The sequence below is a fragment of the Oncorhynchus nerka genome, linkage group LG5 (genome assembly GCF_034236695.1).
Source record: "Oncorhynchus nerka isolate Pitt River linkage group LG5, Oner_Uvic_2.0, whole genome shotgun sequence".
Lineage (NCBI taxonomy): Eukaryota > Metazoa > Chordata > Actinopteri > Salmoniformes > Salmonidae > Oncorhynchus > Oncorhynchus nerka.
The window spans coordinates 11,483,180-11,627,358 of NC_088400.1; the positions used below are offsets into that span (position 1 = coordinate 11,483,180).

The 144,179-nt window shown below is 41.4% G+C and overlaps 1 protein-coding gene across 1 annotated transcript; it reads left to right on the forward strand.

The window, feature by feature from the left end:
• The first annotated feature begins 35,828 nt into the window (after nucleotides 1–35,828).
• On the forward strand, nucleotides 35,829–112,169 carry LOC115122968 (copper-transporting ATPase 1-like). The gene is made up of 21 exons (XM_065018366.1): nucleotides 35,829–35,953; nucleotides 37,920–38,466; nucleotides 40,686–41,438; nucleotides 41,951–42,124; nucleotides 44,159–44,322; nucleotides 45,327–45,488; nucleotides 45,659–45,735; nucleotides 46,279–46,501; nucleotides 52,672–52,905; nucleotides 53,772–53,863; nucleotides 54,084–54,211; nucleotides 55,336–55,490; nucleotides 55,737–55,871; nucleotides 58,130–58,324; nucleotides 58,553–58,735; nucleotides 59,800–60,013; nucleotides 61,016–61,162; nucleotides 62,623–62,765; nucleotides 63,109–63,312; nucleotides 68,812–69,032; nucleotides 111,045–112,169. Exons 1-21 carry the CDS (start codon nucleotides 35,834–35,836, stop codon nucleotides 111,316–111,318), a joined length of 4,545 nt encoding a protein of 1,514 aa, XP_064874438.1. The 5' UTR covers nucleotides 35,829–35,833; the 3' UTR covers nucleotides 111,319–112,169.
• Nucleotides 112,170–144,179: the final 32,010 nt, after the last annotated feature.

Here is a 144,179-nt window from a genome sequence, read left to right on the forward strand (position 1 = left end):
TAACCCTATCCCTTAACCCTATCCCTTAACCCTAACCCTAACCCTAACCTTTAACCCTATCCCTTAACCCTAACCCTAACCCTTAACCCTATCCCTTAACCCTAACCCTATCCCTTAACCCTATCCCTTAACCCTATCCCTTAACCCTAACCTTCAACCCTATCCCTTAACCCTAACCCTAACCCTATCCCTAACTCTAACCCTAACCCTAACCCTAACCTTTAACCCTATCCCTTAACCCTAACCCTTAACCCTATCCATTAACCCCAACCCTAACCCTAACCCTATCCCTAACTCTAACCTTAACCCTAACTCTATCCCAACTCTGACCTTAACCCTAACTCTAACCCTAACCCTTAACCCTATCCCTTAACCATAACCCTTAACCCTATCCCTTAACCCTAACCATAACCCTTAATTAACCCTACCCCTAACTCTAACCTTAACCCTAACTCTATCCCTAACCCTATCCCTAACCCTATCCCTAACTCTAACCCTAACCCTTAACCCTATCCCTAACCCTAAACCTAATCCTAACCCTAACCCTTAACCCTATCCCTAACCCTAACCCTTAACTCTAACCCTAATGCTAACTCTAACCCTAACCCTTAACCCAGAAACTTTGCCACAGAGACGCTGCTGAGCCTCCCAGAGCTGTACAGGAGTGGCCAAGGGTCAGAGGTCAGTGTTTAAGGGGTTAGGGGTCAGAGGTCAGGGTGTCACAACTAATTTCTATCGGTGAGAAGATGCTTGCTGTGTCGATATTAGTGTTGGTGGTGAGACCCCAATGTGTAATGTCTGTAAATAGATGAGTACTTTATTGCGTATCTCTTTAGGCTAAAATGTGTGTCTCTGATTTCAGGGATATAATCACTTTACATTTTGGATCACCATGCTGGACGCCTTCCATCAAAGTCTGGTTTGCTTCTTCATTCCATTTTGGGTAAGAATGACACTCGAAAAACTGTACAGTCACCTCTAATAGCTTGTATAATTTGGCCATTTCAGTGGACAATAACGTTTTCAAATATAATGAGTTAATTGTCACTTTTCCAGACCTACCATGGATCAGACATAGACATCTACACCTTTGGAACTCCCATTAACACTGTGTCTTTATTCACAATCCTTCTGCATCTGGCCATAGAGATCAAAACCTGGGTGAGTCACATCTGGTTTTAGTGAGCGAGCAACGGCTCTCAGCTATGGTCAAAATACTTTTTAATACACTCTAACTTTTCATTCCCAACCCCATTAATATATGTTGTATCTATTCATAACCATTCATATCTGTTATAGCTGTTCATAACCATTCAAATCTGTTATATCTATTCATAACCATTCATATCTGTTGTATCTATTCATAACCATTCATATCTGTTATATCTATTCATAACCATTCATATTTGTTATATCTATTCATAACCATCCATTCATATATGTTATATCTATTCATAACCATTCATATCTGTTATATCTGATCTTGTCTTGTTTACTTCTCTACCCATGTGTTATTGATAATATATTAACCCCTGTGTTAAGAGAGAGAGACAGAGAGAGAGAGAGAGAGAGAGAGAGAGAGAGGGGGGAAATAGAGAGAGAGAGAGAGAGAGAGAGGGAAATAGAGAGAGAGAGAGAGAGAGAGAGAGATGGAGAGGGAGAGAGAGAGAGAGAGAGAGAGAGAGAGAGAGAGAGAGAGAGAGAGAGAGAGAGAGAGAGAGAGAGAGAGAGAGAGAGAGAGAGAGAGGGAAATAGAGAGAGAGAGAGAGAGAGAGAGAGAGAGAGAGAGAGAGATGGAGAGGGAGAGAGAGAGAGAGAGGGAGGGAGGGAGAGAGAGAGAGAGAGAGAGAGAGAGAGGGGGCCTCATTTCATTAGTTACATTATAATATTGATGTCTACATTTCTCTGTAGGTCAGTGCAGATGCTGAAAAGATCAGGGGTGTGTTGCGACTCAGTCAGCCTCTCTTCTCTCTCTGAGTTGAATCCATGCCCCTGAACGAGCTTCATATTCACAGTCTTGACACACACACACACACGCACGTGCACACGCACACGTGCACACACACACACACCCACGCACACAGAACTCAGAACGAGCGTCGTGTTCACAATGCTCTGATTTACATCAAATGGGCACATATTTTATACTGGCCTGCTTTCCCTCCACCACCACCATTACCACACCATCTCTCTCTCTCTCCCCCAGGTACACATACCGTGTGCTGATTAACACAGTAGCCCCCTCCACCATCGTACGGGCTAGGCATCTGGAGCGACTGGACCCCACCACCAAGGAACAGTGGATCAGGGAGTGGAGGGGGCTCGGGGGAGAGAGCCCATGGGGGGTAGGCGCCGGAATAGACCCAGAAGCAGGAGCCTTCTCTGGACAATCAAAGTCACCACTGCCTCACCATCATCCACCTTGGAACCCTTTTCCTCAGAGCACAGTCCGGTTTGAACTCCAACAACAACCAATTGAGACATCACAGAAAGTGACATCATGATGAACGTCAACACCAAGAGATCTCTGAACCCCTTTCTGTCCCGAGAACCTGGGGGATCCTGGGAAAACCTGGGCGATTCTGGGAGAACCTGGGGGATCCTGGGAGAACCTGGGATCCTGGAAGAACCTGGGGGATCCTGGGAAAACCTGGACGATTCTGGGAGAACCTGGGGGATCCTGGGAGAACCTGGGATCCTGGAAGAACCTGGGGGATCCTGGGAAAACCTGGGCGATTCTGGGAGAACCTGGGGGATCCTTGGAAAACCTGGGCGATTCTGGGAGAACCTGGGGGATCCTGGGAAAACCTAGGCGATTCTGGGAGAACCTGGGCGATTCTGGGAGAACCTGGGGGATCCTGGAAGAACCTGGGGGATCCTGGAAGAACCTGGGGGATCCTGGAAGAACCTGGGGGATCCAAGGGGAACCTTTAGTACATCACACATAGGAGCAATGAAGAAGGAATTATATGTATTACAATGTCATTTTGACAAAGATGGGACTGATTATCTATATATTGTTGAACTGGCTCATATCTGGATATGTGCTCCAGTGTGCAATAAGGATGATTAATGAAGTAATGTCCAAAAAGCTATATTTGTATAATGACCGCTTCTGTCTCTTCTGGTGTCAAATGCTGTGGCAAGTTTCCATTGTAATTGAATACTAAAGTATACCACAGACAGAGAGGCACCTCTCTTCACTCTCCACTTCCCCTCAGAACAAGGGATGCACCACTCTCCTCTCTCCACTTCCCCTCAGAACAAGGGAGACTCCACTCTCCTCTCTCCACTTCCCCTCAGAACAAGGGAGGCTCTACTCTCCTCTCTCCACTTCCCCTCGGAACAAGGGATGCACCACTCTCCTCTCTCCACTTCCCCTCTGAACAAGGGAGGCTCCACTCTCATCTCTCCACTTCCCCTCGGAACAAGGGAGGCACCACTCTTCACTCTCCACTTCCCCTCAGAACAAGGGAGGCACCACTCTTCACTCTCCACTTCCCCTCAGAACAAGGGAGGCACCACTCTTCACTCTCCACTTCCCCTCAGAACGAGGGGGGCTCCACTCTCCTCTCTCCACTTCCCCTCAGAACAAGGGAGGCTCTACTCTCCTCTCTCCACTTCCCCTCAGAACAAGGGATGCACCACTCTTCACTCTCTACTTCCCCTCAGAACAAGGGAGGCTCCACTCTTCACTCTCCACTTCCCTCAGAACAAGGGAGGCTCCACTCTTCACTCTCCACTTCCCCTCAGAACAAGGGAGGCTCCACTCTTCTCTCTCCACTTCCCCTCAGAACAAGGGAGGCTCCACTCTTCACTCTCCACTTCCCCTCAGAACAAGCCTCCTTAGGAAACACATTAGCCTGTTACTCTACTGATGGTTTTCAGAGCACACTGATAATCCAATCAGTCTCGCCTCTCTTCCCACCCTGCACCGTCCACCCCATCTTTACACCCCTCTCCAAAAAACAACCTCCACTTTTCCAGAACAAAGCACTTAGTATGTTTTATTTAAACTTCCCCTGCCTCACCTAGACTGCTTTGTGTCATTAATGGCTCCCTATTCCCTATATAGTGCACTACTTTTGGCACCCTATGGTCCCTGGTCAAAAGTAGTGGACTATATATGGAATAGGGAGCCATTTGGGACATACCCAGACCTAGACACCTGAGAGTAATTTGCTCAATGGACAGACGCTCCAAATCCTATCCCATCACCTATCGCTCTGTGGCCACAGACACACCGTACCATAACTCACGTGTCCCTGTCCAACTCCCAAGCTACCCATCATGACGTAGTTGGTACACTGCAGATGGTGCATCATGTAGTGGCGTTTTCAGTTCACAGATATCGGTCCAAATGGCACCCTACTATTTTTGACCAGGGCCCTAGCTGGTCAGAAGTAGTGGACTGTGCATTAGGGTAACATTAGGAACACAGTTCATGTGTCTAGAATTTAGAACATTTAGAACACAGTTCATGTGTCTAGAATTTAGAACATTTAGAACACAGTTCATGTGTCTAGAATTTAGAACATGTGGAACACAGTTCATGTGTCTAGAATTTAGAACATGTGGAACACAGTTCATGTGTCTAGAATTTAGAACATGTGGAACACAGTTCATGTGTCTAGAATTTAGAACATGTGGAACTCAGTTCATGTGCCTAGAATTTAGAAGATTTTGAACAGTACTGTATAAAGGTGTCAGGATGAGAGCACCAAATCGTAATAAGTCTGGCCTGTCTGAAATTCAATGTCAATTCATCTATATAGATTATTTGATAATATTACAAAAATAAACCCACATATATACACAGGTCGAATAAATATGACATTTTTACATTTGAGATTTGTACATGGGATGTGATCACCTGTATGTGTATAAATCAAAGAAAGAGAAACGTCATGGGAAGGAACATATAAATGATCAAGTTCATGTTTAGCCTTTGTGTAATTCAAGTGGCTTCTGGTGAAAAGGTCTAGCTGTGATTCCATTGGTCAAATTCATTATATTGTCTGTTTATATAACGTCCTGGCCTTTTCTACTGCTTCCTTCTTAGAACGGCTCTGCTCTCTAGTGGCTGATGTGGGAACTGCAATAAGATTATTTGAGAATTGGGACAATGTCACGGATGTTTCATCTCATGTTTGCTGATGGGGGTGTTACAATACTATACATAGCCCACAAACAACACACACCATGATTCATTCATTAACAGTGTGGTGCATGAAGGCCGTTGCCATGGTAAAACTGACAATCGTGAAATCTCTGATCTGAGTGTAATTTGATGCCATAGGTCTACTACTGTAGCCTTTGTGTGGAAAAGCTCAAATGTCTTATAATTACAATTAAACAGTCAACCTTACAGTTCTCACTGCAAGAATTACAGGACCCATAGTAAATGGAAAATATGTAATTTATTTTTCATGAAATCTTGAAAAGGTGAAGTCCCCAGGAAATACAATATGAGTGAAACTAGGCCACATACACATAGTATTGTATGGTGTAGCCAAACCATCACGTTCCTTTATAATCTCACATAAAACGCAGCTGCACAGGAGTTCCACATCCTTGTTGTTTTACATGTTCACAAAGAATCAACAGCTGCTAGGCCTCTAGGATCCCTTTCTAGTCAACGCGTGGCACACCTTACCATTAGATACATTTGGTAATACAGTCATCATATAATACACCTGGATATTAGACAACCGTTGATAAAGCCTCCCCTTTTAATCAGACAAATATAAAACATATTTTAATATTTGCAAATATTATGATACTATTTGAGCCAGCAATATGTAGACGCACAAAGTAACTCAGTCCACAATGAACGTATAAAAAACAGATGTATTTTGGTTGAATCAGAGCAACGAATTCCTAATAAACATGTTATAAAAAAACATGACCCATTTGTAATCATCCCCTCCTCCAGATCATTACCAAGTGGTCTGGCCTCATCCCCTCCTCCAGATCATTACCAAGTGGTCTGGCCTCATCCCCTCCTCCAGATCATTACCAGGTGGTCTGGCCACACCCCCTCCTACAGATCATTACCAGGTGGTCTGGCCACACCCCTTTCTCCAGATCATTACCAGGTGGTTTGGCCACACCCCCTCCTTCAGATCATTACCAGGTGGTTTGGCCACACCCCCTCCTTCAGATCATTACCAGGTGGTTTGGCCACACCCCCTTCTCCAGATCATTACCAGGTGGTCTGGCCACACCCTCTTCTCCAGATCATTACCAGGTGGTCTGGCCACACTAGAGAGGTGATAAAGCAGAGACTGGAGAACACCACTCTGTGTTGTGACACTGACCTACATACAGTAGTATTCCTGAAACCCAGACTGCAAGACATAACTGTCACGATCGTTGTAGTGAGGAGACCAAAGCGCAGCGTGATGTGAATACATCTTATTTTAATGAATGAAGAACACACAGAACACTTAAACAAAACGAACGTGACGCTATGACAACGAGTGCAGACACAGGCAACTACACATAGACAATAACCCAATAAATACCCAAAGAAGATGGCTGCCTAAATATGGTTCCCAATCAGAAACAACGATAAACACCTGCCTCTAATTGAGAACCAATCTAGGCAACCATAGACATATATAAACACCTAGATGATAAACAACCCCATGAACCTACAAAACCCCTAGACAGTGCGAAAACACATACATCACCCATGTCACACCCTGACCTAACCAAAACAAAAAAGAAAACAAAGAATACTCAGGTTAGGTCGTGACAATAACACCTAACAGGAAGAGGTTTGGTTATACACTGTTAGATTAATTTAAAATATCTTAACAACACAGCTGTATTAATGTGAAGTGGGGTAATATTGAAGGGGACTTTTCTAGACATTTCCCAGAAACAAACCGGAAGAACACAATAACTGGAAAGTAACACTTAGAAGGAACAACGTATCATTCCTTTTCCCTTTCCTATCATTTCTCCTGGAATGATGACACAAAGTTACAGGTCATTTCCCGACTGAGCCGACATACGCAGTGTTTACAGTGAATACAGTCATTACGCAACATTAATTTGCCCTACGTAAATCTGTGACACTCAAATTAGTATGATATGTTAAGTTTGGTGTCACAGTAGGATACTTAAAACCTGTTGACGGGGTAGGGTTCCCTTTTGGGAACGACCCCTCCCACGTTCAGCTGGAACGGTGGCGCACGGAATGCAAAAATATTCTTAGAAATATTTAACCTCCACACATTAACAAGTCCAATAGCTCAAATGAAAGATAAACACCTTGTTCATGTAGCCAGCAAGTCAGATTTCTAAAATGTTTTACGGCGAAAACATAGCACATATTTATGTCAAACCACCACCAAAGACACAGCTAATTTGAATAGCCAAGTTGAACAAAATATGCAATCAACAAACGCAGGATTGAAAGAAAAATAATTCACTAACCTTTTGAAAATCTTCATCAGATGACAGTAATAGGACATGTTACACAGTACATTTATGTTTTTTTCAATAATATACAATTTATATCCATAAATCTCTGTTTACAATGACGCCATGTTCAAAAAATGCTACTCAAATGTCCGGAGAAATGATGATAGCTCCGTCAGATAACGTCAGATAACAAGCAATACACATCATAAACTTTGACTAAATATACATGTTCTACATATAGATAGAAAGATACACTTCTTCTTAAGACAACTGCTGTGTTACATTTATTTTTAACGTTACAGAATTCGTTCACTAGGCTATAATATGAGACGGCGCTCAGACATTAGCATTATGTCTCCTCTATGTTGGAGTCCACAGAAAACACAAAATTACCACATAAATATTCCCTTACCTTTGATGTTCTTCGATCAGAAGACGTGGAAGGAGTCATACTTACCAAAAACTGCGTTTGGTTTTCAAGTCTGTGTCTTTGGGTTATCAAACGCGACAAATTCCGGTTGAAATGCAGCCAAAATTCGAGTGGATGCGCATCAAAACTTCAAAATTACATATTATATGTCGACTAAACTGGTCAAACTAAGTGCAGAATCAAGCTTTAGGATGTTATAAACGTGCAAAACAATTATCAGCTCGAACAGACAAACCGACATCGTTTGGTGAAACCTGGAACAAAGAGAGCTCCAGACCAGACGCGCGCAAGAGAGTACATGTATTTTGGCGTGACCCGAAGATTTTAGGCCGCCAAAGGGCGAGGGAGCGCGCGATTCTCACAATGAAACGCCCCATTGAAAGGAGACATCGCGCTGAAGAGATAGAAACTGTTCCCAGATCCGTAGCTGGTTGGGAAGGGTGGGGGCGATGACGTCAAAGTTGGCCCAACTTTTCTGATGACAAGAGAGAGTTTGGGAGAATAGCTGCCCTGAGAGTTCTGCTTTACATACAGACATAATTTGAAGGGTTTTAGAAGCTTTAGAGTGTTTTCTATTCAATAATTATTATTATATGCATATATTAGCAATTTTGGACAGATTTTTTTTCTGTTTACTATGGGCACGCAATTCCTCCAAAGGGGGCAGTATTCTGCCCTATCTCTAACAGGTTTTAAGGCATAAACGAAAGGAGGGTAGTCGGCTGGAGTGGATGGCTGGGCGTAAAATGCAAACATTTAGCAACCCAAAGGTTCCGTGTTCAAATCTCATCACAGACATTTGAGCTACCTTGTCACTACTTAGCATGCTAACTAACCCTTCCCCTAACCTTAACCCTTTAACCCGTTAAGCCCTATGATCCCTCGGCTACGCATGCCTCTCCCTAATGTCAATATGGCTTGTCATTTTCTGTTTTGGTTAGTAATCATTGCCTTATTTCAATGTAGAGCCTCTAGCCCTGCTCAATACGCCTTAGTTAACCTGTTGCTTCTACTCGGGACGCTTGCGTCCCAACTAGAGCTCTGGAAATGCAAATGCGCTACGCTAAATGCTAATAGTATTAGTTAAAACTCAAAAGTTCATTAAAATACACATGCAGGGTATCGAATTAAAGCTACACTCGTTGTGAATCCAGGCAACAAGTCAGATTTTTAAAATGCTTTTCGGCGAAAGCATGAGAAGCTATTATCTGATAGCATGCAACACCCCAAAAGACCCACAGGGGACGTAAACAAAATAATTAGCATTTCGGCGTTACACAAACCGCACAATAAAATAGAAAACATTCATTACCTTTCACCATCTTCTTTGTTGGCACTCCTAGATGTCCCATAAACACTATTTGGGTCTTTATTTCGATTAAATCGGTCCATATAAAGCCTAGATTTCGTTATATGTAGACTGTGTGATAAACGAAAAAAACATCGTTTCAAAACGTAACGTCATTTTTTAAAATTCAAAAAGTCGACGATAAACTTTCACAAAACACTTCGAAATACGTTTGTAATGCAACTTTAGGTATTAGTAAACGTTAATAAGCGATAAAATTCATCAGGAGGCGATGTAAAGATCATTAGCTGTCCGCCTGGAAAAATGTCCGGCTAGAAACTCAACGAAAATATCCGGTCCTAGGCCTGGAGGAGATACGGTGTCCTGTATGTGTTTGACCAAGAAAAAACTCGAAGGGAAATGACAAGACTCTAGACACCCTGTGGAAGCTGTAGGTACTGCAACCTCAGTCAATTAATTGTGGTTCACGTTTATCAATGGGTTCAAGTAACGCATGGATATATTTTCCCCATTTTCAGTGATCAGTTTTTCCTGTGCTTTTCGATGTAAATGCCGTTCTGGTAAAGCCACAGCAGTGATTTAACCAGTTTTTTAAACGTCTGAGTGTTTTCTATCCACACAGACTAAGCAAATGCATATACTATATTCCTGGCATGAGTAGCAGGGCGCTGAAATGTTGCGGGATTTTTAACAGAATGTTCAAAAAAGTAGAGGGTCGACTGAAGAGGTTAACCCTTTAGTTCCACCTCCCACACATGCGGTGACCTCACCTGGTTTAAATGATGTTTCTAGAGACAATATCTCTTTCATCGTCACTCAGTGCATAGGTTTACCTTCACTGTATTCACATCCTACCATACCCTTGTCTGTACATTATGCCTTGAATATATTCTACCATGCCCAGAAACCTGCTCCTTTTACTCTCTGTTCCGAACCTACTAGACGACCAGTTCTTATAGCCTTTAGCCGTACCCTTATCCTGCTCCTCCTCTGTTCCTCTGGTGATGTAGAGGTTAATCCAGGCCCTGCAGCGCCTGTCTCCACTCCTATTCCCCAGGCGCTCTCATTTGTTGATTTCTGTAACCGTAAAAGCCTTGGTTTCATGCATTTTAACATTAGAAGCCTCCTCCCTAATTTTGTTTTTTTCACTGCCTTAGCACACTCTGCCAACCCGGATGTCCTAGCCGTGTCTGAATCTTTGCTTAGGAAGACCACCAAAAACCCTGAAATTTCCATCCCCAGCTATAACATTTTCCAACAAGATAGAACAGCCAAAGGGGGCGGAGTTGCAATCTACTGCAGAGATAGCCTGCAGAGTTCTGTCTTACTATTCAGGTCTGTGCCCAAATAATTTGAGCTTCTACTTTTAAAAATCCACCTTTCCAGAAACAAGTCTCTCACCGTTGCCACTTGCTATAGACCACCTTCTGCCCCCAGCTGTGCCTTGGACACCATATGTGTATTGATTGCCCCCCATCTATCTTCAGAGCTAGTACTGTTAGGAGACCTAAACTGGGACATGCTTAACACCCCGGCCATCCTACAATCTAAGCTTGATGCCCTCAATCTCACACAAATTGTCAATGAACCTACCAGGTACAACCCCAGATCCATAAACACGGGCACCCTCATAGATATCATCCTAACCAACCTTCCCTCCAAATACACCTCTGCACTCTTCAACCAGGATCTCAGCGATCACTGCCGCATTGCCTGCGTCCGTAATGGGTCTGCGGTCAAGCAACCACCCCTCGTCGCTGTCAAATGCTCCCTAAAACACTTCAGCGAGCAGGCCTTTCTAATTGACCTGGCCCGGGTATCCTGGAAGGATATTGACCTCATTCCGTCAGTAGAGGATGCCTGGTTAGTCTTTAAAAGTGCTTTCCTCACCATCTTAAATAAGCATGCCCCGTTCAAAAAATGTAGCATCACGAACAGATATAGCCTTTGGTTAACTCCAGACCTGACTGCCCTTGACCAGCACAAAAACATCGTACTGCATTAGCATTGAATAGCCCCCGTGATATGTAACTTTTCAAGGAAGTTAGGAACCAATATACACAGGCAGTTAGGAAAGCAAAGGCTAGCTTTTTCAAACAGAAATGTGTATGCTGTAGCACAAACTCCAAAAAGTTCTGGGAAACTGTAAAGTCCATGGAGAATAAGAGCACCTCCTCCTGGGACACTGTAAAGTCCATGGAGAATAAGAGCACCTCCTCCTGGGACACTGTAAAGTCCATGGAGAATAAGAGCACCTCCTCCTGGGACACTGTAAAGTCCATGGAGAATAAGAGCACCTCCTCCCAGTTGCCCACTGCACTGAGATTAGGAAACAGATAAATCCACAATAATCAAGAATTTCAATTCGAATTTTTCTACAGCTGGCCATGCTTTCCACCTGGCTACCCCTAACCCGGTCAACAGCCGTACACCCCCCACAGCAACTTGCCCAAGCCTCCCCCATTTATCCTTCACCCAAATCAGGATAGCTGATGTTCTGAAAGAGCTGCAAAATCTGGTCCCCTACAAATCAGCCGTGCTAGACAATCTGGACCCTCTCTTTCTAAAATGTTCAGCCGAAAATGTTGCAACCCCTATTACTAGACTGTTCAACCTCTCTTTCATATCGTCTGAGATCCCCAAAGATTGGAACGCTGCCACGGTCATCCCCTTCTTCAAAGGGGAAGACAATCTAGACCCAAACTGCTACAGACCTATATCTATCCTACCCTGCCTTTCTAAGATGTTCGAAGGCCAAGTTAACAAACAGATCACCGACCATTTCGAATCCCACTCTTCTCCGCTATGCAATCTGGTTTCCGAGCTGGTCATGGGTGCACCACAGCCACGCTCAAGGTCCTAAACGATATCATAACCGCCATCAATAAGAGATAATACTGTGCAGCTGTATTCACTGACCTGGCCAAGGCTTTCAACTGTCAATCACCACATTCTTATCGGCAGACTCAACAGCCTTGGTTTCTCAAATGACTGCCTTGCCTGGTTCACCAACTACTTCTTAGTTCAGTGTGTCAAAATGGAGGGCCTGTTGTCTGGACCTCTGGCAGTCTCTATGGGGGTGCCACAGGATTCAATCCTCAGGCCGACTCTTTTCTCTGTATACATCAATGATGTCGCTCTTGCTGCTAGTGATTCTCTGATCCACCTCTATGCAGACAACACCATTCTGTATACTTCTAGCCCTTCTTTGGACACTGTGTTAACTAACCTCCAGACGAGCTTCAATGCTTCAACCCATCGCTGCCCACACCTGCCCACCCGTCCAGCATCACTACTCTGGACGGTTCTGACTTATGTGGACAACTACAAATACCTAGGTGTCTGGTAAGACTGTAAACTCTCCTTCCAGACTCACATTAAGCATCTCCAATCCAAAATTAAATCTAGAATCGGCTTCCTATTTCACAACAAAGCATCCTTCACTCATGCTGCCAAACATTCCCTCGTAAATCTGACTATCCTACCCGATCCTTGACTTCGGCGATGTCATTTACAAAATAGCCTCCAACACTCTACTCAGCAAATTGGATGCAGTCTATAACAGTGCCATCCGTTTTGTCACCAAAGCCCCATATATTACCCACCACTGTGACCTGTATGCTCTCGTTGGATGGCCCTCGCTTCATATTCGTCACCAAACCCACTGGTTCCAGGTCATCTATACGTCTTTGCTAGGTAAAGCCCCGCCTTATCTCAGCTCACTGGTCACCATAGCAGCACCCACCCGTAGCACGCGCTCCAGCAGGTATATTTCACTGGTCACCCCCCCAAAGCCAATTCCTCCTCTGGCCACCTCTCCTTCCAGTTCTCTGCTGCCAATGACTGGAATAAACTGCAAAAATCACTGAAGCTGGAGACTCATATCTCCCTCACTAGCTTTAAGCACCAGCTGTCAGTACAGCTCACAGATCACTGCACCTGTACATAGCCCATCTGTAAATAGCCCATCCAGCTACCTCATCCCCATACTGTTATTTATTTATTTTATTTTGCTCCTTTGCACCCCAGTATCTCTACTTGCACACTCATCTTCTGCCCATCTATCACTCCAGTGTTTATTTGCTAAATTGTAATTATTTCGCCACTATGGCCTATTTATTGCCTTTACCTCCCTCATCCTACCTCATTTGCACACGCTGTATATATACTTTTTCTATTGTATTATTGACTGTATGTTAGTTTATTCCATGTGTAACTCTGTGTTGTTGTTTGTGTCGCACTGCTTTGCTTTATCTTGGCCAGGTCGCAGTTGTAAATGAGAACTTGTTCTCAACTAGCCTACCTGGTTAAATATAGGTGAAATAAAATAAATAAAACCTAACTCCTAACCTTACCCATAACTTTAGCCTTAACCCTATCCTTAAACTTAACCCCTAACCTAACATAATACATCATTCTAAAGCAGTCGAATGTAATATTTTATACTTAACGGATCAAAGCAAACTGGTGCAATCAAGAGGTAGGATACTATACGTCCTACAATTTAGATTATACTGTACAACCACGATTACATTGGTAGACCAATGTAATGTAACCTAACGTAAAGTAACATACTTTAACATAGTAAATGGAGTGGCATTATTTTTGTAAAATATCATATTTATTGCTCTGAGACCAGGTTGCAAAGAAAGAAAAAATAGCTTTTTAGCAAAGAGCAATTTCTCAAGCAGAATTTTGCTAGGACTTTCTGGGAGTAGTTTGAGTGGGGAGTGTAAAATAAAAAAATGAGCTGTTACTGGCAGAGAGGTTTGGAATTTTTGTTCTTATTGGTCTATTAACTAATTTACCCCATGGTGATGTCACCATGGAAGGCCAAAACTCCCACCAAAACAGGCAGACATTTTCAAACAGCTCTTATACTTAAAGGGCATTATCATCATTTTCACCATTTGACTGCATTATTCCAACCTCTTAGTGTTTAAACATATCTAAAATAGGAAATCGAGTGGAAATCGAGTGTTTTACTGCACTGGGCCTTTAAAGACAAGATAAAGTGCTAAAATAATTAGCATCTAATGAGTAAAGACAATACAATGTTACTAGACAAAAACATTATACACATCACCTTTAATCACGGTCCTGCCAAAGTACAGGTGTGTGACTGGAGTCTCTTCTCTGAAGAAGGGCTTGAACTCAATGTCATTAAACAGGAAGAAGAACATAATGATGACCTGAGGGGAGCTTTTATTTATATTTTTCAGAAGTGGGGTTACAGGTACAAAAACCATCAAATAAAAAAAATATTTAGGTCAGCATAGCTGACCTAAATTGTAGCTATAGAAAGAAGGAGTTGCCTGGTAACGTGTATGTATCTATTAAATATTGGAATGTTCCCAAGCCATTCCTGTCCATGATATCAGGAAGGGGTAAAGGATATGGATTCCACATTAAGACCATTGGCGAGAGGCAAAAGGCTGCTCTTCAGACTCCAAGGCATTATCGTGAAATATTGTAGTGTGTGGGCATGCCATTTTGATTTACCAGTTACATTGTTTTTCAATTTTGCGCCGAATAGACATTGTGTGAGCAATAATAGGATTAAAGAGTAGTTTACATTGGTTAAGGGATATATCAGTGGAGACCACCTCTTCCTGGGCAGTAGGATACACCATATTACATTGGTTAAGGGATATATCAGTGGAGACCACCTCTTCCTGGGCAGTAGGAGACACCAGATTACATTGTTTAAGGGATATATCGGTGGAGACCACCTCTTACAGGGCAATAGGAGAGACACCATATTATATTGTTTAAGGGATATATCAGTGGAGACCACCTCTTCCCGGGCAATAGGAGACACCATATTACATTGTTTAAGGGATATATCAGTGGAGACCACCTCTTCCTGGGCAGTAGGAGACACCATATTACATTGGTTAAGGGATATATCAGTGGAGACCACCTCTTCCTGGGCAGTAGGAGACACCATATTACATTGGTTAAGGGATATATCAGTGGAGACCACCTCTTCCTGGGCAATAAGAGACACCATATTTCTCTCTATACTCAGCCAGGGGACAGAATAATAATGTCTAAACCAATTAAGGATGGGGCGAAATAGTAGAACCTGGAAATACAATTTAAAGTTTGTTACGGATAGTCTTCCCAGGTCTTTCCCTCTTAGTAAATGTATCTGGGATCGTTTACTTTGTCATATTCATTTTTAAAGCGCACTATGGATTTTATCCCAATAGCTAAAGGGGGAGACATGAGACACAGTGAACTACAGAAATTCAACCCTGACAATATATTCATTTTGACAATAGATATTCTGCTGTTTAACAAAACTGGGATATTACTCCATCTACTGAGGTCGGATTGAATCGATTTCAGCATTTCTGGCAATGATTTTATCTAAAGAAGGAAATATCTCTACTCTCAAATATTAAAAATGGGAAATGATTGTGGATTCCATAAGTAGAGATGGAGTGCTCCATCGGGGTCCTGAGAGGCAGTAGTGTCACGCCCTGACTTGAGATATCTCTGTTTTCTTTATGTTTTGGTTAGGTCAGGGTGTGACTAGGGTGGGTAAAGCGGTTTGTGGTGGCTGTGTGTTGTGATTAACTCCCTGCCATGCAGATACTGGTCAAACTTGTCACATGCAAAAACAACGGAGAGACATTCTTTCTCAGTCTGTGCCTATCTTTGTTCTGTCTGAGTGAATGTTTTGGAAGCAAATGCAACAGGTTGTCTTTTCTGTAGAAGGGCTTCGCCCGAACCTGTATCACTGGCATCACACTGCAGGGTGACTTCCTCATTCAGCTCATAGCACTTGGTGTTGTGTGACTGACTGTTTGATGGTCTCAACTGCTACATCACGCTATGGTATCCAATTCCAGTCACTCAAATCAAAGTTTATTTGTCATGTGCGCTGAATACAACAGTGAAATGCTTACAATGTCCTTGTCAGTCAGTGTTCTGAGCGGCTCACACACATCAGATAGGCGGGGCATGAATTTTGCAAGAGAGTTCACAAACCCCAACAGCCGCTGAAGTAACTTTGACGTCAGTCGGAGGACCCATGTTCTGAATGTCTGTTATTTTCTCTGGGTCAGGGCGAAAGCCCGTTAGTGGTGAGAGGATGACCCATGTTCTGAATGTCTGTTATTTTCTCTGGGTCAGGGCGAAAGCCCGTTAGTGGTGAGAGGATGACCCATGTTCTGAATGGCTGTTATTTTCTCTGGGTCAGGGCGAAAGCCCGTTAGTGGTGAGAGGATGACCCATGTTCTGAATGGCTGTTATTTTCTCTGGGTCAGGGCGAAAGCCCGTTAGTGGTGAGAGGATGACCCATGTTCTGAATGGCTGTTATTTTCTCTGGGTCAGGGCGAAAGCCCGTTAGTGGTGAGAGGATGACCCATGTTCTGAATGGCTGTTATTTTCTCTGGGTCAGGGAGAAAGCCCGTTAGTGGTGAGAGGATGACCCATGTTCTGAATGGCTGTTATTTTCTCTGGGTCAGGGCGAAAGCCCGTTAGTGGTGAGAGGATGACCCATGTATGTCACACTCGGCAGCTTTAACCGAAGTTTACTTCTGTTGACATCTCTTGCTCTCTGCAGGAGAGCTGTGAGATTTCTGCGATGATCTGCCATCGCCCTATTCGTGTGTGTCACCACAACCATACAGAAGAATGTCATCTGCGATCACACTCATTTTAGTCCCTGCAGTGCTTCACACTGTCTGCGCTGGTATTCTTCAGCTGCTGGCTTGATTCCAAACGGCATTCTCAACCATCTATATCTAACTACAGGTGTCCAGAAAGTTGTTAGATAGCTGCCCTCTTCATCAAGTTTGACTTGCCAATATCCATATCTGGCACTGAGTACTGAGAATACCTCTGCATTTGATTTCTCTGGTAGCCGGGTGGTGCATCTGGGGGTGTGGGGGGTATTGTCATGCCTGCTCCTGCTCTTCCCCCCTGGTGCTCAAGGGCGCCAAGCTCCCCAGCATTGCGCACTCCTGCCACCATCATTACGCACTCCTGCCTTCCCCCTGTCACGCGCATCAGCAACAAGTGAACAACAAGTGGGACACAATCAACAACAAGTGGGACACAATCATGAAGTGGAACGACATTTATTGGATATTTCAAACTTTTTTAACAAATCAAAAACTGAAAAATTGGGCGTGCAAAATTATTCAGCCCCCTTAAGTTAATACTTTGTAGTGCCACCTTTTGCTGCGATTACAGCTGTAAGTTGCTTGGGGTATGTCTCTATCAGTTTTGCACATCGAGAAACTGAATTTTTTTCCCATTCCTCCTTGCAAAACAGCTCGAGCTCAGTGAGGTTGGATGGAGAGCATTTGTGAACAGCAGTTTTCAGTTCTTTCCACAGATTCTCGAAGGATTCAGGTCTGGACTTTGAGTTGGCCATTCTAACACCTGGATATGTTTATTTTTGAACCATTCCATTGTAGATTTTGCTTTATGTTTTGGATCATTGTCTTGTTGGAAGACAAATCTCCGTCCCGGTCTCAGGTCTTTTGCAGACTCCATCAGGTTTTCTTCCAGAATGGTCCTGTATTTGACTCCATCCCATCTTCCCATCAATTTCCCTGTCCCTGCTGAATAAAAGCAGGCCCAAACCATGATGCTGCCACCACCATGTTTGACAGTGGGGATGGTGTGTTCAGGGTGATGAGCTGTGTTGCTTTTACGCCAAACATAACATTTTGCATTGTTGCCAAAAAGTTCAATTTTGGTTTCATCTGACCAGAGCACCTTCTTCCACATGTTTGGTGTGTCTCCCAGGTGGCTTGTGGCAAACTTTAAACAACACTTTTTATGGATATCTTTAAGAAATGGCTTTCTTCTTGCCACTCTTCCATAAAGGCCAGATTTGTGCAATATACGACTGATTGTTGTCCTATGGACAGAGTCTCCCACCTCAGCTGTAGATCTCTGCAGTTCATCCAGAGTGATCATGGGCCTCTTGGCTGCATCTCTGATCAGTCTTCTCCTTGTATGAGCTGAAAGTTTAGAGGGACGGCCAGGTCTTGGTAGATTTGCAGTGGTCTGATACTCCTTCCATTTCAATATTATCGCTTGCACAGTGCTCCTTGGGATGTTTAAAGCCTGGGAAATATTTTTGTATCCAAATCCGGCTTTAAACGTCTTCACAACAGTATCTCGGACCTGCGTGGTGTGTTCCTTGTTCTTCATGATGCTCTCTGCGCTTTTAACGGACCTCTGAGACTATCACAGTGCAGGTGCATTTATACGGAGACTTGATTACACACAGGTGGATTGTGTTTATCATCATTAGTCATTTAGGTCAACATTGGATCATTCAGAGATCCTCACTGAACTTCTGGAGAGAGTTTGCTGCACTGAAAGTAAAGGGGCTGAATAATTTTGCACGCCCAATATTTCAGTTTTTAAAATATCCAATAAATGTCGTTCCACTTCATGATTGTGTCCCACTTGTTGTTGATTCTTCACAAAAAAATACAGTTTTATATCTTTATGTTTGAAGCCTGAAATGTGGCAAAAGGTCGCAAAGTTCAAGGGGGCCGAATACTTTCGCAAGGCACTGTATGTCTGGATCCTCACTCTGTTCCCTGCTCCAGCATTAATTGTTGTTTGTCTTTGTCTACCCGTGTGCTGACACTGTTCCTGTCCTGTTACCTGTCTGTTCCTCATTAAATGTTCAACTCCCGTACCAGCTTCTCATTTCTGGCGGCGGTCCTTACAGCATCTGGAAGTGTGATCTCAGTAAGGCTTCGTTGAGTGCACTGGGCTCCATGCATATTGGTAGTTAATCCGGTTTTTCAATGACAACCATGTTGTTAATCCAGGGTGTAGGCTCTGTGACTTTCGTGATAATGTCTGCATTGTACACATATGGCCTTTGTGATCCTTTCCCTTTAGGTATCCGTCTTGGTAGCTGCTGCACCGGCCGGGCTGCATTGTCTACTTCTAGGTGTGGCTCTCCAGGAAGGCAGCCAAGCCCATCCAACACGTCCTTGTACTTGGAGATGATCTCCTCAGTTGTCATGACGACCTCAGTGGATGTGGTGCTTCGGGTGTTGACAGTGATGAAACACATGGCTGTGGTTCACATGACCTGAAATTTGATAAGATAACTTTTTTCATCATGGTCTGTTTTGAGATTGCATTCTCCTGTTTGTCTTTATCAGTGTGATGTCACATAGCTTGAGTGGAGCTTCGCTGGGTAGGAGAACTGGATTGCCGTCTTACGTGACTTGCTGTAGGTCCCCATAGCTTGTGACATTCACTGTTGATCCTGTGTCTAGTTGACATTTAATTGTATGGCTGGGTCATGTGTCAAAGGCTCATCACTGATTGGAGCTAGCTTAAGGTTAATTAACCATTTTTTTTGTCTTGCTTTCCACAGAATTAACCTGCGAGACGTATCACATTGCCTCTGTTGTTTGGTCATTTGACTCATTATCTTCCTCTACTAGATTGAGTTGAGGTGCTGATTTACAAACTCTGGCAAAGTGGTTTTGTTTGCCACATGCTTTACAGGTGACACCATATGCTGGGCATTTGGCTTTGGCTTGTACTGAACCACAGTAATGACAGGGTCAGGTTCAGAATCAAAACGTCAAACATATTTATGTAAACAGTTGTTTGGCATTCTATGTTTCTTATTATCCCCTAAACTCTGTCTGTTTACTACCATATGTTTGGCGTTTTGATTCTGAACGTTGCTCACGGGAGGTATAATGTACAGTCTCTGGTTCACCTCCATCAATTTTTCTGATTTGCCTTTGTGCTTGTTCACTTGAACTACACATCAATAGCTTTGTTCAGTGTGAGGTTCGGTTCTCTGAGAATGCGCGCTCGCCCAGCTATATTTTTAGTGCCTTTGACAAGCCTATCACGGACTAGTTCCTCTCGTAATGCGCCAAATTCACGTGTCTGCTAGCTTTCTCAGATTTGCAATGTACTGCTCTGTTGTTTCACATTGACTTTGTTGACAAATATTAAACACGTACCTCTCCTAGATCACATTCCTGGATGGCTCAAACTGTCTCTGTAGCGTCTCTATCATTTTTACCGGGTCAGTTCTTTCTGCTTCAGACAAGATGGAGCCCACAGAGATGGTCGCCTCTCGTCTAGTCCTTAGGAAACTACACAGTATTTGTTTTTTTAATGTATTATTTCTTACATTGTTAGACAATAAAATCTTAAGTGTTGTTACATACAGCCGAGAAGAACTATTGGATATCAGAGCGAAGTTGTCACGGCTGTCTTCGTCCTCATCTGACGAGGAGAAGCGAGAAGGATCGGAGGACCAATACGCAGCGTGGTAAGTGTTCGTCATTTTAAAACGGAACACTACAAAACAACAAAATGACAACCGTGAAGCTAATAAACAATAGTGCTGACACAAACACTACACATAGACAATCACCCACAACCCACAATGACAAAACAGGCTACCTAGATATGGTTCCCAATCAGAGACAATGACTAACACCTGCCTCTGATTGAGAACCATATCAGGCCAAACACAGAAACAGACAAACTAGACATCCAACATAGAATGCCCACTCAGATCACACCCTGACCAAACAAAACCTAAAAACATACAAAGCAAACTATGGTCAGGGCGTGACAGAAGTCAACTTACCAACATTACGACCAGGAATACGACTTTTCCAAAGAGGATCCTTTGTTCGCACCACCACCCAGGACATTGGATCTAATCCCAGAGGCCGACCCAAAACAACGTCGTCGCAAAAAAGGTAGACAGAGCAGCCTCCTGGTCAGACTTTAAAGGCATCCACACCACCCACCGCTTCCCAGTACATTACTCGCCAATGTCCAGTCTCTAGACAACAAGGTAGACTAAATTAGGGCAAGGGTTGCCTTCCAGAGAGACATCAGAGTTTGTAACATTCTCTGTTTCACGGAAACATGGCTCTCTCGGGATACGTTGCCGGAGTCAACCCACTATGACTATTACAACCTACCCTAACCAGAAACTGTGGATAGATTGCGGCGTTCGGGCATAATTAAAAGCACAAACCATTGCATTCAACCATGGAAAGATGACTGGGAATATGGCCGAAAATAAACAGTGTAGTTATTCTCTCCGCAAGGCAATCAAACAAGAGAAATGTCGATATAGGGACAAAGTGGAGTCGCAATGTGACTAGCCACGTCATGGACACTGGTGTCTTGCTTCCAGACAAACTAAAAACCTTCTTTGCCCGCTTTGAGGATAATACAGTGCCACCGACGCGGCCCGCTACCATGTACTGCTGGGCCCCCCTCTCCTACTCTGTGGCCGACGTAAATAAGACATTTAAACACATTAACCCTCGCAAGGCTGCCGGCCTAGACAGTATCCCTGGCCGAGTCCTCAGAGCATGCGCAGACCAGCTGGCTGGTGTATTTACGGACATATTCAATTGCTCCCTATCCCAGTCTGCTGTTCCCACATGCTTCAAGATGGCCACCATTGTTCCTGTACCCAAGAAGGCACAGATAACTGAACTAAATGACTACCGCCCCGTAGCACTCGCTTCTGTCATCATGAAGTCCTTTGAGAGGCTAGTCAAGGATAATATTACCTCCACCTTACCTGTCACCTTAGACCCACTTCCATTTGCATACCACCGCAATAGGTCCACAGACGATGCAATCGCCATCACACTGCACACTGCCCTATCCAATCTGGACAAGAAGAATACCTATGTGAGAATGCTGTTCATTGACTACAGCTCAGCATTCAACACCATAGTACTCTGCGAGCTCATCATTAAGCTTGAGGCCTTCGGTCTCAACCCCGCCTTGTGCAACTGGGTCCTGGACTTTCTGATAGGCCGCCTCCAGGTGGTGAAGGTAGGAAGCAACATCTCCACTTCGCAGATCCTCAACACTGGGGCCCCACAGGGGTGTGTTTTCAGCCTCCTCCTGTACTTCCTGTTCACCCATGACTGCGTGGCCACGCACGTCTCCAACTCAATCAAGTTTGCAGATGACACAAGAGTAGTGGGCTTGATTACAAACAATGACGAGACAGCCTACAGGGAGGAGGTGAGGGCACTCGGAGTGTGTTGCTGAGAAAACAACCTCTCACTCAATGTCAACAAAACAAAGAAGATGATCATGGACTTCAGGAAACAGCAGAGGGAGCACCCCCCCCCCCCAGCAGTGGAGAAGGTGGACAGTTTTAAGTTCCTCTGCTTAACATATCACAGACAAACTGAAATGGTCCACCCACACAGACAGTGTGGTGAAGAAGTCACAACAGCACCTTTTCAACCTCAGGAGGGTGAAGAAATTTGGCTTGGCATCTAAAACCCTCCCAATCTTTTAAAATGCACAATTGAGAGCATTCCGTCGGGGCTGTATCATCGCCTTGTAGGGCAACTGCAACTGCTCCGCCCACAGCCGCAAGGCTCTCCAGAGGGTGGTGCGGTCTGCGCAATGCATCCCCGGGGGCAAATTACCTGCCCTCCAGGACACCTACAGCACCCGATGTCACAGGAAGACACAAAAAGATCATTAAGGACAACAACCACCAGAGCAACTGCCTGTTCAGAAGGCGAGGTCAGTACAGGTGCATCAAAGCTGGGACTGAGAGACTGAAAAACAGCTTCTGTCTTAAGGCCTTCAGACTGTTAAACAGCCATCACTAACACAGAGACAGACTACATACAGACTCAAAATAATTGGCCACTTGATAAATGGAACACCAGTCACTTTAATAATGCAACTTTAATAATGTTTACATATCTTACATTACTCATCTCAAAAGTATAAACTGTATGTTATACCATCTATTGCATCCTGCCTATGCCGCTCGGTCATTATACTGTTACAATCGCTTATCCACATATTTATATGTACATATTCTTATTTCATCCCTTTAGATTTGTGTGTATTTGGTAGTTGTTGTGGAATTGATAGATTACTTGTTATATGTTACTGCACTGTCGGAACTAGAAGCACAAGCATTTCACTGCACTCGCATTAACATCTGCTAACCACGTGTATGTGACCGATAACATCTGCTAACCACGTGTATGTGACCGATAACATCTGCTAACCATGTGTATGTGACCGATAACATCTGCTAACCACGTGTATGTGACCGATAACATCTGCTAACCACGTGTATGTGACCGATAACATCTGCTAACCATGTGTATGTGACCATTAACATCTGCTAACCACGTGTATGTGACCATTAACACCTGCTAACCACGTGTATGTGACCATTAACACCTGCTAACCACGTGTATGTGACCATTAACACCTGCTAACCACGTGTATGTGACCATTAACACCTGCTAACCACGTGTATGTGACCATTAACACCTGCTAACCACGTGTATGTGACCGATAACATCTGCTAACCACGTGTATGTGACCGATAACATCTGCTAACCACGTGTATGTGACCATTAACACCTGCTAACCACGTGTATGTGACCGATAACATTTGATTTGATATGAAGATGCCGCTGTAAGAGATGACATTTCTTTCCCCATCACGGTTAGCAGAGTTGCTATGCAGACTTTTGCTTCCTTTTTGTCCAGACCGGTAGCTATCCCATAGTTTTCCCATTGACAGAAATGTCCAGTTGTTGTATGTATGGCCCTTCATTTCCATAGGTTCTGGTTCTGGAAATACCGGGTAAGCCATTGTTGTCCTTATTATTATTTGTAGCTGGTTAGCTAGTTGGCACGTCCCTTCCTACTGTGCATTTATCCATGTGTCGTTTTGATGAGTCAAGGATATACCTATTTGGTTCTGACTTCTGACTCCATGTTTTGTGAGGTGTTTGTTCGATACCAAACCAAGGTAATGTGGATTAGAAAGTCCGTACTTACGCAGCACTGTGTAGCATGCTTACAGCTCCATTCAGTGCATGGTAAGTCATGCCTAACTTGGAAAATAATAGAATGGAATAGACATTTTAAAAACATGTCCAAGCCTAATCGACACAATGCCATTTGCTTTTTGTTCAGCTGTGAACAACATAGTTCATATTTTGTAGCCTATGCTAAAGTTATTTACAGATCCGTGCAAATGAAGCGAAGGAGACAAGGATAGGAGACAAGGATAGGAAACCAATGGATGAAACCAGTTTAGAATATTTAGAGGCAGCAGTGGTGTACTTATATTTAAGTATAAATACTTAAAGTATTACTTAGGTAGCTGTTTTGGGCATCTGTACTTTATTTTACTATTTATATTTTTGACAACTTTGACTTTTACTCCACTACATTCCTAAAGAAAATAATGTACTTTTTACTCCATACAGGAAAATTGTCTGATTCACACGCTTAAAGAGAAAATCCCTAGTCGTCCCTCCTGCATCTGATCTGGCGAACACACTAAACACAAATGCTTTGTTTGTAAATGATGTCTGAGTGTTGGAGTGTGCCCCTGGCTACATTTTTAAAACAATGTGCTTAATATAAGGAAATTAAATTATTTCTACTTTTGAGACTTAAGTATATTTTAGCATTACATTTACTTTTGATACTTAAATATATTTAAAACCAAATACTTTTGGACTTTTACTCAAGTATGATTTTACTGGGTGACTTTCACTTTTACTTGAGTTATTTATTTTAAGGTTTCTTTACTTTTACTCAAGTATGACGATTAGGTACATTTTCCACCACTGAGAGGTACCCCCAAGTTCATCACATGCAGCAGGCAGCTCATCCATCTCTCTCTTGCGCAGGTCCCCCGCAATTTAAACCGTGTGACGTCACCATGGAAAACCACACATCGACACCCTAAACAAGGCCTGTCAATGTTCTTGTACTTAGATACAAGCTGTAGTACAGCACTTGTTGCGGCTATAAGGAGACCACTAACTTGCTCGCAAGGAAATAAGCCAGGAAAGTCAACTTTCTCCACCCTTAACTCCGAATATCGTTTTTGCAACGTCAACACTACAACATCTTCAATTTAGCTAACGTTACATGGTTGTCTTCTAGTTAAACAGGTAAATGTCTTAAAATGTTTTGTCTTAAATAACGTTTGCTTTAGCTACTTATGGCTATCTAGTTTTAGTAGCTAACAGCAGTTTGTTGGTGCTTGATTGGAAAGCAGATCCAAAGAATTAAAAGCCAGCTAGCCCTTCCTTGATCATGACATTTATTGCATTTACATTACACATAGGAGTCATTGGATGAATGCGTCTTCTTTATGGGGGAGTTTAGCCCCGACGAAAAATACAATCGGCTGAAAGAAACTGCGTTTAAACAGTGTACAAATAAAAAAAGCTAATCATACTTTATTTGCTCCATGTTTCTAGAACCGTACTTTTTGAGAATTGAGAATCCATTCACGTTTAAATGGAGTATTGGCTGTTTTGGCTTCCAGAACCAATGTATCTTTAAAATGAACATGTAACAAAACAAGCTATGTGATATATATATATTTCAATAAACAAAGTTTTTAACTAAGGTCCGAGTATTTGTATTTATTTAACTACCTTTCGGTTACTAGTCCAATGCTCTAACCACTAGGCTACCCTGCCGCCCCGAGTAACGTAGGTTCCTTTAGTCCATTATTGGACTAGCTATGCTAATATAATATAGCTATGATTTAAAATACAGATTGCACCTCATACGAAAATAAATTACTGAGCATTTGCTGTGGTGTCATAGTTTTCTATTAAGCCAATGTGAGTAGAAATATAACTTATAGAAATGATTTTCATTGAAACAAGTCTAAGACGTGGTAGATCTGTTCTATGTGCGCTATTTCTTTACTGCCCATCTTTAAAGTTAGTTTTTGCGTCTTTTGCTTTCGGTTTTGTACACCAGCTTCAAACAGCTGAAAATACAACAATTTTGGTTATTGAAAATATATTTCACAGTGCTTGTTTTGTCACAAACTATTATTTTAGTAACCAGGAAATCAAATCAAATCATACTTCATTTGTCACATGCGCCGAATACAACAAGTGTAGACCTTACCGTGAAATGCTTACTTACAAGCCCTTAACCAACAGTGCAGTTCAAGAAGAGTTAAGAAAATATTTACCAAATAAACTAAAGTAACACAATAACAATAGCGGGGCTATATACAGGGGTTACCGGTACCAAGTCAATGTGCGGGGTTACAGGTTAGTTGAGGTAATTTGTACCTGGGTGATTCTGCAACTTCGGGCACTTTGGCCCGGCAAGCTTTCAGAAATAAAAATGTATTGAAACACCATTTTACCAGTATTATAATCGTGTTTGATTTGTCAAGAAATAATGTCTGATAATGGCTGCGATTGTCCTATTTAGGAATTTATATATTTTCGTCATTTTTCTCAAACAGCAATACACGAATGTCATTTCCATCACATCATTAAATCAATCAATGAAATTATACATAATATAATAATTTACCAAAAAATATGGTTGTGGTGGAAATGACATCTATTTCCACTCAAACCACCATGTCTGCTCACCAGCATCAAAGTCAGATGTTTTAAGCTATTTTGCTTGGCAAAGGGAGCACTCTGTGTACATGCACTATTTCTTCAGGTTCTGACAGCACAGAGACTCACTAACTTTCTCAGTGTTGCTGCAGCTGATCACTTTGTGATGCTGTAGTTTGTCCACCGTGAACTGGAGGTTGGCGTGGGTTTTGCAGAGACATGTGTCCCTATCCTGGACTGTTGGCTTGACAACCCAAAAAGGACGTGTTTTAAAGAACTCATAGTAGGACATTTTTTAATCTCTGATTATTCCCTCTTAAAATCCTGATAAAGGTTCTGAATTGTGCCGTTCAAGAAGCGCTTCTGCTTTTTTATCTTGTTCCTGTCCTTTTCCCCTGTTGTTCTACTGTTGTCATCTCGTTGATAGAATCTTCTGTGGCTGTGCTAATTATGTTACACTGCTTTTTTCCTGGAGTATTGAAGACTAGTTGGCCTGTTTTAATTTGCCCTCAGTGCTTCTGCTGAAAATCCAAATGCTCTGTTTGCAGCTTTGACCAGGCCATACTTTCTCAGGATGTTTCCTCTGAGCATTTTTGAAGCCACTTGTTTGGCTTTTGGCACTGTGCATTTTTTTTTATACTTTTGCTTTAACTCTGCAATGATGGCATTTTGAAACAATAAAATCCTTCTCAAGTTCTTCAGAGTTCCCTGCATTTTCTGTTTTGTCTTTGGGTAATTTTGTCTATTTTCTTCATCAGTTGATCATTCCTTTTTTTGTTGGTATTTCTCAGTTGGTATTTCTCAGTTTTCTTTTAAGCTTTATCTCTTCCACCTTTTTCCTTCCAGCAAGACTTCAAATCAAAATCAAATCAAATCAAATGTATTTGTCACATACACATGGTTAGCAGATGTTAATGCGAGTGTAGCGAAATGCTTGTGCTTCTAGTTCTGACAATGCAGTAATAACCAACAAGTAATCTAACTAACAATTCCAAAACTACTGTCTTATACACACAAGTGTAAAGGGATAAAGAATATGTACATAAAGATATATGGTACAGAACGGCATAAGCAAGATACAGTAGATGGTATTGAGTACAGTATATACATATGAGATGAGTATGTAAACAAAGTGGCATAGTTAAAGTGGCTAGTGATACATGTATTACATAAAGATGCAGTAGATGATATAGAGTACAGTATATACGTATACATATGAGATGAATAATGTAGGGTATGTAAACATTATATTAAGTAGCATTGTTTAAAGTGGCTAGTGATATATTTTACATAATTTCCCATCAATTCCCATTATTAAAGTGGCTGGAGTTGAGTCAGTGTGTTGGCAGCAGCCACTCAATGTTAGTGGTGGCTGTTTAACAGTCTGATGGCCTTGAGATAGAAGCTGTTTTTCAGTCTCTCGGTCCCAGCTTCGATGCACCTGTACTGACCTCGCCTTCTGGATGATAGCGGGGTGAACAGGCAGTGGCTCGGGTGGTTGTTGTCCTTGATGATCTTTATGGCCTTCCTGTGACATCGGGTGGTGTAGATGTCCTCATTCCTGTTGCAGATGATGAGGACTGGGTATCAGGGCGTGCATCAGGGGCAGCTAAGTTAGCGGCAGGTATGTTAGGGGCAGGTATGTTGGCCTCATGTTCTGGCTGCAAGTCATCTGGTGACTGAGGTGTTGTGTTGCCTGATAGGTAGGTCTCCATTGTAATTGTTTTCTTTAAAGTCTGTCTTTAAAGAGATGGAAATGTTGGTTACATTTCCATCTCTTGTTTCTTTGTTCTCGCTTTGTAAGCTCAGAGATAGATATCACTTCTCCCTTCTCTTTTTTTCTTCCTGTATCTCTCCCTGTCTTTTTGCAGATATTCCTGGTATCGTATAGGATCATTTTGTTTCTATATGTCTGTGACCTCTGCTGTTTTATGTGGCATCTTCTAAAAACAAAGAAACTACTTAAGTTTTCCAATTGTGCACACCTTGGAGCATTTTCTAGATTAAAGTAATTTAAAACATGATTAAATAAGCCTGTATAAAAAGTACAAAGAAATAACATAACTGTGATGGAAATGACTGTGATGGAAATTATGCATATTTTTTTCATAAAATCCCCCAAAATTGAGCCTGAGGACATAGAAGTTCTTGTAGTTGCAGAATTACCCACCTGTAGGTAGGGGTGAAGTGACTAGGCATAGATAATAAACAGAGAGTAGCAGCAGTGTACAAAATAAATTGAGGGGAGGGGGGTGTCAATGTAAATAGTCCGGTGGCCATTTGGTTAATTGTTCAGCAGTCTTATGGCTTGGGGGTAGAAGCTGTTAAGGAGCCTTTTGGTCTTAGACTTGGCGCTCTGTTATCTCTTGCAGAGAAAACGCTTGATAGACTGGTGTCTATGTCAATTTTATGCGCTTTCCTTCTGACACGCCTATTATATAAGTCCTAGATGGCAGGAAGCTTGGCCCCAGTGATGTACTACCCTCTGTAGCGCCTTACGATCAGATGCCGAGCAGTTGCTATACCAGGTGGTGATGCAACCGGTCAGGATGCTCTCGATGGTGCAGATTTTGAACGTTTTGAGGATCTGAGGACCCATGCCAAATATTTTCAGTCTCCTGAGGGGGAATAGGTTTTGTCGTGCCCTCTTCACAACTGTCTTGGTGATGTGGTTTTTAACGTTAGAAATGCCAATCCCAAAAATATAATTAAGCTATGTTATGCAAAGCTAATCAAAGGATGTTCATGCCATGGCTAGCTAACCTAGAGGAGTCCTATGATGTAACTTGTCTGAGGTCGATGTAGCTAGTCCTGAGAGCCCTAGATGTGTCCAAATTGTGTGTACAGTGACCCACCTGTCTCAGAGAAGCACAGGATGGAACTTCTCAGTTGCCCCCTTTAGTGTGGAAATTGTGATCGAATCAACGTATTATTTGCCACTTTCAATGTAACATACCGAAAGAAATCAAACTGTGCAAGACTTAGTATGCAAAACTAACTATGCAAGAGATTTTGTTGTAGCTAGAATGCATCGGAGTAGGATTCTATTGCATTGACAGGCACGACTCAGGCCTGTACTGTAAACAGACCAGTGCACCATAACCAATCAGAGCTGGGGTAGGCCAATATGTAAATAAACCATTGCCATATATGGATCTGTGCCATACACTTTGAACTGGACTGTTTACACAGCATGAGCGGTCGTCAGTAGAAGCACTTGTTTTGAGATCAAAGCCAGTGTGTGTATATGTTCATATCTTTCGAGTTATTAACCCAGTTACAGATCATGTGTAGTCCACAATGGGGGGAGTGATTGCTTCCTACCAGATGTGTGCATTTCTGGACATCTTTGAAAAACAAGTCAGTGTAGGAGGTTAAAAGTGTAGGAGTCTTAAAGGGGCAGTGTTGTATTTTGAGACGGGCTTGAATAAGCTAAGAAGTCAGTAGGCAGAGGGTAGCATAATTTGTCTGATTCTCTGTAATAATGGTATGGGAATAATGATGGATTTTATTTTGTAAAGTGGTTTCTTCCATCAAACAACACAACATTTCCAGTCACCTCCTTGTCTGAAGGACAAGTAAATAAACAGGTTAATGTCAAGCCATGTGTGTTTTTTCAGAAGTCTGATGGAATGTAGGCCTTCATTGAACACCACACATTGGCTGATACTGTAGACTGAGTGATATAACAGCTAATTCCATGTTCAAATGTTATGGGAGACATTCTCTCCATATTTTTTTATGGCAGGCCACTCTGGTATGCCTACATTATTGTCAAATAGCCATAGTGTCAATCAATCAATCAAACACATTTATTTATAAAAACCCTTCTTACAACAGCTGATGTCACAGTGCTGTACAGAAACCCAGAACCCCAAACGGCAAGCAATGCAGGTGTAGAAGCACGGTGGCTAGGAAAAAACTCACTAGAAAGGCCAGAACCTAAGAAGAAACCTAGAGAGGAACCAGGCTCTGAGGGGTGGCCAGTCCTCTTCTGGCTGTGTCGGGTGGAGATTATAACAGAACATGGCCAAGATGTTCAAATGTTCACAGATGACCAGCAGGGTCAAATAATAATAATAATCACAGTGGTTGTCGAGGGTGCAACAGGTCAGCACCTCAGGAGTAAATGTAAGTTGGCTTTTCATAGCCGATCATTAAGAGTATCTCTACCGCTCCTGCTGTCTCTAGAGAGTTGAAAACAGCAGGTCTGGGACAGGTAGCACGTCCGATGAACAAGTCAGGGTTCCATAGCCGCAGGCAGAACAGTTGAAACTGGAGCAGCAGCACGGCCAGGTGGACTGGGGACAACAAGGAGTCTTCATGCCAGGTAGTCCTGAGGCCTGGTCCTAGGGCTCAGGTCCTCTGAGAAAGAAAGAGAAAATTAGAGAGAGCATATTTAAATTCACACAGGACACCGGATAAGACAGGAGAAATACTCCAGATATAACAGACTGACCCTAGCCCCCAACACATAAACTAGCAGCATAAATACTGGAGGCTGAGACAGGAGTGGTTGGGAGACACTGTGGCCCCGTCCGACGACAGGGCCAAGATACCTCCGGACAGGGCCAAGAAGGCACGATTTAACCCCACTCACTTTGCCAAAGCACAGCCCTCACACCACTAGAGGGATATCTTCAACCACCAACTTACCATCCTGAGACAAGGCCGAGTATAGCCCACAAAGATCTCCACCACGGCACAACCCAAGGGGGGGGGGGGGCAGTAGACTTCTTGACCACTGTTAAAACTAACTTAAAACCTCTTTGGGATAGGGGGCAGCATTGGAAAGTTTGGATGAAAAGCGTGCCCAGAGTAAACTGCCTGTTACTCAGGCCCAGAAGCTAGAATATGCATAGTATATTAGTAGATTTGGATAGGAAACACTCTAAAGTTTCCAAAACTGTTAAAATAATGTCTGTGAGTATAACAGAACTTATATGGCAGGTGAAAACCTGAGAAAAATCCAACCAGGAAGTGGGAATTCTGAGGTTTGTAGTTTTCAAGTGAATGCCTATCAAATAAATATCCAGTGTCTGTGGGGTCAGAGTGCACTTCCCAAGGCTTCCAGTAGATGTCAACAGTCTTTAGAAGTTGTTTCAGGCTTCTATTGTGGAAGGGGAGAGAATAAGAGCACTCAAAGAAAGTGGCTCAGCTGAAAGCCATGAGTTGTTTATCGCACGTGGCCGTGCACGCGGCGTTCGTTCCCTTTCCTTTCTATTGAAAACAGTATTGTCCGGTTGTTTATTATTGAATATTTATGATAACACCCTAAGGATTGATTAGGAACATCGTTTGACATGTTTCTATGAACTTTAATGGAACTTTTTTGACTTTTCGTCTGCATGTTGTGCCCGCGCTTTGTGCATTTGGATTACTGGACTAAACACGTGAACAAAAAGGAGGTATTTGGACATAAAGATGAACTTTATCGAACAAAACAAACATATTTATTGTCAAACATGGAGACCTGGGAGTGCCATCAGATGAAGATTATCAAAGGTAAGTGATTAATTTTAATGCTATTTCTGACTTTTGTGACACCTCTCCTTGGCTGGAAAATGGCTGTATGGTTTTCTGTGCCTAGGCGCTGACCTAACATAATCGCATGGTGTGCTTTCGCCATAAAGCCTTTTTGAAATCTGACACAGCAGCTGGATTAACAAGAGGTTTATCTTTAATCCTATGTATAACACTTGTATCTTTCAACAATGTTTATGATGAGTATTTTTGTAATTAGATGTGGCTCTCTGCAATTTCACCGGATATTTGAGACAATGCATTTCTGAACATAACGCACCAATTTCAAATGAGGTTTTTGGACATAAAGATTAACTTTATCGAACAAAACAAACATTTATGGTGTAACATGGAGTCCTGGGAGTGCCACCAGATGAAGATCATCAAAGGTTAGTGATTAATTTTAACGCTATTTCTGACTTTTGTGACACCTCTCCTTGGCTGGAAAATGTCTGTGTGGTTTTAGTGGCTAGGCGCTGTCCTAACATAATCGCATGGTGTTCTTTCGCCGTAAAGCCTTTTTGAAATCGGACACTGGTTGGATTAACAAGACGTTTATCTTTAAAATGGTTTATAATACTTGTATGTTTGAGGAATTTTAATTATGAGATTTCTGTTTGAATTAGGCGCCCTGCAATTTCACTGGCTGTAGGCCAGGTGTTCCGCTAGTGGAACCCCCTTCCCAGAAAGGTTAAAGCAGGTACAGCCTCAGTGTTAATAGCAAACTCGTGCCAGAAGTTGCACATCATTTTCACCTAGTTCATGTTTGTGCTCAGCAGTGCTGAAATTTGCTCAGTGATGAAAAACATTAGCAGGAACATTGCTTGTAGCTGCTTTTAGCAACGCTAGTATTTACAGTGCCTTCAGAAAGTATTCATACCCCTTAACTTATCCCACATTTTGTTGTTACAGCCTGAATTGAAAATAGATTAAAAACATTTTTGGGGAAAGGCACACACCCGTTTATATAAGGTCACACAGTTGACAGTGCATGTCAAAGCCAAAACCAAGCCATGAGGTCGAAGGAATTGTCCGTAGAGACAGGATTATGTAGAGGCACAGATCTCGAGAAGGGTACCAAAACATTTTTGCAGCAAAGAAGGCCCCACAAAAACACAGTGGCCTCCATTTTTAAATGGAAGAAGTTGCCACCGTACACAACCCAAGGACATACCAAACACAGAACAGGCCTGGAGCAGAACAGTGTAAGCCTTGCACTTGAAACAGTTAGGTGGCAAAGTGCCTTACTCACCGAGGCAGTAGGGGATGGAGCCTGACGGGCAGTAGGGGATGGAGCCTGACGGGCAGTAGGGGATGGAGCCTGACACCAAGGCAGTAGGGGATGGAGCCTGAAACCAAGGCAGTGGGGGCTGGAGCCTGACACTGAGGCAGTAGGGGATAGAGCCTGACACCGAGGCAGTAGGGGATAGAGCCTGAAACCAAGGCAGTAGGGAGGGTGAGCGCCTGAAGGGCAGTAGGGAGGGTGAGCGCCTGACAGGAAGTCGGGAGGGTGAGCGCCTGAAGGGAAGTCGGGAGGGTGAGCGCCTGAAGGGAAGTCGGGAGGGTGAGCGCCTGAAGGGAAGTCGGGAGGGTGAGCGCCTGAAGGGAAGTCGGGAGGGTGAGCACCTGAAGGGAGGGTGAGCGCCTGACGGGCAGTCGGGAGGGTGAGCGCCTGACGGGCAGTAGGGAGGGTGAGCGCCTGACGGGCAGTAGGGAGGGTGAGCGCCTGAAGGGCAGTAGGGAGGGCGATCGCCTGAAGGGCAGTAGGGAGGGTGAGCGCCTGATGGGCAGTAGGGAGGGTGAGCGCCTGAAAAAATAAAATAAATAAAATCGATTGGTCGAAATGTTCAAACGCGTATTTTTCCATCTGTAGACACATCCCATGTATTTTAATCAAATCAACTATTTGATCTGAGTTAGTCTGGTGCTTTCAGGGCACTGTATGATTAAATAATTAACACACAAATTACTAGAGGGAGTTCGACCGCAATTGATTTGATTGTGCAGAGCCGGGCTCAGACTTGCTGTGTAAAAAAATATATAAAGAAATACTTCCAGTGACTGTGTGACTGGCGCCCATTGTCTCTGTCCTCCCTGCTGCGGCGACCACCACAGAACATCAGCAGTGTTTATCGCGCTGTCCGTGTTGCTGAAGCCGCAACATAATTACAGCCAAACTCCGAACATCATAACACATGTGAAAGCAAAATGAAGGCAGAGGACGTGACAAATATACTCAAAACGGGGGAATGTTTACTGGTTGCTCAGGCGGTAAAGGGGAAGTCCGATGTGTGGAATAAATTTGACTAGTTGTGGAAAATACTGGAGATAAAGAAGATAAGGAGCCAGGACCCCATGCGTATTATGTACCAAACAGGTGCTGTTAGATTACAATATAATTTACCTGACCATTTGGAGCAATGTAAGCAACACTAAATAAATGATAAGCCTACCCAGAGAGTCTGTCATGTTTTTTTGGTAAATACTTTATTACAGCAAAGGCTATAAACAGTCGCATTCATTCGTGAATGCAATTGATGAAATTGACATTATTATGATCATCATTATAATAATAAGATATAATAACAATAATAATAATAATAATAACAACAACAATGAGATCACAAAAAGGAGGGTTATTATTCATATATATTTTTCTGACCATTTGGAACAGTGTAAACGACACTAAATAAATTATAAACGACACTAAATAAATTGTAAACGACACTAAATAAATTGTAAACAACACTAAATAAATTGTAAACAACACTAAATAAATGGTAAACAACACTAAATAAATGGTAAACAACACTAAATAAATTGTAAACAACACTAAATAAATTATAAATAAAACCAGAGAGGCTGTTCTAACAAACAAGAAAGTGTAAAGTCTTTTATTTCAGCATAGCAAAGATTAAAAACGGTTGAATTTGTGAAATTGGGTGATTCCCACCGATGTAGTCTATTAAACAAACACTCAAACAGGCAACAGAAACAGGATCTGTCTTCTGTAGATATATATATAGATGATTCATAAAGCCAGGCACATTCAACAGTTAGGCTATTGATTATAGACCTAATTAAGTTGGTTTCCTCTCTCCTCACTTTTCTTAGACAATTTTAAGGCAAGGGCTGTTTTCTGGTCCTCTAACTCTGCTGCTGTCTCCGCCACATTGTTCTCAATACCGATAAGGCTTGTTAACTTAGTTATTATTCATATAGCAACATGGTCTAGGAAAAGGTGCCAATTCAACAGCCCACTGATGTGTTTCAGAACCACGGACAGAGACCGCTATCCAACGCGGGAGAAAACACATTGGGTATAATATAGGTGATATTAGTGTTGCGTCGTTGTTCTTACCTAATATAACCATATAAATCTTCAGTAGCACATGTCTTAGACGTATAGACTGTGCCACCCCCACGGCCTCCGTAATGGATCAGTCCAATCAGACAGGTTTGGGGGGGGGGGTTATTTTTTGCTACTACTCGACTAAAGAAATCTTGGTTGACCAACAGCCCATCGACTAAACAATGGACAAGTCCACTAAATGGGGTCAACCCTAATGTAATATTTACTGGCCTGTTTTCTTTCGGTTTCTTTCTTGCCGTGGGAAACAAGATCCTTGTCATGCGCTAAGAAATAGTCTCTGACCTTTCTTGTTTGCTTTCTGGAATGTGAACTATTTTCTTTGTTTAACCATGCTATTTCCTTGTTGGTTCCCAGACTAAGGACTCACCATGACGCTGAAGGCCAAGCTGAGCTCAGTATGTCTGGGTGTAGAGGGGATGACCTGTGGTTCCTGTGTTCAGTCTATTGAGCTGCGCATTGGGGGTCTGCCTGGAGTCCTACACATCAAGGTGGGTCCGGTTTCCACATAGGGACTCCAGTCAGTATGATTTTTTAGTTCAGGAATAGGCGCCGATCTGGGGAAACTGGACCAATGTGTTTAACAGGTGTATATAAGGATAGGTCTATGTGTAAACCTACACATCCAGCTGATTTTACAGGATCTGAAGGATGTTTTCACCCTTAAAGCTTTGTGTTCATCATTGTCACCTTTTGAACTTTGAAACAGAATGTCTTCAAACTGCCAAGTCGGCATTTCTAATATATGCTTGACACCATTGTACAATTTCAAGAAATGTAAAATAGCTGCGTTTGCTAAAAAAACAAACAAACAAAAAAACAGGTTTCAGAACATTATAAAAACTAGATGGAAAATTAAGCCAACTAGAATTGAGAAGGCAGCAATAACGCTTCTCATTTATATGTTACCAACCATCATTTTTATTTCATTTGACAAATGTCACCCAACATAAATATCCAGGCCGATTTCCAGTCTGCATCCCAAATCTCAACCTATGCCCTACATAGTGTACTAAATTTTGACCAGGGCCCATAGGTTCAACTATTTAGGGAATAGGGTGCCATTTGGGATCTAACCTCAGCCTCCTCCTCTCCTCTAAGGGGTTGGCTGGTTTATGTAGCTTAATTGAAGATAAACAGTGATCCACATCTATAAGAACGTTCTAGATGGCAGTAAATGTGGCCTTCTCTGTGTGCTTACCCCTCAGGCACAGGTTAATGAGGATATCATGTGATGGCGTTGTTCCTGACTGACAGCTGGTCGTTGTGGGTCGATAACTGTCTGGAGGTTAGCAGACAGAGGGCGGGAAATGTCATTCATTCCTTAAAAGGGGGATGTTAATGTGTGTTATTGTAAAGAACAGCACATGGCCTTAAAGGTAGGATTTAATAGGTTTTTGTTGCATGTGGACGTTAGGCCTATAGGATCGTTTTCTTTCTTTTTTTAAAAACTAATGTCAAAGTTAAAGGAAACTGTATGAGAAAAGGACGGTCTCTCTTTTACTCTCGCTCTCTCCCTGACACGCACACACACACACACACACACCTAGGAAAACATAGATCTCTGGCACGTGCACACACACTTCCCTGCTGTGTTTTTAACTCGCAGTTCAGTCAGGGATGAGTGGTCAGGTGATGGCGTCAGTTAATCACACGTTTCCCTGTGAGTGTGTGTCTGTGTGAGTGTGTGTCTGTGTGAGTGTGTGTCTGTGTGAGTGTGTGTCTGTGTGAGTGTGACCTGACCATGAAAAACAGCCCCTGGTTGGAGGTTATAACCTGGGGTCTGGAGTTTGGCTTTATCCATTGTGTTTCACGAGGATTATCTTCTGCTAACTTCCAGACAGTTATCGACCCACAATGACCAATGACATGCTATGAATCTCAGAATCATGCTAATTTTAAGGGCTCCCGAGTGGCGCAGTGGTCTAAGACACTGCATCGCAGTGCTAGCTGTGCCACTATAGATTCTGGGTTCGAGTCCAGGCTCTGTCGCAGCCGGCCACGATCAGGAGACCCAAGGGGCGGCGCAAAATTGGCCCAGTGGCCCGGGCACAGTGCATGCTGACACGGTCGCAGGGTGCACGGTGTTTCCTCCAACACATTGGTGCGGGTTAAGTGGGCATTGTGTCAAGAAGCAGTGCGGCTTGGTTGGGTTGTGTTTAGGAGGACGCACGGCTCTCAACCTTCGACCTCTCCCGAGTCCGTACAGGAGTTGCAGCGATGTAACTACCATGTGTAACTACCAATTGGATACCACGAAATTGGGGAGGAAAAATAAAGAATAGTGCTGATTTACACAGTAACCGTGACATGACAATTTTATGGCTGCGATATAATTCTGTTTAGTTTCAAGGCCTTGTTTTAGAAACTGATTGTACATTGGAATTACACTGTCACTTCTGTTGATACAGTATAAAGTCATTATTCAGTTTGTTTGACGTACATATTTCCTGGTAGGTGTCTCTGGAGCTGAAGAATGCCAGCATCATCTTCAACCACAGCCTCCACACCCCAGAGGATCTGGCGAAGGCCATCGAGGACATGGGGTTTGACTCCATCCTCTCAGACACTACCACAGCCTCCGAGGTCCCCACAGACACACAGCTGATCCCCACCCCAGCCCTTCTCACCCCTGAGGCCCAACAGGAAGCTCTGGCCAGGCTAGCTCAGCTCCAGGGGGTCCTGGAGGTCCAGGAGAACAAGGACCAGAGGGGGGTGTTCATTACCTTCATCCCTGCCCTGATCAGTGCACTGCAGCTGGGGGAGGTGGTTAGTAGCTTGGCCTCCTTCCTGGAGGCCCCTACAGAGGAAACCCTAGTCTCAGTCCCAGACCCTGTCTCAGTCCCAGCCTCTGTCCCAGCCCTGGTTCCAGGTTCAGCCCCTGTCCCAGACCCGGCCACATTCTCACAGGTGAAGATGCGTATCGAGGGCATGGTCTGTCTGTCCTGCACCACCACCATCGAAGGAAAGATTGGCAAACTGAAAGGAGTTGAGAAAATTAAAGGTGACTTAGTTACCTTGTATTAAGTAGTAGTCATTATCATTGCTGACCTAGTGTAGTGCTGACCTGGTTACAGGTCCAATTCAACAGTCTTTATATCAATATCAAATCATTTCTGGGTAACAATTAAGTACCTTACTGTGATTCATTTTGTTTCTTTTAAATTGAAAACAAACAAAAATAGCTTCTTAGCAAAGAGTAATTTCTCAATCATGAATTTGATAGGACTGTCTGTGAGTGGTCTGAGTAAGGAGGGGAAAACTGAAAGGTTTTGGAACTCTTTATTGGTTTAACTAGTTTACCACCTGGGAATGTCACCAGGCAGGCCAAAATGTCATCCCATCAAAACGGGCAGAAATTTCAGGTGGTCTTTTCAAACAGCTCTTTTCACAATTTCACAGTATTATTCCAACCTCATACAGTTCAAGTCGGAAGTTTACATACACTTAAAACTAGTTTTTCAACCACTCCATAAATGTCTTGTTAACAAACTATAGTTATGGCAAGTCGGTTAGGACATCTACTTTGTGCATGACACAAGTCATCTTTCCAAAAATTGTTTACAGACAGATTATTTCACTTATAATTCACTGTATCACAATTCCAGTGGGTCAGAAGTTTACATACACTAAGTTGACTGTGCCTTTAAACAGCTTGGAAAATTCCAGAAAATGATGTCATGGCTTTAGAAGCTTCTGATAGGCTAATTGACATCATTTGAGTCAATTGGAGGTGAACCTGTGGATGTATTTCAAGGCTGCCTTCAAACTCAGTGCCTCTTTGCTTGACATCATGGGAAAATCTAAATAAATCAGCTAAGACCTCAGAAAAAAATTGTAGACCTCCACAAGTCTGGTTCATCCTTGGGAGCAATTTCCAAACGCCTGAAGGTACCCCGTTCATCTGTACAAACAATAGTATGCAAGTATAAACACCATGGGACCACGCAGCCGTCATACCCCTCAGAAAGGAGACGCGTTCTGTCTCCTAGAGATGAACGTACTTTGGTGCGAAAAGACAAATCAATCCCAGAATAAGAGCAAAGGAGCTTGTGAAGATGCTGGAGGAAACAGGTACAAAAGTATCTATATCCACAGTAAAACAAGTCCTATATCGACATAACCTGAAAGGCCACTCAGCAAGGAAGAAGCATCTGCTCCAAAACCGCCATAAAAAAGCCAGACTACGGGTGTACTTTTTGGAGAAATGTCCTCTGGTCTGATGAAACAAAAATATAACTTTTTGGCCATAATGACCATCGTTATGTTTGGAGGGAAAAGGGGGAGGCGATGAACACCATCCCAACCGTGAAACACGTCGGTGGCAGCATCATGTTGTGGGAGTGCTTTGCTGCAGGAGGGACTGGTGCACTTCACAAAATAGGTGGCATCATGAGGAAGAAAAAGTATGTGGATATATTGAAGCAACATCTCAAGACATCAGTCAGGAAGTTAAAGCTTGGTCGCAAATGGGTCTTCCAAATGCACAATGACCCCAAGCATACTTCCAAATTTGTGGCAAAATGGCTTAAGGACAACAAAGGTATTGGAGTGGCCATCACAAAGCCCTGACCTCAATCCTACAGAAGATTTGTGGGCAGAACTGAAAAGGCGTTTGCGAGCAAGGAGGCCTACAAACCTGACTCAGTTACACCAGCCCTGTTAAGAGGAATGGGCCAAAATTCACCCAACTTATTGTGGGAAGCTTGTGGAAGGCTACCCGAAACATTTGACCCAAGTTAAACAATTTAATAGTAATGCTACCAAAAACTAATTGAGTGCATGTAAACTTCTGACTCACTGGGAATGTGATGAAATAAATTAAAGCTGAAATAAATCATTCTCTCTACTATTATTCTGACATTTCACATTCTTAAAATAAAGTGGCGATCCTAACCGACCTAAGACAAGGAATTTTTACTAGGAGTAAATGTCAGGAATTGTGAAAAATGTAGTTTAAATGTATTTGGCTAAGGTGTATGTAAACTTCTGACCCTATAAAACACAGGAAAAACATCCACTGGACCTTTTACTGACCTGGCGTTCTATAGCAATAAATGAATATGGGAGGTTGTTGTAGTCTAGTATTCTCACTTAACATTAACTTGTAGTCAGAAATAATCTTGAAACATCTCAGAATCTCCTGTTAGTCTGTACTCCCCACTCTGTGATACTAGGATTGTTGGAGATTCGAAATGTTTCCCCTGTGTGTTCTCCACCCAGTGGTTCTAGACTCCCAGGAGGCCACGGTTCTCTACCTGCCATACCTCATCACCATCGACGACATCATCACCCAGATCGCCAAGACCGGCTTCAAGGCCACGCCCAAGTCCAAGTCCCGCCCCCTGCAGCTGTCCGTCAGCGAGATGGAGCGGTTGCTAAGCGCTGCCTCATCACCCACAGAGCCGGTGGATACTTCCACCAAGGATTCTGAGGTGTCCACAGACTCGGCCCAGACTACCCTCAGGGTGACAGGCATGCACTGCCGCTCCTGTGTGGTAAACATCCAGGATAACATCTCCAAGCTGGCTGGGGTGACCTCCATAGAGGTATTGTTGGAGAGCGAGAGCGCCTCCATTCTCTATGACCCAGGGAGGGTGACTGTGTCTGGGCTACAGCAAGCCATCGAGGCCCTGCCACCAGGGACGTTTAAAACCCAACCCTGGAGCTCTACCTCTGGAGGTGTTAGCCCTACATCCACCACACCACCACCGTCGTCCCAGGCCGGCCTCTCCTCCACCCAGCCCTGCTACAGCCAGCCTCTGATGACCACGGCCCTAATCCATATCGAGGGGATGACCTGTGGGTTCTGTGTTCAGTCCATCGAGGGGAGGCTGTCTCAGAGGAAGGGGGTGCGGTCAGCCAAGGTGTCGCTGGCCAATCACAGAGGGGCGTTTGAGTACGACCCTCTCCTCACCCAACCAGAAGAGCTCAGGGAGGCCATAGAGGACATGGGATTTGATGCCTTCCTGCCTGGTGAGTTGATGGGCGGTTTGTATTATTTTATCCTCCTAACTAGGGTTTCAACATTCAGTAAACATTCCATACATTCCCAGGTTTTTCAGAGATCCTGGTTGGAGGATTCCCTCCCTCCTGATTCTAGGAATCCTACAACAGGAATTTCTGTCTTAGGTGAAGTTTCCGGAGTTTAGTAACACGACCCCTAATAATATCTTTAGCTGTGAAACAAAACAAATGAATCTGTCTCTGTTTGTAATAATATCTCTAGCTGTGAAACAAAACAAATGAATCTGTCTCTGTTTGTAATAATATCTCTAGCTGTGAAACAAAACAAATGAATCTGTCTCTGTTTGTAATAATATCTCTAGCTGTGAAACAAAACAAATGAATCTGTATCTGTTTGTAATAATATCTCTGTTTGTAACTCATGGAAACTTCCCAGAACAGTAGTTGGAGAACTGCCATAGAAAGCAGAATGAGAAATTGAAATGTTTATGAAACTCATTGTTGCTATGTTGTCCTTTTAGAAACCAACTCCCTGTTGACCGTCCCAGTTATCCGTCCCCCCTCGTCCTGCTCCCTGTCCCCTGAGGGTGTTAAGGAGCACCCGGACACCCTCGCCAAATGCTTCATCCAGATTGGTGGAATGACCTGTGCGTCCTGTGTGGCCAACATCGAGAGGAACCTGAAGAATGAACACGGTGAGAGGAGATGTGAGAATCAGGGTTATGTTCATTAGGGCATGCCATTTTTTGCAACATTTTACTCCCTGTTTTATTTGGTAATAAACACAACTTAGCTACTGATGGGAACTATGGTGTAGTTGTATTAGGGACACTCTTTACAGCAGCTATCTGTCTTTCTGGGACAGTAAAGTGTCATAAACAGTTGTAAACTGTGTCATATTAAGATTTACGATGGCTGTTTTTAAGTAACATACTGTAGGAGGAATGTGGAACATATTTAGGATGTTATGAAGACTGAACTTTTACCTGGTCATAAAACCCCTTTTTTGAAGGCATTCACCATTTCTACAGTTGAAGACGGAAGTGTACATACGCTTCATTAAAACTCGTTTTTCAACCACTCCACAAATTTCTTTTCAACCACTCCACAAATTTCTTTTCAACCACTCCACAAATGTCTTTTTAACCACTCCACAAATTTCTTGTTAACAAACTATAGTTTCGGCAAGTCGGTTAGGACATCTGCTTGGTGCATGACACAAGTAATCTTTCCAACAATTGTTTACAGACAGATTATTTCACTTATTCACTGTATTACAATTCCAGTGGGTCAGAAGTTTACATACACTAAGTTGACTGTTCCTTTAAATAGTGTGGAAAATTCCAGAAAATGATGTCATGGCTTTAGAAGCTTCTGATAGGCTAATTGACATCATTTGAGTCAATTGGAGGTGTACCTGTGGATGAATTTCAAGGCCTACCTTCAAACTCAATGCCTCTTTGCTTGACATCATGGGACAATAAAAATAAATCATCCAAGACTTCAGAAAATAATTGTAGACCTCCACAAGTCTGGTTCATCCTTGGGAGCAAAATTAAAAATGTATCCAAATTCCTGAAGGTGCCACGTTCATCTGTACAAACAATAGTATGCAAGTATAAACATCATGGAACCTGGCAGCCGTCATACCGCTCAGGAAGGAGACGCGTTGTGTCTCCTAGAGATGAACGTACTTTGGTGCGAAAAGTCAAATCAATCCCAGAATAAGAGCAAAGGACCTTGTGAAGATGCTGGAGGAAACAGGTACAAAAGTATCATTTACACAGTAAAACGAGTCCTATATCGACATAACCTGAAAGTCCGCTCAGCAAGGAAGAAGCCACTGCTCCAAAACCAGCATAAAAAAGCCAGACTACGGTTTGCAACTGCACATGCGGACAAAGATTATACTCCTTGGAGAAATGTCCTCTGGTCTGATGAAACAATAATAAAACTGTTTGGCCATAATGACCATTGTTATGTTTGGAGGAAAAAGGGGGAGGCTTGCAAGCCGAAGAACACCATCCCAAAAGTGAAGAGTGGTGGTGCTTTGCTGCAGGAGGGACTGGTGCACTTCACACAATAGATGGCACCATGAGGGAGGAAAATGATGTGCATATATTGAAGCAACATCTCAAGACATCAGTCAGGTCTTCCAAATGGACAATGACCCTAAGAATACTTACAAAGTTGTGGCAAAATGGCTTAAGGACAACAAAGTCAAGGTATTGGAGTGGCCATCTCAATGCCCTGACCTCTATCCCAATATAATATTTGTGGGCAGACCTGAAAAAGCTTTTGGAGCACACACTTTTTGTGGGAACTTATTGTGGGAAGCTTGTGGAAGTCTACCCGAAACGTTTGACCTAAGCTAAACAATTTTAAAGCAATGCTACCAAATACTAATTGAGTGTATGTAAACTTCTGACCCACTAGGAATGTGATGAAAGAAATAAAAGCTGAAATAAATCATTCTCTACTATTATTCTGACATTTCACATTCTTAAAATAAAGTGGTGATCCTAACTGACCTAAGACAGGGAATTTTTACTAGGATTAAATGTCAGGAATTGTGAAAAACTGAGTTTAAATGTATTTGGCTAAGGTGTATGTAAACTTCCGACTTCAACTACTGTATATTAACTGTTATATCAAACTCATGTATCAGTTTGGTAGGATAGTGAATAAAATGTAACGTGTCTAACGTTGTCCTGTGTTGTTCTGTGCAGGTATCTACTCTGTGCTGGTGGCCCTGATGGCTAGTAAGGCTGAGGTCCGTTATAACCCTGAGGTGATGGACCCTCTGAAGATAGCAGAGTATGTCAGAGAGTTGGGCTTCACTGCTTCTGTCATGGAGGACTATGAGGGTTCTGATGGAAGCCTGGAACTTGTGGTAAGTGTTCTGATTCTAATCAACACACATAATGGTGTGATTTTCTGTTTGGTGTTCTGATTCTAATCAACACACATAATGGTGTGATTTTCTGTTTGATGTTCTGAGTCTAATCAACACACCATAGTGGTGTGATCTTCTGTTTGGTGTTCTGATTCTAATCAACACACCATAATGGTTTGATCACCTGTTTGGTGTTCTGATTCTAATCAACACACCATAGTGGTGTGATCTTCTGTTTGGTGTTCTGATTCTAATCAACACACCGTAATGGTTTGATCTTCTGTTTGGTGTTCTGGATGAATCTCACAATCATGATGTTTATAAGGCTGGTGATATTTCCACTGGCATAAGCACTGCTTCTGTTAACTATTCCATAATCAAAGATCTCTTTATGTCTACACCATCCTAACTGCTCCTCACCAAATCTAATTGTATTGGTCGCATACTTTTATTTATTTAATTTAACTAGGCAAGTCAGTTAAGAACAAATTCTTATTTGCAATGATGGCCTACCCCGGACGAGGCTGGGCCAATTGTGCACCACCCTGTGGGACTCCCAATCACGGCCGGTTGTGATACAGCCTGGAATCGAATCAGGGTCTGTAGTGACGCCTGTGGCACTGAGATACAGTTATATATTGACCGCTGTGCCACTCTTTAGTCCTGTTTACACATGTTTAGTGAAATGCTTGTATTCCAGGCTCCAACAGTGCAGTTGTATCTAATAATTCACAACAATACACACAAATCTAAAAGTAAAATAATGGAATTAGGAAATGTATAAATATTAGGATGAGCAATGTCAGAGTGGAATTGACTAAAACACAGTAGAATATAATACGGTATATACATATGAGATGAGTAAAGCAGTATGTAAACATTATTAAAGTGGCCAGTGATTCCATGTCTATGTATATGGGGCAGCAGCCTGTGAGGTGTAGGGTCGTCTTTTCCTCTAAATCGTGTATCAACAGTACACTCTCCTCTCCACCTCTCTCCAGGTCAGAGGAATGACGTGTGCCTCCTGCGTTCACAAAATAGAGTCCAGCCTGATGGAAGAGAATGGTATCGTCCACGCCTCCGTTGCCCTGGCAACCAACAAAGCCCACATCAAGTACGACCCGGAGGTGACGGGACCGAGAGACGTCATCAAACTCATAGAGGTACTTCATTTTGTTTTTCAATCATTAATTTATTTGTTTGTCCATTCGTTTGTTCATCCCAACTGGGTCATCCAACACCCTCTCCTCTGCCCCAGGTTGTTGCTTTAAATGAAGTATGGGATATCAGTTTGCCTAGTTAGATTTGTTCATTCATTTTGTCTGTTTATCAGAACCTGGGCTTCGAGGCATCTCTGGTGAAGAGGGATCACACAGGCAGTCACTTGGACCACAGCAGAGAGATCACACAGTAATGGAAGGGAATGGGAGGTGTGGGATAATGGGCTGTTTAGCTTTTTACTCACTGGTTATTTAGACATCTCTTCTTCTCCATCTCTTCTTCTCCTCTTCATCTCTTCTCTTTTTTCTTAATCTCTTCTCTTCATCTCTTCTCCTCTTCATCTCTTCTTCTCTTCTCCATCTCTTCTCTTTTTTCTTAATCTCTTCTCTTCATCTCTTCTTCTCTTCTTCATCTCTTCTCTTTTTTCTTCATCTCTATCTTCTTTTCCTCTTTATCTCTTCTTCTCTTCGCTTAACACATATGGACCCAGAACTTAATGGAGCAGCTGACCAATTACACAATACTTTAGTTCTGGGTTAACCTAGATGACTCTTTATCTCTGTCTGTGTCTGACTAACTGTCTGTCTGTCTCCATCTCCGTACCTCATTCTCCAATTACGCGAAACTTTAATTCTGGGTTAACCGAGATTACTATATCTCTGTCTGTGTCTGTGTGTCTGACTTACTGTCTGTCTGTCTGTTTTCATTTTCCCTACCTCTCTCTTCTCCCAGATGGAGGAAGTCGTTCCTGGTCAGCCTGTTCTTCTGCGTCCCAATCGTGGGGATGAGGATCTACATGTTCATAGTAGATCACCAGATCAGCACGTCTCACCAGCACAACGCCACCGCACAGGACCGGGAACACTACCACACCACCATGTTCCTGGAGAGACAGCTGCTCCCTGGCCTCTCCATCATGAACCTGATCTCATTCCTCTTCTGTGTCCCTGTACAGGTAGGAGAGATGGACTGAGAGGGAGAGAGATGGACTGAGAGCGAGAGAGATGGACTGAGAGGGAGAGAGATGGACAGAGAGAGGGAGAGAGATGGACAGAGGGAGAGATAAATGGACAGAGGGAGAGATAAATGGACAGAGGGAGAGATAAATAGACAGAGGGAGAGATAAATAGACAGAGGGAGAGATAAATAGACAGAGGGAGAGATAAATAGACAGAGGGAGAGATAAATAGACAGAGGGAGAGATAAATAGACAGAGGGAGAGATAAATAGACAGAGGGAGAGATAAATAGACAGAGGGAGAGATAAATAGACAGAGGGAGAGATAAATAGACAGAGGGAGAGATAAATAGACAGAGAGGGCAATATAGAGGGAGAGAGACACTGTACGGTGGATTCTGGATTCTGCTATTTCAGCCACATCCGTTGCTGACAGGTGTATAAAATCGAGCACACAGCCATGCAATCTCCATAGACAAACATTGGCAGTAGGATGCCACCTTTCCAACAAGTCAGTTTGTCAAATATTTGCCCTGCTAGAGCTGCCCGGGTCAACTGTAAGTGCTGTTATTGTGAAGTGGAAACATCTAGGAGCAACAACGTCTCAGCCGTGAAGTGGTAGGCCACACAAGCTCACAGAACGGGACCACCAAGTGCTGTATCACGTAGCACGTAAAAAATTGTCTGTCCTCAGTTGCAACACTCACTACCGAGTTCCAAACTGCCTCTGGAAGCAACATCTGCACAAGAACTGGTCGTTGGGAGCTTCATGAAAGGGGTTTCCATGGCCAAGCAGCTGCACACAAGCTTAAGATCACCATGCACAATGCCAAGCGTCGGCTGCAGTGTGTGTGTATATATACAGTGGGGAGAACAAGTATTTGATACACTGCCTACCTTCAAACTCAGTGCCTCTTTGCTTGACGTCATGGGGAAAATCAAAATAAATCAGCCAAGACCTCAGAAAACAAATTGTAGACCTACACAAGTCTGGTTCATCCTTTGGAGCAATTCCCAAACGCCTGAAGGTACCAGGTTCATCTGTACAAACAATAAGACGAAAATATAAACATCATTGACCACGCAGTCGTCATACCGCTCAGGAAGGAGACACGTTCTGTCTTCTAGAGATGAACGTACTTTGGTGCGAAAAGTGCAAATCAATCCCAGAACAGCAGCAAAGGCCCTTGTGAAGATGCTGGAGGAAACAGGTACAAAAGTATCTATATCCACAGTAAAACGAGTCCTATATCGACATAGCTTGAAAGGCCGCTCAGCTTGAAAGGCCTCTTCCTCAGATTCACTTTCCTCCTCCTCATCTCCATCTCCCATCCTGACCACCTGCACTTCCTCTCTGGTCAGGGCCTCCGCACCAGGCAAAGGTACCATGGTGCTTTTGACCACAACCCTTTTTCCTTTTCCGCTCTTACACTTCCCCACTATACCCTCCTCATCCACTGGCGTAACCTGACTAGACCCAGCCTCATCTACACCACCATCCATAACCTGACTAGACCCAGCCTCATCTACACCACCATCTATAACCTGGCTAGACCCAGCCTCATCTACACCACCATCCATAACCTGACTAGACCCAGCCTCGTCTACACCACCATCCATAACCTGACTAGACCCAGCCTCGTCTACACCACCATACATAACCTGACTAGACCCAGCCTCGTCTACACCACCATCCATAACCTGACTAGACTCAGCCTCGTCTACACCACCATCCATAACCTGACTAGACCCAGCCTCGTCTACACCACCATCCATAACCTAACTAGACCCAGCCTCGTCTACACCACCATCCATAACCTGACTAGACCCAGCCTCGTCTACACCACCATCTATAACCTGACTAGACCCAGCCTCATCTACACCACCATCTATAACCTGACTAGACCCAGCCTCATCTACACCACCATCCATAACCTGACTCGACCCAGCCTCATCTACACCACCATCTATAACCTGACCAATGTCTTGTTGGAAGGTGAACCTTCGCCCGAGTCTGAGGTCCTGAGTGCTCCTAACTAGCCTCCCAGTCCCTGCCTCTGAAAAACATCCCCGCAGCATGATGCTGCCACCACCATGCTTCACCGTAGGGATCAAATCAAATCAAATTGTATTTGTCACATACACATGGTTAGCAGATGTTAATGCGAGTGTAGAGAAATGCTTGTGCTTCTAGATCCAACAATGCAGTAATAACCAACAAGTAATCTAACTAACAATTCCAAAACTACTGTCTTATACACACAAGTGTAAGGGGATAAAGAATATGTCCATAAAGATATATGAATGAGTGATGGTACAGAGCGGCATAGGCAAGATACAGTAGATGGTATTGAGTGCAGTATATACATATGAGATGAGTATGTAAACAAAGTGGCATAGTTAAAGTGGCTAGTGATACATGTATTACATAAAGATGCAGTAGATGATATAGAGTACAGTATATACGTATACATATGAGATGAATAATGTAGGGTATGTAAACATTATATTAGGTAGCATTGTTTTAAGTGGCTAGTGATATATTTTACATCATTTCCCATCAATTCCCATTATTAAAGTGGCTGGAGTTGAGTCAGTGTGTTGGCAGCAGCCACTCAATGTTAGTGGTGGCTGTTTAACAGTCTGATGGCCTTGAGATAGAAGCTGTTTTTCAGTCTCTCGGTCCCAGCTTTGATGCACCTGTACTGACCTCGCCTTCTGGATGATAGCGGGGTGAACAGGCAGTGGCTCGGGTGGTTGTTGTCCTTGATGATCTTTATGGCCTTCCTGTAACATCGGGTGGTGTAGGTGTCCTGGAGGGCAGGTAGTTTGCCCCCGGTGATACGTTGTGCAGACTTCACTACCCTCTGGAGAGCCTTATGGTTGTGGGCGGAGCAGTTGCCGTACCAGGCGGTGATACAGCCCGCCAGGATGCTCTCGATTGTGCATCTGTAGAAGTTTGTGAGTGCTTTTGGTGACAAGCCGAATTTCTTCAGCCTCCTGAGGTTGAAGAGGCGCTGCTGCGCCTTCTTCACGATGCTGTCTGTGTGGGTGGACCAATTCAGTTTGTCTGTGATGTGTATGCCGAGGAACTTAAAACTTGCTACCCTCTCCACTACTGTTCCATCGATGTGGATAGGGGGGTGTTCCCTCTGCTGTTTCCTGAAGTCCACAATCATCTCCTTAGTTTTGTTGACGTTGAGTGTGAGGTTATTTTACTGACACCACACTCCGAGGGCCCTCACCTCCTCCCTGTAGGCCGTCTCGTCGTTGTTGGTAATCAAGCCTACCACTGTTGTGTCGTCCGTAAACTTGATGATTGAGTTGGGGGCGTGCGTGGCCACGCAGTCGTGGGTGAACAGGGAGTACAGGAGAGGGCTCAGAACGCACCCTTGTGGGGCCCCAGTGTTGAGGATCGGCGGGGTGGAGTTGTTGTTGCCTACCCTCACCACCTGGGGGCGGCCCGTCAGGAAGTCCAGTACCCAGTTTCACAGGGCGGGGTCGAGACCCAGGGTCTCGAGCTTGATGACGAGCTTGGAGGGTACTATGGTGTTAAATGCCGAGCTGTAGTCGATGAACAGCATTCTCACATAGGTATTCCTCTTGTCCAGATGGGTTAGGGCAGTGTGCAGTGTGGTTGAGATTGCATCGTCTGTGGACCTATTTGGGCGGTAAGCAAATTGGAGTGGGTCTAGGGTGTCAGGTAGGGTGGAGGTGATATGGTCCTTGACTAGTCTCTCAAAGCACTTCATGATGACGGAAGTGAGTGCTACGGGGCGGTAGTCGTTTAGCTCAGTTACCTTAGCTTTCTTGGGAACAGGAACAATGGTGGCCCTCTTGAAGCATGTGGGAACAGCAGACTGGGATAGGGATTGATTGAATATGTCCGTAAACACACCAGCCAGCTGGTCTGCGCATGCTCTGAGGGCGCGGCTGGGGATGCCGTCTGGGCCTGCAGCCTTGCGAGGGTTAACACGTCTAAATGTTTTACTCACCTCGGCTGCAGTGAAGGAGAGGCCGCATGTTTTGGTTGCAGGCCGTGACATTGGCACTGTATTGTCCTCAAAGCGGGCAGAAAAGTTATTTAGTCTGCCTGGGAGCAAGACATCCTGGTCCGTGACGGGGCTGGTTTTCTTTTTGTAATCCGTGATTGACTATAGACCCTGCCACATACCTCTTGTGTCTGAGCCGTTGAATTGAGATTCTACTTTGTCTCTATACTGACGCTTAGCTTGTTTGATTGCCTTGCGGAGGGAATAGCTACACTGTTTGTATTCGGTCATGTTTCCGGTCACCTTGCCCTGATTAAAAGCAGTGGTTCGCGCTTTCAGTTTCACGCGAATGCTGCTATCAATCCACGGTTTCTGGTTTGGGAATGTTTTAATCGTTGCTATGGGAACGACATCTTCAACGCACATTTAATGAACTCGCTCACCGAATCAGCGTATTTGTCAATGTTGTTGTCTGACGCAATACGAAACATATCCCAGCCCACGTGATGGAAGCAGTCTTGGAGTGTGGAATCAGATTGGTCGGACCAGCGTTGAACAGTCCTCAGCGTGGGAGCTTCTTGTTTTAGTTTCTGTCTGTAGGCAGGGATCAACAAAATGGAGTCGTGGTCAGCTTTTCCGAAAGGAGGGCGGGGCAGGGCCTTATATGCGTTGCGGAAGTTAGAATAGCAGTGATCCAAGGTTTTGCCAGCCCTGGTTGCGCAATCGATATGCTGATACAATTTAGGGAGTCTTGTTTTCAGATTAGCCTTGTTAAAATCCCCAGCTACAATGAATGCAGCCTCAGGATGTATGGATTCCAGTTTGCAAAGAGTCAAATAAAGTTCGTTCAGAGCCATCGATCTGTCTGCTTGGGGGGGAATATACGGCTGTGATTATAATCGAAGAGAATTCCCTTGCTAGATAATGCGGTCGACATTTGATTGTGAGGAATTCTAAATCAGGTGAACAGAAGGACTTGAGTTCCTGTATGCTTTTGTGACCACACCACGTCTCGTTAGCCATAAGGCATACGCCCCCGCCCCTCTTCTTACCAGAAAGATGTGTGTTTCTGTCGGCGCGATGTGTGGAGAAACCAGCTGGCTGCACCGACTCCGATAGCGTCTCTCCAGTGAGCCATGTTTCCGTGAAGCAAAGAACGTTAGTCTCTGATGTCCCTCTGGAATGCTACCCTTGCTCGGATTTCATCAATGGTATTGGCCAGGTGATGAGCGGTGCCTAGTTTCCTCTAGACGTGACACTTGGCATTCAGGACAAAGAGTTCAATCTTGGTTTCATCAGACCAGAGAATCTTGTTTCTCATGATCTGAGAATCCTTTAGGTGCCTTTTACCAAACTTCATGTGGGCTGTTATGTGCCTTTTACTGAGTAGTTGCTTCCGTCTGGCCACTACTATAAAGGCCTGATTGGTGGAGTGCTGCAGAGTGACCATTGGGTCCTTGGTCACCTCCCTGACAAAGGCCCTTCTCCCCTGATTGCTCAGTTTGGCTGGGCGGCCAGCTCTAGGTGGAGTCTTGATGGCGCCAAAGTTCTTCCATTTAAGACTGATGGAGGCCACTGTGTTCTTGGGACCTTCAATACTACAGAAATATTTTGGTACCCTTCTCCAGATCTGTACCTCAACACAATCCTGTCTCGGAGCTCTACGGACAACTCCTTCGACCCCATGGCTTGGTCTTTGCTCTGACATGGACTGTCAACTGTTGGACCTTATAGAGACAGGTGTATGCCTTTCAAAATCATGTCCAATTAATTGAATTTAACACTGGTGGACTCCAAGCTGTAGAAACATCTCAAGGATGATGTTGCTCTGTGTGCATGCTATGTCTTTCTTGTCCTATGTTGCTCTGTGTGCATGCTACGTCTTGCTTGTCCTATGTTGCTCTGTGTGCATGCTATGTCTTGCTTGTCCTATGTTGCTCTGCGTGTGCTGACTGGTCAATGATAGTCTGTATTGTAATAGTTTTTAATAACCTGCCCAGGGACTGGGGCTGAAAATTAGCCAGCTGGCTAAAACCGGCACTTCTACTGAAACGTTGATTAATTACTGTCCCTGTAAAAATAGATAATTATCACCATTTGTGAACCAAGTGTGGAAGCCATTTTCAAATCAAACCTGAAATTAATATTTTTCCTACTCTAACGTTCCTCTCTTTAGTTTATTGGTGCGCGCAACTTCTACACCCATGCCTACAAGGCCCTGAAACACAAAACAACCAACATGAACGTGCTCATCATGCTGGCCACCTCCGTAGCCTTCACCTACTCCGTGGTCATCCTCATGGTTGCCATGACAGAAAGGGCCAAGGTCAACCCCATCACCTTCTTTGACACGCCCCCCTTGCTCTTTGTCTTCATCTCGCTGGGGCGCTGGCTGGAGCAAATCGCCAAGGTACTGGACCTGTATATCTTCTAAAATATATGCTTCTACGTCTTTATAGTTACATAACAGTTGTACTGGACCTCTATATCTTCTAGAATATATGCTTCTACGTCTTTATAGTAACGTACAGTTGTACTGGACCTGTATATCTTCTAGAATATATGTTTCTACGTCTTTATAGTTACATAACAGTTGTACTGGACCTCTATATCTTCTAGAATATATGCTTCTACGTCTTTATAGTAACGTACAGTTGTACTGGACCTGTATATCTTCTAGAATATATGTTTCTACGTCTTTATAGTTACATAACAGTTGTACTGGACATGTATATCTTCTAGAATATATGCTTCTACATCTTTATAGTTACATAACATTTGTACTGGACCTCTATATCTTCTAGAATATATGCTTCTACCTCTTTATAGTAACGTACAGTTGTACTGGACATGTATATCTTCTAGAATATATGCTTCTACGTCTTTATAGTAACGTACAGTTGTACTGGACATGTATATCTTCTAGAATATATGCTTCTACGTCTTTATAGTAACATAACAGTTGTACTGGACCTCTATATCTTCTAGAATATATGCTTCTACGTCTTTATAGTAACGTACAGTTGTACTGGACATGTATATATTCTAGAATATATGCTTCTACATCTTTATAGTAACGTACAGTTGTACTGGACCTGTATATATTCTAGAACATATGCTTCTACGTCTTTATAGTAACGTACAGTTGTAGCTATAAAGCATGGTGTTATTTCTGTAGCTGGAGTACGTCTCTTTAATGCAAAGTTATCCGTCTGTGTCATAGCTAAAGTTTTCTTTAATATAGCTATTGCAACCTGCTCTGTCTCTCTCCTCCAGGGTAAGACGTCACAGGCTCTGTCCAAGCTGATATCCCTCCAGTCCAGCGAGGCCACAGTGGTCACTCTCAACACAGACATGTCTGTACTCAGGTACTTCACTCAAGATCTCCTGTTTCTAGACCTGGAATTGGATAAGGCAGATATTTGTTACTGTTTCAAGTGTTTTTAAGTTTAATTTCAATGTTTAATCAGAACGGAGCCCAGGCTGACATTGAACAGCAAACCCTTTGAGACTTGGATATGGCTATATATGGCATATAATCAGTGTATTGTAAACCTGACTACATGCGGGTCTCTCTGTCCGTGTCAGTGAGGAGCAGGTAGATGTAGAGCTGGTCCAGAGAGGAGACGTGGTCAGGGTGGTTCCTGGAGGGAAGATCCCCGTAGATGGGAGGGTCATCGAGGGATACAGCATGGCTGACGAGTCTCTCATCACAGGTGGGTTACATTGGAGGATCAACTCTGACCATACTGGAGAAGATGCTTCTGAAGCTTCCTTTCCTCATTTCCTTAACACTACTGTGAAATGACTGTTTCTTCATGCACGGTTACTATTTCTCTGTGAAACTGTAATATTTATGTTGTGTTCCTGGCTAATGTCTCGTCTCTGACGTGTGTTGTGTTCCTGGCTAATGTCTCTTCTCTGACGTGTTTTGTGTTCCTGGCTAATGTCTCCTCTCTGACGTGTTTTGTGTTCCTGGCTAATGTCTCCTCTCTGACGTGTTTTGTGTTCCTGGCTAATGTCTCGTCTCTGACGTGTTTTGTGTTCCTGGCTAATGTCTCGTCTCTGACGTGTTTTGTGTTCCTGGCTAATGTCTCGTCTCTGACATGTTTTGTGTTCCTGGCTAATGTCTCTTCTCTGACGTGTTTTGTGTTCCTGGCTAATGTCTCATCTCTGATGTGTTTTGTGTTCCTGGCTAATGTCTCGTCTCTGACGTGTTTTGTGTTCCTGGCTAATGTCTCCTCTCTGACGTGTTTTGTGTTCCTGGCTAATGTCTCCTCTCTGATGTGTTTTGTGTTCCTGGCTAATGTCTCCTCTCTGACGTGTTTTGTGTTCCTGGCTAATGTCTCATCTCTGATGTGTTTTGTGTTCCTGGCTAATGTCTCGTCTCTGACGTGTTTTGTGTTCCTGGCTAATGTCTCCTCTCTGATGTGTTTTGTGTTCCTGGCTAATGTCTCCTCTCTGACGTGTTTTGTGTTCCTGGCTAATGTCTCCTCTCTGATGTGTTTTGTGTTCCTGGCTAATGTCTCATCTCTGATGTGTTTTGTGTTCCTGGCTAATGTCTCATCTCTGACGTGTCTTGTGTTCCTGGCTAATGTCTCGTCTCTGACGTGTTTTGTGTTCCTGGCTAATGTCTCATCTCTGACATGTTTTGTGTTCCTGGCTAATGTCTCCTCTCTGATGTGTTTTGTGTTCCTGGCTAATGTATCTTCTCTGACGTGTTTTGTGTTCCTGGCTAATGTCTCGTCTCTGACGTGTTTTGTGTTCCTGGCTAATGTCTCCTCTCTGACGTGTTTTGTGTTCCTGGCTAATGTCTCATCTCTGACGTGTTTTGTCTCAGGTGAGGCCATGCCAGTGACTAAGAAGCCAGGCAGCTCAGTGATAGCTGGCTCTATCAACCAGAACGGCTCTCTGCTCGTCAGTGCTACACACGTAGGCCTGGACACAACCCTGTCTCAGATAGTTAAACTACTGGAGGAGGCTCAGACATCTAAGGTGAGGGTGAGGGTGGTGGTGGTAATATGTTAGTTTTGTGTAAATGGTTTCCTGGAGTTTTAGTTAAGATATGTAGGTATTTGTCAATATGTGATGTTTACAGAACTGACCCTGGGCAACACATGATGGATGATTCTCCTCAGAAAACATTTTTAACTGGTTCTGATCTGGAAGAGCTTTACCTCTGTGACCTCTGACCTGTGCTTTAACATTTGACCTCTGTCACCTCTGACCTCTCCGCTGCAGGCTCCCATACAGCAGTTTGCGGATAAGATCAGTGGCTACTTTGTCCCGTTCATCGTTGGAGTCTCTCTCTTCACTCTGTTCGCCTGGATCCTCATTGGCTTTGTCGACTTTCCACTGGTGGAGAAATACTTCCCTGTGAGAAGCCTTTACTATACAGATATCTGTGTAAAACCTTTACTATACAGATATCTATGTAAAGCCTTTACTATACAGATATCTATGTAAAGCCTTTACTATATAGATATCTATGTAAATCCTTTACTATACAGATATCTATGTAAAGCCTTTACTATATAGATATCTATGTAAATCCTTTACTATACAGATATCTATGTAAAGCCTTTACTATATAGATATCTATGTAAATCCTTTACTATACAGATATCTATGTAAAGCCTTTACTATATAGATATCTATGTAAATCCTTTACTATACAGATATCTATGTAAAACCTTTATTTTTTTTATTTTTTTTTATTTTTCACCTTTATTTAACCAGGTAGGCTAGTTGAGAACAGGTTCTCATTTGCAACTGCGACCTGGCCAAGATAAAGCATAGCAGAGTGAACAGACAACACAGAGTTACACATGGAGTAAACAATTAACAAGTCAATAACACAGTAGAGAAAAAAAGGGGAGTCTATATACATTGTGTGCAAAAGGCATGAGGAGGTAGGCGAATAATTACAATATTGCAGATTAACACTGGAGTGATAAATGATCAGATGATCATGTACAGGTAGAGATATTTGTGTGCAAAAGAGCAGAAAGGTAAATAAATAAAAACTGTGGGGATGAGGTAGGTGAGAATGGGTGGGCTATTTACCAATAGATTATGTACAGCTGCAGCGATCGGTTAGCTGCTCAGATAGCTGATGTTTGAAGTTGGTGAGGGAGATAAAAGTCTCCAACTTCAGCGATTTTTGCAAATCGTTCCAGTCACAGGCAGCAGAGTACTGGAACGAAAGGCGGCCGAATGAGGTGTTGGCTTTGGGGATGCTCAATGAGATACACCTGCTGGAGCGCGTGCTACGGATGGGTGTTGCCATCGTGACCAGTGAGCTGAGATAAGGCGGAGCTTTGCCTAGCATGGCCTTGTAGATGACCTGGAGCCAGTGGGTCTGGCGACGAATATGTAGCGAGGGCCAGCCGACTAGAGCATACAAGTCGCAGTGGTGGGTAGTATAAGGTGCTTTAGTGACAAAACGGATGGCACTGTGATAAACTGCATCCAGTTTGCTGAGAAGAGTGTTGGAAGCCATTTTGTAGATGACATCGCCGAAGTCGAGGATCGGTAGGATAGTCAGTTTTACTAGGGTAAGCTTGGCAGCGTGAGTGAAGGAGGCTTTGTTGCGGAATAGAAAGCCAACTCTTGATTTGATTTTCGATTGGAGATGTTTGATATGGGTCTGGAAGGAGACTAACTATACAGATATCTATGTAAAGCCTTTACTATACTGATATCTATGTAAAGCCTATACTATACAGATATCTATGTAAAGCCTTTACTATACTGATATACTATACTGATATCTATGTAAAGCCTATACTATACTGATATACTATACTGATATCTATGTAAAGCCTATACTATACTGATATACTATACTGATATCTATGTAAAGCCTATACTATACTGATATACTATACTGATATCTATGTAAAGCCTTTACTATACTGATATACTATACTGATATCTATGTAAAGCCTATACTATACTGATATACTATACTGATATCTATGTAAAGCCTATACTATACTGATATACTATACAGATATCTATGTAAAGCCTATACTATACTGATATCTATGTAAATCCTTTACTATACAGATATCTATGTAAAGCCTTTACTATACTGATATCTATGTAAAGCCTTTACTATACAGATATCTATGTAAATCCTTTACTATGTTGATATACTATACAGATATCTCTGTAAAGCCTTTACTATACTGATATCTATGAAAACCTTTACTAAACTGATATCTATGTAAAGCATTTACTATGTTGATATACTATACATATATCTATGTAAAGCCTTTACTATACAGATATCTATGTAAAGCCTTTACTATATAGATATCTATGTAAATCCTTTGCTATGTTGATATACTATACTGATATCCATGTAAAACCTTTACAGAGGGTGTATTTTGCTAAATCATTCCACCTAAATCAGGTATTTACATCATTTTAATTTAAATCCTGTCTCCTCTTCGTGAGTGCAGTATGGGAAAGGCCTACAGGGGAATCTGCTGTCACCTGTCCTCTTCCTATTTAAACCGTTGAGGCTGATCAAAGGGAGGAAGCAGGGAGAGGAAATCAACATTAGACTATTGAAATGTAACCCAGACTGGTCCCCTGTTTCACTGTCTCTCTGTCTCCCTCTACAGGGCTATGATAATAGCATCTCAAAGGCAGAAGCTGTGATCAAGTTTGCCTTCCAGACCTCCATCACAGTGTTGTGTATCGCCTGCCCCTGCTCTCTGGGCCTGGCAACCCCGACAGCTGTGATGGTGGGCACGGGGGTGGGCGCTCAGAACAGTATCCTCATCAAGGGAGGGAAACCACTAGAGATGGCACGCAAGGTGAGGGGAGAAGATGCTGCCAATCAGACCATAGTCGATCACTAATAATATCACGTTGATAGTAAAAATCATTAGTTAGGTTTGATATGTTGTGCCTCATGTTTGTAATCAGAATCTATTTAACTGTGACTGTTGCAGTAACTGAGTGTATGGTTGTAAATGATCTGAGATTCACGTTATAAACACTTCCCTTATTCCTTGTTACAAAGAAAATTGTGCATTTTCCAGATCCAGACAGTGGTGTTTGATAAGACGGGGACCATCACCTACGGAGCTCCTAAAGTCATCCAGGTGAAGATTGTAGTGGAGGGGAACAGGATGCCTCGCTCCCGTCTGCTGGCCATCGTAGGGACTGCAGAGAACCACAGTGAACACCCGCTGGGAGCTGCCATTACCAAGTACTGTAAACAGGTGAGTCTGTCATCACCAAGTACTGTAAACAGGTGAGTCTGTCATCACCAAGTACTGTAAACAGGTGGGTCTGTTACCAAGTACTGTAAACAGGTTAGTCTGTCATCACCAAGTACTGTAAACAGGTGGGTCTGTTACCAAGTACTGTAAACAGGTGGGTCTGTTACCAAGTACTGTAAACAGGTGGGTCTGATGCCATTACCAAGTACTGTAAACAGGTGGGTCTGATGCCATTACCAAGTACTGTAAACAGGTGGGTCTGATGTCATCACCAAGTACTGTAAACGGGTGAGTCTGTCATCACCAAGTACTGTAAACAGGTGGGTCTGATGTCATCACCAAGTACTGTAAACAGGTGGGTCTGTTGTCATGACCAAGTACTGTAAACAGGTGGGTCTGATGTCATCACCAAGTACTGTAAACAGGTGGGTCTGATGTCATCACCAAGTACTGTAAACAGGTGAGTCTGATGTCATCACCAAGTACTGTAAACAGGTGGGTCTGATGTCATCACCAAGTACTGTAAACAGGTGGGTCTGATGTCATCACCAAGTACTGTAAACAGGTGGGTCTGATGTCATCACCAAGTACTGTAAACAGGTGGGTCTGATGTCATCACCAAGTACTGTAAACAGGTGGGTCTGATGTCATCACCAAGTACTGTAAACAGGTGGGTCTGATGTCATCACCAAGTACTGTAAACAGGTGGGTCTGATGTCATCACCAAGTACTGTAAACAGGTGGGTCTGATGTCATCACCAAGTACTGTAAACAGGTGGGTCTGATGTCATCACCAAGTACTGTAAACAGGTGGGTCTGATGTCATCACCAAGTACTGTAAACAGGTGGGTCTGATGTCATCACCAAGTACTGTAAACAGGTGGGTCTGATGCCATCACCAAGTACTGTAAACATGTGAGTCCACCTGAACCTCTGAGAGGTAGGAGATAGTTTGTGAGTTGATCATTCCATGTGTCTGGAAGACCTCCCAAAATATTTGTGTCCTATCGGTCACTGCGGGTCCAGATGAAGTGTACTAATCTGTCTCTCTGTCTCTGTATTAGGAGCTGGGTACAGAGTCCCTTGGTGTGTGTGCTGAGTTCCAGGCTGTACCAGGCTGTGGTATACGATGCCAGGTCAGTAACACTGAGACCCTGCTGAGACAACATCAGGAGGAAGGTGAAGACAACAACCAGGGAAACAATATTCTGGTCCAGATCAGGGACTGCAAAACCAGGCTAGGATCACACCCCCTCATCATGGACGCGCAGCCTCTCCGTAAGTACTGGGACATGTAGTCTAAAATAGGACCGCTATTTAAAAATGTTTTTTTTTAGGTGGAATAAGTACACAACCCTGAGTTACCCCTTATTGTCAATTACTATTCAACACAAGGCCTAAAGATTCCCCTGTGTTTCCACTGCATTGATGAAATGCATGCTATACATTCTGCCTACATTCTAGTCTACATTCTAGTCTAACCCCTATTCCCTTTTCTGTTCCTCTATAGCCCTGGTGCAGACAGCATCCTACGTGGTGTTGATAGAGAGCCAGTAACCTCTCTGTGTGTTCCTCTATAGCCCTGGTGCAGACAGCATCCTACGTGGTGTTGATAGAGAGCCAGTAACCTCTCTGTGTGTTCCTCTATAGCCCTGGTGCAGACAGCATCCTACGTGGTGTTGATAGAGAGCCAGTAACCTCTCTGTGTGTTCCTCTATAGCCCTGGTGCAGACAGCATCCTACGTGGTGTTGATAGAGAGCCAGTAACCTCTCTGTGTGTTCCTCTATAGCCCTGGTGTAGACAGCATCCTACGTGGTGTTGATAGAGAGCCAGTAACCTCTCTGTGTGTTCCTCTATAGCCCTGATGCAGACAGCATCCTACGTGGTGTTGATAGAGAGCCAGTAACCTCTCTGTGTGTTCCTCTATAGCCCTGGTGCAGACAGCATCCTACGTGGTGTTGATAGAGAGCCAGTAACCTCTCTGTGTGTTCCTCTATAGCCCTGATGCAGACAGCATCCTACGTGGTGTTGATAGAGAGCCAGTAACCTCTCTGTGTGTTCCTCTATAGCCCTGGTGCAGACAGCATCCTACGTGGTGTTGATAGAGAGCCAGTAACCTCTCTGTGTGTTCCTCTATAGCCCTGGTGCAGACAGCATCCTACGTGGTGTTGATAGAGAGCCAGTAACCTCTCTGTGTGTTCCTCTATAGCCCTGGTGCAGACAGCATCCTACGTGGTGTTGATAGGGAGCCAGTAACCTCTCTGTGTGTTCTTCTATAGCCCTGGTGCAGACAGCATCCTACCTGGTGTTGATGGGGAACAGGGAGTGGATGAGGAGGAACGGACTGCAGATCAGACCTGATGTTGACGAGACCATGACTGAACATGAACGCAGAGGACGCACTGCTGTACTGGTGGCTGTCGACAGTGAGTTGATCAGAAATACAGTGTAGACATTGTTAATGTTGTAATTACTATTGTAGCTGGAAAGAGCTGATTTTTAATGGAATATCTACATAGGCATGCATAGGCCCATTATCAGAAACCATCACTCCTGTGTTCCAATGGCACGTTGTGTTAGCTAATCCCAATTTATCATTTTAAAAGGCTAATTTATCATTAGAAAACCCTTTTGCAAATATTTCTGCACAGCTGAAAACTGTTGTTCTGATTAAAGAAGCAATAATACTGGCCTTCTTTAGACTAGTTGAGTATCTGGAGCATCATGTTCTGAGAAATGATGGCTATTCCATGCGAGAAATTGCCAAGAAACTGAAGATCTCGTACAACGCTGTGTATTTCTCCCTTCTCAGTACAGCAAACTGGCTCCAACCAGAATAGAAAGAGGAGTGGGAGGCCCCAGTGCACAACTGAGCAAGAGGACAAGTACATTAGTGTCTAGTTTGAGAAACAGACGCCTCACAAGTCCTCAACTGGCAGCTTCATTAAATTGTACCCACATAACACCAGTCTCAATTGTCAACAGTGAAGAGGCGACTGGGATGCTGGCCTTCTAGGCAGAGTTCCTCTGTCCAGTGTCTGTGTTCTTTTGCCCATCTTAATCTTTTCTTTGGCCAGTCTGAGATATGGCTTTTTCTTTGCAACTCTGCCTAGAAGGCCAGCATCCCAGAGTTGCCTCTTCACTGTTGACGCTGAGACTGGTGTTTTGCGGGTACTTTTTAATGAAGCTGCCAGTTGAGGACTTGTGAGGCGTTTGTTTCTCAAACCAGACGCTCTAATGTACTTGTCCTCTTGCTCAGTTGTGCACCGGGGCCTCCCACTCCTCTTTCTATTCCGGTTAGATATCTACACCTATGTAGATATTCCATAAAAAATCTGCGGTTTCCAGCTACATTAGTCATTTACAACATTAACAATGTCTACACTGTATTTATAATCAATTTGATGTTATTTTAATGGACAAAAAATGTGCTTCTTTCAAAAACAAGGACATTTCTAACTGACCACAAACTTTTGAACGGTAGTGTATTGCTTCATTTTAGATTATGGTATGGATATGGGAACGTAGCCTTAGGAGTTGCCAACCATTTAATCCATTGTGTTGCTGAATCTATAACCACCCTTTGTCTATAACCATTGTCTATCTGTCTATAACCACCCTCTCTCTCTCACCTACCTCCCTCTCCATCTCCCGTTGTCTCTCTCTCCCTGTCTCTCTCTCTCTTCCTTGTCTCTCTCTCTCTTCCTTGTCTCTCTCTCTCTTCCTTGTCTCTCTCTCTCTTCCTTGTCTCTCTCTCTTCCTGTCTCTCTCTCTTCCTGTCTCTCTCTTCCTGTTGCTCTTCCTCGCTCTCTCTTTTTCTCTCTCTCCCTGTTTCTCTCTCCCTGTTTCTCGCTCCCTCTCCCTCTCTCCCTCTCTCTCTGTGTAGGTCTGCTATGTGCCCTGATAGCCATAGCAGACACAGTGAAGCCAGAGGCAGGTTTAGCGGTTCACACCCTGCAGGCCATGGGTCTGGAGGTGATTCTGATGACTGGAGACAACAGCAAGACAGCACAGGCCATCGCTGCTCAGGTAGGGGACAGGACTGGCTTGGCTTGGGATTTTTATGAATGTATGCACTAAACCAGAACATTCATTACAGATGAAAAGGAATGTTGTTTTGTAAGTCACTCTGGATAAGGGCATCTGCTAAAGAACCCAAATGTAGTTTAATTGTAGGTTGTGAACTGTCATTTAGCTGTCTCTCTGTCTCCTCCAGGTGGGCATCAGGAAGGTGTAAATGTAGTTTTATTGTAGGTTATGAACTGTCATTTAGCTGTCTCTATGTCTCCTCCAGGTGGGTATCAGGAAGGTGTAAATGTAGTTTTATTGTAGGTTGTGAACTGTCATTTAGCTGTCTCTCTGTCCCCTCCAGGTGGGCATCAGGAAGGTGTTTGCGGAGGTGCTGCCGTCCCACAAGGTGGCCATGGTAGAGCAGCTGCAGCAGGCAGGGAAGAGGGTGGCCATGGTGGGTGACGGGGTCAACGACTCGCCCGCTCTGGCCATGGCAGACGTTGGCATCGCCATAGGAACTGGCTCTGACGTGGCCATAGAGGCAGCTGACGTGGTGCTTATCAGGGTGAGGAGAAGATGGCAAGACTGGGTTTATGGATGGATGTTTACCTGTCTGTCTGATCATCTCTACATGTTAATATGTCTGTCTGTCTCAGGGTTTCCGTTATCTGGTAATAGCTGGCTTTTGGCCCAAAACATGAAATAAAAAATGAATAGCTGATGAATAAAATATTAATTGCCCGGGACGAGAGAAAAAAAAATCCCATTTCAAAATGATGCTTTTTAGCCATTGATGGAAATACATTTGACCTGGCATGCTTATTGGTCTTTTGGTTCATTTGCATAATTTAGTGGAATTCAATTGGAGCTTCGTTAGTTGTTGTATATCATATTCATCACAGCATGATAAGCGGAAATCTGTCAGAGTGAGAGCTGCTGCTACTACTTCTCAAACAGCCCGTTCGTTGATGCTGGAGTGAAACATGCTTTTTATTAAGTGCACAACAATTCTAAATGCAAATGTGTGTTAAAACCTCTTTATTTCTCACCTGGTAAATGAAGCTCGCTTGCCATTAAAGTGTATAGACAACGGTAGGCAGGCGGCAGTATACATTTTGAAAAATACTTAATTGTTTGAAACCTGAATGTTTTACTTCTTATTATGCGGTATGTCTTACCTTGGTTCAAAGTAGCCAAAATCCTACCATATATGTCATGGAGGCAATTATTTTATAAAGATTTCCATATGCCATTGAAGCCAGTAGCATTTTTCTCTCGTGTTCTATTGGTTTTCAAATCAACTTTCTTTCAATGTCCAGTAGCCAAAGGCACAATCCTAGTCATATTAGCAACCCATGCTAGTTGTTGCATCCTTTGATCTCCCTTCTTTCTAGGTTTCTTAGTCACATGAAACCACTCACGTGTAGAGTGTCTTTTTTGACAACAGTGTTTTTCTGCTAATTGCATAATGGAATGCACATTCGCGTGTAGCCTACTGCATTGCTGTGCTTATAATGTGAAGAAATAACAGTTGATTAACATTTTAATAACATAAACGTTCTGATCTGTTGCATCAGACTCGTTGTTTTTTAACGTTTTCTTTTTCAAATGTATCCTAAGGCCTACCTACTGGTTGTATGAATTTGGGATCTATCTTCCCCCAACTGTCCCAGAGTCTGTTTGGAATAGGATATTTCTTTCTAGCACAGAACGACAAGGTGACCAACAGAACATTTCCACTTTTCTACTATGGGGGATAGTAGATTGACAGGTAGTGATTTAGCTGTTTGTTACTCGTCTTGAAGGATGAGGACAGTTGTTCTAACATCTTTAAAGTGCACATCAGAATTCAGTAAGAAGGAACGCATCCTGTCAGAATTCAGTAAGAAGCAACGCATCCTGTCAGAATTCAGTAAGAAGGAACGCATCCTGTCAGAATTCAGTAAGAAGGATGCATCCTGTTAGAATTCAGTAAGAAGGACGCATCCTGTCAGAATTCAGTAAGAAGGACGCATCCTGTCAGAATTCAGTAAGAAGGAACGCATCCTGTCAGAATTCAGTAAGAAGGACGCATCCTGTCAGAATTCAGTAAGAAGGAACGCATCCTGTCAGAATTCAATAAGAAGGACGCATCCTGTCAGAATTCAGTAAGAAGGACGCATCCTGTCAGAATTCAGTAAGAAGGACGCATCCTGTCAGAATTCAGTAAGAAGGACGCATCCTGTTGGATCCTCAAATACAATCCTCAAATTGTTCTGTTAAAATGAATTACCATAATGTAAATGTGATTTCTGTCATTCTGAGCACCGTGGGGTGGACGCCCTAATCAGGTTAATTATTCTGAACACTGTGGGTGGCCGCCCTAATCAGGTTAATTATTCGGAACACTGTGGGTGGACGCCCTAATCAGGTTAATTATTCTGAACACTGTGGGTGGACGTCCTAATCAGGTTAATTATTCTGAACACTGTGGGTGGACGCCCTAATCAGGTTAATTATTCTGAACACCGTGGGTGGACGCCCTAATCAGGTTAATTATTCTGAACACCGTGGGTGGACGCCCTAATCAGGTAAATTATTCTGAACACCGTGGGTGGATGCCCTAATCAGGTTAATTATTCTGAACACTGTGGGTGGACGCCCTAATCAGGTTAATTATTCTGAACACCTTGGGTGGACGCCCTAATCAGGTACATTTCCTAACGGAAACCGTGGTATGTCAAATAGTCTACATGTTAATATGTCTGAGTAATCTCTACATGTTAATATGTCTGAGTAATCTCTACATGTTAATATGTCTGAGTAAAATATGTCTGAGTAATCTCTACATGTTAATATGTCTCAGTAATCTCTACATGTTAATATGTCTGAGTAAAATATGTCTGAGTAATCTCTACATGTTAATATGTCTGAGTAAAATATGTCTGAGTAATCTCTACATGTTAATATGTCTGAGTAATCTCTACATGGTAATATGTCTGAGTAATCTCTACATGTTAATATGTCTGAGTAAAATATGTCTGAGTAATCTCTACATGTTAATATGTCTGAGTAATCTCTACATGGTAATATGTCTGAGTAATCTCTACATGTTAATATGTCTGAGTAATCTCTACATGTTAATATGTCTGAGTAATCTCTACATGTTAATATGTCTGAGTAATCTCTACATGTTAATATGTCTGAGTAATCTCTACATGTTAATATGTCTGAGTAATCTCTACATGTTAATATGTCTGAGTAAAATATGTCTGAGTAATCTCTACATATTAATATGTTTGAGTAATCTCTACATGTTAATATGTCTGAGTAATCTCTACATGTTAATATGTCTGAGTAATCTCTACATGTTAAAAGTCTGAGTAATCTCTACATATTAATATGTTTGAGTAATCTCTACATGTTAATATGTCTGAGTAAAATATGTTTGAGTAATCTCTACATGTTAATATGTCTGAGTAATCTCTACATGTTAATATGTCTGAGTAATCTCTACATGTTAATATGTCTGAGTAATCTCTACATGTTAATATGTCTGAGTAATCTCTACATGTTAATATGTCTGAGTAAAATATGTCTGAGTAATCTCTACATGTTAATATGTCTGAGTAATCTCTACATGTTAATATGTCTGAGTAATCTCTACATGTTAATATGTCTGAGTAATCTCTACATGTTAAAAGTCTGAGTAATCTCTACATATTAATAAACTCATCAAAAAAAGAAACGTCCTCTCACTGTCAACTGTGTTTCTTTTCAGAAAACTTAACATTCAACAACTGAGACATAAACTGAACAAGTTCCACAGACGTGTGACTAACAGAAATGGAATAATGTGTCTCTGAACAAAGGGGGGGTCAGAATTAAAAGTAACCGTCCGTATCTGGTCTGGCCACCAGCTGCATTAAGTACAGCAGTGCATCTCCTCCTCGTGGACTGCACCAGATTTTCCAGTTCTTGCTGTGAGATGTTACCCCACTTTCCCACCAAGGCACCTGCATGTTCCTGGACATTTCTGCGGGGAATGGCCCTAGCCCTCACCCTCCGATCCAACAGGTCCCAGACATGCTCAATGGGCTCTTCACTGGCCATGGCAGAACACTGACATTCCTGTCTTGCAGGAAGTCATGCACAGAACGAGCAGTATAGCTGGTGGCATTGTCATGTTGCAGGGTCATGTCAGGATGAGCCTGCAGGAAGGGTACCACATGAGGGAGGAGGATTTCTTCCCTGTAACGCACAGCTTTGAGATTGCCTGCAAACTCAGTCTGATGATGCTGTGACACCCCGCCCCAGACAATGACGGACCCTCCACCTCCAAATCGATACCGCTCCAGAGTACAGGCCTCGGTGTAACGCTCATTCCTTCAACGATAAATGCGAATCCGACCATCACCCCTGGTGAGACAAAACCGCAACTCGTCAGTGAAGAGCACTTTTGCCAGTCCTGTCTGGTCCAGCGATGGTGGGTTTGTGCCCATAGGCGATGTTGTAGCCGGTGATGTCTGGTGAGGACCTGCCTTACAACAGGCCTACAAGCCCTCAGCCCAGCCTCTCTCAGCCTATTGTGGACAGTCTGAGCACTGATGGAGGGATTTTGCGTTCCTGGTGTAACTCGGGCAGTTGTTGTTGCCATCCTGTACCTGTCCCGCAGGTGTGATGTTCGGATGTACCTGTCCCGCAGGTGTGATGTTCGGATGTACCTGTCCCGCAGGTGTGATGTTCGGATGTACCTGTCCCGCAGGTGTGATGTTCGGATGTACCTGTCCCGCAGGTGTGATGTTCGGATGTACCTGTCCCGCAGGTGTGATGTTCGGATGTACCTGTCCCGCAGGTGTGATGTACCTGTCCCGCAGGTGTGATGTTCGGATGTACCAATCCTGTGCAGGTGTTGTTACACGTGGTCTGCCACTGCGAGGACGATCAGCTGTCCGTCCTGTCTTCCTGTAGCACTGTCTTAGGCGTCTCACAGTTTGGACATTGCAATTTATTGCCCTGGCCACATCTGCAGTCCTCATGCCTCCTAGCAGCATGCCTAAGGCACGTTCACGCAAATGAGCAGGGACCCTGGGCATCTTTCTTTTGGTGTTTTTCAGAGCCAGTAGAAAGGTCTCTTAAGTTTTCATAACTGTGACCTTAATTGCCTACCGTCTGTAAGCTGTTAGTGTCTTAACGACCGTTCCACAGGTGCATGTTCATTAATTGTTTATGGTTCATTGAACAAGCATGGGAAACAATGTTTAAACCCTTTACAATGAAGGTCTGTGAAGTTATTTGAATTTTTACACATTTTCTTTGAAAGACAGGGCTCTGAAAAAGGGACGTTTCTTTTTTTGCTGAGTTTATGTCCGCTAATCTCTACATGTTAATGTCTGTCTGCCTCCCTGTCGTCTGTCTGCCTCCCTGTCGTCTGTCTGCCTCCCTGTCCTCTGTCTGCCTCCCTGTCCTCTGTCTGCCTCCCTGTCCTCTGTCTGCATCCCTGATCTCTGTCTGCCTACCTGTCTTTTGTCTGCCTCCCTGTCCTCTGTCTGCCTCTCTGTCCTCTGTCTGCCTCCCTGTCCTCTGTCTACCTCCCTGTCCTCTGTCTGCCTCCCTGTTCTGTCTGCCTCCCTGTCCTCTGTCTGCCTCACTGTCATCTGTCTGCCTCACTGTCTTCTGTCTGCCTCACTGTCTTCTGTCTGCCTCACTGTCGTCTGTCTGCCTCACTGTCGTCTGTCTGCCTCACTGTCCTCTGTCTGCCTCCAAAATGAGTTTTTATGAATTGCAAGATGTTATAGTAATATAGAAATGGTAAAGCTCACTATCACATACTAAGTTTTCATCTCCCCATCTATATCTCTCTCTTTCTCGCTCTCACTCTTTCTCTCTCTCCCTCTCTCTCTTCTCCCCATCACACACTCTCTCTCTCTCTTTTCCCCTGTCTCTCTACCCCAATCACTCTCTCTACCTCTCCCTCCCCATCTCTCTTTCTCTCTCTCCCTCTCTCTCCCCATCTCTCTTTCTCCCCCATCACACTCTCTCTCTCTTTTCCCCTGTCTCTCTACCCCAATCACTCTCTCCACAGAATGACCTGCTGGATGTGGTGGGGAGTATTGACCTGTCCAAGAAGACCGTCAAGAGAATTAGGATCAACTTTGTGTTTGCTCTGGTCTATAACCTGGTGGGGATCCCTATCGCTGCTGGGGTGTTCATGCCTGTTGGTCTGGTTCTCCAGCCGTGGATGGGTTCTGCTGCCATGGCCCTCTCCTCTGTCTCTGTGGTGCTGTCCTCTCTACTACTCAAATGGTGAGTTACCAGACCAGGTGCCAGTTTACCATCAATGTGTGTGTGTGTGTGTGTGTGTGTGTGTGTGTGTTACACTAACTCTCCTCTCTGTTTGTAGTTACACTAACTCTCCTCTCTGTTTGTAGTTACACTAACTCTCCTCTCTGTTTGTAGTTACACTAACTCTCCTCTCTGTTTGTAGTTACACTAACTCTCCTCTGTCTGTTTGTAGTTACACTAACTCTCCTCTGTCTGTTTGTAGTTACACTAACTCTCCTCCCTCTGTCTGTTTGTAGTTACACTAACTCTCCTCCCTCTGTCTGTTTGTAGTTACACTAACTCTCCTCCCTCTGTCTGTTTGTAGTTACACTAACTCTCCTCCCTCTGTCTGTTTGTAGTTACACTAACTCTCCTCTCTGTTTGTAGTTACACTAACTCTCCTATCTCTGTATGTAGTTACACTAACTCTCCTCTGTCTGTTTGTAGCTACACTAACTCTCCTCTCTGTTTGTAGTTACACTAACTCTCCTATCTCTGTATGTAGTTACACTAACTCTCCTCTCTGTTTGTAGTTACACTAACTCTCCTATCTCTGTATGTAGTTACACTAACTCTCCTCTCTGTTTGTAGTTACACTAACTCTCCTCTCTCTGTTTGTAGTTACACTAACTCTCCTCTCTGTTTGTAGTTACACTAACTCTCCTCTCTGTTTGTAGTTACACTAACTCTCCTCTCTGTTTGTAGTTACACTAACTCTCCTCTCTGTTTGTAGTTACACTAACTCTCCTCTCTCTGTCTGTTTGTAGTTACACTAACTCTCCTCTCTCTGTCTGTTTGTAGTTACACTAACTCTCCTATCTATGTATGTAGTTACACCAACTCTCCTCTCTCTGTCTGTTTGTAGTTACACTAACTCTCCTCTCTGTTTGTAGTTACACTAACTCTCCTCTGTCTGTTTGTAGTTACACTAACTCTCCTCTCTGTATGTAGTTACACTAACTCTCCTCTGTCTGTTTGTAGTTACACTAACTCTCCTCTGTCTGTTTGTAGTTACACTAACTCTCCTCTCTGTTTGTAGTTACACTAACTCTCCTCTGTCTGTTTGTAGTTACACTAACTCTCCTCTCTGTTTGTAGTTACACTAACTCTCCTCTGTCTGTTTGTAGTTACACTAACTCTCCTCTGTCTGTTTGTAGTTACACTCTCTCTGTCTGTTTGTAGTTACACTAACTCTCCTCTCTGTTTGTAGTTACACTAACTCTCCTATCTCTGTATGTAGTTACACTAACTCTCCTCTCTGTTTGTAGTTACACTAACTCTCCTCTCTCTGTCTGTTTGTAGTTACACTAACTCTCCTCTCTGTTTGTAGTTACACTAACTCTCCTATCTCTGTTTGTAGTTACACTAACTCTCCTCTCTCTGTCTGTTTGTAGTTACACTAACTCTCCTCTCTGTTTGTAGTTACACTAACTCCTCCTGTCTGTTTGTAGTTACACTAACTCTCCTCTCTGTCTGTTTGTAGTTACACTAACTCTCCTCTCTGTTTGTAGTTACACTAACTCTCCTCTCTGTATGTAGTTACACTAACTCTCCTATCTCTGTTTGTAGTTACACTAACTCTCCCTCTGTCTGTTTGTTTGTAGTTACACTAACTCTCCTCTGTCTGTTTGTAGTTACACTAACTCTCCTCTCTGTTTGTAGCTACACTAACTCTCCTCTCTGTTTGTAGTTACACTAACTCTCCTCTGTCTGTTTGTAGTTACACTAACTCTCCTCTCTGTTTGTAGTTACACTAACTCTCCTCTGTCTGTTTGTAGTTACACTAACTCTCCTCCCTCTTTCCGTTTGTAGTTACACTAACTCTCCTCTCTGTTTGTAGCTACACTAACTCTCCTCTCTGTTTGTAGTTACACTAACTCTCCTATCTCTGTATGTAGTTACACTAACTCTCCTCTCTGTTTGTAGTTACACTAACTCTCCTCTGTCTGTTTGTAGTTACACTAACTCTCCTCTGTCTGTTTGTAGTTACACTAACTCTCCTCTCTGTTTGTAGTTACACTAACTCTCCTCTCTGTTTGTAGTTACACTAACTCTCCTATCTCTGTATGTAGTTACACTAACTCTCCTCTCTGTATGTAGTTACACTAACTCTCCTATCTCTGTATGTAGTTACACTAACTCTCCTCTCTGTTTGTAGTTACACTAACTCTCCTCTGTCTGTTTGTAGTTACACTAACTCTCCTCTCTGTTTGTAGTTACACTAACTCTCCTATCTCTGTATGTAGTTACACTAACTCTCCTCTCTCTGTCTGTTTGTAGTTACACTAACTCTCCTCTCTGTTTGTAGTTACACTCTCTCTCTCTTTGTAGTTACACTAACTCTCCTCTGTCTGTTTGTAGTTACACTAACTCTCCTCTCTGTTTGTAGTTACACTAACTCTCCTCCTCTCTGTTTGTAGTTACACTAACTCTCCTCTCTGTTTGTAGTTACACTAACTCTCCTCCTCTGTCTGTTTGTAGTTACACTAACTCTCCTCTGTCTGTTTGTAGTTACACTAACTCTCCTCTGTCTGTTTGTAGTTACACTAACTCTCCTCTCTCTGTCTGTTTGTAGTTACACTAACTCTCCTCTCTGTTTGTAGTTACACTAACTCTCCTATCTCTGTATGTAGTTACACTAACTCTCCTCTCTCTGTCTGTTTGTAGTTACACTAACTCTCCTCTGTCTGTTTGTAGTTACACTAACTCTCCTCTCTGTTTGTAGTTACACTAACTCTCCTCTGTCTGTTTGTAGTTACACTAACTCTCCTCTCTGTTTGTAGCTACACTAACTCTCCTCTCTGTTTGTAGTTACACTAACTCTCCTCTCTGTATGTAGTTACACTAACTCTCCTATCTCTGTATGTAGTTACACTAACTCTCCTCTCTGTTTGTAGTTACACTAACTCTCCTCTCTCTGTCTGTTTGTAGTTACACTAACTCTCCTCTCTCTGTCTGTTTGTAGTTACACTAACTCTCCTCTCTGTTTGTAGTTACACTAACTCTCCTATCTCTGTATGTAGTTACACTAACTCTCCTCTCTCTGTCTGTTTGTAGTTACACTAACTCTCCTCTCTGTTTGTAGTTACACTAACTCTCCTCTCTCTGTCTGTTTGTAGTTACACTAACTCTCCTCTCTGTTTGTAGTTACACTAACTCTCCTCTGTCTGTTTGTAGTTACACTAACTCTCCTCTGTCTGTTTGTAGTTACACTAACTCTCCTCTCTGTTTGTAGTTACACTAACTCTCCTCTGTCTGTTTGTAGTTACACTAACTCTCCTCTGTCTGTTTGTAGTTACACTAACTCTCCTCTGTCTGTTTGTAGTTACACTAACTCTCCTCTGTCTGTTTGTAGTTACACTAACTCTCCTCTCTGTTTGTAGTTACACTAACTCTCCTATCTCTGTATGTAGTTACACTAACTCTCTCTCTCTGTCTGTTTGTAGTTACACTAACTCTGTTTGTAGTTACACTAACTCTCCTCTCTGTTTGTAGTTACACTAACTCTCCTCCTCTGTCTGTTTGTAGTTACACTAACTCTCCTCTGTCTGTTTGTAGTTACACTAACTCTCCTCTGTCTGTTTGTAGTTACACTAACTCTCCTCTGTCTGTTTGTAGTTACACTAACTCTCCTCTCTGTTTGTAGTTACACTAACTCTCCTCTGTCTGTTTGTAGTTACACTAACTCTCCTCTCTGTTTGTAGTTACACTAACTCTCCTCTCTGTTTGTAGTTACACTAACTCTCCTCTCTCTGTCTGTTTGTAGTTACACTAACTCTCCTCTCTGTTTGTAGTTACACTAACTCTCCTATCTCTGTTTGTAGTTACACTAACTCTCCTCCTCTCTGTCTGTTTGTAGTTACACTAACTCTCCTCTCTGTTTGTAGTTACACTAACTCTCCTCCTCTGTCTGTTTGTAGTTACACTAACTCTCTGTTTGTAGTTACACTAACTCTCTCTCTGTTTGTAGTTACACTAACTCTCCTCTCTGTTTGTAGTTACACTAACTCTCCTCTCTGTTTGTAGTTACACTAACTCTCCTCCCTCTGTCTGTTTGTAGTTACACTAACTCTCCTCTCTGTTTGTAGTTACACTAACTCTCCTCTGTCTGTTTGTAGTTACACTAACTCTCCTCTGTCTGTTTGTAGTTACACTAACTCTCCTCTGTCTGTTTGTAGTTACACTAACTCTCCTCTGTCTGTTTGTAGTTACACTAACTCTCCTCTCTGTTTGTAGTTACACTAACTCTCCTATCTCTGTATGTAGTTACACTAACTCTCCTCTCTCTGTCTGTTTGTAGTTACACTAACTCTCCTCTCTGTTTGTAGTTACACTAACTCTCCTCTCTGTATGTAGTTACACTAACTCTCCTATCTCTGTATGTAGTTACACTAACTCTCCTCCCTCTGTCTGTTTGTAGTTACACTAACTCTCCTCTGTCTGTTTGTAGTTACACTAACTCTCCTCTGTCTGTTTGTAGTTACACTAACTCTCCTCTGTCTGTTTGTAGTTACACTAACTCTCCTCTCTCTGTTTGTAGTTACACTAACTCTCTCTGTCTGTTTGTAGTTACACTAACTCTCCTCTCTGTTTGTAGTTACACTAACTCTCCTATCTCTGTATGTAGTTACACTAACTCTCTCTCTCTGTTTGTTTTTACTGTTTGTAGTTACACTAACTCTCTCTGTTTGTAGTTACACTCCTATCTCTGTTTGTAGTTACACTAACTCTCCTCTCTCTGTTTGTAGTTCTCTCTGTCTGTTTGTAGTTACACTAACTCTCCTCTCTGTTTGTAGTTACACTAACTCTCCCTCTGTCTGTTTGTAGTTACACTAACTCTCCTCTGTCTGTTTGTAGTTACACTAACTCTCCTCTCTCTGTTTGTAGTTACACTAACTCTCCTCTCTGTTTGTAGTTACACTAACTCTCCTCTCTGTTTGTAGTTACACTAACTCTCCTATCTCTGTATGTAGTTACACTAACTCTCCTCTCTCTGTCTGTTTGTAGTTACACTAACTCTCCTCTCTGTTTGTAGTTACACTAACTCTCCTCTCTGTATGTAGTTACACTAACTCTCCTATCTCTGTCTGTAGTTTTAACTCTCCTCCCTCTGTCTGTTTGTAGTTACACTAACTCTCCTCTGTCTGTTTGTAGTTACACTAACTCTCCTCTGTATGTTTGTAGTTACACTAACTCTCCTCTGTCTGTTTGTAGTTACACTAACTCTCCTCTCTGTTTGGAGCTACACTAACTCTCCTCTCTGTTTGTAGTTACACTAACTCTCCTCTCTGTATGTAGTTACACTAACTCTCCTATCTCTGTATGTAGTTACACTAACTCTCCTCTCTGTTTGTAGTTACACTAACTCTCCTCTCTCTGTCTGTTTGTAGTTACACTAACTCTCCTCTCTCTGTCTGTTTGTAGTTACACTAACTCTCCTCTCTGTTTGTAGTTACACTAACTCTCCCTCTGTCTGTTTGTAGTTACACTAACTCTCCCTCTCTGTTTGTTTGTACTCTCCTCTCTCTGTTTGTTACACTAACTCTCCTCTCTCTGTCTGTTTGTAGTTACACTAACTCTCCTCTCTCTGTTTGTAGTTACACTAACTCTCCTCTCTGTTTGTAGTTACACTAACTCTCCTCTCTGTTTGTAGTTACACTAACTCTCCTCTCTCTGTTTGTTTGTAGTTACACTAACTCTCCTCTGTCTGTTTGTAGTTACACTAACTCTCCTCTGTCTGTTTGTAGTTACACTAACTCTCCTCTGTCTGTTTGTAGTTACACTAACTCTCCTCTGTCTGTTTGTAGTTACACTAACTCTCCTCTCTGTTTGTAGTTACACTAACTCTCCTCTCTGTTTGTAGTTACACTAACTCTCCTCTGTCTGTTTGTAGTTACACTAACTCTCCTCTCTGTTTGTAGTTACACTAACTCTCCTATCTCTGTTTGTAGTTACACTAACTCTCTCTCTCTCTGTTTGTAGTTACACTAACTCCTCCTCTGTCTGTTTGTAGTTACACTAACTCTCCTCTGTCTGTTTGTAGTTACACTAACTCTCCTCTGTCTGTTTGTAGTTACACTAACTCTCCTCTGTCTGTTTGTAGTTACACTAACTCTCCTCTGTCTGTTTGTAGTTACACTAACTCTCCTCTGTTTGTAGTTACACTAACTCTCCTCTGTCTAGTTACACTAACTCTCCTCTCTGTTTGTAGTTACACTAACTCTCCTATCTCTGTTTGTAGTTACACTAACTCTCCTCTCTCTGTCTGTTTGTAGTTACACTAACTCTCCTCTCTGTTTGTAGTTACACTAACTCTCCTCTCTCTGTCTGTTTGTAGTTACACTAACTCTCCTCTGTCTGTTTGTAGTTACACTAACTCTCCTCTCTACACTAACTCTCTGTCTGTTTGTAGTTACACTAACTCTCCTCTGTCTGTTTGTAGTTACACTAACTCTCCTCCTCTGTCTGTTTGTAGTTACACTAACTCTCCTCTGTCTGTTTGTAGTTACACTAACTCTCCTCTGTCTGTTTGTAGTTACACTAACTCTCCTCTCTGTAGTTACACTAACTCTCTCTCTGTTGTTTGTAGTTACACTAACTCTCCTCTCTGTTTGTAGTTACACTAACTCTCCTCTCTGTATGTAGTTACACTAACTCTCCTATCTCTGTATGTAGTTACACTAACTCTCCTCCTCTGTCTGTTTGTAGTTACACTAACTCTCCTCTCTGTTTGTAGTTACACTAACTCTCCTCTGTCTGTTTGTAGTTACACTAACTCTCCTCTGTCTGTTTGTAGTTACACTAACTCTCCTCTCTCTGTCTGTTTGTAGTTACACTAACTCTCCTCTCTGTTTGTAGTTACACTAACTCTCTGTCTGTTTGTAGTTACACTAACTCTCCTCTCTGTCTGTTTGTAGTTACACTAACTCTCTCTACACTAACTCTCTCTCTGTTTGTAGTTACACTAACTCCTCTCTGTCTGTTTGTAGTTACACTAACTCTGTTCTGTAGTTACACTAACTCTCCTCTCTGTTTGTAGTTACACTGTCTGTTTGTAGTTAACTAACTCTCCTCCTCTGTCTGTTTGTAGTTACACTAACTCTCTGTCTGTTTGTAGTTACACTAACTCTCCTCTGTCTGTTTGTAGTTACACTAACTCTCCTCTGTCTGTTTGTAGTTACACTAACTCTCCTCTCTGTTTGTAGTTACACTAACTCCTCTGTCTGTTTGTAGTTACTAACTCTCCTCTCTGTTTGTAGTTACACTAACTCTCTGTTTGTATGTAGTTACACTAACTCTCTCTCTCTGTCTGTTTGTAGTTACACTAACTCTCCTCTCTGTTTGTAGTTACACTAACTCTCCTCTCTGTATGTAGTTACACTAACTCTCCTATCTCTGTATGTAGTTACACTAACTCTCCTCCCTCTGTCTGTTTGTAGTTACACTAACTCTCCTCTGTCTGTTTGTAGTTACACTAACTCTCCTCTGTCTGTTTGTAGTTACACTAACTCTCCTCTGTCTGTTTGTAGTTTAACTCTCCTCTCTGTTTGTAGCTACACTAACTCTCCTCTGTCTGTTTGTAGTTACACTAACTCTCCTCTCTGTTTGTAGTTACACTAACTCTCCTCTCTGTTTGTAGTTACACTAACTCTCCTCTCTGTTTGTAGTTACACTAACTCTCCTCTCTCTGTCTGTTTGTAGTTACACTAACTCTCCTCTGTCTGTTTGTAGTTACACTAACTCTCCTCTCTGTTTGTAGTTACACTAACTCTCCTCTGTCTGTTTGTAGTTACACTAACTCTCCTCTGTCTGTTTGTAGTTACACTAACTCTCCTCTCTGTTTGTAGTTACACTAACTCTCCTCTCTGTTTGTAGTTACACTAACTCTCTCTCTCTGTCTGTTTGTAGTTACACTAACTCTCCTCTGTCTGTTTGTAGTTACACTAACTCTCCTCTCTGTTTGTAGTTACACTAACTTCACTAACTCTCTCTCTGTTTGTAGTTACACTAACTCTCCTCTCTCTGTCTGTTTGTAGTCTGTTTGTAGTTACACTAACTCTCCTCTCTGTTTGTAGTCTGTTTGTAGTTACACTAACTCTCCTCTGTCTGTTTGTAGTTACACTAACTCTCCTCCCTCTGTCTGTTTGTAGTTACACTAACTAACTCTCCTCTGTCTGTTTGTAGTTACACTAACTCTCCTCTGTCTGTTTGTAGTTACACTAACTCTCCTCTGTCTGTTTGTAGTTACACTAACTCTCCTCTGTCTGTTTGTAGTTACACTAACTCTCCTCTCTGTTTGTAGTTACACTAACTCTCCTATCTCTGTTTGTAGTTACACTAACTCTCCTCCTCTGTCTGTTTGTAGTTACACTAACTCTCCTCTCTGTTTGTAGTTACACTAACTCTCCTCTCTGTATGTAGTTACACTAACTCTCCTATCTCTGTATGTAGTTACACTAACTCTCCTCCCTCTGTCTGTTTGTAGTTACACTAACTCTCCTCTGTCTGTTTGTAGTTACACTAACTCTCCTCTCTCTGTCTGTTTGTAGTTACACTAACTCTCCTCTCTGTTTGTAGTTACACTAACTCTCCTCTCTGTTTGTAGTTACACTAACTCTCCTCTCTCTGTCTGTTTGTAGTTACACTAACTCTCCTCTCTCTGTTTGTAGTTACACTAACTCTCCTCTCTGTTTGTAGTTACACTAACTCTCCTCCCTCTGTCTGTTTGTAGTTACACTAACTCTCCTCTGTCTGTTTGTAGTTACACTAACTCTCCTCTGTCTGTTTGTAGTTACACTAACTCTCCTCTGTCTGTTTGTAGTTACACTAACTCTCCTCTCTGTTTTACACTCTCCTCTCTGTTTGTAGTTACACTAACTCTCCTCTCTGTATGTAGTTACACTAACTCTCCTATCTCTGTATGTAGTTACACTAACTCTCCTCTCTGTTTGTAGTTACACTAACTCTCCTCTCTGTATGTAGTTACACTAACTCTCCTATCTCTGTTTGTAGTTACACTAACTCTCCTCTTTCTGTCTGTTTGTAGTTACACTAACTCTCCTCTCTGTTTGTAGTTACACTAACTCTCCTCTGTCTGTTTGTAGTTACACTAACTCTCCTCCTCTGTCTGTTTGTAGTTACACTAACTCTCCTCTCTGTTTGTAGTTACTAACTATCTCTGTTTGTAGTTACACTAACTCTCCTCCTCTCTGTTTGTAGTTACACTAACTCTCCTCTCTGTTTGTAGTTACACTAACTCTCCTCTCTGTTTGTAGTTACACTAACTCCTCCTCTGTCTGTTTGTAGTTACACTAACTCTCTCTCTGTTTGTAGTTACACTCTCCTCTGTCTGTTTGTAGTTACACTAACTCTCCTCTGTCTGTTTGTAGTTACACTAACTCTCCTCTCTGTTTGGAGTCTGTTTGTAGTTACACTAACTCTCCTCTGTCTGTTTGTAGTTTACACTAACTAACTCTCCTCTCTGTTTGTAGTTACACTAACTCTCTCCTCTGTCTGTTTGTAGTTACACTAACTCTGTCTGTTTGTAGTTACACTAACTCTCCTCTCTGTTTGTAGTTACACTAACTCTCCTCCTCTGTCTGTTTGTAGTTACACTAACTCTCCTCTCTGTTTGTAGTTCTCTCTGTCTGTTTGTAGTTACACTAACTCTCTCTCTGTCTGTTTGTAGTTAGTTACACTAACTCTCTCCTCTGTCTGTTTGTAGTTACACTAACTCTCCTCTCTGTTTGTAGTTACACTAACTCTCCTCTGTCTGTTTGTAGTTACACTAACTCTCCTCTCCTCTGTCTGTTTGTAGTTACACTAACTCTCCTCTCTGTTTGTAGTTACACTAACTCCTCCTCTCTGTTTGTAGTTACACTAACTCTCCTCTCTGTTTGTAGTTACACTAACTCTCCTCCTCTGTTTGTAGTTACACTAACTCTCTCTGTCTGTTTGTAGTTACACTAACTCTCCTCTCTGTTTGTAGTTACACTAACTCCTCTATCTCTGTTTGTAGTTACACTAACTCTCCTCCTCTCTGTCTGTTTGTAGTTACACTAACTCTCCTCTGTCTGTTTGTAGTTACACTAACTCTCCTCTGTCTGTTTGTAGTTACACTCTGTTTGTAGTTACACTAACTCCTCTGTCTGTTTGTAGTTACACTAACTCTCCTCTCTGTTTGTAGTTACACTAACTCTCCTCTGTCTGTTTGTAGTTACACTAACTCTCCTCTCTGTTTGTAGTTACACTAACTCTCCTATCTCTGTATGTAGTTACACTAACTCTCCTCTCTCTGTCTGTTTGTAGTTACACTAACTCTCCTCTCTCTGTCTGTTTGTAGTTACACTAACTCTCCTCTCTGTTTGTAGTTACACTAACCTCCTCTGTCTGTTTGTAGTTACACTAACTCTCCTCTGTCTGTTTGTAGTTACACTAACTCTCTCTCTGTCTGTTTGTAGTTACACTAACTCTCCTCTGTCTGTTTGTAGTTACACTAACTCTCCTCTGTCTGTTTGTAGTTACACTAACTCTCTGTTTGTAGTTACACTCTCTCTGTCTGTTTGTAGTTACACTAACTCTCTCTCTCTGTCTGTTTGTAGTTACACTAACTCTCCTCTCTGTTTGTAGTTACACTAACTCTCCTCTCTGTATGTAGTTACACTAACTCTCCTGTCTGTATGTAGTTACACTAACTCTCCTCTCTCTCTGTTTGTAGTTACACTAACTCTCCTCTGTCTGTTTGTAGTTACACTAACTCTCCTCTGTATGTTTGTAGTTACACTCTCTCCTCTGTCTGTTTGTAGTTACACTAACTCTCTACACTAACTCTCTGTCTGTTTGTAGTTACACTAACTCTCCTCTCTGTTTGTAGTTACACTAACTCTCCTCTGTCTGTTTGTAGTTACACTAACTCTCCTCTGTCTGTTTGTAGTTACACTAACTCCTCTCTCCTGTCTGTTTGTAGTTACACTAACTCTCCTCTCTGTTTGTAGTTACACTAACTCTCTCTCTCTGTTTGTAGTTACACTAACTCTCCTCTCTGTTTGTAGTTACACTAACTCTCCTCCCTCTGTCTGTTTGTAGTTACACTAACTCTCCTCTGTCTGTTTGTAGTTACACTAACTCTCCTCTGTCTGTTTGTAGTTACACTAACTCTCCTCTGTCTGTTTGTAGTTACACTAACTCTCCTCTCTCTGTTTGTAGTTACACTAACTCTCCTCCTCTGTCTGTTTGTAGTTACACTAACTCTCCTCTCTGTTTGTAGTTACACTAACTCTCCTCTCTGTTTGTAGTTACACTAACTATCTCTGTATGTAGTTCTAACTCTCCTCCTCTGTCTGTTTGTAGTTACACTAACTCTCCTCTGTCTGTTTGTAGTTACACTAACTCTCCTCTGTCTGTTTGTAGTTACACTAACTCTCCTCTGTCTGTTTGTAGTTACACTACACTAACTCTCCTCTCTGTTTGTAGTTACACTAACTCTCCTCTCTGTTTGTAGTTACACTAACTCTCCTCTCTGTATGTAGTTACACTAACTGTTTGTAGTTACACTAACTCTCCTCTGTCTGTTTGTAGTTACACTAACTCTCCTCCTCTGTCTGTTTGTAGTTACACTAACTCTCTCTCTCTGTTTGTAGTTACACTAACTCTCCATCTGTCTGTTTGTAGTTACACTAACTCTCCTCTGTCTGTTTGTAGTTACACTAACTCTCCTCTCTGTTTGTAGTTACACTAACTCTCCTCTGTCTGTTTGTAGTTACACTAACTCTCCTCTGTCTGTTTGTAGTTACACTAACTCTCCTCTCTGTTTGTAGTTACACTAACTCTCCTCTCTCTGTCTGTTTGTAGTTACACTAACTCTCCTCTCTCTGTTTGTAGTTACACTAACTCTCCTCTCTGTTTGTAGTTACACTAACTCTCCTCTCTGTTTGTAGTTACACTAACTCTCCTCTCTTGTAGTTACACTAACTCTCCTCTGTCTGTTTGTAGTTACACTAACTCTCCCTCTGTTTGTAGTTACACTAACTCTCCTCTCTGTTTGTAGTTACACTAACTCTCCTCTGTCTGTTTGTAGTTACACTAACTCTCCTGTCTGTTTGTAGTTACACTAACTCTCCTCTGTCTGTTTGTAGTTACACTAACTCTCCTCTGTCTGTTTGTAGTTACACTAACTCTCCTCTGTCTGTGTCTGTTTGTAGTTACACTAACTCTCTCCTCTCTGTTTGTAGTTACACTCTCCTCTCTGTTTGTAACTCTCCTCTCTCTGTCTGTTTGTAGTTACACTAACTCTCCTCTCTGTTTGTAGTTACACTAACTCTCCTCTCTGTATGTAGTTACACTAACTCTCCTATCTCTGTATGTAGTTACACTAACTCTCCTCCTCTGTCTGTTTGTAGTTACTAACTCTCCTCTGTCTGTTTGTAGTTACACTAACTCTCTCTCCTCTGTCTGTTTGTAGTTACACTAACTCCTCTGTCTGTTTGTAGTTACACTAACTCTCCTCTCTGTTTGTAGTTACACTAACTCTCCTCTGTCTGTTTGTAGTTACACTAACTCTCCTCTGTCTGTTTGTAGTTACACTAACTCCTCTCTCTGTTTGTAGTTACACTAACTAACTCTCTCTGTCTGTTCTGTAGTTACACTAACTCTCCTCCTCTGTCTGTTTGTAGTTACACTAACTCTCCTCTGTCTGTTTGTAGTTACACTAACTCTCCTCTCTGTTTGTAGTTACACTACACTAACTCTCTCTCTGTTTGTAGTTACACTAACTCTCCTCTCTGTTTGTAGTTACACTAACTCTCCTCTCCTCTCTGTTTGTAGTTACACTAACTCTCTCTCTGTTTGTAGTTACACTAACTCTCTCTCTCTGTTTGTAGTTCTCTGTTTGTAGTTACACTAACTCTCCTATCTCTGTTTGTAGTTACACTAACTCTCCTCTCTGTTTGTAGTTACACCTCTCTCTGTCTGTTTGTAGTTACACTAACTCTCCTCTCTCTCTCTGTTTGTAGTTACACTAACTCTCCTCTCTGTTTGTAGTTACACTAACTCTCCTCTCTCTGTTTGTAGTTACACTAACTCTCCTCTCTCTCTCTGTTTGTAGTTACACTAACTCTCCTCTTTCTGTTTGTAGTTACACTAACTCTCCTCTCTCTCTCTGTTTGTAGTTACACTAACTCTCCTCTTTCTGTTTGTAGTTACACTAACTCTCCTCTGTCTGTTTGTAGTTACACTAACTCCTCCTCTGTCTGTTTGTAGTTACACTAACTCTCCTCTGTCTGTTTGTAGTTACACTAACTCTCCTCTCTGTTTGTAGTTACACTAACTCTCCTCTCTGTTTGTAGTCTGTTTGTAGTTACACTAACTCTCCTCTCTCTGTCTGTTTGTAGTTACACTAACTCTCCTCTGTCTGTCTGTTACACTAACTCTCCTCTCTGTTTGTAGTTACACTAACTCTCCTCTCTGTTTGTAGTTACACTAACTCTCCTCTCTCTGTTTGTAGTTACACTAACTCTCCTCTCTGTCTGTTTGTAGTTTAACTCTCCATCTCTGTATGTAGTTACACTCCTCCTCTGTCTGTTTGTAGTTACACTAACTCTCCTCTGTTTGTAGTTACACTAACTCTCCTCTGTCTGTTTGTAGTTACACTAACTCTCCTCTGTCTGTTTGTAGTTACACTAACTCTCCTCTCTGTTTGTAGTTACACTAACTCTCCTCTGTCTGTTTGTAGTTACACTAACTCTCCTCTCTGTTTGTAGTTACACTAACTCTCCTATCTCTGTATGTAGTTACACTAACTCTCCTCTCTCTGTCTGTTTGTAGTTAAACTAACTCTCCTCTCTGTTTGTAGTTACACTAACTCTCCTCTCTGTTTGTAGTTTACTGTATGTAGTTACACTAACTCTCCTCCTCTGTCTGTTTGTAGTTACACTAACTCTCTCCTCTGTCTGTTTGTAGTTACACTAACTCTCCTCTGTCTGTTTGTAGTTACACTAACTCTCCTCTGTCTGTTTGTAGTTACACTAACTCTCCTCTGTATGTTTGTAGTTACACTAACTCTCCTCTGTCTGTTTGTAGTTACACTAACTCCTCCTCTGTCTGTTTGTAGTTACACTGTTTGTAGTTACTAACTCTCCTCTCTGTTTGTAGTTACACTAACTCTCCTCTCTGTTTGTAGTTACACTAACTCCTCCTCCTCTGTCTGTTTGTAGTTACACTAACTCTCCTCTGTCTGTTTGTAGTTACACTAACTCTCCTCTGTCTGTTTGTAGTTACACTAACTCTCCTCTGTCTGTTTGTAGTTACACTAACTCTCCTCTCTGTTTGTAGTTACACTAACTCTCCTCTGTATGTAGTTACACTAACTCTCTGTATGTAGTTACACTAACTCTCCTCCCTCTGTCTGTTTGTAGTTACACTAACTCTCCTCCTCTGTCTGTTTGTAGTTACACTAACTCTCCTCTGTCTGTTTGTAGTTACACTAACTCTCCTCTGTTTGTAGTTCTGTCTGTTTGTAGTTACACTAACTCTCCTCTCTGTTTGTAGTTACACTAACTCTCCTCTCTGTTTGTAGTTACACTAACTCTCCTATCTCTGTATGTAGTTACACTAACTCTCCTCTCTCTGTGTTTGTAGTTACACTAACTCTCCTCTGTCTGTTTGTAGTTACACTAACTCTCCTCTCTGTCTGTTTGTAGTTACACTAACTCTCTCTCTCTGTTTGTAGTTACACTAACTCTCCCTCTGTCTGTTTGTAGTTACACTAACTCTCCTCTGTCTGTTTGTAGTTACACTAACTCTCCTCTGTCTGTTTGTAGTTACACTAACTCTCTGTCTGTTTGTAGTTACACTAACTAACTCTCCTCTGTCTGTTTGTAGTTACACTAACTCTCCCTCTCTGTTTGTAGTTACACTAACTCCTCCTCTGTCTGTTTGTAGTTACACTAACTCTCCTCTCTGTTTGTAGTTCTAACTCTCCTCTCTGTTTGTAGTTACACTAACTCTCCTCTCTGTTTGTAGTTACACTAACTCTCCTCTCTGTTTGTAGTTACACTAACTCTCCTCTGTCTGTTTGTAGTTACACTAACTCCTCCTCTCTGTTTGTAGTTACACTAACTCTCTGTCTGTTTGTAGTTACACTAACTCTCCCTCTGTCTGTTTGTAGTTACACTAACTCTCCTCCTCTGTCTGTTTGTAGTTACACTAACTACACTCCTCCTCTGTCTGTTTGTAGTTACACTAACTCTCCTCTGTCTGTTTGTAGTTACACTAACTCTCCTCTGTCTGTTTGTAGTTACACTAACTCTCCTCTGTCTGTTTGTAGTTACACTAACTCTCCTCTGTTTGTGTCTGTTTGTAGTTACACTAACTCTCCCTCTGTCTGTTTGTAGTTACACTAACTCTCCTCTCTCTGTTTGTAGTTACACTAACTCTCCTCTCTGTATGTAGTTACACTAACTCTCCTCTCTGTTTGTAGTTACACTAACTCTCCTCTGTCTGTTTGTAGTTACACTAACTCTCCTCTGTCTGTTTGTAGTTACACTAACTCTCCTCTGTCTGTTTGTAGTTACACTAACTCTCCTCTCTCTGTTTGTAGTTACACTAACTCTCCTCTCTGTTTGTAGTTACACTAACTCTCTGTCTGTTTGTAGTTACACTCTGTATGTAGTTACACTCTCTCTCTCTGTTTGTAGTTACACTAACTCTCCTCTGTCTGTTTGTAGTTACACTAACTCTCCTCTGTCTGTTTGTAGTTACACTAACTCTCCTCCTCTCTCTGTTTGTAGTTACACTAACTAACTCTCCTCTGTCTGTTTGTAGTTACACTAACTCCTCCTCTGTCTGTTTGTAGTTACACTAACTCTCCTCTCTGTTTGTAGTTACACTCTCCTATCTCTGTATGTAGTTACACTAACTCTCCTCCTCTGTCTGTTTGTAGTTACACTAACTCTCCTCTCTGTTTGTAGTTACACTAACTCTCCTCTCTCTGTTTGTAGTTACACTAACTCTCCTCTGTCTGTTTGTAGTTACACTAACTCTCCTCTGTCTGTTTGTAGTTACACTAACTCTGTTTGTAGTTACACTCCTCCTCTGTCTGTTTGTAGTTACACTAACTCTCCTCTGTCTGTTTGTAGTTACACTAACTCTCCTCTGTCTGTTTGTAGTTACACTAACTCTCTCCTCTCTCTGTTTGTAGTTACACTAACTGTTTGTAGTTACACTCCTCTCTCTGTCTGTTTGTAGTTACACTAACTCTCCTCTGTCTGTTTGTAGTTACACTCCTCTCTGTTTGTAGTTACACTAACTCTCCCTCTCTGTTTGTAGTTACACTAACTCTCCTATCTCTGTATGTAGTTACACTAACTCTCCTCCCTCTGTCTGTTTGTAGTTACACTAACTCTCCTCTGTCTGTTTGTAGTTACACTAACTCTCCTCTGTCTGTTTGTAGTTACACTAACTCTCCTCTGTCTGTTTGTAGTTACACTAACTCTCCTCTGTCTGTTTGTAGTTACACTAACTCTCCTCTGTCTGTTTGTAGTTACACTAACTAACTCTCCTCTCTGTTTGTAGTTACACTAACTCTCCTCTGTCTGTTTGTAGTTACACTAACTCTCCTCTGTCTGTTTGTAGTTACACTAACTCTCCTCTCTGTTTGTAGTTACACTAACTCTCCTCTCTGTATGTAGTTACACTAACTCTCCTATCTCTGTATGTAGTTACACTAACTCTCCTCCTCTGTCTGTTTGTAGTTACACTAACTCTCCTCTGTCTGTTTGTAGTTACACTAACTCTCCTCCCTCTGTCTGTTTGTAGTTACACTAACTCTCCTCTGTCTGTTTGTAGTTACACTAACTCTCCTCTGTCTGTTTGTAGTTACACTAACTCTCCTCTGTCTGTTTGTAGTTACACTAACTCTCCTCTCTGTTTGTAGTTACACTAACTCTCCTAACTCTCTCTGTTTGTAGTTACACTAACTCTCCTCTTTCTGTTTGTAGTTACACTAACTCTCCTCTCTCTCTCTGTTTGTAGTTACACTAACTCTCCTCTCCTCTGTCTGTTTGTAGTTACACTAACTCTCCTCTGTCTGTTTGTAGTTACACTAACTCTCCTCTCTGTTTGTAGTTACACTAACTCTACCTAACTCTCTCTCTGTATGTAGTTACACTAACTCTCCTCTCTGTTTGTAGTTACACTAACTCTCCTCCCTCTGTCTGTTTGTAGTTACACTAACTCTCCTCTGTCTGTTTGTAGTTACACTAACTCTCCTCTGTATGTTTGTAGTTACACTAACTCTCCTCTGTCTGTTTGTAGTTACACTAACTCTCCTCTGTCTGTTTGTAGTTACACTAACTCTCCTCTCTGTTTGTAGTTACACTAACTCTCCTATCTCTGTATGTAGTTACACTAACTCTCCTCTGTCTGTTTGTAGTTACACTAACTCTCTCTGTCTGTTTGTAGTTACACTAACTCTCCTCTCTCTGTCTGTTTGTAGTTACACTAACTCCTCCTCTCTGTTTGTAGTCTGTTTGTAGTTACACTAACTCTCCCTCTCTGTATGTAGTTACACTAACTCCTCCTCTGTCTGTTTGTAGTTACACTAACTCTCCTCTGTCTGTTTGTAGTTACACTAACTCTCCTCTGTCTGTTTGTAGTTACACTAACTCTCCCTCTCTGTTTGTAGTTACACTAACTCTCCTCTCTGTTTGTAGTTACACTAACTCTCCTCTCTGTTTGTAGTTACACTAACTCTCCTCTCTCTGTCTGTTTGTAGTTACACTAACTCTCCTCTCTCTGTTTGTAGTTACACTAACTCTCCTCTCTGTTTGTAGTTACACTAACTCTCCTCTCTGTTTGTAGTTACAATAACTCTCCTCTCTGTTTGTAGTTACACTAACTCTCCTCTGTCTGTTTGTAGTTACACTAACTCTCTCTCTCTGTTTGTAGTCTGTTTGTAGTTACACTAACTCTCCTCTCTGTTTGTAGTTACACTAACTCTCCTCTGTCTGTTTGTAGTTACACTAACTCTCCTCCTCTGTCTGTTTGTAGTTACACTAACTCTCCTCTGTCTGTTTGTAGTTTAACTCTCCTCCTCTTTCTGTTTGTAGTTACACTAACTCTACACTAACTCTCCTCTGTCTGTTTGTAGTTACACTAACTCTCCTCTGTCTGTTTGTAGTTACACTAACTCTCCTCTGTCTGTTTGTAGTTACACTAACTCTCCTCTGTCTGTTTGTAGTTACACTAACTCTCCTCTCTGTTTGTAGTTACACTAACTCTCCTATCTCTGTATGTAGTTACACTAACTCTCCTCCTCTGTCTGTTTGTAGTTACACTAACTCTCCTCTCTGTTTGTAGTTACACTAACTCTCCTCTCTGTTTGTAGTTACACTAACTCTCCTATCTCTGTATGTAGTTACACTAACTCTCCCTCCTCTGTCTGTTTGTAGTTACACTAACTCTCCTCTCTGTTTGTAGTCTGTTTGTAGTTACACTAACTCTCCTCTCTGTTTGTAGTTACACTTCTCCTCTGTCTGTTTGTAGTTACACTAACTCTCCTCTGTCTGTTTGTAGTTACACTAACTCTCCTCTGTCTGTTTGTAGTTACACTAACTCTCCTCTCTGTTTGTAGTTACACTAACTCTCCTCCTCTGTCTGTTTGTAGTTACACTAACTCTCCTCTGTCTGTTTGTAGTTACACTAACTCTCCTCTGTCTGTTTGTAGTTACACTAACTCTCCTCTCTCTGTTTGTAGTTTTGTAGTTACACTAACTCTCCTCTCTCTGTTTGTAGTTACACTAACTCTCCTCTCTGTTTGTAGTTACACTAACTCTCCTCTGTCTGTTTGTAGTTACACTGTTTGTAGTTACACTAACTCTCCTCTCTCTGTTTGTAGTTACACTAACTCTCCTCTCTGTTTGTAGTTACACTAACTCTCTCTGTCTGTTTGTAGTTACACTAACTCTCCTCTCTCTGTCTGTTTGTAGTTACACTAACTCTCCTCTCTGTTTGTAGTTACACTAACTCTCCCTCTCTGTTTGTAGTTACACTAACTCTCCTCTCTCTGTCTGTTTGTAGTTACACTAACTCCTCTCTGTTTGTTTGTAGTTACACTAACTCTCCTCCCCTCTGTCTGTTTGTAGTTACACTAACTCCTCCTACACTAACTCTCCTCTGTCTGTTTGTAGTTACACTAACTGTTTGTAGTTCTAACTCTCCTCTGTCTGTTTGTAGTTACACTAAGTTACCTAACTCTCCTCTCTGTTTGTAGTTACACTAACTCTCCTCTCTGTATGTAGTTACACTAACTCTCCTCTCTGTTTGTAGTTACACTAACTCTCCTCTCTCTGTCTGTTTGTAGTTACACTAACTGTTTGTAGTTACACTAACTCTCCTCTCTGTTTGTAGTTACACTAACTCTCTCCTCTCTCTCTGTATGTAGTTACACTAACTCTCCTCTGTCTGTTTGTAGTTACACTAACTCTCCTCTCCTCTGTCTGTTTGTAGTTACACTAACTCTCCTCTGTATGTTTGTAGTTACACTAACTCTCCTCTCTGTATGTAGTTACACTAACTCTCCTCTGTCTGTTTGTAGTTACACTAACTCTCCTCTGTCTGTTTGTAGTTACACTAACTCTCCTCTCTGTTTGTAGTTACACTAACTCTCCTCTGTCTGTTTGTAGTTACACTAACTCTCCTCTCTGTTTGTAGTTACACTAACTCTCCTATCTCTGTATGTAGTTACACTAACTCTCCTCTCTCTGTCTGTTTGTAGTTAAACTAACTCTCCTCTCTGTTTGTAGTTACACTAACTCTCCTCTCTGTTTGTAGTTACACTAACTCTCCTATCTCTGTATGTAGTTACACTAACTCTCCTCCCTCTGTCTGTTTGTAGTTACACTAACTCTCCTCTGTCTGTTTGTAGTTACACTAACTCTCCTCCCTCTGTCTGTTTGTAGTTACACTAACTCTCCTCTGTCTGTTTGTAGTTACACTAACTCTCCTCTGTCTGTTTGTAGTTACACTAACTCTCCTCTGTCTGTTTGTAGTTACACTAACTCTCCTCTGTCTGTTTGTAGTTACACTAACTCTCCTCTCTCTGTCTGTTTGTAGTTACACTAACTCTCCTCTCTGTTTGTAGTTACACTAACTCCTCCTCTGTCTGTTTGTAGTTACACTAACTCTCCTCTCTGTTTGTAGTTACACTAACTCTCCTCTGTCTGTTTGTAGTTACACTAACTCTCCTCTCTGTTTGTAGTTACACTAACTCCTCTCTGTTTGTAGTTACACTAACTCTCCTCTCTGTTTGTAGTTACACTAACTCTCCTCTCCTCTGTCTGTTTGTAGTTACACTAACTCTCCTCTCTGTTTGTAGTTACACTAACTCTCCTCCCTCTGTCTGTTTGTAGTTACACTAACTCTCCTCTCTGTTTGTAGTTACACTAACTCTCCTCTGTCTGTTTGTAGTTACACTAACTCTCCTCTGTCTGTTTGTAGTTACACTAACTCTCCTCTCTGTTTGTAGTTACACTAACTCTCCTCTCTGTTTGTAGTTACACTAACTCTCCTCTCTGTATGTAGTTACACTAACTCTCCTCCCTCTGTCTGTTTGTAGTTACACTAACTCTCCTCTGTCTGTATGTAGTTACACTAACTCTCCTCTGTCTGTTTGTAGTTACACTAACTCTCCTCTGTCTGTTTGTAGTTACACTAACTCTCCTCTCTGTTTGGAGCTACACTAACCTCCTCTCGTTTGTAGTTTAACTCTCCTCTCTGTATGTAGTTACACTAACTCTCCTATCTCTGTATGTAGTTACACTAACTCTCCTCTCTGTTTGTAGTTACACTAACTCTCCTCTCTGTATGTAGTTACACTAACTCTCCTATCTCTGTTTGTAGTTACACTAACTCTCCTCTTTCTCTCTGTTTGTAGTTACACTAACTCTCCTCTCTGTTTGTAGTTACACTAACTCTCCTCTCTCTGTCTGTTTGTAGTTACACTAACTCTCCTCCTCTGTCTGTTTGTAGTTACACTAACTCTCTATCTCTGTCTGTTTGTAGTTACACTAACTCTCTCTCTCTGTCTGTTTGTAGTTACACTAACTCTCCTCTCTGTTTGTAGTTACACTAACTCTCTCTGTTTGTAGTTACACTCTCTGTCTGTTTGTAGTTACACTAACTCTCCTCTCTGTTTGTAGTTACACTAACTCTCCTCTGTCTGTTTGTAGTTACACTAACTCTCCTCTGTCTGTTTGTAGTTACACTAACTCTCCTCTCTGTTTGTAGTTACACTAACTCTACACCCTCTGTCTGTTTGTAGTTACACTAACTCTCCTCTCTGTTTGTAGTTACACTAACTCTCCTCTCTCTGTCTGTTTGTAGTTACACTAACTCTCTCTCTGTCTGTTTGTAGTTTAACTCTCCTCTCTGTTTGTAGTTACACTAACTCTCCTCTCTGTATGTAGTTACACTAATCTCTACACTAACTCTCCTCTCTCTGTTTGTAGTTACACTAACTCTCCTCTCTGTCTGTTTGTAGTTACACTAACTCTCCTCTCTCTGTTTGTAGTTACACTAACTGTTTGTAGTTACACTAACTCTCCTCTGTCTGTTTGTAGTTACACTAACTCTCCTCTGTCTGTTTGTAGTTACACTAACTCTCCTCTGTCTGTTTCTAACTCTCCTCTCTGTTTGTAGTTACACTAACTCTCCTCTGTCTGTTTGTAGTTACACTAACTCTCCTCTCTGTTTGTAGTTACACTAACTCTCCTATCTCTGTATGTAGTTACACTAACTCTCCTCTCTCTGTCTGTTTGTAGTTAAACTAACTCTCCTCTCTGTTTGTAGTTACACTAACTCTCCTCTCTGTTTGTAGTTACACTAACTCTCCTATCTCTGTATGTAGTTACACTAACTCTCCTCCCTCTGTCTGTTTGTAGTTACACTAACTCTCCTCTGTCTGTTTGTAGTTACACTAACTCTCCTCTGTCTGTTTGTAGTTACACTAACTCTCCTCTGTCTGTTTGTAGTTACACTAACTCTCCTCTGTCTGTTTGTAGTTACACTAACTCTCCTCTGTCTGTTTGTAGTTACACTAACTCTCCTCTGTCTGTTTGTAGTTACACTAACTCTCCTCTCTGTTTGTAGTTACACTAACTCTCCTCTCTGTTTGTAGTTACACTAACTCTCCTCTCTGTTTGTAGTTACACTAACTCTCCTCCCTCTGTCTGTTTGTAGTTACACTAACTCTCCTCTGTCTGTTTGTAGTTACACTAACTCTCCTCTGTCTGTTTGTAGTTACACTAACTCTCCTCTCTGTCTGTTTGTAGTTACACTAACTCTCCTCTGTCTGTTTGTAGTTACACTAACTCTCTCCTCTGTCTGTTTGTAGTTACACACTCTCCTCTGTCTGTTTGTAGTTACACTAACTCTCCTCTGTCTGTTTGTAGTTACACTAACTCTCCTCTGTCTGTTTGTAGTTACACTAACTCTCCTCTGTCACACTAACTCTCCTCTGTCTGTTTGTAGTTACACTAACTCTCCTCTCTGTTTGTAGTTACACTAACTCTCCTCTCTGTTTGTAGTTACACTAACTCTCCTCTCTGTATGTAGTTACACTAACTCTCCTATCTCTGTATGTAGTTACACTAACTCTCCTCCCTCTGTCTGTTTGTAGTTACACTAACTCTCCTCTGTCTGTTTGTAGTTACACTAACTCTCTCCTCTGTCTGTTTGTAGTTACACTAACTCTCCTCTGTCTGTTTGTAGTTACACTAACTCTCCTCCTGTTTGTAGTTACACTCTGTTTGTAGTTACACTAACTCTCCTCTGTCTGTTTGTAGTTACACTAACTCTCCTCTCTGTTTGTAGTTACACTAACTCTCCTCTCTGTTTGTAGTTACACTAACTCTCCTCCCTCTGTCTGTTTGTAGTTACACTAACTCTCCTCTGTCTGTTTGTAGTTACACTAACTCTCCTCTGTCTGTTTGTAGTTACACTAACTCTCCTCTGTCTGTTTGTAGTTACACTAACTCTCCTCTCTGTTTGTAGTTACACTAACTCTCCTCTCTGTTTGTAGTTACACTAACTCTCCTATCTCTGTATGTAGTTACACTAACTCTCCTCTCTGTTTGTAGTTACACTAACTCTCCTCTGTCTGTTTGTAGTTACACTAACTCTCCTCTCTGTTTGTAGTTACACTAACTCTCCTCTGTCTGTTTGTAGTTACACTAACTCTCCTCTGTCTGTTTGTAGTTACACTAACTCTCTCTGTCTGTTTGTAGTTACACTAACTCCTCCTCTGTCTGTTTGTAGTTACACTAACTCTCCTCTCTGTTTGTAGTTTTGTATGTAGTTACACTAACTCTCCTCTCTGTCTGTTTGTAGTTACACTAACTCTCCTCTCTGTTTGTAGTTACACTAACTCTCCTCTCTCTGTCTGTTTGTAGTTACACTAACTCTCCTCTCTGTTTGTAGTTACACTAACTCTCCTCTCTGTTTGTAGTTACACTAACTCTCCTATCTCTGTATGTAGTTACACTAACTCTCCTCCCTCTGTCTGTTTGTAGTTACACTAACTCTCCTCTGTCTGTTTGTAGTTACACTAACTCTCCTCTGTCTGTTTGTAGTTACACTAACTCTCCTCTGTCTCCTAACTCTCTGTCTGTTTGTAGTTACACTAACTCTCTCTCTAGTCTGTTTGTAGTTACACTAACTCTCCTCTCTGTCTGTTTGTAGTTACACTAACTCTCCTCTGTCTGTTTGTAGTTACACTAACTCCTCTCTCTGTTTGTAGTTACACTAACTCTCTCTCTGTTTGTAGTTACACTAACTCTCCTCTGTCTGTTTGTAGTTACACTAACTCTCCTCTGTCTGTTTGTAGTTACACTAACTCTCCTCTCTGTTTGTAGTTACACTAACTCTCCTATCTCTGTATGTAGTTACACTAACTCTCCTCTCTCTGTCTGTTTGTAGTTACACTAACTCTCCTCTCTCTGTTTGTAGTTACACTAACTCTCCTCTCTGTATGTAGTTACACTAACTCTCCTATCTCTTTGTAGTTACACTAACTCTCCTCTGTCTGTTTGTAGTTACACTAACTCTCCTCTGTCTGTTTGTAGTTACACTAACTCTCCTCTCTCTGTCTGTTTGTAGTTACACTAACTCTCCTCTCTGTTTGTAGTTACACTAACTCTCCTCTCTGTTTGTAGTTACACTAACTCTCCTCCCTCTTTCCGTTTGTAGTTACACTAACTCTCCTCTCTGTTTGTAGTTACACTAACTCTCCTCTGTCTGTTTGTAGTTACACTAACTCTCCTCTGTCTGTTTGTAGTTACACTAACTCTCCTCTCTGTTTGTAGTTACACTAACTCTCCTCTCTGTTTGTAGTTACACTAACTCTCCTATCTCTGTATGTAGTTACACTAACTCTCCTCTCTCTGTCTGTTTGTAGTTACACTAACTCTCCTCTCTCTGTTTGTAGTTACACTAACTCTCCTCTCTGTTTGTAGTTACACTAACTCTCCTCTCTGTTTGTAGTTACACTAACTCTCCTCTCTGTTTGTAGTTACACTAACTCTCCTCTCTGTTTGTAGTTACACTAACTCTCCTCTGTCTGTTTGTAGTTACACTAACTCTCCTCTGTCTGTTTGTAGTTACACTAACTCTCCTCCCTCTGTCTGTTTGTAGTTACACTAACTCTCCTCTCTGTTTGTAGTTACACTAACTCTCCTCTCTGTATGTAGTTACACTAACTCTCTATCTCTAGTTACACTAACTCTCCTCTCTGTTTGTAGTTACACTAACTCTCTCCTCTGTCTGTTTGTAGTTACACTAACTCTCCTCTGTCTGTTTGTAGTTACACTAACTCTCCTCTCTGTATGTAGTTACACTAACTCTCCTCTCTGTTTGTAGTTACACTAACTCTCCTCTCTGTTTGTAGTTACACTAACTCTCCTCCTCTGTCTGTTTGTAGTTACACTAACTCTCCTCTCTGTTTGTAGTTACACTAACTCTCCTCTCTGTTGTGTTACACTAACTCTCCTATCTCTGTATGTAGTTACACTAACTCTCCTATCTCTGTATGTAGTTACACTAACTCTCCTCTCTGTTTGTAGTTACACTAACTCTCTCTCTGTATGTAGTTACACTAACTCTCCTCTCTCTGTTTGTAGTTACACTAACTCTCTCCTCTGTCTGTTTGTAGTTACACTAACTCTCCTCTGTAACTCTCCTCTGTCTGTTTGTAGTTACACTAACTCTCCTCTCTCTGTCTGTTTGTAGTTACACTAACTCTCCTCTGTCTGTTTGTAGTTACACTAACTCTCCTCTCTGTTTGTAGTTACACTAACTCTCCTATCTCTGTATGTAGTTACACTAACTCTCCTCTCTCTGTCTGTTTGTAGTTAAACTAACTCTCCTCTCTGTTTGTAGTTACACTAACTCTCCTCTCTGTATGTAGTTACACTAACTCTCCTATCTCTGTATGTAGTTACACTAACTCTCCTCCCTCTGTCTGTTTGTAGTTACACTAACTCTCCTCCCTCTGTCTGTTTGTAGTTACACTAACTCTCCTCCCTCTGTCTGTTTGTAGTTACACTAACTCTCCTCTGTCTGTTTGTAGTTACACTAACTCTCCTCTGTCTGTTTGTAGTTACACTAACTCTCCTCTCTGTTTGTAGTTACACTAACTCTCCCTCTGTCTGTTTGTAGTTACACTAACTCTCCTCTCTGTTTGTAGTTACACTAACTGTTTGTAGTTACACCTCTCCTCTCTGTTTGTAGTTACACTAACTCTCCTCCCTCTGTCTGTTTGTAGTTACACTAACTCTCCTCTGTCTGTTTGTAGTTACACTAACTCTCCTCTGTCTGTTTGTAGTTACACTAACTCTCCTCTGTCTGTTTGTAGTTACACTAACTCTCCTCTCTGTTTGTAGTTACACTAACTCTCCTATCTCTGTATGTAGTTACACTAACTCTCCTCTCTGTTTGTAGTTACACTAACTCTCCTCCCTCTGTCTGTTTGTAGTTACACTAACTCTCCTCTGTCTGTTTGTAGTTACACTAACTCTCCTCTGTCTGTTTGTAGTTACACTAAAGTTACACTAACTCCTCCTCTGTCTGTTTGTAGTTACACTAACTCTCCTCTGTCTGTTTGTAGTTACACTAACTCTCCTCTCTGTTTGTAGTTACACTAACTCTCCTATCTCTGTATGTAGTTACACTAACTCTCCTCTCTGTCTGTTTGTAGTTACACTAACTCTCCTCTCTGTTTGTAGTTACACTAACTCTCCTCTCTCTGTCTGTTTGTAGTTACACTAACTCTCCTCTCTGTTTGTAGTTACACTAACTCTCCTCTCTGTATGTAGTTACACTAACTCTCCTATCTCTGTATGTAGTTACACTAACTCTCCTCCCTCTGTCTGTTTGTAGTTACACTAACTCTCCTCTGTCTGTTTGTAGTTACACTAACTCTCCTCTGTATGTTTGTAGTTACACTAACTCTCCTCTGTCTGTTTGTAGTTACACTAACTCTCCTCTCTGTTTGTAGTCTCCTCTCTGTTTGTAGTTACACTAACTCTCCTCTCTGTTTGTAGTTACACTAACTCTCCTCTCTGTTTGTAGTTACACTAACTCTCCTCTCTGTTTGTAGTTACACTAACTCTCCTCTCTGTTTGTAGTTACACTAACTCTCCTCCCTCTGTCTGTTTGTAGTTACACTAACTCTCCTCTCTGTTTGTAGTTACACTAACTCTCCTCTGTCTGTTTGTAGTTACACTAACTCCTCTCTCTGTCTGTTTGTAGTTACACTAACTCTCCTCTCTGTTTGTAGTTACACTAACTCTCCTATCTCTGTATGTAGTTACACTAACTCTCCTCTCCTCTGTCTGTTTGTAGTTACACTAACTCTCTCTCTCTGTTTCTGTTTGTAGTTACACTAACTCTCCTATCTCTGTATGTAGTTACACTAACTCTCCTCCCTCTGTCTGTTTGTAGTTACACTAACTCTCCTCTGTCTGTTTGTAGTTACACTAACTCCTCTGTCCTCCTCTGTCTGTTTGTAGTTACACTAACTCTCCTCTCCTCTCCTCTCTGTTTGTAGTTACACTAACTCTCCTCCCTCTGTCTGTTTGTAGTTACACTAACTCTCCTCTCTGTTTGTAGTTACACTAACTCTCCTCTGTCTGTTTGTAGTTACACTAACTCTCCTCTGTCTGTTTGTAGTTACACTAACTCTCCTCTCTGTTTGTAGTTACACTACACTGTATGTAGTTACACTCTCCTCTCTCTGTCTGTTTGTAGTTACACTAACTCTCCTCTCTCTGTTTGTAGTTACACTAACTCTCCTCTGTCTGTTTGTAGTTACACTAACTCTCCTCTGTCTGTTTGTAGTTACACTAACTCTCCTCTCTGTTTGTAGTTACACTAACTCTCCTCTGTCTGTTTGTAGTTACACTAACTCTCCTCTGTCTGTTTGTAGTTACACTAACTCTCCTCTGTCTGTTTGTAGTTACACTAACTCTCCTCTCTGTTTGTAGTTACACTAACTCTCCTCTCTGTTTGTAGTTACACTAACTCTCCTATCTCTGTATGTAGTTACACTAACTCTCCTCTCTGTTTGTAGTTACACTAACTCTCCTCTCTCTGTCTGTTTGTAGTTACACTAACTCTCCTCTCTGTTTGTAGTTACACTAACTCTCCTCTCTGTTTGTAGTTACACTAACTCTCCTCTCTGTTTGTAGTTACACTAACTCTCCTCCCTCTGTCTGTTTGTAGTTACACTAACTCTCCTCTGTCTGTTTGTAGTTACACTAACTCTCCTCTGTATGTTTGTAGTTACACTAACTCTCCTCTGTCTGTTTGTAGTTACACTAACTCTCCTCTCTGTTTGTAGCTACACTAACTCTCCTCTCTGTTTGTAGTTACACTAACTCTCCTCTCTGTTTGTAGTTACTAACTGTATGTAGTTACACTAACTCTCCTCTCTGTTTGTAGTTACACTAACTCTCCTCTCTGTTTGTAGTTACACTAACTCTCCTCCCTCTGTCTGTTTGTAGTTACACTAACTCTCCTCTCTGTTTGTAGTTACACTAACTCTCCTCTGTCTGTTTGTAGTTACACTAACTCTCCTCTCTCTGTCTGTTTGTAGTTACACTAACTCTCCTCTCTGTTTGTAGTTACACTAACTCTCCTATCTCTGTATGTAGTTACACTAACTCTCCTCTCTCTGTCTGTTTGTAGTTACACTAACTCTCCTCTCTGTTTGTAGTTACACTAACTCTCCTCTCTGTATGTAGTTACACTAACTCTCCTATCTCTGTATGTAGTTACACTAACTCTCCTCCCTCTGTCTGTTTGTAGTTACACTAACTCTCCTCTGTATGTTTGTAGTTACACTAACTCTCCTCTGTCTGTTTGTAGTTAACTAACTCCTCTGTCTGTTTGTAGTTACACTAACTCTCCTCTCTGTTTGTAGTTACACTAACTCTCCTCCCTCTGTCTGTTTGTAGTTACACTAACTCTCCTCTCTGTTTGTAGTTACACTAACTCTCCTCTGTCTGTTTGTAGTTACACTAACTCTCCTCTGTCTGTTTGTAGTTACACTAACTCTCTCTCTGTTTGTAGTTACACTAACTCTCCTCTCTGTTTGTAGTTTAACTCTCCTATCTCTGTATGTAGTTACACTCTCCTCTCTGTCTGTTTGTAGTTACACTAACACTCCTCCTCTCTGTTTGTAGTTACACTAACTCTCCTCTCTGTTTGTAGTTACACTAACTCTCCTCTCTGTTTGTAGTTACACTAACTCCCTCTCTGTTTGTAGTTACACTACACTCTCCTCTGTCTGTTTGTAGTTACACTAACTCTCCTCTGTCTGTTTGTAGTTACACTAACTCTCCTCTGTCTGTTTGTAGTTACACTAACTCTCCTCTCTCCTCTCCTCTCTGTATGTAGTTACACTAAATCTCTACACTCCTCCTCTCTGTTTGTAGTTACACTAACTCTCCTCTGTCTGTTTGTAGTTACACTAACTCTCCTCTGTCTGTTTGTAGTTACACTAACTCTCCTCTCTGTTTGTAGTTACACTAACTCTCCTAACTCTCCTCTCTGTTTGTAGTTACACTAACTCTCCTCTCTCTGTCTGTTTGTAGTTACACTAACTCTCCTCTCTGTTTGTAGTTACACTAACTCTCCTCTCTGTATGTAGTTACACTAACTCTCCTATCTCTGTATGTAGTTACACTAACTCTCCTCTCTGTTTGTAGTTACACTAACTCTCCTCTGTCTGTTTGTCTTTTGTAGTTACACTAACTCTCCCTCTGTCTGTTTGTAGTTACACTAACTCCTCCTCTGTCTGTTTGTAGTTACACTAACTCTCCTATCTCTGTTTGTAGTTACACTAACTCTCCTCTGTCTGTTTGTCTGTCTGTTTGTAGTTACACTAACTCTCCTCCTCTTTCTGTTTGTAGTTACACTAACTCTCCTCTGTCTGTTTGTAGTTACACTAACTCTCCTCTGTCTGTCTGTTTGTAGTTACACTAACTCTCCCCTCTGTCTGTTTGTAGTTACACTAACTCTCCTCTCTGTTTGTAGTTACACTAACTGTATGTAGTTACACTAACTCTCCTCTCTGTTTGTAGTTACACTAACTCTCCTCTCTCTGTTTGTAGTTACACTAACTCCTCTGTCTGTTTGTAGTTACACTAACTCTCCTCTCTGTTTGTAGTTACACTAACTCTCCTCTGTCTGTTTGTAGTTACACTAACTCCTCTCTCTGTTTGTAGTTACACTAACTCTCCTCTCTCTCTGTTTGTAGTTAACTAACTCTCCTCTCTGTTTGTAGTTACACTAACTCTCCTCTCTGTATGTAGTTACACTAACTCTCCTATCTCTGTATGTAGTTACACTAACTCTCCTCCCTCTGTCTGTTTGTAGTTACACTAACTCTCCTCTGTCTGTTTGTAGTTACACTAACTCTCCTCTCTCTGTCTGTTTGTAGTTACACTAACTCTCCTCTCTGTTTGTAGTTACACTCTCTCCTCTGTTTGTAGTTACACTAACTCTCCTCTGTCTGTTTGTAGTTACACTAACTCTCCTCTGTCTGTTTGTAGTTACACTAACTCTCTCTGTCTGTTTGTAGTTACACTAACTCTCCTCTCTGTTTGTAGTTACACTAACTCTCCTATCTCTGTATGTAGTTACACTAACTCTCCTCTCTCTGTCTGTTTGTAGTTACACTAACTCTCCTCTCTGTTTGTAGTTACACTAACTCTCCTATCTCTGTATGTAGTTACACTAACTCTCCTCTGTCTGTTTGTAGTTACACTAACTCTCCTCTGTCTGTTTGTAGTTACACTAACTCTCCTCCCTCTGTCTGTTTGTAGTTACACTAACTCTCCTCTCTGTTTGTAGTTACACTAACTCTCCTCTCTGTATGTAGTTACACTAACTCTCCTATCTCTGTATGTAGTTACACTAACTCTCCTCTCTGTTTGTAGTTACACTAACTCTCCTCTCTCTGTCTGTTTGTAGTTACACTAACTCTCCTCTCTGTTTGTAGTTACACTAACTCTCCTCTGTCTGTTTGTAGTCTGTTTGTAGTTACACTAACTCTCCTCTCTCTGTCTGTTTGTAGTTACACTAACTCTCCTCTCTGTTTGTAGTTACACTAACTCTCCTCTCTGTATGTAGTTACACTAACTCTCCTATCTCTGTATGTAGTTACACTAACTCTCCTCCCTCTGTCTGTTTGTATGTACACTAACTCTCCTCTGTCTGTTTGTAGTTACACTAACTCTCCTCTCTCTGTCTGTTTGTAGTTACACTAACTCTCCTCTCTGTTTGTAGTTACACTAACTCTCCTCTGTATGTTTGTAGTTACACTAACTCTCCTCTGTCTGTTTGTAGTTACACTAACTCTCCTCTGTCTGTTTGTAGTTACACTAACTCTCCTCTCTCTGTCTGTTTGTAGTTACACTAACTCTCCTCTCTGTTTGTAGTTACACTAACTCTCCTATCTATGTATGTAGTTACACTAACTCTCCTCTCTCTGTCTGTTTGTAGTTACACTAACTCTCCTCTCTGTTTGTAGTTACACTAACTCTCCTCTGTCTGTTTGTAGTTACACTAACTCTCCTCTCTCTGTCTGTTTGTAGTTACACTAACTCTCCTCTCTGTTTGTAGTTACACTAACTCTCCTCTGTCTGTTTGTAGTTACACTAACTCTCCTCTCTGTCTGTTTGTAGTTACACTAACTCTCCTCTCTGTTTGTAGTTACACTAACTCTCCTCCCTCTGTCTGTTTGTAGTTACACTAACTCTCCTCTGTCTGTTTGTAGTTACACTAACTCTCCTCTGTCTGTTTGTAGTTACACTAACTCTCCTCTCTCTGTCTGTTTGTAGTTACACTAACTCTCCTCTCTGTTTGTAGTTACACTAACTCTCCTCTCTCTGTTTGTAGTTACACTAACTCTCCTCTCTCTGTCTGTTTGTAGTTACACTAACTCTCCTCTCTCTGTTTGTAGTTACACTAACTCTCCTCTCTGTATGTAGTTACACTAACTCTCTATCTCTGTTGTAGTTACACTAACTCCTCTGTCTCTGTCTGTTTGTAGTTACACTAACTCTCCTCTCTGTTTGTAGTTACACTAACTCTCCTCTCTGTTTGTAGTTACACTAACTCCTCCTCTGTCTGTTTGTAGTTACACTAACTCTCCTCTCTGTTTGTAGTTACACTAACTCTCCTCTGTCTGTTTGTAGTTACACTAACTCTCCTCTGTCTGTTTGTAGTTACACTAACTCTCCTCTGTCTGTTTGTAGTTACACTAACTCTCCTCTGTCTGTTTGTAGTTACACTAACTCTCCTCTCTGTTTGTAGTTACACTAACTCTCCTATCTCTGTATGTAGTTACACTAACTCTCCTTTCTCTGTCTGTTTGTAGTTACACTAACTCTCCTCTCTGTTTGTAGTTACACTAACTCTCCTCTGTCTGTTTGTAGTTACACTAACTCTCCTCTCTCTGTCTGTTTGTAGTTACACTAACTCTCCTCTCTGTTTGTAGTTACACTAACTCTCCTATCTCTGTATGTAGTTACACTAACTCTCCTCTCTCTGTCTGTTTGTAGTTACACTAACTCTCCTCTCTCTGTCTGTTTGTAGTTACACTAACTCTCCTATCTCTGTATGTAGTTACACTAACTCTCCTCCCTCTGTCTGTTTGTAGTTACACTAACTCTCCTCTCTGTTTGTAGTTACACTAACTCTCCTCCTCTGTCTGTTTGTAGTTACACTAACTCTCCTCTGTCTGTTTGTAGTTACACTAACTCTCCTCTGTCTGTTTGTAGTTACACTAACTCTCCTCTGTCTGTTTGTAGTTACACTAACTCTCCTCTGTCTGTTTGTAGTTACACTAACTCTCCTCTGTCTGTTTGTAGTTACACTAACTCTCCTCTCTGTTTGTAGTTACACTAACTCTCCTATCTCTGTATGTAGTTACACTAACTCTCCTCTCTCTGTCTGTTTGTAGTTACACTAACTCTCCTCTCTGTTTGTAGTTACACTAACTCTCCTCTCTGTATGTAGTTACACTAACTCTCCTATCTCTGTATGTAGTTACACTAACTCTCCTATCTCTGTTTGTAGTTACACTAACTCTCCTCTGTCTGTTTGTAGTTACACTAACTCTCCTCTGTCTGTTTGTAGTTACACTAACTCTCCTCTGTATGTTTGTAGTTACACTAACTCTCCTCTGTCTGTTTGTAGTTACACTAACTCTCCTCTGTCTGTTTGTAGTTACACTAACTCTCCTCTCTCTGTCTGTTTGTAGTTACACTAACTCTCCTCTCTGTTTGTAGTTACACTAACTCTCCTATCTACGTATGTAGTTACACTAACTCTCCTCTCTCTGTCTGTTTGTAGTTACACTAACTCTCCTCTCTGTTTGTAGTTACACTAACTCTCCTCTCTGTATGTAGTTACACTAACTCTCCTATCTCTGTATGTAGTTACACTAACTCTCCTCTGTCTGTTTGTAGTTACACTAAATCTCCTCTGTCTGTTTGTAGTTACACTAACTCTCCTCTCTGTTTGTAGTTACACTAACTCTCCTCTCTGTTTGTAGTTACACTCTGTCTGTTTGTAGTTACACTAACTCTCCCTCTGTCTGTTTGTAGTTACACTAACTCTCCTCTGTCTGTTTGTAGTTACACTAACTCTCCTCCTACACTAACTCTCCTCTGTCTGTTTGTAGTTACACTAACTCTCCTCTGTCTGTTTGTAGTTACACTAACTCTCCTCTGTCTGTTTGTAGTTACACTAACTCTCCTCTCTCTGTCTGTTTGTAGTTACACTAACTCTCCTCTCTGTTTGTAGTTACACTAACTCTCCTATCTCTGTATGTAGTTACACTAACTCTCCTCTCTCTGTCTGTTTGTAGTTACACTAACTCTCTCTCTCTGTTTGTAGTTACACTAACTCTCCTATCTCTGTATGTAGTTACACTAACTCTCCTCCCTCTGTCTGTTTGTAGTTACACTAACTCTCCTCTGTCTGTTTGTAGTTACACTAACTCTCCTCTGTCTGTTTGTAGTTACACTAACTCTCCTCTCTGTTTGTAGCTACACTAACTCTCCTCTCTGTTTGTAGTTACACTAACTCTCCTCTGTCTGTCTGTTTGTAGTTACACTAACTCTCCTCTCTGTTTGTAGTTACACTAACTCTCCTCCCTCTGTCTGTATGTAGTTACACTAACTCTCCTCTGTCTGTTTGTAGCTACACTAACTCTCCTCTCTGTTTGTAGTTACACTAACTCTCCTCTGTCTGTTTGTAGTTACACTAACTCTCCTCTGTCTGTTTGTAGTTACACTAACTCTCTTCTGTCTGTTTGTAGTTACACTAACTCTCCTCTCTGTTTGTAGTTACACTAACTCTCCTCTGTCTGTTTGTAGTTACACTAACTCTCCTCTGTCTGTTTGTAGCTACACTAACTCTCCTCTCTGTTTGTAGTTACACTAACTCTCCTCTGTCTGTTTGTAGTTACACTAACTCTCCTCTGTCTGTTTGTAGTTACACTAACTCTCCTCTGTCTGTTTGTAGTTACACTAAATCTCCTCTGTCTGTTTGTAGCTACACTAACTCTCCTCTCTGTTTGTAGTTACACTAACTCTCCTCTCTGTTTGTAGTTACACTAACTCTCCTCTGTCTGTTTGTAGTTACACTAACTCTCCTCTGTCTGTTTGTAGCTACACTAACTCTACTCTCTGTTTGTAGTTACACTAACTCTCCTCTCTGTTTGTAGCTACACTAACTCTCCTCTGTCTGTTTGTAGCTACACTAACTCTCCTCTCTGTTTGTAGTTACACTAACTCTCCTCTCTGTTTGTAGTTACACTAACTCTCCTCTGTCTGTTTGTAGTTACACTAACTCTCCTCTGTCTGTTTGTAGCTACACTAACTCTACTCTCTGTTTGTAGTTACACTAACTCTCCTCTCTGTTTGTAGTTACACTAACTCTCTCTCTCTCTCCTCTGTCTGTTTGTAGTTACACTAACTCTCCTCTGTCTACACTAACTCTCCTCTCTGTTTGTAGTTACACTAACTCTCCTCTCTGTTTGTAGTTACACTAACTCTCCTCTGTCTGTTTGTAGTTACACTAACTCTCCTCTGTCTGTTTGTAGCTACACTAACTCTCCTCTCTGTTTGTAGTTACACTAACTCTCCTCTCTGTTTGTAGCTACACTAACTCTCCTCTCTGTTTGTAGTTACACTAACTCTCCTCTGTCTGTTTGTAGTTACACTAACTCTCCTCTGTCTGTTTGTAGTTACACTAACTCTCTCTGTCTGTTTGTAGTTACACTAACTCTCCTCCTCTGTCTGTTTGTAGTTACTAACTCTAACTCTCCTCTCCTCTGTCTGTTTGTAGTTACACTAACTCTCCTCTCTGTTTGTAGTTACACTAACTCTCCTCTCTGTTTGTAGCTACACTAACTCTCCTCTGTCTGTTTGTAGTTACACTAACTCTCCTCTCTGTTTGTAGTTACACTAACTCTCCTCTGTCTGTTTGTAGTTACACTAACTCTCCTCTGTCTGTTTGTAGCTACACTAACTCTCCTCTCTGTTTGTAGTTACACTAACTCTCCTCTGTCTGTTTGTAGTTACACTAACTCTCCTCTGTCTGTTTGTAGTTACACTAACTCTCCTCTCTGTTTGTAGCTACACTAACTCTCCTCTGTCTGTTTGTAGTTACACTAACTCTCCTCTGTCTGTTTGTAGCTACACTAACTCTCCTCTATTTTTGTAGTTACACTAACTCTCCTCTTTCTCTCTGTTTGTAGTTACACTAACTCTCCTATCTCTGTATGTAGTTACACTAACTCTCCTATCTCTGTATGTACTAACTCTCCTCCTCTGTCTGTTTGTAGTTACACTAACTCTCCTCTGTCTGTTTGTAGTTAAACTAACTCTCCTCTGTGTTTGTAGTTACACTAACTCTCCTCTGTCTGTTTGTAGTTACACTAACTCCTCTCTAGCTACACTAACTCTCCTCTCTGTTTGTAGTTACACTAACTCTCCTCTCTGTTTGTAGTTACACTAACTCTCTCTGTCTGTCTGTTTGTAGTTACACTAACTCTCTTCTCTGTTTGTAGTTACACTAACTCTCCTCCTCTGTCTGTTTGTAGTTACACTAACTCTCTCTCTGTTTGTAGTTACACTAACTCTCCTCTCTGTTTGTAGTTACACTAACTCTCCTCTGTCTGTTTGTAGTTACACTAACTCTCCTCTCTGTTTGTAGTTACACTAACTCTCCTCTCTGTTTGTAGTTACACTAACTCTCCTCTGTCTGTTTGTAGTTACACTAACTCTCCTCTGTCTGTTTGTAGTTACACTAACTCTCCTCTCTAGTTACACTAACTCTCCTCTCTGTTTTGTACACTAACTCTCCTCTCTGTTTGTAGTTACACTAACTCTCCTCTGTCTGTTTGTAGTTAAACTAACTCTCCTCTGTATGTTTGTAGTTACACTAACTCTCCTCTGTCTGTTTGTAGTTACACTAACTCTCCTCTCTGTTTGTAGCTACACTAACTCTCCTCTATGTTTGTAGTTACACTAACTCTCCTCTATGTTTGTAGTTACACTAACTCTCCTCTGTCTGTCTGTTTGTAGTTACACTAACTCTCTTCTCTGTTTGTAGTTACACTAACTCTCCTCCCTCTGTCTGTTTGTAGTTACACTAACTCTCCTCTCTGTTTGTAGTTACACTAACTCTCCTCTGTCTGTTTGTAGTTACACTAACTCTCCTCTGTCTGTTTGTAGTTACACTAACTCTCCTCTGTCTGTTTGTAGTTACACTAACTCTCCTCTCTGTTTGTAGTTACACTAACTCTCCTCTCTGTTTGTAGTTACACTAACTCTCCTCTGTCTGTTTGTAGTTACACTAACTCTCCTCTGTCTGTTTGTAGTTACACTAACTCTCACTAACTCTCCTCTCTGTTTGTAGTTACACTAACTCTCCTCTCTGTTTGTAGTTACACTAACCTCTCTCTGTTTGTAGTTACACTAACTCTCCTCTGTCTGTTTGTAGTTACACTAACTCTCCTCTGTCTGTTTGTAGTTACACTAACTCTCCTCTATTTTTGTAGTTACACTAACTCTCCTCTCTCTGTCTTTTTGTAGTTACACTAACTCTCCTCTCTGTATGTAGTTACACTAACTCTCCTATCTCTGTATGTAGTTACACTAACTCTCCTCCCTCTGTCTGTTTGTAGTTACACTAACTCTCCTCTGTCTGTTTGTAGTTACACTAACTCTCCTCTGTCTGTTTGTAGTTACACTAACTCTCCTCTGTCTGTTTGTAGTTACACTAACTCTCCTCTCTGTTTGTAGTTACACTAACTCTCCTCTGTCTGTTTGTAGTTACACTAACTCTCCTCTATTTTTGTAGTTACACTAACTCTCCTCTTTCTCTCTGTTTGTAGTTACACTAACTCTCCTCTCTCTGTCTTTTTGTAGTTACACTAACTCTCCTCTCTGTTTGTAGTTACACTAACTCTCCTCTCTGTTTGTAGTTACACTAACTCTCCTCTGTCTGTTTGTAGTTACACTAACTCTCCTCTGTCTGTTTGTAGCTACACTAACTCTCCTCTCTGTTTGTAGTTACACTAACTCTCCTCTCTGTTTGTAGCTACACTAACTCTCCTCTCTGTTTGTAGTTACACTAACTCTCCTCTGTCTGTTTGTAGTTACACTAACTCTCCTCTGTCTGTTTGTAGTTACACTAACTCTCTCTCTTTTGTAGTTACACTAACTCTCCTCTCTCTCTCTGTTTGTAGTTACACTAACTCTCCTCTCTCTGTCTGTTTGTAGTTACACTAACTCTCCTCTCTGTTTGTAGTTACACTAACTCTCCTCTCTGTTTGTAGTTACACTAACTCTCCTCTGTCTGTTTGTAGTTACACTAACTCTCCTCTGTCTGTTTGTAGTTACACTAACTCTCCTCTCTGTTTGTAGTTACACTAACTCTCCTCTCTGTTTGTAGCTACACTAACTCTCCTCTCTGTTTGTAGTTACACTAACTCTCCTCTGTCTGTTTGTAGTTACACTAACTCTCCTCTGTCTGTTTGTAGTTACACTAACTCTCCTCTATTTTTGTAGTTACACTAACTCTCCTCTTTCTCTCTGTTTGTAGTTACACTAACTCTCCTCTCTGTTTGTAGCTACACTAACTCTCCTCTCTGTTTGTAGTTACACTAACTCTCCTCTGTCTGTTTGTAGTTACACTAACTCTCCTCTGTCTGTTTGTAGTTACACTAACTCTCCTCTCTGTTTGTAGTTACACTAACTCTCCTCTCTGTTTGTAGTTACACTAACTCTCCTCCCTCTGTCTGTTTGTAGTTACACTAACTCTCCTCTGTCTGTTTGTAGTTACACTAACTCTCCTCTGTCTGTTTGTAGTTACACTAACTCTCCTCTGTCTGTTTGTAGTTACACTAACTCTCCTCTGTCTGTTTGTAGTTACACTAACTCTGTTTGTAGTTCCTAACTCTCCTTTCTGTTTGTAGTTACACTAACTCTCCTCTCTGTATGTAGTTACACTAACTCTCCTATCTCTGTATGTAGTTACACTAACTCTCCTCTCTCTGTCTGTTTGTAGTTACACTAACTCTCCTCTCTGTATGTAGTTACACTAACTCTCCTATCTCTGTATGTAGTTACACTAACTCTCCTCCCTCTGTCTGTTTGTAGTTACACTAACTCTCCTCTGTCTGTTTGTAGTTACACTAACTCTCCTCTGTATGTTTGTAGTTACACTAACCTCTCCTCTGTCTGTTTGTAGTTACACTAACTCTCCTCTCTGTTTGTAGTTACACTAACTCTCCTCTCTGTTTGTAGTTACACTAACTCTCCTCTCTGTTTGTAGTTACACTAACTCTCCTCCCTCTGTCTGTTTGTAGTTACACTAACTCTCCTCTCTGTTTGTAGTTACACTAACTCTCCTCTGTCTGTTTGTAGCTACACTAACTCTCCTCTCTGTTTGTAGTTACACTAACTCTCCTCTGTCTGTTTGTAGTTACACTAACTCTCCTCTGTCTGTTTGTAGTTACACTAACTCTCCTCTGTCTGTTTGTAGTTACACTAACTCTCCTCTGTCTGTTTGTAGTTACACTAACTCTCCTCTGTCTGTTTGTAGTTACACTAACTCTCCTCTGTCTGTTTGTAGCTACACTAACTCTCCTCTCTGTTTGTAGTTACACTAACTCTCCTCTCTGTTTGTAGTTACACTAACTCTCCTCTGTCTGTTTGTAGTTACACTAACTCTCCTCTCTGTTTGTAGTTACACTAACTCTCCTCTCTGTTTGTAGTTACACTAACTCTCCTCTGTATGTTTGTAGTTACACTAACTCTCCTCTGTCTGTTTGTAGTTACACTAACTCTCCTCTGTCTGTTTGTAGTTACACTAACTCTCCTCTCTGTTTGTAGTTACACTAACTCTCCTCTCTGTTTGTAGTTACACTAACTCTCCTCTCTGTTTGTAGTTACACTAACTCTCCTCTGTCTGTTTGTAGTTACACTAACTCTCCTCTGTCTGTTTGTAGTTACACTAACTCTCCTCTGTCTGTTTGTAGTTACACTAACTCTCCTCTGTCTGTTTGTAGTTACACTAACTCTCCTCTCTTTTTGTAGTTACACTAACTCTCCTCTTTCTCTCTGTTTGTAGTTACACTAACTCTCCTCTGTCTGTTTGTAGTTACACTAACTCTCCTCTGTCTGTTTGTAGTTACACTAACTCTCCTCTCTGTTTGTAGTTACACTAACTCTCCTCTCTTTTTGTAGTTACACTAACTTTCCTCTTTCTCTCTGTTTGTAGTTACACTAACTCTCCTCTCTCTGTCTGTTTGTAGTTACACTAACTCTCCTCTCTGTTTGTAGTTACACTAACTCTCCTCTCTCTGTCTGTTTGTAGTTACACTAACTCTCCTCTCTGTTTGTAGTTACACTAACTCTCCTCTCTCTGTCTGTTTGTAGTTACACTAACTCTCCTCTCTGTATGTAGTTACACTAACTCTCCTATCTCTGTATGTAGTTACACTAACTCTCCTCCCTCTGTCTGTTTGTAGTTACACTAACTCTCCTCTGTCTGTTTGTAGTTACACTAACTCTCCTCTGTATGTTTGTAGTTACACTAACTCTCCTCTCTGTTTGTAGTTACACTAACTCTCCTCCCTCTGTCTGTTTGTAGTTACACTAACTCTCCTCTCTGTTTGTAGTTACACTAACTCTCCTCTCTCTGTCTGTTTGTAGTTACACTAACTCTCCTCTCTGTTTGTAGTTACACTAACTCTCCTCTCTGTTTGTAGTTACACTAACTCTCCTCTCTTTTTGTAGTTACACTAACTCTCCTCTTTCTCTCTGTTTGTAGTTACACTAACTCTCCTCTGTCTGTTTGTAGTTACACTAACTCTCCTCTGTCTGTTTGTAGTTACACTAACTCTCCTCTGTCTGTTTGTAGTTACACTAACTCTCCTCTCTTTTTGTAGTTACACTAACTCTCCTCTTTCTCTCTGTTTGTAGTTACACTAACTCTCCTCTCTGTTTGTAGTTACACTAACTCTCCTCTCTGTTTGTAGTTACACTAACTCTCCTCTCTGTTTGTAGTTACACTAACTCTCCTCTCTCTGTCTGTTTGTAGTTACACTAACTCTCCTCTCTGTATGTAGTTACACTAACTCTCCTATCTCTGTATGTAGTTACACTAACTCTCCTCCCTCTGTCTGTTTGTAGTTACACTAACTCTCCTCTCTGTTTGTAGTTACACTAACTCTCCTCCCTCTGTCTGTTTGTAGTTACACTAACTCTCCTCTCTGTTTGTAGTTACACTAACTCTCCTCTGTCTGTTTGTAGCTACACTAACTCTCCTCTCTGTTTGTAGTTACACTAACTCTCCTCTGTCTGTTTGTAGTTACACTAACTCTCCTCTGTCTGTTTGTAGTTACACTAACTCCTCTGTCTACACTAACTCTCCTCTCTGTTTGTAGTTACACTAACTCTCCTCTGTCTGTTTGTAGTTACACTAACTCTCCTCTGTCTGTTTGTAGTTACACTAACTCTCCTCTCTGTTTGTAGTTACACTAACTCTCCTCTGTCTGTTTGTAGTTACACTAACTCTCCTCTCTGTTTGTAGCTACACTAACTCTCCTCTGTCTGTTTGTAGTTACACTAACTCTCCTCTCTGTTTGTAGTTACACTAACTCTCCTCTCTGTTTGTAGCTACACTAACTCTCCTCTCTGTTTGTAGTTACACTAACTCTCCTCTGTCTGTTTGTAGTTACACTAACTCTCCTCTGTCTGTTTGTAGTTACACTAACTCTCCTCTGTCTGTTTGTAGTTACACTAACTCTCCTCTCTTTTTGTAGTTACACTAACTCTCCTCTTTCTCTCTGTTTGTAGTTACACTAACTCTCCTCTGTCTGTTTGTAGTTACACTAACTCTCCTCTGTCTGTTTGTAGTTACACTAACTCTCCTCTCTGTTTGTAGTTACACTAACTTTCCTCTTTCTCTCTGTTTGTAGTTACACTAACTCTCCTCTCTCTGTCTGTTTGTAGTTACACTAACTCTCCTCTCTCTGTCTGTTTGTAGTTACACTAACTCTCCTCTGTCTGTTTGTAGTTACACTAACTCTCCTCTGTCTGTTTGTAGTTACACTAACTCTCCTCTCTGTTTGTAGTTACACTAACTCTCCTCTTTCTCTCTGTTTGTAGTTACACTAACTCTCCTCTCTGTTTGTAGTTACACTAACTCTCCTCTCTTTTTGTAGTTACACTAACTCTCCTCTCTCTGTCTGTTTGTATTTACACTAACTCTCCTCTCTGTTTGTAGTTACACTAACTCTCCTCTCTCTGTCTGTTTGTAGTTACACTAACTCTCTTCTCTGTTTGTAGTTACACTAACTCTCCTCTGTCTGTTTGTAGTTACACTAACTCTCCTCTGTCTGTTTGTAGTTACACTAACTCTCCTCTCTGTTTGTAGTTACACTAACTCTCCTCTTTCTCTCTGTTTGTAGTTACACTAACTCTCCTCTCTTTTTGTAGTTACACTAACTTTCCTCTTTCTCTCTGTTTGTAGTTACACTAACTCTCCTCTCTCTGTCTGTTTGTAGTTACACTAACTCTCCTCTCTGTTTGTAGTTACACTAACTCTCCTCTCTGTTTGTAGTTACACTAACTCTCCTCTCTCTGTCTGTTTGTAGTTACACTAACTCTCTTCTCCTCTCTGTTTGTAGTTCCACTAACTCTCCTCTTTCTCTCTGTTTGTAGTTACACTAACTCTCCTCTCTCTCTGTTTGTAGTTACACTAACTCTCCTCTCTCTGTCTGTTTGTAGTTACACTAACTCTCTTCTCCTCTCTGTTTGTAGTTACACTAACTCTCCTCTCTCTGTCTGTTTGTAGTTACACTAACTCTCCTCTCTGTTTGTAGTTACACTAACTCTCCTCTCTCTCTGTTTGTAGCTACACTAAGCCCAGTGCTGAGCTACTGGAGTCTCGTTTGGGCAGTCAAAAGAGACACGCTGCAAGCCTATCAGATGTCAGCGTCCACATCGGCATGGGCGATTTGCGCAGCCCCTCCCCCAAGTTGAGGCTATTTGACCGTGTCGTCAACTTCTTCCGCGCATCCATCAACTCCCTCCAATCAAAGCACTCCCTCAACTGCATGGCCCTCAGCGACTCCGACAAATACTCATTGCTGGTGGGGGAGGCCCACTGCGAGGAGGAGTTTGTCTGAGGCTAGGTTAGTCTATGCTAACTTAAGCTTGGTTTAGCCATTATATGCTTGGCTAAGCTAAGCTAACTTAAGGTAGCGAAAGCTAGCCCATGCTAACTAAGTGGGTTACATAGGTTCATTTTCCCGTCCAGCTATACAGGTGCCCCCAGGGCAGCATCTTTTGACTTGAAAAAGCCTTTCTGTTTCCCCTCACCCTCTGTCTGACTGACAGTGTGCACTCTAATGGATGCTTGGGAGGACTTTGTGTTCACTACCGCTGCCAAAATGTCTTTTGTCAACGGCTACAGGGTGAAGGGATCTTACACTAGGGTTTATAGGATCTCTGGCTCTCTTTGTTCAGGGGTTTGAGACAATGCAGGTGTCAGTCGCCAGGAAGATGTGCTGTCTTTTTTTCTATGTGTTTATAATATGAAGGTTTGCAGAGACTATCTTTGACATCTGTCCAAAGACACTCTAAAATGGTGCCCGATGTTAAAAAAATGTACTTAATATGAGTGCCTTTTTCCTTCTGAGGGATCAGAAGTATAATAATTATGCTGTTGTATATTATGATTATATAAGAGTGTTTATGTTAGCCTTATTTAAAAACGTGAAAACAATTATCACAGTACTTATTTGTACTTTGTCATATATTTTCCTTGGAAAACAAAGGAATGTTGTTGAGCACATACCGATGTCATTTGTCATCTAAATGTTTCCATCGTAAACATTGGTTTCTCAAATCAGGAAATATATACTGTATGTGAACAATCATTTAAGAATGTACAGTATGAAGTATAAACTCTAAGGATCTCTTTCTACAGAACACTTATGGAACCATGTGTACCAGTAAACGTTACTCCAAGTGCCAATTGTAGACTCTCTCTCTCTCTCTCTCTCTCTCAAAGTCCAACACATTTCAAAGATAACGCTGCACTGAGCAGGAGGACCAGGTTTTTTTCTTCTACTGAATGTGTACGGTGATAAGGACACTGATTGGTAGATTACGATGCTGAAGTGGTCCAAATCCTGCCTGTACAATCACTGACAGTCTGCTATACCAGTGCTGATCTAGCAGTGGTGTAAAGTACTTAAGTAAAAAATACTTGAAAGTACTACTGAAGTAGTTATTTGGGGGGTATCTGTACTTTACTATTTATATTTTGGACAACTTTTACTTCACTTCATTCCTAAAGAAAATATTGTACTTTTTACTCCATATATTTTCCCCTGATAACCCGAAGTTACATTTTGAATACTTGAATACCGAAAACTTGTGAGATTCACACACTTATCAAGAGAACACGTGGTCATGCCTCTGAACTGGCAGACTTACTAAAACAAGTGTGATCTTTTGTAAATAATGTCTGAGTGTTGTCCGGATAGCCAGGGGCACACTCCATTTCAAAAACAAGAACATGGGGCTGTCCTCTTCGCTTCATATAAGGAATTTGAAATTATAAATACTTTTACTTTTGACGCTTAAGTATATTTTAGCAAGTAAATGTACTTTTGATACTTAAGTATATTTAAAACCAAATGCTTTTAGACTTTTACTCAAGGATTTTACTGGGTGACTTTTACTTTTACTTGAGTAACTTTCTACTAAGGTATCTTTACTTTTACTTGAGTAACTTTCTACTAAGGTATCTTTACTTTTACTCAAGTTTGACAATTGGATCCTTTCTCCACCACTGTGATCTCGGGTCAGCCCTGCCCCCCTGATCCTAGATCACCACTCTGACTCTGAGACTTGTGTAGTTGTTTGACAAGTATGCTTTACCACAGTCATGTATTGACTGAGTTTCTCATAGAACGGCAACGAAGAAGAATCGGAATTCGGAATCTCAGTTGAACTCCGTAATTGACTGGATTAGTAACAGCGGCTGAGGAAAACAGCCAATCATCAGTTATTAAAAGTAAATTCTCCACTGTGAATGAAACAACGTGTTACATGGTGGAAGAAGTATATGATTGTGTGTGTGTGTGTGTGTGTGTGTGATGGGACATTTTGAAAACTTGGGTCAAATAAGATATTGTACCAAGATGGCATAGCAGTTCAGACGTCTTTTGTCCTCGTCGTGTCCTGTATATATATATATATATTTACAACTTTTTTCACATACATTTTATTTTTATTTTCCATCAACTCATCTTCAAAACACTCTCCTGCAATCCGCCTCACCAATTTATATTTATAAAAAAGTATTATTTACCTCAAATCTGTAATCCTCCAAGAAGCTAGCCAGAAACTCCAAGAAGCTAGCCAGGAGCTAGCCAGAAGCTAGCCCAGAAGCTAATCAGAAGCTAGTTCAGAAGCTAGTTAGCTTCTTTACTGGCAAATCGTTAGTATTCCGCTAACCACGGTTTGTGGTCATCAGCTATCCTTCAGCTCGAAAATCTATCGCCAGTTTTGTACGGCGCAGCGTGGCTCGGAACGGAACATACCGGACCAATTTTTCTCTCCATGTCCCTGGATTTCAACTGCTCTCTGGACATTCATACCCGGATCTCACAGCTAGCTAGCTGCTATCCGTGTGACTATCGGCTTTCGTCGATTCCGGAGCAAACATCAATTATTCCGGAGCTAGCCAGCTCCGTCAATCACTCCTGAGTTCCATCAATCACTCCTGGGCTGCAGTCACCTATCCGGACCCGTTTTACTGCCTACGCGGAGCCCCACCGGGCCTTCACAACTGGACTGCCGACGTTATCTACCCGAAGGAGATCCGGCTGGCTCCTCCGTCGAGACGTTACCTGAACGCCCATCTGCGGCCTGCTAACCGTTAGCTGTCTTACCGGCTGCTATCTGAATAGACAATCGGACAATTTCTTTATTTTTATTATTATTATGTTTTCTTCTTGGGCCTCTATAACTATATCTATTGTTTTTATTTTTGTTGTGTGATTTGGATTAATCCCCTCTACCACACGGAACCCCACTAATCTACTGACGGAACGCAAGAGGTGGCTAACAACAGACCTCCATCCTATGCTAGCTTGCTACCGATGGCCTGGCTAGCTGTCTAAATCGCCGTGACCCCCAACCAACCTCTCCACTCACTGGACCCTTTTGATCACTCGACTAAGCATGCCTCTCCTTAATGTCAATATGTCTTGTCCATTGCTGTTCTGGTTAGTGTTTATTGGCTTATTTCACTGTAGAGCCTCTAGTCCTGCTCACTATACCTTATACATCCTATTAGTTCCACCATCCACACATGCAATGACATCTCCTGGTTTCAATGATGTTTCTAGAGACAATATCTCTCTCTTCATCACTCAATACCTAGGTTTACCTCCACTGTATTCACATCCTACCATACCTTTGTCTGTACATTATACCTTGATGCTATTTTATCGCCCCCAGAAACCTCCTTTTACTCTCTGTTCCAGACGTTCTAGACGACCAATTCTTATTGCTTTTAGCCGCACCCTTATTCTACTCCTCCTATGTTCCTCTGGCGATGTAGAGGTGAATCCAGGCCCTGCAGTGCCTAGCTCCACTCCTATTCCCCAGGCGCTCTCTTTTGACGACTTCTGTAACCGTAATAGCCTTGGTTTCATGCATGTTAACATTAGAAGCCTCCTCCCTAAGTTTGTTCTATTCACTGCTTTAGCACACTCTGCCAACCCGGATGTTCTAGCTGTGTCTGAATCCTGGCTTAGGAAGACCACCAAAAATTCAGAAATTTAAATTCCAAACTACAACATTTTCAGACAAGATAGAACTGCCAAAGGGGGCGGTGTTGCAATCTACTGCAAAGATAGCCTGCAGAGTTCTGTCCTACTATCCAGGTCTGTACCCAAACAATTTGAACTTCTACTTTTAAAAATCCACCTCTCTAAAAACAAGTCTCTCACCGTTGCCGCCTGCTATAGACCACCCTCTGCCCCCAGCTGTGCTCTGGACACCATATGTGAACTGATTGCCCCCCATCTATCTTCAGAGCTCGTGCTGCTAGGCGACCTAAACTGGAACATGCTTAACACCCCAGCCATCCTACAATCTAAACTTGATGCCCTCAATCTCACACAAATTATCAATGAACCTACCAGGTACCTCCCCAAAGCCTTAAACACGGGCACCCTCATAGATATCATCCTAACCAACTTCCCCTCTAAATACACCTCTGCTGTCTTCAACCAAGATCTCAGCAATCACTGCCTCATTGCCTGCATCCGTAATGGGTCAGCGGTCAAACGACCTCCACTCATCACTGTAAAACGCTCCCTGAAACACTTCAGCGAGCAGGCCTTTCTAATCGACCTGGCCGGGGTATCCTGGAAGGATATTGATCTCATCCCGTCAGTAGAGGATGCCTGGATATTTTTAAAAAATGCCTTCCTAACCATCTTAAATAAACATGCCCCATTCAAGAAATGTAGAACCAGGATCAGATATAGCCCTTGGTTCTCCCCAGACCTGACTGCCCTTAACCAACACAAAAACATCCTATGGCGTTCTGCATTAGCATCGAACAGCCCCCGTGATATGCAGCTGTTCAGGGAAGCTAGAAACCATTATACACAGGCAGTTATAAAAGCCAAGGCTAGCTTTTTCAAGCAGAAATTTGCTTCCTGCAACACTAACTCAAAAAATTTCTGAGACACTGTAAAGTCCATGGAGAATAAGAACACCTCCTCCCAGCTGCCCACTGCACTGCCCACTGAAGATAGGAAACACTGTCACCACTGATAAATCCACCATAATTGAGAATTTCAATAAGCATTTTTCTACGGCTGGCCATGCTTTCCACCTGGCTACTCCTACCCCGGTCAACAGCACTGCACCCCCAACAGCAACTCGCCCAAGCCTTCCCCATTTCTCCTTCTCCCAAATCCATTCAGCTGATGTTCTGAAAGAGCTGCAAAATCTGGACCCCTACAAATCAGCCGGGCTAGACAATCTGGACCCTTTCTTTCTAAAATTATCTGCCGAAATTGTTGCCACCCCTATTACTAGCCTGTTCAACCTCTCTTTCGTGTCGTCTGATATTCCCAAAGATTGGAAAGCAGCTGCGGTCATCCCCCTCTTCAAAGGGGGGGACACTCTTGACCCAAACTGCTACAGACCTATATCTATCCTACCATGCCTTTCTAAGGTCTTCGAAAGCCAAGTCAACAAACAGATTTCCGACCATTTAGAATCTCACCATACCTTCTCTGCTATGCAATCTGGTTTCAGAGCTGGTCATGGGTGCACCTCAGCCACGCTCAAGGTCCTAAACGATATCTTAACCACCATCGATAAGAAACATTACTGTGCAGCCGTATTCATTGATCTGGCCAAGGCTTTCGACTCTGTCAATCACCACATCCTCATCGGCAGACTCGACAGCCTTGGTTTCTCAAATGATTGCCTCGCCTGGTTCACCAACTACTTCTCTGATAGAGTTCAGTGTGTCAAATCGGAGGGTCTGCTGTCCGGACCTCTGGCAGTCTCTATGGGGGTGCCACAGGGTTCAATTCTTGGACCGACTCTCTTCTCTGTATACATCAATGAGGTCGCTCTTGCTGCTGGTGAGTCTCTGATCCACCTCTACGCAGACGACACCATTCTGTATACTTCCGGCCCTTCTTTGGACACTGTGTTAACAACCCTCCAGGCAAGCTTCAATGCCATACAACTCTCCTTCCGTGGCCTCCAATTGCTCTTAAATACAAGTAAAACTAAATGCATGCTCTTCAACCGATCGCTACCTGCACCTACCCGCCTGTCCAACATCACTACTCTGGACGGCTCTGACTTAGAATACGTGGACAACTACAAATACTTAGGTGTCTGGTTAGACTGTAAACTCTCCTTCCAGACCCATATCAAACATCTCCAATCCAAAGTTAAATCTAGAATTGGCTTCCTATTTCGCAACAAAGCATCCTTCACTCATGCTGCCAAACATACCCTTGTAAAACTGACCATCCTACCAATCCTCGACTTTTGCGATGTCATTTACAAAATAGCCTCCAATACCCTACTCAACAAATTGGATGCAGTCTATCACAGTGCAATCCGTTTTGTCACCAAAGCCCCATATACTACCCACCATTGCGACCTGTACGCTCTCGTTGGCTGGCCCTCGCTTCATACTCGTCGCCAAACCCACTGGCTCCATGTCATCTACAAGACCCTGCTAGGTAAAGTCCCCCCTTATCTCAGCTCGCTAGTCACCATAGCATCTCCCACCTGTAGCAGACGCTCCAGCAGGTATATCTCTCTAGTCACCCCCAAAACCAATTCTTTCTTTGGCCGCCTCTCCTTCCAGTTCTCTGCTGCCAATGACTGGAACGAACTACAAAAATCTCTGAAACTGGAAACACTTATCTCCCTCACTAGCTTTAAGCACCAACTGTCAGAGCAGCTCACAGATTACTGCACCTGTACATAGCCCACCTATAATTTAGCCCAAACAATTACCTCTTTCCCAACTGTATTTAATTAATTAATTTATTTTGCTCCTTTGCACCCCATTATTTTTATTTCTACTTTGCACATTCTTCCATTGCAAAACTACCATTCCAGTGTTTTACTTGCTATATTGTATTTACTTTGCCACCATGGCCTTTTTTGCCTTTACCTCCCTTCTCACCTCATTTGCTCACATTGTATATAGACTTGTTTATACTGTATTATTGACTGTATGTTTGTTTTAGTCCATGTGTAACTCTGTGTCGTTGTATCTGTCGAACTGCTTTGGTTTATCTTGGCCAGGTCGCAATTGTAAATGAGAACTTGTTCTCAACTTGCCTACCTGGTTAAATAAAGGTGAAATCAAATTAAAATAAAATATAAGGATGAAGAAATCTGCAAGTTGGCATGAAAGCAGAGCCGTTCTCCTGGTGCAGTCTGGAGCATATTTCCTGCAACACAATCCTTCCTTCCTCTTGGTTATTTCTATGTGATGGATGTTCAGGGTACTTGGATTGGGTTTCAGAGGGCACCAGGAAGACTTGGGTCAGTAACAACTGGGTCTGAGAGGGAACCAGGAAGACTTGGGTCAGTAACAACTGAGTCTGAGAGGGTACCAGGAAGACTTGGGTAAGTAACAACGGGGTTTCAGAGGGAACCAGGAAGACTTGGCTCAGTAACAACTGGGTTTCAGAGGGAACCAGGAAGACTTGGGTCAGTAACAACTGGGTTTCAGAAGGAACCAGGAAGACTTGGGTCAGTAACAACTGGGTTTCAGAGGGAACCAGGAAGACTTGTTAGAGACACTATGAAACACCCAATGTGAAGCTAGCAGGACTAGAAGGATAGTAGCTTGTAAGTCCTCTTCATTAAGATTGCGGTCATGTTTGATCATGCCAGAAGGCTGCTTGTTAGTTGAACTAGTAGTGGCTTGTCATGTGTTTCATTCATCTGAGTTGCTGCACTTTCACTGTGAATATTGTGAATGATGTAATCATGATACACAATGTAGACACATACTGGTTCCTCCACATTAGATGCCAGTTTCATTGTGCTCTTATATGCACTCCATAGTGTCAGTCAGCACCAGCATCTAGCCATCCGGGAGGGAGGGGGTTGTGATAGCCATCCAGGAGGGGGTTGTGTGTGGAAGCCATCCGGGAGCGAGGGGTGTGTGTGTGTGTGTGTGGAAGCCATCCGAGAGGGAGGGTTGTGTGTGGAAGCCATCCAGGAGGGTTGTGTGTGGAAGCCATCCGGGAGGGGGTTGTGTGTGGAAGCCATCCAGGAGGGGGTTGTGTTGAAGGCATTAGCGATTGTATTTCTATAAATTGTATAATTCTTCCTGGAATAAACTGCTTTGACATTGTTCTTCTGTTTTATTATTTTTAGTTGAGAAACACAGGAGCATTTTGGCACATCAAACCCAGTTGATTAGCTTTTTTAAATTGGTTAAAACATTCTTATTGCAGTAAAAATCCACTGTGTTGGAAAAAGGCCTCTGCTGTGTCCAACCTTGACCAGTAGATGGCTGTAGGCAAGCAGTGGTTCTGCCTGTCTGGGTTTGAATGAGAGCAAAGATTAAAGCTGAGGAAAATGTTATATTTATAGACTAATGTTTCATATTTGATTATTTTGTTACATGGAGACGGAATTAGCCATGTGACCTGACCAGGGGAAAAGCCAGTAAGGCTTCAGTCCTGCCCTCCAGGACATCTACACCACCCGGTGTCACAGGAAGGACAAGAAGATCATCAAGGACCTCAGCCACCCGAGTCACGACCTGTTGACCCCGCTACCATCCAGAAGGGGAGGTCAGTACAGGTGCATCAAAGCTGGGACCGGAGAGACTGATAAACAGCTTCTATCTCCAGGCCATTAGACTGTTAAACAGTCCCCACTAGCCGGCCTCCACACAGTACCCTGCCCTGAACCTTAGGCACCGTTACTAAAAAAACTAACAAAACATTATGAATTCCTGCTCTTTCCATGACATGGACTGACCAGGTGAATCCAGGTGAAAGCTATGATCCTTTACTGATGTCACCTGTTAAATCCACTTCAATCAGTGTAGATGAAAGGGAGGATACCGGTTAAAGAAAGATATTTAAGCCTTGAAACAATTGAGACATGGATTGTGTATGTCTGCCATTCAGAGGGTGACTGGGCAAGACAAAAGAATGAAGTGCCTTTGAACGGGGTATGGTAGTAGGTGCCAGGCGCACCAGTTTGTGCCAAGAACTGAAATGCTGCTGGGTTTTTCACGCTCAACAGTTTCCTGTGTGTATCAAGAATGGTCCACCACTCAAAGGACATCCAGCCAACTTGACACAACTGTGGGAAGCATTGGAGTCAACATGGGCTAGCATCCCTGTGGAACACTTGACACATTGTAGAGGTCATGCCCCAATGAATTGAGGCTAGTTCTGACGTCAAAGAGAGAGAGAGGGGGGGGGGGGGCCTGCAACTCAATAATAGGAAGGTGCTCTTAATGTTTTCTACACTCAGTGAATATTCTGTATAATAAACTGGGTGGTTCGAGTCCTAAATGCTGATTGGCTTACAGCCGTAGTATACGACAAAACATGTATTTCTTATACATTCTTATACAGTTTATAATATCAATCAGGCACCTGGGGGGTTTGTGGTATAAGGCCAATATATACTCTGCAGTGTGCCTAAGAACAGCCCTTAGCCGTGGTATATTGGTCATATACCAAACCCCTCGGGCCTTATTGCTTAATTCTAGTCAAGGTTCATCCTATATAACTACTGCAGTACACAACTCTTCTGTTCATGTACTGTCTATACTGTCTGAGCACACCATTTATAAAGATATTTCTTCATTTCGTGATGATTTTATTTGTTTTACTCTTGTGTGTATTGTTATTGTGTTGCTAGATATTAACGTATGGATGACGTGTGTAATGTTGTGTTGCTAGATATTAACGTATGGATGACGTGTGTAATGTTGTGATGCTAGATATTAACGTATGGATGACGTGTGTAATGTTGTGTTGCTAGATATTAACGTATGTGTAATTGTTGCTAGATATTAACGTATGGTGATTGTTGTGTTGCTAGATATTAACGTATGGATGACGTGTGTATGGTTGTGTTGCTAGATATTAACGTATGGATGACGTGTGTATGGTTGTGTTGCTAGATATTAACGTATGGATGACGTGTGTATGGTTGTGTTGCTAGATATTAACGTATGGATGACGTGTGTAATGTTGTGTTGCTAGATATTAACGTATGGATGACGTGTGTAATGTTGTGTTGCTAGATATTAACGTATGGATGACGTGTGTAATGTTGTGTTGCTAGATATTAACGTATGGATATGTGATGTTGTTGCTAGATATTAACGTATGGATGACGTGTGTATGGTTGTGTTGCTAGATATTAACGTATGGATGACGTGTGTAATGTTGTGTTGCTAGATATTAACGTATGGATGACGTGTGTAATGTTGTGTTGCTAGATATTAACGTATGTATGGGTGTGTAATGTTGTGTTGTGTAATGTTGTGTTGCTAGATATTAACGTATGGATGACGTGTGTAATGTTGTGTTGCTAGATATTAACGTATATGGATGTTGCGATATTGTGTAATGTTGTGTTGCTAGATATTAACGTATGGATGACGTGTGTAATGTTGTGTTGCTAGATATTAACGTATGGATGACGTGTGTATGTTGTGTTGCTAGATATTAACGTATGGATGACGTGTGTATGGTTGTGTTGCTAGATATTAACGTATGGATGACGTGTGTATGGTTGTGTTGCTAGATATTAACGTATGGATGACGTGTGTAATGTTGTGTTGCTAGATATTAACGTATGGATGACGTGTGTAATGTTGTGTTGCTAGATATTAACGTATGGATGACGTGTGTAATGTTGTGTTGCTAGATATTAACGTATGGATGGCGTGTGTAATGTTGTGTTGCTAGATATTAACGTATGGATGACGTGTGTATGGTTGTGTTGCTAGATATTAACGTATGGATGGATATGGATGGATGACGTGTGTAATGGTTGTGTTGCTAGATATTAACGTATGGATGACGTGTGTAATGTTGTGTTGCTAGATATTAACGTATGGATGTAACGTGTGTAATGTTGTGTTGCTAGATATTAACGTATGGATGGATGTTGTGTTGTGTGTAATGTTGTGTTGCTAGATATTAACGTATGGATGTTGCGTGTGTAATGTTGTGTTGCTAGATATTAACGTATGGATGACGTGTGTAATGTTGTGTTGCTAGATATTAACGTATGGATGACGTGTGTATGTTGTGTTGCTAGATATTAACGTATGGATGACGTGTGTAATGTTGTGTTGCTAGATATTAACGTATGGATGACGTGTGTAATGTTGTGTTGCTAGATATTAACGTATGGATGACGTGTGTAATGTTGTGTTGCTAGATATTAACGTATGGATGACGTGTGTAATGTTGTGTTGCTAGATATTAACGTATGGATGACGTGTGTAATGTTGTGTTGCTAGATATTAACGTATGGATGACGTGTGTATGTTGTGTTGCTAGATATTAACGTATGGATGACGTGTGTAATGTTGTGTTGCTAGATATTAACGTATGGATGACGTGTGTAATGTTGTGTTGCTAGATATTAACGTATGGATGACGTGTGTATGTTGTGTTGCTAGTTGCGTATGGATGACGTGTGTATGGTTGTGTTGCTAGATATTAACGTATGGATGACGTGTGTAATGTTGTGTTGCTAGATATTAACGTATGGATGACGTGTGTAATGTTGTGTTGCTAGATATTAACGTATGGATGACGTGTGTAATGTTGTGTTGCTAGATATTAACGTATGGATGACGTGTGTATGTTGTGTTGCTAGATATTAACGTATGGATGACGTGTGTAATGTTGTGTTGCTAGATATTAACGTATGGATGACGTGTGTATGGTTGTGTTGCTAGATATTAACGTATGGATGACGGTGTAATGTGTATGATATTAACGTTGTGTTGTGTTGCTAGATATTAACGTATGGATGACGTGTGTAATGTTGTGTTGCTAGATATTAACATATGGATGACGTGTGTAATGTTGTGTTGCTAGATATTAACGTATGGATGACGTGTGTATGGTTGTGTTGCTAGATATTAACGTATGGATGAATGTTGTGTTGCTAGTGTGTAATGTTGTGTTGCTAGATATTAACGTATGGATGACGTGTGTAATGTTGTGTTGCTAGATATTAACGTATGGATGACGTGTGTAATGTTGTGTTGCTAGATATTAACGTATGGATGACGTGTGTATGTTGTGTTGCTAGATATTAACGTATGGATGACGTGTGTATGGTTGTGTTGCTAGATATTAACGTATGGATGACGTGTGTAATGTTGTGTTGCTAGATATTAACGTATGGATGACGTGTGTATGTTGTGTTGTGTTGCTAGATATTAACGTATGGATGGCGTGGATGTTGTGTTGCTAGATAATGTGTGTAATGTTGTGTTGCTAGATATTAACGTATGGATGACGTGTGTATGGTTGTGTTGCTAGATATTAACGTATGGATGACGTGTGTATGTGTTGCTAGATATTAACGTATGGTGACGTGTGTAATGTTGCTAGATATTAACGTATGGATGACGTGTGTAATGTTGTGTTGCTAGATATTAACGTATGGATGACGTGTGTAATGTTGTGTTGCTAGATATTAACGTATGGATATGGATGTTGCGATGTATGGATATGGTTGTGTTGCTAGATATTAACGTATGGATGACGTGTGTAATGTTGTGTTGCTAGATATTAACGTATGGATGACGTGTGTAATGTTGTGTTGCTAGATATTAACGTATGGATGACGTGTGCAATGTTGTGTTGCTAGATATTAACGTATGGATGGCGTGTGTAATGTTGTGTTGCTAGATATTAACGTATGGATGACGTGTGTATGGTTGTGTTGCTAGATATTAACGTATGGATGACGTGTGTAATGTTGTGTTGCTAGATATTAACGTATGGATGACGTGTGTATGGTTGTGTTGCTAGATATTAACGTATGGATGACGTGTGTAATGTTGTGTTGCTAGATATTAACGTATGGATGACGTGTGTAATGTTGTGTTGCTAGATATTAACGTATGGATGACGTGTGTAATGTTGTGTTGCTAGATATTAACGTATGGATGCGTGTGTATGGTTGTGTTGCTAGATATTAACGTATGGATGATGTAATGTTGTGTTGCTAGATATTTATGGATGACGTGTGTAATGTTGTGTTGCTAGATATTAACGTATGGATGTGTAATGTTGTGTTGCTAGATATTAACGTATGGATGACGTGTGTAATGTTGTGTTGCTAGATATTAACGTATGGATGGCGTGTGTAATGTTGTGTTGCTAGATATTAACGTATGGATGACGTGTGTAATGGTTGTGTTGTGTTGCGTATGGATAGCGTGTGTAATGGTTGTGTTGCTAGATATTAATGGTATGGATGACGTGTGTAATGTGTTGTGTTGCTAGATATTAACGTATGGATGACGTGTGTAATGTTGTGTTGCTAGATATTAACGTATGGATGCGTGTGTAATGTTGTGTTGCTAGATATTAACGTATGGATGACGTGTGTAATGTTGTGTTGCTAGATATTAACGTATGGATGACGTGTGTATGGTTGTGTTGCTAGATATTAACGTATGGATGACGTGTGTAATGTTGTGTTGCTAGATATTAACGTATGGATGACGTGTGTAATGTTGTGTTGCTAGATATTAACGTATGGATGGCGTGTGTAATGTTGTGTTGCTAGATATTAACGTATGGATGACGTGTGTAATGTTGTGTTGCTAGATATTAACGTATGGATGACGTGTGTATGTTGTGTTGCTAGATATTAACGTATGGATGACGTGTGTAATGTTGTGTTGCTAGATATTAACGTATGGATGACGTGTGTAATGTTGTGTTGCTAGATATTAACGTATGGGATGTACGTTGTGTTGTAGATATTAATGTTGTGTTGCTAGATATTAACGTATGGATGGCGTGTGTAATGTTGTGTTGCTAGATATTAACGTATGGATGACGTGTGTAATGTTGTGTTGCTAGATATTAACGTATGGATGACGTGTGTAATGTTGTGTTGCTAGATATTAACGTATGGATGACGTGTGTAATGTTGTGTTGCTAGATATTAACGTATGGATGACGTGTGTAATGTTGTGTTGCTAGATATTATGGTATGGATGACGTATGGATGTGTAATGTTGTGTTGCTAGATATTAACGTATGGATGACGTGTGTAATGTTGTGTTGCTAGATATTAACGTATGGATGACGTGTGTAATGGTTGTGTTGCTAGATATTAACGTATGGATGACGTGTGTAATGTTGTGTTGCTAGATATTAACGTATGGATGACGTGTGTAATGTTGTGTTGCTAGATATTAACGTATGGATGGATGTTGCTAGATATTGTGGTGACGTGTGTAATGTTGTGTTGCTAGATATTAACGTATGGATGACGTGTGTAATGTTGTGTTGCTAGATATTAACGTATGGATGACGTGTGTAATGTTGTGTTGCTAGATATTAACGTATGGATGACGTGTGTATGGTTGTGTTGCTAGATATTAACGTATGGATGACGTGTGTAATGTTGTGTTGCTAGATATTAACGTATGGATGACGTGTGTATGGTTGTGTTGCTAGATATTAACGTATGGATGTGATGACGTGTGTATGGATGTTGTGTTGCTAGATATTAACGTATGGATGTTGCGTGTGTAATGACGTTGTGTTGCTAGATATTAACGTATGGATGACGTGTGTAATGTTGTGTTGCTAGATATTAACGTATGGATGACGTGTGTAATGTTGTGTTGCTAGATATTAACGTATGGATGACGTGTGTAATGTTGTGTTGCTAGATATTAACGTATGGATGACGTGTGTATGGTTGTGTTGCTAGATATTAACGTATGGATGACGTGTGTAATGTTGTGTTGCTAGATATTAACGTATGGATGACGTGTGTAATGTTGTGTTGCTAGATATTAACGTATGGATGACGTGTGTAATGTTGTGTTGCTAGATATTAACGTATGGATGACGTGTGTAATGTTGTGTTGCTAGATATGGACGTATGGATGACGTGTGTAATGTTGTGTTGCTAGATATTAACGTATGGATGACGTGTGTAATGTTGTGTTGCTAGATATTAACGTATGGATGACGTGTGTAATGTTGTGTTGCTAGATATTAACGTATGGATGACGTGTGTAATGTTGTGTTGCTAGATATTAACGTATGGATGACGTGTGTAATGTTGTGTTGCTAGATATTAACGTATGGATGACGTGTGTAATGTTGTGTTGCTAGATATTAACGTATGGATGACGTGTGTAATGTTGTGTTGCTAGATATTAACGTATGGATGACGTGTGTAATGTTGTGTTGCTAGATATTAACGTATGGATGACGTGTGTAATGTTGTGTTGCTAGATATTAACGTATGGATGACGTGTGTAATGTTGTGTTGCTAGATATTAACGTTATGGATATTAACGTATGGATGTGTAATGTTGTGTTGCTAGATATTGGATGACGTATGGATGACGTGTGTAATGTTGTGTTGCTAGATATTAACGTATGGATGACGTGTGTATGTTGTGTTGCTAGATATTAACGTATGGATGACGTGTGTAATGTTGTGTTGCTAGATATTAACGTATGGATGACGTGTGTATGTTGTGTTGCTAGATATTAACGTATGGATGACGTGTGTAATGTTGTGTTGCTAGATATTGCGTGTGTAATGTTGTGTTGCTAGATATTAACGTATGGATGACGTGTGTATGGTTGTGTTGCTAGATATTAACGTATGGATGACGTGTGTATGGTTGTGTTGCTAGATATTAACGTATGGATGACGTGTGTAATGTTGTGTTGCTAGATATTAACGTATGGATTGTAATGTTGTGTTGCTAGATATTAACGTATGGATGACGTGTGTAATGTTGTGTTGCTAGATATTAACGTATGGATGACGTGTGTAATGTTGTGTTGCTAGATATTAACGTATGGATGACGTGTGTAATGTTGTGTTGCTAGATATTAACGTATGGATGTTGCGTGTGTAATGTTGTGTTGCTAGATATTAACGTATGGATGATGTGTAATGTTGTGTTGCTAGATATTAACGTATGGATGACGTGTGTAATGTTGTGTTGCTAGATATTAACGTATGGATGACGTGTGTATGGTTGTGTTGCTAGATATTAACGTATGGATGACGTGTGTAATGTTGTGTTGCTAGATATTAACGTATGGATGACGTGTGTAATGTTGTGTTGTAGATATTAACGTATGGATGACGTGTGTAATGTTGTGTTGCTAGATATTAACGTATGGATGATGGATGGCGTGTGTAATGTTGTGTTGCTAGATATTAACGTATGGATGACGTGTGTAATGTTGTGTTGCTAGATATTGTATGGATGACGTGTGTAATGTTGTGTTGCTAGATATTAACGTATGGATGGCGTGTGTAATGTTGTGTTGCTAGATATTAACGTATGGATGACGTGTGTAATGTTGTGTTGCTAGATATTAACGTATGGATGACGTGTGTAATGTTGTGTTGCTAGATATTAACGTATGGATGACGTGTGTAATGTTGTGTTTAGATAGATATTAACGTATGTTGGTTGCTAGATATTAACGTATGGATGACGTGTGTATTGTTGTGTTGCTAGATATTAACGTATGGATGACGTGTGTATGGTTGTGTTGCTAGATATTAACGTATGGATGACGTGTGTAATGTTGTGTTGCTAGATATTAACGTATGGATGACGTGTGTATGGTTGTGTTGCTAGATATTAACGTATGGATGACGTGTGTAATGTTGTGTTGCTAGATATTAACGTATGGATGACGTGTGTAATGTTGTGTTGCTAGATATTAACGTATGGATGACGTGTGTAATGTTGTGTTGCTAGATATTAACGTATGGATGACGTGTGTAATGTTGTGTTGCTAGATATTAACGTATGGATGACGTGTGTATGTTGTGTTGCTAGATATTAACGTATGGATGACGTGTGTATGGTTGTGTTGCTAGATATTAACGTATGGATGACGTGTGTAATGTTGTGTTGCTAGATATTAACGTATGGATGACGTGTGTAATGTTGTGTTGCTAGATATTAACGTATGGATGACGTGTGTAATGTTGTGTTGCTAGATATTAACGTATGGATGGATGTTGTGTTGTAGTAACGTATGGAATGTTGTGTTGCTAGATATTAACGTATGGATGACGTGTGTAATGTTGTGTTGCTAGATATTAACGTATGGATATGGATGTGTTGCGTGTGTATGGTTGTGTTGCTAGATATTAACGTATGGATGACGTGTGTATGGTTGTGTTGCTAGATATTAACGTATGGATGGCGTGTGTATGTTGTGTTGCTAGATATTAACGTATGGATGACGTGTGTAATGTTGTGTTGCTAGATATTAACGTATGGATGAGCGTGTGTAATGTTGTGTTGCTAGATATTAACGTATGGATGACGTGTGTAATGTTGTGTTGCTAGATATTAACGTATGGATGACGTGTGTAATGTTGTGTTGCTAGATATTAACGTATGGATGTGCGTGTGTAATGTTGTGTTGCTAGATATTAACGTATGGATGACGTGTGTAATGTTGTGTTGCTAGATATTAACGTATGGATGACGTGTGTATGGTTGTGTTGCTAGATATTAACGTATGGATGACGTGTGTAATGGTGTGTTGCTAGATATTAACGTATGGATGACGTGTGTAATGTTGTGTTGCTAGATATTATGGATGTATGGATGACGTGTGTAATGTTGTGTTGCTAGATATTAACGTATGGATGACGTGTGTAATGTTGTGTTGCTAGATATTAACGTATGGATGATGTGTGTAATGTTGTGTTGCTAGATATTAACGTATGGATGACGTGTGTATGGTTGTGTTGCTAGATATTAATGTATGGATGACGTGTGTAATGTTGTGTTGCTAGATATTAACGTATGGATGACGTGTGTAATGTTGTGTTGCTAGATATTAACGTATGGATGACGTGTGTAATGTTGTGTTGCTAGATATTAACGTATGGATGACGTGTGTAATGTTGTGTTGCTAGATATTAACGTATGGATGACGTGTGTATGGTTGTGTTGCTAGATATTAACGTATGGATGACGTGTGTAATGTTGTGTTGCTAGATATTAACGTATGGATGACGTGTGTAATGTTGTGTTGCTAGATATTAACGTATGGATGACGTGTGTATGGTTGTGTTGCTAGATATTAACGTATGGATGACGTGTGTATGGTTGTGTTGCTAGATATTAACGTATGGATGTCGTGTGTAATGTTGTGTTGCTAGATATTAACGTATGGATGACGTGTGTAATGTTGTGTTGCTAGATATTAACGTATGGATGACGTGTGTAATGTTGTGTTGCTAGATATTAACGTATGGATGACGTGTGTAATGTTGTGTTGCTAGATATTAACGTATGGATGACGTGTGTATGTTGTGTTGCTAGATATTAACGTATGGATGACGTGTGTAATGTTGTGTTGCTAGATATTAACGTATGGATGACGTGTGTAATGTTGTGTTGCTAGATATTAACGTATGGATGACGTGTGTAATGTTGTGTTGCTAGATATTAACGTATGGATGACGTGTGTATGGTTGTGTTGCTAGATATTAACGTATGGATGACGTGTGTAATGTTGTGTTGCTAGATATTAACGTATGGATGGATGACGTGGTGTGTATGTTGTGTTGCTAGATATTAACGTATGGATGACGTGGATGTTGTGTTGCTAGATATTGTATGTATGGTTGTGTTGCTAGATATTAACGTATGGATGACGTGTGTAATGTTGTGTTGCTAGATATTAACGTATGGATGACGTGTGTAATGTTGTGTTGCTAGATATTAACGTATGGATGACGTGTGTAATGTTGTGTTGCTAGATATTAACGTATGGATGGCGTGTGTATGGTTGTGTTGCTAGATATTATGGACGTGTATGGATGGCGTGTGTAATGGTTGTGTTGCTAGATATTAACGTATGGATGACGTGTGTAATGTTGTGTTGCTAGATATTAACGTATGGATGACGTGTGTAATGTTGTTGTTGCTATGGATATAATGTTGTGTTGCTAGATATTAACGTATGGATGACGTGTGTAATGTTGTGTTGCTAGATATTAACGTATGGATGACGTGTGTATGGTTGTGTTGCTAGATATTAACGTATGGATGACGTGTGTAATGTTGTGTTGCTAGATATTAACGTATGGATGACGTGTGTAATGGTTGTGTTGCTAGATATTAACGTATGGATGACGTGTGTAATGTTGTGTTGCTAGATATTAACGTATGGATGACGTGTGTAATGTTGTGTTGCTAGATATTAACGTATGGATGACGTGTGTAATGTTGTGTTGCTAGATATTAACGTATGGATTGACGTGTGTAATGTTGTGTTGCTAGATATTAACGTATGGATGACGTGTGTATGGTTGTGTTGCTAGATATTAACGTATGGATGGCGTGTGTAATGTTGTGTTGCTAGATATTAACGTATGGATGTTGTGTTGCGTGTGTAATGTTGTGTTGCTAGATATTAACGTATGGATGACGTGTGTAATGTTGTGTTGCTAGATATTAACGATGGATGGCGTGTGTATGGTTGTGTTGCTAGATATTAACGTATGGATGACGTGTGTAATGTTGTGTTGCTAGATATTAACGTATGGATGACGTGTGTAATGTTGTAATGTTGTCGTTGCTAGATATTAACGTATGGATGACGTGTGTATGGTTGTGTTGCTAGATATTAACGTATGGATGACGTGTGTAATGTTGTGTTGCTAGTATGGATGACGTGTGTAATGTTGTGTTGCTAGATAACGTTATGTTGCTAGATATTAACGATGGAGCGTGTGTAATGTTGTGTTGCTAGATATTAACGTATGGATGACGTGTGTAATGTTGTGTTGCTAGATATTAACGTATGGATGACGTGTGTAATGTTGTGTTGCTAGATATTAACGTATGGATGACGTGTATGGTTGTGTTGCTAGATATTAACGTATGGATGACGTGTGTAATGTTGTGTTGCTAGATATTAACGTATGGATGACGTGTGTAATGTTGTGTTGCTAGATATTAACGTATGGATGGCGTGTGTATGGTTGTGTTGCTAGATATTAATGTATGGATAACGTGTGTATGGTTGTGTTGCTAGATATTAACGTATGGATGACGTGTGTAATGTTGTGTTGCTAGATATTAACGTATGGATGACGTGTGTAATGTTGTGTTGCTATGATATTAATGGATATGGATTGTGTGTGTAATGTTGTGTTGCTAGATATTAACGTATGGATGACGTGTGTAATGTTGTGTTGCTAGATATTAACGTATGGATGACGTGTGTAATGTTGTGTTGCTAGATATTAACGTATGGATGACGTGTGTATGGTTGTGTTGCTAGATATTAACGTATGGATGACGTGTGTAATGTTGTGTTGCTAGATATTAACGTATGGATGACGTGTGTAATGTTGTGTTGCTAGATATTAACGTATGGATGACGTGTGTAATGTTGTGTTGCTAGATATTAACGTATGGATGACGTGTGTATGTTGTGTTGCTAGATATTAACGTATGGATGACGTGTGTATGGTTGTGTTGCTAGATATTAACGTATGGATGACGTGTGTAATGTTGTGTTGCTAGATATTAACGTATGGATGACGTGTGTAATGTTGTGTTGCTAGATATTAACGTATGGATGACGTGTGTAATGTTGTGTTGCTAGATATTACGTATGGATGACGTGTGTAATGTTGTGTTGCTAGTATGGATGACGTGTGTAATGTTGTGTTGCTAGATATTAACGTATGGATGACGTGTGTAATGTTGTGTTGCTAGATATTAACGTATGGATGACGTGTGTAATGTTGTGTTGCTAGATATTAACGTATGGATGACGTGTGTAATGTTGTGTTGCTAGATATTAACGTATGGATGACGTGTGTAATGTTGTGTTGCTAGATATTAACGTATGGATGACGTGTGTAATGGTTGTGTTGCTAGATATTAACGTATGGATGACGTGTGTAATGTTGTGTTGCTAGATATTAACGTATGGATGACGTGTGTAATGTTGTGTTGCTAGATATTAACGTATGGATATGGATGTTGCGTGTGTAATGTTGTGTTGCTAGATATTAACGTATGGATGACGTGTGTATGTTGTGTTGCTAGATATTAACGTATGGATGACGTGTGTAATGTTGTGTTGCTAGATATTAACGTATGGATGACGTGTGTAATGGTTGTGTTGCTAGATATTAACGTATGGATGACGTGTGTAATGTTGTGTTGCTAGATATTAACGTATGGATGACGTGTGTAATGTTGTGTTGCTAGATATTAACGTATGGATGACGTGTGTATGTTGTGTTGCTAGATATTAACGTATGGATGACGTGTGTAATGTTGTGTTGCTAGATATTAACGTATGGATGACGTGTGTATGGTTGTGTTGCTAGATATTAACGTATGGATGACGTGTGTAATGGTTGTGTTGCTAGATATTAACGTATGGATGACGTGTGTAATGTTGTGTTGCTAGATATTAACGTATGGATGACTATGGATGTGTAATGTTGTGTTGTTAGATATTAACGTATGGATGACGTGTGTAATGTTGTGTTGCTAGATATTAACGTATGGATGACGTGTGTAATGTTGTGTTGCTAGATATTAACGTATGGATGACGTTGTGTATGGTTGTGTTGCTAGATATTAACGTATATGGATGACGTGTGTAATGTTGTGTTGCTAGATATTAACGTATGGATGACGTGTGTATGGTTGTGTTGCTAGATATTAACGTATGGATGACGTGTGTAATGTTGTGTTGCTAGATATTAACGTATGGATGACGTGTGTAATGTTGTGTTGCTAGATATTAACGTATGGATGACGTGTGTAATGTTGTGTTGCTAGATATTAACGTATGGATGACGTGTGTAATGTTGTGTTGCTAGATATTAACGTATGGATGACGTGTGTAATGTTGTGTTGCTAGATATTAACGTATGGATGACGTGTGTAATGTTGTGTTGCTAGATATTAACGTATGGATGACGTGTGTAATGTTGTGTTGCTAGATATTAACGTATGGATGACGTGTGCTATGTTGTGTTGCTAGATATTAACGTATGGATGACGTGTGTATGGTTGTGTTGCTAGATATTAACGTATGGATGACGTGTGTAATGTTGTGTTGCTAGATATTAACGTATGGATGACGTGTGTAATGTTGTGTTGCTAGATATTAACGTATGGATGACGTGTGTAATGGCGTGTGTAATGTTGTGTTGCTAGATATTAACGTATGGATGACGTGTGTAATGTTGTGTTGCTAGATATTAACGTATGGATGACGTGTGTATGGTTGTGTTGCTAGATATTAACGTATGGATGACGTGTGTAATGTTGTGTTGCTAGATATTAACGTATGGATGACGTGTGTATGGTTGTGTTGCTAGATATTAACGTATGGATGACGTGTGTAATGTTGTGTTGCTAGATATTAACGTATGGATGACGTGTGTAATGTTGTGTTGCTAGATATTAACGTATGGATGACGTGTGTAATGTTGTGTTGCTAGATATTAACGTATGGTGTGTATGGTTGTGTTGCTAGATATTAACGTATGGATGACGTGTGTAATGTTGTGTTGCTAGATATTAACGTATGGATGACGTGTGTATGGTTGTGTTGCTAGATATTAACGTATGGATGACGTGTGTATGGTTGTGTTGCTAGATATTAACGTATGGATGACGTGTGTAATGTTGTGTTGCTAGATATTAACGTATGGATGACGTGTGTAATGTTGTGTTGCTAGATATTAACGTATGGATGACGTGTGTATGTTGTGTTGTAGATATTGTATGGATGATATGTTGTGTTGCTAGATATTAACGTATGGATGACGTGTGTAATGTTGTGTTGCTAGATATTAACGTATGGATGACGTGTGTAATGTTGTGTTGCTAGATATTAACGTATGGATGACGTGTGTAATGTTGTGTTGCTAGATATTAACGTATGGATGACGTGTGTAATGTTGTGTTGCTAGATATTAACGTATGGATGACGTGTGTAATGTTGTGTTGCTAGATATTAACGTATGGATGACGTGTGTAATGTTGTGTTGCTAGATATTAACGTATGGATGACGTGTGTAATGTTGTGTTGCTAGATATTAACGTATGGATGACGTGTGTAATGTTGTGTTGCTAGATATTAACGTATGGTTGACGTGTGTATTGTTGTGTTGCTAGATATTAACGTATGGATGACGTGTGTATGGTTGTGTTGCTAGATATTAACGTATGGATGACGTGTGTAATGTTGTGTTGCTAGATATTAACGTATGGATGACGTGTGTAATGTTGTGTTGCTAGATATTAACGTATGGATGACGTGTGTAATGTTGTGTTGCTAGATATTAACGTATGGATGACGTGTGCAATGTTGTGTTGCTAGATATTAACGTATGGATGACGTGTGTAATGTTGTGTTGCTAGATATTAACGTATGGATGACGTGTGTAATGTTGTGTTGCTAGATATTAACGTATGGATGACGTGTGTATGGTTGTGTTGCTAGATATTAACGTATGGATGACGTGTGTAATGTTGTGTTGCTAGATATTAACGTATGGATGACGTGTGTAATGTTGTGTTGCTAGATATTAACGTATGGATGACGTGTGTAATGTTGTGTTGCTAGATATTAACGTATGGATGACGTGTGTAATGTTGTGTTGCTAGATATTAACGTATGGATGATGTTGTGTTGCTAGATATGGATGACGTGTGTATGTTGTGTTGCTAGATATTAACGTATGGATGACGTGTGTATGGTTGTGTTGCTAGATATTAACGTATGGATGACGTGTGTATGGTTGTGTTGCTAGATATTAACGTATGGATGACGTGTGTAATGTTGTGTTGCTAGATATTAACGTATGGATGACGTGTGTAATGTTGTGTTGCTAGATATTAACGTATGGATGACGTGTGTAATGTTGTGTTGCTAGATATTAACGTATGGATGACGTGTGTAATGTTGTGTTGCTAGATATTAACGTATGGATGACGTGTGTAATGTTGTGTTGCTAGATATTAACGTATGGATGACGTGTGTAATGTTGTGTTGCTAGATATTAACGTATGGATGACGTGTGTATGTTGTGTTGCTAGATATTAACGTATGGATGACGTGTGTAATGTTGTGTTGCTAGATATTAACGTATGGATGACGTGTGTAATGGTTGTGTTGCTAGATATTAACGTATGGATGACGTGTGTAATGTTGTGTTGCTAGATATTAACGTATGGATGACGTGTGTAATGTTGTGTTGCTAGATATTAACGTATGGATGACGTGTGTAATGTTGTGTTGCTAGATATTAACGTATGGATGACGTGTGTAATGTTGTGTTGCTAGATATTAACGTATGGATGACGTGTGTAATGGTTGTGTTGCTAGATATTAACGTATGGATGACGTGTGTAATGTTGTGTTGCTAGATATTAACGTATGGATGACGTGTGTAATGTTGTGTTGCTAGATATTAACGTATGGATGACGTGTGTATGTTGTGTTGCTAGATATTAACGTATGGATGACGTGTGTAATGTTGTGTTGCTAGATATTAACGTATGGATGACGTGTGTAATGGTTGTGTTGCTAGATATTAACGTATGGATGACGTGTGTAATGTTGTGTTGCTAGATATTAACGTATGGATGACGTGTGTATGGTTGTGTTGCTAGATATTAACGTATGGATGATGTTGTGTGTGTAATGGTTGTGTTGCTAGATATTAACGTATGGATGATGCGTGTGTATGGTTGTGTTGCTAGATATTAACGTATGGATGACGTGTGTATTGTTGTGTTGCTAGATATTAACGTATGGATGACGTGTGTAATGTTGTGTTGCTAGATATTAACGTATGGATGACGTGTGTAATGTTGTGTTGCTAGATATTAACGTATGGATGACGTAATGTGTAATGTTGTGTTGCTAGATATTGCGTATGGATGACGTGTGTAATGTTGTGTTGCTAGATATTAACGTATGGATGACGTGTGTATGTTGTGTTGCTAGATATTAACGTATGGATGATGTGTATGGTTGTGTTGCTAGATATTAACGTATGGATGACGTGTGTAATGTTGTGTTGCTAGATATTAACGTATGGATGATGGATGTGTGTATGTTGTGTTGCTAGATATTAACGTATGGATGACGTGTGTAATGTTGTGTTGCTAGATATTAACGTATGGATGACGTGTGTAATGTTGTGTTGCTAGATATTAACGTATGGATGACGTGTGTAATGTTGTGTTGCTAGATATTAACGTATGGATGACGTGTGTATGTTGTGTTGCTAGATATTAACGTATGGATGACGTGTGTATGGTTGTGTTGCTAGATATTAACGTATGGATGACGTGTGTAATGTTGTGTTGCTAGATATTAACGTATGGATGGATGTTGTGTTGCTAGATATTAACGTATGGATGACGTGTGTAATGTTGTGTTGCTAGATATTAACGTATGGATGACGTGTGTAATGTTGTGTTGCTAGATATTGTATGGATGACGTGTGTTGTGTTGCTAGATATTAACGTATGGATGACGTGTGTAATGTTGTGTTGCTAGATATTAACGTATGGATATGGATGTTGTGTTGCTAGATATTAACGTATGGATGACGTGTGTAATGGTTGTGTTGCTAGATATTAACGTATGGATGACGTGTGTGTAATGTTGTGTTGCTAGATATTAACGTATGGATGACGTGTGTAATGTTGTGTTGCTAGATATTAACGTATGGATGACGTGTGTAATGTTGTGTTGCTAGATATTAACGTATGGATGACGTGTGTAATGTTGTGTTGCTAGATATTAACGTATGGATGACGTGTGTATGGTTGTGTTGCTAGATATTAACGTATGGATGACGTGTGTAATGTTGTGTTGCTAGATATTAACGTATGGATGACGTGTGTGGAATGTTGTGTTGCTAGATATTAACGTATGGATGACGTGTGTAATGTTGTGTTGCTAGATATTAACGTATGGATGACGTGTGTAATGTTGTGTTGCTAGATATTAACGTATGGATGACGTGTGTAATGTTGTGTTGCTAGATATTAACGTATGGATGACGTGTGTAATGTTGTGTTGCTAGATATTAACGTATGGATGACGTGTGTATGTTGTGTTGCTAGATATTAACGTATGGATGACGTGTTGTGTAATGTTGTGTTGCTAGATATTAACGTATGGATGACGTGTGTATGGTTGTGTTGCTAGATATTAACGTATGGATGACGTGTGTAATGTTGTGTTGCTAGATATTAACGTATGGATGACGTGTGTAATGTTGTGTTGCTAGATATTAACGTATGGATGACGTGTGTAATGTTGTGTTGCTAGATATTAACGTATGGATGACGTGTGTAATGTTGTGTTGCTAGATATTAACGTATGGATGACGTGTGCGTGTGTAATGTTGTGTTGCTAGATATTAACGTATGGATGACGTGTGTATGGTTGTGTTGCTAGATATTAACGTATGGATGACGTGTGTAATGTTGTGTTGCTAGATATTAACGTATGGATGACGTGTGTAATGTTGTGTTGCTAGATATTAACGTATGGATGACGTGTGTAATGTTGTGTTGCTAGATATTAACGTATGGATGACGTGTGTAATGTTGTGTTGCTAGATATTAACGTATGGATGACGTGTGTAATGTTGTGTTGTGTTGGATGAGATAGATATTAACGTATGATGATGAATGTTGTGTTGCTAGATATTAACGTATGGATGACGTGTGTATGGTTGTGTTGCTAGATATTAACGTATGGATGACGTGTGTAATGTTGTGTTGCTAGATATTAACGTATGGATGACGTGTGTATGGTTGTGTTGCTAGATATTAACGTATGGATGACGTGTGTAATGTTGTGTTGCTAGATATTAACGTATGGATGACGTGTGTAATGTTGTGTTGCTAGATATTAACGTATGGATGACGTGTGTAATGTTGTGTTGCTAGATATTAACGTATGGATGACGTGTGTAATGTTGTGTTGCTAGATATTAACGTATGGATGACGTGTGTAATGTTGTGTTGCTAGATATTAACGTATGGATGACGTGTGTAATGTTGTGTTGCTAGATATTAACGTATGGATGACGTGTGTAATGTTGTGTTGCTAGATATTAACGTATGGATGACGTGTAATGTTGTGTTGCTAGATATTAACGTATGGATGACGTGTGTAATGTTGTGTTGCTAGATATTAACGTATGGATGACGTGTGTAATGTTGTGTTGCTAGATATTAACGTATGGATGACGTGTGTGTTGTGTTGCTAGATATTAACGTATGGATGACGTGTGTATGGTTGTGTTGCTAGATATTAACGTATGGATGACGTGTGTATGGTTGTGTTGCTAGATATTAACGTATGGATGACGTGTGTAATGTTGTGTTGCTAGATATTAACGTATGGATGACGTGTGTAATGTTGTGTTGCTAGATATTAACGTATGGATGACGTGTGTAATGTTGTGTTGCTAGATATTAACGTATGGATGACGTGTGCAATGTTGTGTTGCTAGATATTAACGTATGGATGACGTGTGTATGGTTGTGTTGCTAGATATTAACGTATGGATGACGTGTGTATGGTTGTGTTGCTAGATATTAACGTATGGATGACGTGTGTAATGTTGTGTTGCTAGATATTAACGTATGGATGACGTGTGTAATGTTGTGTTGCTAGATATTAACGTATGGATGACGTGTGTAATGTTGTGTTGCTAGATATTAACGTATGGATGACGTGTGTAATGTTGTGTTGCTAGATATTAACGTATGGATGACGTGTGTAATGTTGTGTTGCTAGATATTAACGTATGGATGACGTGTGTATGGTTGTGTTGCTAGATATTAACGTATGGATGACGTGTGTAATGTTGTGTTGCTAGATATTAACGTATGGATGACGTGTGTATGGTTGTGTTGCTAGATATTAACGTATGGATGACGTGTGTAATGTTGTTGTAGTTGCTAGATATTAACGTTGTATGGATGACGTGTGTAATGTTGTGTTGCTAGATATTAACGTATGGATGACGTGTGTAATGTTGTGTTGCTAGATATTAACGTATGGATGACGTGTGTATGGTTGTGTTGCTAGATATTAACGTATGGATGACGTGTGTAATGTTGTGTTGCTAGATATTAACGTATGGATGACGTGTGTAATGTTGTGTTGCTAGATATTAACGTATGGATGACGTGTGTAATGGTTGTGTTGCTAGATATTAACGTATGGATGACGTGTGTAATGTTGTGTTGCTAGATATTAACGTATGGATGACGTGTGTAATGTTGTGTTGCTAGATATTAACGTATGGATGACGTGGTGTATGGTTGTGTTGCTAGATATTAACGTATGGATGACGTTGTAATGTTGTGTTGCTAGATATTAACGTATGTTGTGTTGCTAGATATTAACGTATGGATGACGTGTGTAATGTTGTGTTGCTAGATATTAACGTATGGATGACGTGTGTATGTTGTGTTGCTAGATATTAACGTATGGATGACGTGTGTAATGTTGTGTTGCTAGATATTAACGTATGGATGACGTGTGTAATGTTGTGTTGCTAGATATTAACGTATGGATGACGTGTGTATGGTTGTGTTGCTAGATATTAACGTATGGATGACGTGTGTATGGTTGTGTTGCTAGATATTAACGTATGGATGACGTGTGTAATGTTGTGTTGCTAGATATTAACGTATGGATGACGTGTGTATGGTTGTGTTGCTAGATATTAACGTATGGATGACGTGTGTAATGTTGTGTTGCTAGATATTAACGTATGGATGACGTGTGTAATGTTGTGTTGCTAGATATTAACGTATGGATGACGTGTGTAATGTTGTGTTGCTAGATATTAACGTATGGATGACGTGTGTAATGTTGTGTTGCTAGATATTAACGTATGGATGACGTGTGTATGTTGTGTTGCTAGATATTAACGTATGGATGACGTGTGTAATGTTGTGTTGCTAGATATTAACGTATGGATGACGTGTGTAATGTTGTGTTGCTAGATATTAACGTATGGATGACGTGTGTAATGTTGTGTTGCTAGATATTAACGTATGGATGACGTGTGTAATGTTGTGTTGCTAGATATTAACGTATGGATGACGTGTGTAATGTTGTGTTGCTAGATATTAACGTATGGATGACGTGTGTAATGTTGTGTTGCTAGATATTAACGTATGGATGACGTGTAATGTTGTGTTGCTAGATATTAACGTATGGATGACGTGTGTATGGTTGTGTTGCTAGATATTAACGTATGGATGACGTGTGTAATGTTGTGTTGCTAGATATTAACGTATGGATGACGTGTGTAATGTTGTGTTGCTAGATATTAACGTATGGATGACGTGTGTATGGTTGTGTTGCTAGATATTAACGTATGGATGACGTGTGTAATGTTGTGTTGCTAGATATTAACGTATGGATGACGTGTGTATGGTTGTGTTGCTAGATATTAACGTATGGATGACGTGTGTAATGTTGTGTTGCTAGATATTAACGTATGGATGACGTGTGTAATGTTGTGTTGCTAGATATTAACGTATGGATGACGTGTGTAATGTTGTGTTGCTAGATATTAACGTATGGATGACGTGTGTAATGTTGTGTTGCTAGATATTAACGTATGGATGACGTGTGTATGGTTGTGTTGCTAGATATTAACGTATGGATGACGTGTGTAATGTTGTGTTGCTAGATATTAACGTATGGATGACGTGTGTATGGTTGTGTTGCTAGATATTAACGTATGGATGACGTGTGTAATGTTGTGTTGCTAGATATTAACGTATGGATGACGTGTGTAATGGTTGTGTTGCTAGATATTAACGTATGGATGACGTGTGTAATGTTGTGTTGCTAGATATTAACGTATGGATGACGTGTGTAATGTTGTGTTGCTAGATATTAACGTATGGATGATGGATGATATTAACGTATGGATGTAATGTTGTGTTGCTAGATATTAACGTATGGATGACGTGTGTATGGTTGTGTTGCTAGATATTAACGTATGGATGACGTGTGTAATGTTGTGTTGCTAGATATTAACGTATGGATGACGTGTGTAATGTTGTGTTGCTAGATATTAACGTATGGATGACGTGTGTAATGTTGTGTTGCTAGATATTAACGTATGGATGACGTGTGTAATGTTGTGTTGCTAGATATTAACGTGGATGGATGACGTGTGTAATGTTGTGTTGCTAGATATTAACGTATGGATGACGTGTGTATGTTGTGTTGCTAGATATTAACGTATGGATGACGTGTGTATGGTTGTGTTGCTAGATATTAACGTATGGATGACGTGTGTATGGTTGTGTTGCTAGATATTAACGTATGGATGACGTGTGTAATGTTGTGTTGCTAGATATTAACGTATGGATGACGTGTGTAATGTTGTGTTGCTAGATATTAACGTATGGATGACGTGTGTAATGTTGTGTTGCTAGATATTAACGTATGGATGACGTGTGTAATGTTGTGTTGCTAGATATTAACGTATGGATGACGTGTGTAATGTTGTGTTGCTAGATATTAACGTATGGATGACGTGTGTATTGTTGTGTTGCTAGATATTAACGTATGGATGACGTGTGTAATGTTGTGTTGCTAGATATTAACGTATGGATGACGTGTGTAATGTTGTGTTGCTAGATATTAACGTATGGATGACGTGTGTAATGTTGTGTTGCTAGATATTAACGTATGGATGACGTGTGTAATGTTGTGTTGCTAGATATTAACGTATGGATGACGTGTGTAATGTTGTGTTGCTAGATATTAACGTATGGATGACGTGTGTATGTTGTGTTGCTAGATATTAACGTATGGATGACGTGTGTAATGTTGTGTTGCTAGATATTAACGTATGGATGACGTGTGTAATGTTGTGTTGCTAGATATTAACGTATGGATGACGTGTGTATGTTGTGTTGCTAGATATTAACGTATGGATGACGTGTGTAATGTTGTGTTGCTAGATATTAACGTATGGATGACGTGTGTAATGTTGTGTTGCTAGATATTAACGTATGGATGACGTGTGTAATGTTGTGTTGCTAGATATTAACGTATGGATGACGTGTGTAATGTTGTGTTGCTAGATATTAACGTATGGATGACGTGTGTATGTTGTGTTGTTGTGTTGTTGTGTTGCTAGATATTAACGTATGGATGACGTGTGTAATGTTGTGTTGCTAGATATTAACGTATGGATGACGTGTGTAATGTTGTGTTGCTAGATATTAACGTATGGATGACGTGTGTAATGTTGTGTTGCTAGATATTAACGTATGGATGACGTGTGTAATGTTGTGTTGCTAGATATTAACGTATGGATGACGTGTGTATGGTTGTGTTGCTAGATATTAACGTATGGATGACGTGTGTAATGTTGTGTTGCTAGATATTAACGTATGGATGACGTGTGTAATGTTGTGTTGCTAGATATTAACGTATGGATGACGTGTGTAATGTTGTGTTGCTAGATATTAACGTATGGATGACGTGTGTATGGTTGTGTTGCTAGATATTAACGTATGGATGACGTGTAATGTTGTGTTGCTAGATATTAACGTATGGATGACGTGTGATGGTTGTGTTATTAACGTATGGATGACGTGTGTAATGTTGTGTTGCTAGATATTAACGTATGGATGTTGTGTTGCTAGATATTAACGTATGGATGACGTGTGTAATGTTGTGTTGCTAGGTATTAACGTATGGATGACGTGTGTAATGTTGTGTCGCTAGATATTAACGTATGGATGACGTGTGTATGGTTGTGTTGCTAGATATTAACGTATGGATGACGTGTGTAATGTTGTGTTGCTAGATATTAACGTATGGATGACGTGTGTAATGTTGTGTTGCTAGATATTAACGTATGGATGACGTGTGAATGTTGTGTTGCTAGATATTAACGTATGGATGACGTGTGTATGTTGTGTTGCTAGATATTAACGTATGGATGATGTGTGTGGTTGTTGTGTTGCTAGATATTAACGTATGGATGACGTGTGTAATGTTGTGTTGCTAGATATTAACGTATGGATGACGTGTGTAATGTTGTGTTGCTAGATATTAACGTATGGATGACGTGTGTAATGTTGTGTTGCTAGATATTAACGTATGGATGACGTGTGTAATGTTGTGTTGCTAGATATTAACGTATGGATGACGTGTGTAATGTTGTGTTGCTAGATATTAACGTATGGATGACGTGTGTAATAATGTTGTGTTGCTAGATATTAACGTATGGATGACGTGTGTAATGGTTGTGTTGCTAGATATTAACGTATGGATGACGTGTGTAATGGTTGTGTTGCTAGATATTAACGTATGGATGACGTGTGTAATGTTGTGTTGCTAGATATTAACGTATGGATGACGTGTGTAATGTTGTGTTGCTAGATATTAACGTATGGATGACGTGTGTAATGTTGTGTTGCTAGATATTAACGTATGGATGACGTGTGTAATGTTGTGTTGCTAGATATTAACGTATGGATGACGTGTGTAATGTTGTGTTGCTAGATATTAACGTATGGATGACGTGTGTATGGTTGTGTTGCTAGATATTAACGTATGGATGACGTGTGTATGTTGTGTTGCTAGATATTAACGTATGGATGACGTGTGTAATGTTGTGTTGCTAGATATTAACGTATGGATGACGTGTAATGTTGTGTTGCTAGATATTAACGTATGGATGACGTGTGTAATGTTGTGTTGCTAGATATTAACGTATGGATGACGTGTGTAATGTTGTGTTGCTAGATATTAACGTATGGATGACGTGTGTAATGTTGTGTTGCTAGATATTAACGTATGGATGACGTGTGTAATGGTTGTGTTGCTAGATATTAACGTATGGACGTGTGTAATGTTGTGTTGCTAGATATTGTATGGATGACGTGTGTGTTGTGTTGCTAGATATTAACGTATGGATGACGTGTGTAATGTTGTGTTGCTAGATATTAACGTATGGATGAGATATTAATATTATGGATGACGTGTGTAATGTTGTGTTGCTAGATATTAACGTATGGATGACGTGTGTATGTTGTGTTGCTAGATATTAACGTATGGATGACGTGTGTAATGTTGTGTTGCTAGATATTAACGTATGGATGACGTGTGTAATGTTGTGTTGCTAGATATTA

What these genes read in the sequence shown, in the direction of transcription:
- LOC115122968 (XM_065018366.1), top strand. Translation starts at nt 35,834, where the DNA reads ATGACGCTGAAGGCCAAGCTGAGCTCAGTATGTCTGGGTGTAGAGGGG. An exon ending in AGGAGTTGAGAAAATTAAAG is followed by an intron (nt 38,467 to 40,685) that starts GTGACTTAGTTA and finishes TTCTCCACCCAG; the next exon opens with TGGTTCTAGACTCCCAGGAG. An exon ending in AGGAGGCTCAGACATCTAAG is followed by an intron (nt 55,491 to 55,736) that starts GTGAGGGTGAGG and finishes TCTCCGCTGCAG; the next exon opens with GCTCCCATACAGCAGTTTGC.